Source organism: Hydra vulgaris, chromosome 05 (assembly GCF_038396675.1).
Source record: "Hydra vulgaris chromosome 05, alternate assembly HydraT2T_AEP".
NCBI lineage: Eukaryota > Metazoa > Cnidaria > Hydrozoa > Anthoathecata > Hydridae > Hydra > Hydra vulgaris.
Window position 1 is genome coordinate 17,802,266 of NC_088924.1, and position 144,179 is coordinate 17,946,444.

General features: G+C 28.1%; 3 protein-coding genes and 3 long non-coding RNA genes across 19 annotated transcripts in view; 1 reads left to right on the forward strand and 5 right to left on the reverse strand.

Moving 5' to 3' along the window:
• LOC136080643 (SCO-spondin-like) overlaps positions 1 to 15,635 on the reverse strand; it is a 180,233-nt gene extending 164,598 nt beyond the window's left edge. For all 14 annotated transcript variants that reach the window (XR_010638573.1, XM_065797570.1, XM_065797568.1 and 11 more), the window contains exon 1: positions 15,396 to 15,635. Coding sequence is in view for 13 of the 14 variants with exons in the window: in XM_065797570.1 (XP_065653642.1) it covers positions 15,396 to 15,416 (21 nt within the window). In the remaining variant the exon portion in view is untranslated. The remainder of the gene's footprint in view (positions 1 to 15,395) is intronic.
• On the forward strand, positions 1,289 to 3,688 carry LOC136079987 (uncharacterized). The gene is made up of 2 exons (XR_010638359.1): positions 1,289 to 1,610; positions 1,723 to 3,688. It is a non-coding gene; the product is annotated as an uncharacterized LOC136079987 (long non-coding RNA).
• Positions 15,636 to 24,096: 8,461 nt separating the features above from the next.
• Positions 24,097 to 26,461, reverse strand: LOC136080644 (uncharacterized). The gene is made up of 3 exons (XR_010638574.1): positions 26,037 to 26,461; positions 25,509 to 25,816; positions 24,097 to 25,159 (listed from the first exon to the last, which is right to left on the reverse strand). It is a non-coding gene; the product is annotated as an uncharacterized LOC136080644 (long non-coding RNA).
• Positions 26,462 to 35,049: 8,588 nt separating this feature from the next.
• On the reverse strand, positions 35,050 to 81,726 carry LOC136080645 (PIN2/TERF1-interacting telomerase inhibitor 1-like). The gene is made up of 7 exons (XM_065797571.1): positions 81,569 to 81,726; positions 81,210 to 81,332; positions 65,323 to 65,406; positions 48,406 to 48,478; positions 39,453 to 39,564; positions 35,925 to 36,101; positions 35,050 to 35,771 (listed from the first exon to the last, which is right to left on the reverse strand). The coding sequence occupies exons 1-7, from the start codon at positions 81,639 to 81,641 to the stop codon at positions 35,118 to 35,120; spliced, it is 1,296 nt and encodes a 431-aa protein (XP_065653643.1). The 5' UTR covers positions 81,642 to 81,726; the 3' UTR covers positions 35,050 to 35,117.
• A 24,848-nt stretch (positions 81,727 to 106,574) lies between these two features.
• On the reverse strand, positions 106,575 to 111,796 carry LOC136080646 (uncharacterized). Its single transcript, XR_010638575.1, has 2 exons — positions 107,088 to 111,796; positions 106,575 to 106,756 (listed from the first exon to the last, which is right to left on the reverse strand). It is a non-coding gene; the product is annotated as an uncharacterized LOC136080646 (long non-coding RNA).
• A 15,465-nt stretch (positions 111,797 to 127,261) lies between these two features.
• Positions 127,262 to 129,659, reverse strand: LOC136071895 (retinaldehyde-binding protein 1-like). The gene is made up of 3 exons (XM_065797572.1): positions 129,524 to 129,659; positions 128,736 to 129,374; positions 127,262 to 127,706 (listed from the first exon to the last, which is right to left on the reverse strand). The coding sequence occupies exons 2-3, from the start codon at positions 129,342 to 129,344 to the stop codon at positions 127,335 to 127,337; spliced, it is 981 nt and encodes a 326-aa protein (XP_065653644.1). The 5' UTR covers positions 129,345 to 129,374; positions 129,524 to 129,659; the 3' UTR covers positions 127,262 to 127,334.
• Between the last annotated feature and the right edge of the window lie 14,520 nt (positions 129,660 to 144,179).

Here is a 144,179-nt window from a genome sequence, read left to right on the forward strand (position 1 = left end):
GCAATTTCCTACAGTTCAAATCATGTCTCAAAAACAGACTGCACCCCAGCTAGCACACATACATTGATAAAACGTTAGAACAATGTTGTGCGTTGCGTTGGCCCAACATCGACCGCCAACGTTGTTTTTATATCATATTGGTTACAAATGCGACGTCGCCAACAACCAAAAAACAACGTTGGTTCAATGTTGTATTTTAAGTCGGCATTACGTAATGCTTTACTTTGATTCAACGTTGTACTTTACGTTGGCACAACGTTGTATTTTACGTTGGCAAAGCGTTGTATTTTACGTTGGTAAAACGTTGTATTTTACGTTGGTAACAAAGTGTGCTAAGATAATTCATCTTTTCAAGCTTGTATACAGATAACACAAGCTTTCTACAAAATAAAAGAAAAATTGACAAGTCTAAAATAGAATATAATAGTGATAGATTAAACTTTTTACTAAACGTCTTTGAAAACGTAAATGTACCTTTTATGGTTTAAAAAAGCAAGAAAAATGTGTAAATATTGGTGTAAATAATGTTAAAAACAATGATGTAAATATTGTAGACTCTTTAAATATTGAAAGTGAAAGTATATAATAATATATATTATAAGTGCATCAAAAAAAAAAAAAGTGAAGCAAGTTATGGTACCAAATGGAAACTCAAAATGTGTTAGTGGCTACAGGGTTATTGATATAGAAATTCTTGCTTCCATTTTTGATAAACTTGAGTGTCCAGAATGTTTAGGTACGTGCGTATCTGGGTTTTTTACGGCACCGATTTTAAAGACAAGGACTATGACCTTTTTTCACAGCGTGCTCGAAGTCGGTGTGGCAAGGATGTATTTATTTGTCTTTTTTTTTTTAGAATTTTATTTCAGGTTAGACTTTATTAAAAAAGTAGAATGTTTTATCTTGAATAAATTATGTTTTTTTTTTACGTGTAATAAATTTTTCAGTTTTTTTATTGCTATTTAAAATTTCGTTCCTGTTCTGGAACTGCATTGATATTGAAGGCATGTTGGCACATATGTGAAATTTTCCAGTCAACTGTATAAATCAATTTTCTATGTGGGGATCATCCATAAAGGACGTCACGCTAAGTTTAACTAATGGCAAAAAGTAGGAGAATGTTGGCTCTCGTGCGCAGAGATTTTAGAGTATTATAGCCCTTGTGTTCAATGAAAATCTCCGCGGAAGGGAGTTAATAAACTTATCGATTGTTCCGGATTACATCATAACTTTGATAATTATGCGAAACGAACTACGGCTGTCCTGTTGGTTCACAAACAAATTAGTAAAACAAAGTCATGTCTTTAAGCAAAAGCAAATATTTTACTTGTCTTTCAGTTGAAAGCAAACAAAGATATCTTGATAAAATTTCTAAAATAGATAATTTAGATCCATATAATCTATTGAAATCTGACTTGATTTTTTCAGTAGATTTTTATCCAAAAATTAGTTATCCTGATATTGTAAACTATTTAATGTTCGCATCTCCTATATCCGCTGATGAACTTAATTGTTATAAAAGTTTAGAATCTTATAATTTTTTTCTATCTGGTTGGGTCAAAGAAATTGGTTTAAAGTTATTCGATGAAAAATGTTTGGTTATTGGAAGGGTAACAAATTTAAATATCTTATTATATATATTCAGTACAACCTTTAAACCTTTAATTAATAAAATTTATAATTTTATTATATAATATATAATTCTATTTTTTTGTATGAAAGGTTTATCATTCTTAAAAGCATAATGAAACAGCAACTTTTACATGGATCATTTCTGAAAAGAATGGTAAAATATTGAGTGCTCATTGTAACTGCATGGCTGGTCTTGGAGAGGCATGTTCTCACATTGGAGCAATTTTATTTTATATTGATGCTGCTGTCAAAATTCGCGACTCTAAGACAGTCACAGAAGAAAAAGCATATTGGATGCTTCCATCGTCATCTAAAGCTATTACGTATTCAGAATGTGTCAATATAAATTTTACCTCTCCAAGAACTTTCAAAAGAAAATATGATGATATGATACTAAAAGGATCTACTTGTAGTCTTCTAAAGAACAATAGTGATGCATTTACAAATAATAAATTAAATAATAATAATCAAACACCTCCAACTCAAAAAGAACTTGATACATTTTTCAATGAGTTGAGCCTTTGCAAGTTGAAGCCAGCCATTTTATCTGTTATATCTCCCTACAGTGCAGAATATTAACCCTCATTATTAAAATTGCATTTTCCAAAAATGTTACGGGACCTATATGATTCCTCAACTTTACCTCTTAGTTACATGGATTTATGTAAACAATGTGAGCGTTTAAACTTGTCTGTATCCAAAGTTGAGCAGTGTAATGTCGAGAAAGCTACAAGAGAGCAAGTGGTTTTATTTTCGAGCAGGGAGAATCACAGCATCAAACATGTATAGTGTATTTCACTCAGTTGATGACATGACTGCCCTATCATTAATTAAAAAAATTTGTTATCCTGAAAGTTACCAAATTAATGCATGGCAAACTAAATGGGGACTAGAAAATGAGAAGGTTGCTTTAGCAAAATATTTTAATATTATAAAACAGCATCATGTTAATTTCAAAGTGATAAAATTTGGGTTTTTTATATCTATAGAGTTTTCTTTCATTGGCGCTTCTCCAGATGCTTTAACATCTTGTGAATGTTGTGGAGAAGGATGTGTTGAAATTAAAAATCCTGCTAACCATAAAGATGAATTCATATTTGAAGCTACCAGTAACGATAAAACATTTTGCATCCAAATTATGAACACCGAAAAAAAGCTCAAACAAACACATCCATTTTACTTTCAAATTCAAACTCAATTACATGTATGTAAAAAAAACTTTTGTGATTTATTTGTAAATACTTCTAAAGATTATCACTTAGAACGAATTTATCCAGAAAGTGCCACGTGGACAGCTTGTGTTGCAAAATGTCAAAAAGTATTCATTAGCTCTATCTTACCAGAATTAGTTGGTAAATATTTTACAAGAGATACCAAAAAAAAAGATTCGGTTTCCATTGCTGATCATGATTTGTATTGTTATTGTAAAGGTAATGGAAATGGTGAGTTGTTTCCTTGTGCTGGAAAGAGTTGCAAAATTAAACTTTTCCACTTGGTATGTTTAAAATTGAATAGTAAACCAAAAAAGAATTGGTTGTGTCCAGATTGTCGTAAAAATTGTTAAACACTTTATAAACTGTAATTTTATTTAGGGGTGGGATAATTTTTTTTTATGTTTTAGGTAAGCACATTTAGGCATTTATAAAATCAATATTATCCAAATAAAAATTTGGAGTTTTGAAAATGATAAGTTTGAAGATACAGTGAAATCCTGATATCTCTAACCCCAGATAACTCTTACTTCCAGTAACTCGAAGTACTTTAAGTTCCCCTTGAAACGTCACTAATACTTTCTCATAAAAATCACTAGATAATTTGATCCCCTGATTACTTTGTCCCTGTGGCTGATATTTTGCTGATAACTCGAACTTTAGAAGAAAAATAATAACAAAATCTTATTAACAGTTATTAATTTTCATTCATTAAAATAATTTTTTTCGATTTTCGAAATATCAATCAAGTAAAATATTACTTTAAAACTAAGAAGAGTGACATTAGTATATTTTATATTTTATGATGTTTTTTATTTATCATTTCATGTTGAATAAAAGAAAAATAATGAGATTTTTTCCTTTATCACTTTCTTCACCCCTCGGCACTTAATAGAGACTTAAGAGCAACTATTTTATATTTTAAAAAATGTGTTTCAATTTGCTTCTGTTTTTAAAACATTGTTTATTGATGTTGAATTACATGGCTTAATTATTAAAATTACATTAATATGTTAATTACAAAAAACCATGACTTGGATGATAATACAATTAAGCCAACAGTTATTAGTACAAAATCAGAATACAAAATCATAATAAACACTAGTTCCGTATTTGTTTGTGAACCATCATGACGGCTAATTACTTATTAAAAGATAGTGAGACAAGGCCGGAACACTGGATACTTCTGGTTACTAATTAAGCTCTGAATGACGTCCTTTATGGACGACCCCTGCCAAATTTCATTAAAAAAAACTCATGACCACTTACCGTATTTTTCGGCCCAGTGGAGGGTTGAAAAATACGGTAATTCATTTCCATCTCTTTTAGTGTTACTATTACACTTTTTTAAACTGTTTCTGCTATTGTTACTGTTACTTTTTGTTATAAATTCCGTTTTTTTTTCGGAGGTGCATTAATATTGAAGGCATATTGATACATATTTGAAATTTTTCAGTCAACTGTATAGATCTATTTTCTATGTGCCTGCCAAATTTTATTAAAAAATATTACTGACCACATACCCTATTAATCCGCGCAGTGGAGGTATGTATTTCCACTTCTGTTACATGGTTTAGAGGGAGGGGCGATATTTGACGGTGAGCATTAAATATATTTGATTTTTTATTCATAATAATGATATATTTTATTAGAACTGTTATACAAACTTTTTTTTTTTAATAGCCTTTTACTATTAAGAATATATGGGTTTTCTTTTTTTTATAATTGTAAAATCATTTACACAAAAACTAACATCTATTTTATGGTAAAGCTAAAACTTATTTAGCTTGTAATTTTCCAATACCAGCTCATTTAAATATTGGTTGTAGAAATGGACATGTACTGCATATATTTGCAACCAACAACGATTCATATAAAGTAACTGTAGAACTAATCGGTAAGTATTTTAACATCAAAATTTGTATAAGTCAGATTCTGCAACTAGTTAGAGCATCAAAAGTCTTTGTAAACCATTTTTCACGAAATTCAAAACCATTTGTTGACATCTGCAACATGCTCTTTGCATACCAAATAACAACATCTGCTGTGGCACAAACATCACAATCAATTGCAACCTCAATTGACATTGCAATGTGTTCTTCATTTTCTTCTCAACAAATCAGTGTTTTATCTGTATCAAATAGTGATCACTTATCTCATTTTTCTTGTCCTACTCCAAAAACCTCTTCTCATGAACCACTATCCAGTTTGAGAGCTGACCAGTTGAGTCCCAGAAAAAAGGTTATAAGAAAGAGAACCATTTTGGCAAACGAAATGGCAGTTAAGAAGAGAAAGCATAGAGATGATATTAAAGGTTAAAGAGATAAGGCAAAGGCTAGACCATACAGATTTAAATATCTAAATCAAGTTATTACTTGTAAGGAAAAGATAATTTCTCAACTTAGAAAAAAATTAAAAGAAAAGTTTTTAAATTTACAGTTGAAAAAACTTCAAAATCAAATTTTTTGTTTGAAACAACAGTTAACATTCACGCAAAGCAAGTTTTCTTACCAAAAGGCAATGTTAAGCCAACAACTTGCTGAAAAAAATTCTGCAATTCTTGTACTGCAAAATGACATACTGATTTTACAGAAAGAGTTAGAGGAAATTTAGCAAGTAACACAAAACACCAAAATGAAAAATGCTACTCAGCAGATATTGGGACACTTATATATGACATTCTTGTGTCCCAAGTTCCTACACATAGTGTGCAATCTCTGCTCCGTAAAATTGGGGAACATACTGGCTATTGATTTAGTCAAATTCTACATCGTACAACTGTAGAACAAATGATACGTGAGCTTGGTGTGCTTTCAGACTTACAGGCTGCTGAGATTTGCATTTACAACAAAAAATCTTTTGTTGCATTTACAACAAAAAATCTGACACTTGGTTTTGATGCAACAACCCAGGAGGGTGTTCATGTAAATGCTGTGCACTTGACAACCCAATCAGTATGTATGGTTGTAACTATTGATCAACTTCCTGGAGGAAGTTGATCAATAGCATATCTGGCATTCAGGTAGTAAAAGATGTTCGTAACACTTTTATTGAGAGCAGCAAGAATCCCTTATCTCTACCTAAACAAAAAACTGATTTCTTTGGTAATGATATTGAAGATGTAGCTTTTGATTCAATAATCAGCTTTTGCCCAGTAACTGATGAAATGAGTAAAGCATTAGCTGACTGCCTTAATGCAGTTATTAGTGTCATTGACAGGCATTACAAGCAGCAATTTAAAATGAGTTCTAATGATCACCTCAAAGACCAGACTAAGTCAGCTAGGCTTCACAACATTGATTCAGAAGAACTTATCGGTATGTTTAGCGCTGCAAAGCACAAAGCTCCAAATGCCACTCTTTGTTTTCTTTCTTCAAAGCTTCGTGCTTGCAAAAATAAAACAACTGCTCTGCTATGCAAAAAGCCAACTGATATTCAAAACAAGTTGATACTATGAGCATTATCTCTAATGCCAGAAAAAAGGGGTTTACAAATATGCAATGTCATAATGACTTGAAGTTAGAATTGATAAAACGAATGGCAGATAAAATTCAGAAAAAAGAAGACAAAGAACGCAGGAAGGTAGAAAAAATATTAAAAATTGCATGCCTGATCAGGTAAAAGAAATGTTTCCTGACCTAGAAAATATCGAGGCCTCAGATATTGAAGAAATTCTTGTTGGAGCTGCTATTGGAAGAAGTATTTGCCGCATGTGGTTCGATAATTCCACTTACACCCAGAATGTATATTATGGCAGTATTGTTAGCATTAAAAAGAAGAAAAGTGATGTATATATAGTTTCTTATTGGAAACCAAAAGAGAATGAAGATGATGATGGTTTTGAGTATGAAGTGAGCAAATATCAACTTTCTGCTGACATAATAAGTGGTGATATGGTGATAACATAATAGAAATATGTAATAATAAGGTATATGTTATTTTAAATAAAAATATGTCTTATAAACTTGTATTAACAGATATTATTTACAGATAGTAGGGTAATCTTTTTTTTTTTATAATAAATTTTACACTGCCTAATGTATATCATATTCTCTACTCTCCCCTTTTTTTAAGATTATGAAAAGATTTATAATTATTTAATTTGTTTTTATGTATACATATATGTATATAGAAATGTAATATTAGGTAGTCGGTTAAATACCAATATCCAACAACCAGGGTTGACCTGGTTGCAACGTGCTATGGGAAACCAAAGCTCATTTACTATTTGACATAAGCAAATTGCCTGGCTCATGACAATTAATGTTAATTATAATGATGGCTATGATGTTAGTGTTTAATTACAATAAATCAGTACACTCTAGACAAATGGCATTTGCCATTACCAGATAGTTACGCTAACACAATATAACTTTCTTTTTATTTTAATTTATAATCAAATCTATTATATTTCAGGTTAAAAAGTATTGAAGGGTCGACTTCTATCGATTTTTCTGTTTGGTAATGGGAAATGTGTTGTGTATCAGGAGTTAAGTGATTTTGAATTTTTTTTTAAGTTAGTAAATCATTCTCATCTTCTCAAATTTGTAATGGGTTTCTCAGTTATTGTGCTAAATATCTAATATATTTTCATTCAGCGCCGTGCTGTAACTTTTGGGGGCCCTGTGCAGAAACTAAAAAAAAAAAACTTTTCTTTTAATTCGTAGTAATTTATGGTATTGGAGAAGTTTTTCTAATTTATTTAATAGGAGGCCCAGTGCGATTGCACTTGTTGCACTTGCAATAGTACGGCGCTGTTTTCATTTATCTTTTATTGCAAGGTTTTAACTATGATGGCAGTTTGCCACTGTAGATGTTTATCTTAGAGACCTCAAGATTATCATTCAGTAATAACAGTTAGATGTTAATTTATTATACATTAGTTGATTGTTAGCCTTAATTTTATATATCTGATATATTTTATCTTATCATTTTAAGGTTACACGACATGATGAAAACCACACGATTGCTTCGATGGATGTTAATCTTTTTCATATCAAGATTAAACCGGTTAGATCATATTTTTTTAGAGATTGATCATGTTTATTAATGCAATAATAATAGTTATATATTTATTTATTATCCAGGACATAAGGCATCCTTATTAAATAGGTATGGCGATATTAATTTAGGGGTTTACTTTATTTTAGATATCATTGGATGTGGTTTCCTTTGCGTTCTAAAGAATCGACTTTCTAGCTATGGATGTCACAGTTTTGTTTGCTTCAAAAACTAGGCTTACTTCAAAGCCACAATTCATAAAAACATTTCTAAGCAAAAAGAAAATAATTATTATAGTCTAAACTTTTTGTTAAGGAAGTATGTTTTTAAAAAAATTATTTTTATTTTTTGCGGTTTGTCGGAAGGGAAAATGAAGGAGGGGGGGGGGGGTATGTCCGTGGTGGACATACCCCACCCCCTCTCTCCATTTTTAGATGGATATTTTTTTAGTAGGTTTTTAGTTGAACTATATGGTGTTTTATGATTATTTTTTTGTACTTCGGCTCCCACTAAAATCTCATGTCTTTTCCGATGTTATTTATGTATATATATCTTTTTTGTATATATATCTTTCATTGAAATTTATTAGTAACGATAAAAATGAGGCGAAAACGCTGAGGCTTTTAATTATTTAAATTTCACCTATACGCTATAGAAAATCTAGCCTTGGTGCATATTTAATAAAATAAATATATATATACCCTTAACCATATATATATATATATATATATATATATATATATATATATATATATATATATATATATATATATATATATATATATATATATATATATATATATATATATATATATATATATATATATATATATATATATATATATAATTATTGTAAGTATCGCAAAATACGCGATATTTTTTTTATGCATGTTTTATAAAATTTTGTTATAAATTTTACTATTACGTTTTAATCATTAAAAGTATTTTGTTATTTGAATTTGAAACTTTTTTAATAACGTTTTTAAATCGTTTTGCACACTTCACTCTGCAAAATCATGCGCAATTTAACAGATTCTATTACAAAGCTGCCGTTAGCCGAACGCGAGTTTTATACTTAAGTTCCATTTTTCTTAAGCAATGCTTCATAAAAAATACTGTTACTTAAATGAGCATAACTTTTTTTGTAATTATTATTTTTTCATAAAGTTTTCACCATTTTATTACAAATTCAAAGCTCTTTCGAACCATATACAAAACTTGAATAAATAAATGACTTGAAATTTTTACACACGTACCTGTCGTTAAACGAGAATAAAAAGTCTTAAAAAGGATATGTATCAAATTTATTATTAATTTGTGTTTGTGATTCTAAATTAGACTTTGACACATCAAAAAATGTAGCATGGCACAGTATTAATAAAAGATTGGTGTATGCCATGAGAACACTTGGTCAAGGCCAAGCTGGTCCTTATCGGTTTATCACTCTTAGGAATATTTTTTAAGGTTTATGCAATAAAAGCTACAATGTTATTGTTCAGAGATTGATAATCACAGCACAAACTCTTGCTAATAAAACTATGAATGAAGTTGTACAAAGACTCAAGAAAGGCAAATCTATTGTAAATACTGGAGTTTCTAGATACTTTCCAGATACTGGAAATCTATAGTAGATACTGGAGATAGTAGATACTAGAATTTCTGTTGATGGAACCTGGCAAAAAAGGGGATATAGTTTGCAAAATGAGGTGACTCCAACATTTATTGATTGATCAATTGCAAAATTATTTTGCTATTTGAATTAAATAAAATTGTGGCAACTATGAAGGTATGAAATCTTCAGCCTCAGCAAGTTTATTTCATGTAGCATTTTTAAACAAAAATAATTAGCATTACCCACATTGTCCCAGGTAAAGACAGTTGGTGTAAATACAATCGGGATAAAGCTAATGGAACCAATGAGTATAAACCAGGACCAGGTTTTCCTATTGATATTGTACATAAGTAAATTCCCATTTCTGTAGAATTAGCATCAGATGCTTACTTAAGTTGTTTACTTCATGGAAAAACTACAGCACCAAAATTAAAGCTTTAATGCTATGATATGTGGCAGAATACCAATGTTAAAGTATGTTTCGCTTACGCAACTGAAATTTGGACTCTTCGATGCTTTTGTAGCCTTTAATATTGGATTAAAGTCTAGTATCCTTATATTTGAACAACTTAATATTATACCAGGACAGCATACGATTTCTGAATGCAATTACTTGAACCAGAAAAGAATTAGCATGTCAGAGTATAAAAATCAAGACACCATCAAGAAACAAAGGAAGATTTTACTAAGCCGCAAATATAAAAAATCTGACAAATTTAAACAGAAAGAAGGAAATATGTATGGGACTGGTGTTCATGATTAAAAACAACTATTAACATGATCTTTTTATACAATTTTTTTTGCGTTTTTATTATTTTTAAAATTTTTTATCACAATTTTAACTAATTTTTTATATGTTTCAGAACGCGTGTTTTTAATCTCTCGGCAGAAGTATCTTGAGAACCGCTTGAACGATTTAAATGAAATTTTCATGAAGTATTCCTCTCATAAAGATGTATACAATGAACAGATAACTTTTTAAAAACGTTTTTTAAACTAAAGACATTAAAGAAAACGTTTATCATTTTTGTGCTTAAAATGTTTGCCAAAATTAAACAGGCCTACCACCTGACAGAAAAGTTGTTTGCAAAAAATATCTACTTATTGCATAGACCTATCTTTCTGCTATAAGTTGGAAAAAAATCAGGTAAAAGTATCATTCTTATTAACTGCAATCATTGTCAGGGAGAGGAGACTAATTTGATATTTTTCCTTAGTTTAAATGTTGCTATGGCTATGGAATGCCATTTTCTATGATAAATCTCCTTAACATTCTGTGTACTTTTATTTGGAACATGTAATAACTTCGTTATTGCTTTACTTTAGAAAATATTTTTTTGAAGGGTTTTCCCCCATAAATTCATTTTAGCCGTACAAGTATTAACATGTTTCGTGTTTTATAATATACATAAAGATAGCAAGGACGAGAAGAAGATAAGCTTGTCTTACCACTAAGTCCCTTGTTTTTTCTAGACATAAATATAAATACGTTGAAACTAAAATTAAAAATGAGAGAAAAAGTAAAACGTTTCAAAAAAGTTTGTATAAAATGCAAAACAGTTCAATAGAGTCTTTCGAAGTTATTTTTGATAAAAGTTAAGTAAGTAATTTAACCACAACAACATGAAGGTTAACTTACGGTCATGCAATTCTATACTTTTATATATATACATATATATATATATATATATATATATATATATATATATATATATATATAAGTTCATAACCAAAAATATTTATTCAACAAAAAGAAATTAAAATTAATATCACAAATAATAAAAATTCAAAGAAGATTACTTTTTTTTTTGCCCTCTCTCATTCAAGAAAAAGATTAAATTTAAATTATCGTTATAAAATCTTTAAATGCTGTAAATCTTTATAATTACTCTTTTAAAATATAATTGACTATAATATATATAATTAAAGAATTTAGACCTTTCCAGACAAATAAAGTATACATTAGTAGATGATTTTTAAATATATTATTATGGATAGTTTTATAAATAATTCTCTGTTTGTTCATTATTTAAAAGTAATAGTTTTAGGTTTTGTTTAAACTGTTCAAGATTTGTAAGTGTTTTATTATCATTACTAATTATCTTATTTCATATATTAGGTCCTCTAATAGTTATTGAGAACTTGATGGACTCATTTATAGTTTTAGGTTGAATAAAGTTGTTACTTAAGTATTTAGTCACGTATTTTGTGATGAATTTTATTAAATAATGGTTTAAAGATATTTTGTATTGTATTACTATTAGTTTTATACAATAAAACTAGAAGATGGTATATATTTATTTGGTACAAATTTAATATTTCAAGATTGATAAACAATGGTCTTGAATGTGAGAGGGGGTGTGCATTTGATAATGGTCTAATTGCATGTTTTTGTTTGCTAAATAGCTTTTTTACCTTGTTTTATAGGTGCTGCACCAAGCAATGTTTGCATAATTAAGACAGGAATGAATAAATGAGTAATATATGTATTTCAAACATGATTGATCTAAGTATGGTTTTGCTTTATAGAGTAGTCCAATATTTTCAGAAATTTTATTTTCAATCACGTTATGTGGTCTTTCCAATTTATGTTTTTATCTAGAATTACACCTAAAAATTAAAGGATGGAGAGCAAATTAAGAACAAGTTTAGAAATAGTCGGGAGTGGAACAGACTTACAACGACCCGAATCGCACGGGTCATGACAGCAAGTTTTATTTGAATAGTATAACTTCTTTGAAAGTTTTATAATTGATTCAAAGTTTATTTATATTGATTAATTTGTAAATTTAAAGCAATTTAAGAGTCATTGTCTGTAAGAATCAGACAGTTGCGAATACTGAATGTCACTGATTTAGTTCTTATTCACGTATTTGTTTTGTATAATAGATGCAACGACAAATCCAAAATATTTTGGTCTATATATTTGTCGTTGGCCATGGCGGTACTTTCAAAATCGGACGATTTTTAGTCAAATTGCTTATTTTGCATCGTGTCATACTTTAAGAAGTTATAACTGGAATATTGTTTATTTTAAAATGTTTTGTCAACTTAATTAGCCAAATACAAGTTTTACTACAAAAATAGATAATAAAAAATATAAAGTTATTCGCTGTCTTGAAATCATAGTCTTAAAGTACAATAATTGTGATAAAGTACGAACTTTAAGAAGCGATGGCCGAACAACAAATCTTCAGACCAAAATATTTTTTATTTATCATAGAATCTTTTATACAAAGCAAATATGTAAAAAAAAAGCGGAATTGGTGACATTTAGTATTTTTTTTCTTCAAAATTGTCTAATTCTTAAAGACAATGTCTCTTAAGAATTGAATACATTAATTAAACTACATTAAAAATTATTTTCAAAAATTAATAGTACTCTGTCAAAAACTGATGACCGTTTAGTGCAATCAATCGGAACAAACTTTGTGCTATTTTGAGTAAAAGCATGAAACTTAGTGAACATGTTGATGAGGTTGAAACATCCATTTTAAGATTTAAACCCATTTTCATAATGACCACACAGATGATAATCTCTATGGAGGCATCTTTCCATAGTAACAACATTTTATTTTTTGAAAAGGTAATAATTTATACACCAACTAAAAAGCTCAATAAAAAATGAAGCAAAAAATAAAGAAGCACTATATGAAAAAAATTAAGTGATATCAAAAAGGCTTTAAAACTTTATAAATCCAGGGGGTAAAATGGTTTTACGTGTAGAAATAAATTACAATTATTTTTTAAAGTAAAATGAAAATGTAAAAAATTTTACAAGAGTTTTATTTATTTAAAATATAAAAGTTATTATTGCCAACTAACTGGAATTTGTATTTTTATTGTCAGAGGGAAACCACCGAGTGTTTAGTTAAATAAAGTTTAAAACATCATAAGCAAAATAAAAGACATCGACAAAATTTATAACTTAAGACGCAAACCAAATTTGGTTTGCGTCTTAAGTTATAAATTTTGTTGATGTCATCTCAAACATAGGTAATCCATTTAAAAAAGAAAACTTTGATCTTTTGGTGCTTGATACCCATGTTATAAAAAACCAAGAAATACTTTTTAGTTACGTCAACACAAACAAGAAGTTAAAAGATCATTCTTTAACACATTTTTTGATCATGAAAACTATCTTTTCTTAAAAAAGACGGACTGTTACGCAGTAGATGTAAATCAGAGATTATTTTTTTTAAGAATGTGCTCAATCCACTTAAAAATAAACCCTGAGATGAATGTTTAATCAATGATGGAATTGTTTTTGTAAACATTATATCACCCAAGAATTGTGAAACTTTCGAAGATTATTCAACCAAAGTTTTCCAGCAATTCGTTTGGGAACAGTTACAGCTGTATACAAGAGTTAATTGGCAAAGTCAAAAGTGGACAAGGTATTCATTGTCGTGTGTTACCCGACTCAAATATTCCAAGCAATTAGTAATTATTTTTTCGGGTCGATCAGACCAAAAACGAATTGTTTAAGTACCTTGCAGTTTAAGTTTCTTGTTTCAAAACGATAGATTGACTGTTGTGACCCACAAGGATTTGGTAATATTGAACCAAAATATCAACAAACCCAATTTTGAGCCTTGTAAACATAAAGAAAGGGACACTAGTATATTTCTTCACACGTATGATGCTGCTATAAATATTGGACTCAAAAAAGCTATGATAAGAACTGCAGATATTGTTGTCACTGATAAAACTAATTACTTCGCCGGAAAATATTTTAGGTCATGAAAATAGATATAATTTCTATTGAAAATCTTTTGAATTTACAATTACATAATGCGAGAGTGACAACAGACGATGTTTTGTCAGAATACAATAAGAATGGTAAGAAAAAGTAAGAATACAGTAAAAAATACAGAGTACAGTAATAAAAAGAAAAAATATAAAGAACTGATAAATCTATGTAATGCTATCACTGATGCTGTTTTAAAGTCTAATAAAAACGTGACTAAAGCAGAACCAATGCGTATAATTAAGGGAGTATATATAAGAATTCTTCCGAACAATAAAAGAAAGTATCATCATCTACAATCTGATTCTATTATCGCATCTCAGTGATACTATCTTGTGATACTAACTAGTGTTACTCTGTACTTATCACATCTTATCACAGTGTGTGTATGTATGATATATATATATATATATATATATATATATATATATATATATATATATATATATATATATATATATATATATATATATATATATATATTATAAAACACGGAACTTGTAAATATTTGTACGGCTAAATAAATGAAAAAAAAAAAAAAAATCTCCCAAGTCATAACTGGATAGCTCTGTTGGTCACTTTATGCGATTATTGTGTCGCATAAACAATTAGAAATAAATAAAATTTCTATTGAAAATCTTTTAAATATGTTTTTCTAATTTTAGGTTTTGGACTTTTTCATTAGCTGCAGAAGATTTATGGAAATGGTTTGATACTGTCGAAAACCAACGCTTCATTTTATTTCAGGATCTTGTAAAATATCTCAGTCCAAAAAAACAATGTTTTGTAATTTTTTCAGTCGATTTTCTTAAAATTATTTATTTCAAAAATTATTGGGGGGCATATGCTCCTGTTGCCCCCCCCCCCCCCGGTAGGTACCGGCCTGTAGACACTATAAAAAACGTCTATAAGACATCTTTGTGCTCGCTGGGTAATATGTCTTAAAAGCAGAAAATTGACTGCGTTGGACAATAATACTTAGAAAGTTAAATTAGCTTGGTTCCACAAAATGAAGAAGCAATGTACGAATATCATTATAATTATATAAACATAAATAAATACACACAGGAGCGCGCGCACACACACACATGTACAGCTAATCAATTTCTAATAAAAATTAAAGATAAAGAAAACGTAGTAAGATATCATAATATAAGTAATATTAAAAAAAGAATTTATAAAAACTTACCAAAACTATACTAAAACTCATTTTCTATTCGTAATTTTAAATCTCAACATCACATTTTTTAAAATGGTAAATAATAATCTTAAATCGTTATCTCAGCATCAAATTCTTTAAAATTATTTAAAAAATTAGTTAAAGGTATAAAGTAATTTACTTCTTTGGTTTCAAAAATCCTTTCTCACTTTAATAAGTTTATTCGTAAGAAAAATTAAATTTATTTACTTGTTTATTTGTAAATACCAATAATTGATAAAGATATTAAATCATGCAATATATTGTCATAGCAACGAATATGCCACAAATTCTAGTCAATAGCAAACGGATTTATACTTTAAATCAAACTTTAAAATGAATAGAAGAACATGAATTATTATATAGTTACGTATGCATCACATTAGCGGTAATGAAAAGTAAATGCATAAATAATGTGGCGCATAAATAAAGTAGTACAATAAGAATTTATTTTTGCAGAGAAATAACAAAGCTACACTTAATCAATGTTAAAAAACTCGTGTTTTTAATAAATACGATTGAAAACACCATTTTTTAACAATGTTTCAAATTATTCCAATATTATGCCACACTTTGCATTTAGACAAAAAACATAAAATCAAAAAACGAATCGAACCAATAAATTCATTTACAATTTACAACTTTTTATTTTTGTAATCAAAAAATGTACATTTTTAACTTAAATAAATGAAATCCCACCAATTAAATTAAGAATAAAAATAAATTTAAATTAGTTGAAATTAATAAGATTTGATCAACCAATTTTTATTAGGTATTAAATAATTATATAATGCCTAATATAGGTGGATCATGTTTTTTTTAAAAATTCCGAAATTTCGAAATCTCAAAAATCGAAAGTCTCTATTTTTCATAGGCCTATCACCTTAATTTTTAAAATTTGAAATATACAAAAAAGAAACCAAAAAGCTATATATAACTAAACACAGGAGTATTAAAAAAAAGTTAGCAAGCAAAAAATCTTCTAATGCTTAATACCAACAATATAAAAAATAAAAATAGATTAAACCAAATAGTTTGTCAAAATTTATCTTAAAATGAAGAACTTTTCTGTTGTTAATTATAAATGGTAGCAATACAAATTTTTTTGCTTTCAAAATCTATTGATAAATATAAACTCTTTATATAAGACCATGGGGCGCCTAAATAAAATTTAAAAAAATATTTCCTTCGTTAAGTAATTTGATTTATTTAAGAAAGTAACTTTGTTTGCGTCAAGTTTTCTTAACCTCCTTTTCTAGGGGCTTCGAGAGTGCTAATAGCGCCCCGGTCAAAAAATGGAGAACGGCGCCCTTATTACAAAGTTTTGTAAACGCTGCATTTCTTTATTTCTGGTACAGCACATTGTATTCCTGCGTTACTATTATTTCTCCGAATTGAGAAACGGTTCATTAATCAAAACTGACGTATGAACCAAACAATCATTTTAAAACTAATAAATAAAAAATCAATTAACAAAACCTTCAAGAAAGGTTAAAAAGACGCTTAAAAATAAATTTTATGAGATTTTCTGATCGCCCAAGTATTGATGAAATCGTCGTAACTAACTTTTTTAGCAAAACCTTCTTCAATTGAAATAATCAAATATCAGAAATGCGATCCTAGCCCATGGTCAAACGGAGAGAGTTCTTAACAATTTTTAGTTAATTAAATTATCGTTCACCCTCAGTAACTGACTCACGAATAGTGCTGAAAATCCGGAGCATGATGCAAATGTATGAATAAAGATGTTCAAGCTTCTTCTTAAAGATTTGATTGAGTAGCTGTATTGGATTTCCTTGCTTGAAAGTTGTTTTGCGGGCATTTTTAAAACGGCAAACTTCTTCAATAAGATTCTCTTTGCTCACATCTCTAGAATAAAACCGTGCAAGTTCTCAAGCTTCATTTTATACGGAAAGATCATCATTATTTAACCATACGAATGAAAACTTATTGCCAACCATTATGCAGGCCTCAAATCTTGAATCAATCTGCTGGATCAGATTATCTAAACCAACATTAAAAACGTTCACTTTGAATTCTTTTGTTTGGCTGTCGTGGAAATGGGCTGTGTTTAATGCCTCATCGTGAAAGCGCTAGTTTACGCTTTCTTTTAGTAGCAAGATCAGTTTCTCTTACTTGACTCTGCTGCTCACTGGTCAGATCCAGGTTTTCCATGGCATGTTTAAGAGCTGCCAACATTTCTGGTCACTGGTCAGATCACGGTGGTACACCAGGAAAAAAAAAACTGTAAAATATTGTATAAAATGTTTCCCATTAATGAAAATTTGTTTCAATACAATTTTATAATTAGTTTCATTTAAAAAGATATATTTAGTAACTCATTAAATATCCATAATGGGGAAAAAAAGTACAAAAAGGGCTGTATTTCAAAACATGATATCTTGATCTAGGGAAAGATTTATGGATTGAAAATTTACACAGTGATAAAACACCATATTATATATTACAATTGAAGCATGCATTTATAAAATTTTTAAAAATTACTCTTTTTATCGCAAATTTACTAAAAAATTGAAAATTTTGCTTCTTTTGTAGGTTTATTCTTTCTTCTTTAGTAGGTTTATGAAAATAACTTTTTATCTAGTCAAATTAAAAAAAAAAACCAAGGGTCAAACAGAGCATCAGTAATAAATAAAAATCTCCTGAAAATTTCAGGTCATAAACTTGAATTTTACTCAAGTTATTGTGTTTTAAATTTAAAAAAAATGCTAAAAAACTTATTATGCAAAAAAAGCAAGAAATAAAAAAAATTAAATTTTTATTTAAAAAAAATTTTAAATAAAAAACTGTTAAAAAACAATTATTTTTATGCAATAAAATTGTTAAAAAACAATCATTTTTATGCAATAAAATCTAAAATATTTATAAAAAATAACAACTATTTTTGAAAGTTATAAAACTTCGCTTTTTTTGAGTACCAGGTTGACTTTTGGAATAATTTTTGTAAGATAATATTAGGGGCCCATTAAATATTCAAGTCAGTAGGGACCAATAAAAATATTTCTTATTCAAAATTTCTATTCTATCTTATTCAGGAAATGGAGGAGCACCTTTTTTAGTATGTTTGATTTGTGCAACTAAAACGTTATACTTTTTGACCCACCCTTTCATATATATATATATATATATATATATATATATATATATATATATATATATATATATATATATATATATACATATATATATATATATATATATATATATATATATATATATATATATATATATATATATATATATATACATACATATACATACATATACAAACGTATATATATATATATATATATATATATATATATATATATACACATATATACAAAAAAATAAACCTTTTTAATTTTTTTTAGTCAATATATATATATATATATATATACATACAAATATATATATATATATATATATATATATATATATATATATATATATATATATATATATATATACATATATATATATATATATATATATACATACATATACAAACGTATATATATATATATATATATATATATATATATATATATATATATATATATATATATATATACACATATATACAAAAAAATAAACCTTTTTAATTTTTTTTAGTCAATATATATATATATATATATATATATATATATATATACATACAAATATATATATATATATATATATATATATATATATATATATATATATATATATATATATATATATATATATATATATATATATTCAATTCATAAGACAGCATGGTTTATGGCTTATAAAAAAGACAAACACATTTTTATTTGTGAATATTTTTCTCAATTTAATGCTCAATTTGTAACTTTTTTGTCAAAGTATGATAAATGTTGGTCTTTCAGTTAAAGAGTTTATGAAAACTTCATGTAACCTAATTCCTAACTCCAACCTAAGAAAAAAACTATTAAATAATCAAAAAATTAGGATAATAAAACAAAAATCTATAGTTACTGGTAGGCCTGTGAAATCATTTGGGAATTCATCAAATAAGATGAAGAGTTGTAAAGTAGCAGCTATTGGCTTTTTTAACTAGTTTTTGAAATGAACAGTTATATACTAGTTGTATTATTTTTAAAGATGGCAGAAGAAAGAATGTGAAAGTAGTTCGAAGTTTATCTGTAAATCAACCTTTTGATTCAGATCATGCTCAAAATATTCTTAAAAAAGCTCTAGCACTCTATTATATTGGATAGTAATATTAGATAGTAATATGAGCAAATCTGATTACTAACACTAGACAAATAATGCTGTGAGTAAAGGTTGTAATCTCTATCCTGCACACAACAATGTTTGTGCTGGTAAAGAACAATGTCTTTCTGAACAAGCATTATAGACTGTTAATAGTTTTTCTGGAAAAACAAAACTTTTAAGCATTAGTCGATCATACAGCAATACCCCTAATACAGTTGCAGAAACAAGTTATCGATTCCATGAATAATCTTGAAGACTAACATTACATTTTAAAGTTTGGTTTGATGGATCAACTAGCCAAAGGATTTATACTCAGGTGAGAATTTAGAAAGAAAACCAAAATCTTTTAGAAGAAGCTAAAAATATTTCATTGACAGAGATAGGTCTCTGCTTTGGCCTTTAAACTTTCCATGCTTGGATTAAAAGCATGGAATGTCTTCCTAAAATTAATTATAAATTAACAGTGAAAATGTGAATTACAAGGACACCATTTGAAAAAAAAATTATTCAAGGACGAAAACAGAAAATTCAAATAAGGTTTCGTGATGAAGTTGGACTGAAAATTGATATGCCAATGTCTGGTGGCTCCGGATCATCAAATAATGGAAATACATAATGAAATAATGTCAGTATAATAAAGATGTTACATGTTATTTTGTGTACCTTGTCATCTAGCTTTCTAATTGACTCTTCACTAGAGAATACTGCTACAAAACAGTTGAAAAGTATGTAAGTCTATATCTGTGGTATCATATGTGTCATTGTTTGCATCGCATTCTTATTCATGGTTGGCAAGTTATAAAGAGAATGCCTTATGGCATGCTCAGTGAAGAGACACAAGAAGCTCAAAATAAAAGCTCAGAAAAGTTTTGTGAATCATTTTCCAGAAAGTGTTCGCGGTCAAAACAAATGAAAAATTGTCAAGGCGACTAATGTGTTCTTTTGACCCTTTGATATGTAGTTTGAGAAAATTATATTATCCTAAGAGAAATGCTCTTCTAATTGGCATTCTTGATGTACTCAAAGAGGTTCCAACTTTTGACTAACTATAAATTGCAATTACATAGTTTTGATTTTAGTTGGTATTCAAGATGTTTACTTTATTAGTATTTATTATTTATATAATAAAATAATGCATGTTATGCAAATAAATTTTTTTTTAAATGTACAAATTTGCTTGTATTTTTGGAAATACTTTATAAAGTATTCTATAGCTTTAATTGTATGAACGCTTGTTGGTTTTTTTTATTTGGTTGCTAAGGGCAACTGAATTACGTACATTTAATTAGTTCAAATTTTATTAACTATGCCTATAAACCTTCTTGAAGATTATATTTAATGCCCAAAAACTAAATAAATCTCTTAAAGATTATATTTAGTTTTGTGGGCTTTAAATATAATCTTCGAGAGCGTTAAACATTTCAACTTGTGCATCTGAAGCTGTGCAGTCGACAGTTATGTCAAACGGCGTAAACTCGTATGCTCTCCGACAGGACTCTGAACTCTGTTCTCCAACAGGGCACTAAACCAGGTCGCTGTGTTAGCTTTTTTCTTACTTTGTAATTCAACTATTCTTTTATTTGTTGGATATAGATTCTCGTTAGCCGGCAAAACATTTCTCTTTTTCTGCTTAAGAGGATCGAGTTTAGCCTCAAGATCTTCCTCAGTAGCATTTGCTTGATCCCTTTTAAATTATTTAATAGATTTTTCAAAACTTTTAATCTTATTTTAAATCTTTTTATACCATCTTTGTATGTGGTTTTTTAATCATCTCTCGATCAGCAGCCTTGCAAATAGTTATAATAGCTTTATTTGCTTTCGTCAGCTGCTGCCTTGGAATTACTCTGAAAAAAGATAATATAAGGTTTTTTAAACCATTTGATAAAGATGTATCAAAACGTTTAAAAAACTATAAACTTTTATTAAATAGTTTAATGAGTTATTAACTTATTTTAAGATATATCAAATAGTTTAAAAAACTATAATTTTTTTAACCACCCTTGATGGTGTTTCCCCAAAGAAAATAAAACCACCAAGGTTCCTCAAGAAAAAAAACAGGTTTTCATAAGGAGAAAAAAACAATATTGTGTATTTTTGATTTTAAATATCGTTCTATAGTATAGATGACGGCACTGAGTCCCGACTTAACGCATAGACAAGGTAGGCTGCAGCCTAGGGCCCCCAATTTTTAGGGGACCCAAAATGTTTTTTTATTGGTCTTTTTGTATAACTTGAACAATTTTTATTTTTTATATTTAAGTCCCCAATAATGAAGTTCTTTTTGTTTTTATTAATACTTTTTTTAAAAATACTTTGTTAAAAAAAATGCTTATGTTCTCGCTCGCGCTGTCAGATTGTCGATAACAACAGCTTAATAAAATATTTTTTGATTGATATTTATTATTTGTTTTATTATTATTTTGATTGATGTTTATTATTTTATTAGTCAAAATTTCATTATTGCCATCAGAAGCACTCAAATCATTCATAACGTAATAAACAAAATTTTCATTCACATATGTAAGGACTCCTCCGCATTTATTTACTAGTCTTTAAACATCAAAGTTTGAAGCAAAATTAAATTAAAACGAGGAATAAAAAAGGTCGAAGTTTATTTGAATTGCTTGAAATCCACGTTCCAGTTAAAAAAGCAATATTAAAACGGTTTTTTTGTTTCGTCTAACAAGTTAAGAAGTTTATCATAATTGTTATTAAGACTTCGAATGTTCACGTGCAGAATTCTAATTTTACTTAATTTTTGTCATAAACATTTAAAAAAAGAAACCCTTCTAATTCGCTAGGTAGTAATTTAAGCAATCCCTAAGCGCATCGAAAATACAAACGCTAAATAATAATAATCATATTGAATATTTTTTATTAATTAGTAGAAAGCATTTTAATGACTGACAATTTGAAATCTGCTTAGTTTTTGTATTTGAGGTTGAAACTTTGGTATTCGGTATAAAAATACACATTTCAAATTCTATTATTATCATTATTTATAAACTATTTTTACGAAAAAATAGGATTTAGTTGTAGTTGAATTAGACTAGGTACGTGAGTAAAAAATTTCAAATTGTTTGAATACTATAATGTTATATATCATTAGAAAGAGGATTATTACAGTATTTTAAAGGTGAAAAAATTATCAAAATCGAACAATTGGTTCAAAAGTTATGACGGTTTAAGTAGCGATTTTTTCTATATATGGATTTGTTGAAGAAACTGTGGTCAAAATAATGCTTTTCTTCACTTAAATTGTCATAACTTTGCCAATTCTTATCGAAATACAAATATCTTGGTGTCAAAAGATAGGTGTAAGAGTGGGTTACAACTTTATGTTAAACTCAAACCACCGGGTGTATCGGATGGACAGAGGGGGCACCAAACCACCACCTCGCCCGTATAAAACTGGACACTTTTTTCAGAAATTTTTTTTTTTTTAAATTACATAAGCAATATAAATACACAAAAAAGTTATTTTAAATTTATAGTAAACCACCAAAATAAACGAGAGGTGAATGTTAGCAATAGAGGTGGGTGTGGTGGCGATTGGTGTATCACACCCTAGGATCAAAAACGACTTGATTTTATAAATATTTATATCTTTACTATAATGAGTAAAATTAGTACACAATATAAAATTATGTTATACAATCTTACGTATAAAAATGGTGTTTCTATTACAAAGGGGCGTATGCCCACCACCGTCCACCCCCCCCCCCCCCCCCACCTCTCCACCCAACCTAAAAAAAAAAATTTTTTTTTCAAAATTTGAACAATAAATTTAAAAAACAAATTAAAAAATTGGAAATAAATTAAAAAATAAATTCATACCAGACAACCACCAAATATGGGAGGTTAATGTAAAACTCACAGTAGATATGTTGATGATGTTTTAGTACTATAATATCAAAAAATGTTTCAATTCTTGAAATATCTGATTGAATATTTAAAGTACAACAACAAAGAAGTAAAAAACATATTCCACTAGATTAAAAGATACATTAGTGGTGCATCCATGGTCATAAGAGAGTGGAGTTTAAAAGAGGGCGTATCCAAATATGTCATAAGAAAGAGGCATTCTAATGCCCTTTCCACTTCTTACCAAAAATTATTATTTAATTGGATATATATTACAAAAAAAATTATACAACTACTAATGTGGGGCTATAAGTCAATTGGCTGTAAAAAACATGTCATCTTTCTAACCAAGTATAGCAAAAACCTATAATAAAGTCTTTCATGTGATTATTACATTAACAGAAGTAAGGACCATACAGTATAGTTAACGAGCTAGCCATTTTGTTTGGTTAACAAACAAATTTTCTGTTTCAAAATAAAAAATAAATAAAATATTAAAAAATAATAATAATAATATAAAACTGTTTTAAAGAAAATACAATATATTTTTGTCTTGGCTTTTAGTATGAAACTGTTTTAACCATTTTTAACGATAGAAACCACGTGAAGGTAAGCCAGAGCCGTCTATCAAAAAATTTAACAAGTCACAACACTTGCTGTATTATTTAGGCAAGTCACAACACTTGCTGTATTATTTAGGCAAGTCACAACACTTGCTATATAATTTATGCAAGTACAACACTTGCTGTATTATTTAGGCAAGTCACAACACTTGCTATATAACTTAGGCAAGTCACAACACTTGCTATATTATTTAGGCAAGTCACAACACTTGCTATATAATTTATGCAAGTCACAACACTTGCTGTATTATTTAGGCAAGTCACAACACTTGCTGTATTATTTAGGCAAGTCACAACACTTGCTATATAATTTATACAAGTCACAACACTTGCTGTATTATTTATGCAAGTCACAACATTTGCAATACATTTTTGGCAAGTCACAACACTTGCAGTGTTATTAAATTAATTAAATTGTAACTCACCGGAAACAACATCAGCAGCAAGCTGGATCTTTTTCATGCAATAGTCAACAGCTTCATTATCAGTTTCATCATCTTTCCAGTAAGAAATGGTGTAAATGAAGTCATTTTTTCTTTTATTAACTTTTTTTACTCTGCCGCGATATAAAACACTTTTGCATGTCTTTGGATCGTACCATTCATGTTCTAGTTTCTTCCCAACAATTCTATCTGACATGACATCTTCTAAATCAAATAGTTGGTCATTGGATAAGTGCTTATATGAATTAATAATCTCTTCAAAATTTAATTTAGATAGGTCACGCTCTGACTTTCTTTTTTCTTTTTCATCCATTTTTTGGCGCTTGATTTTTTGTCTTTTGCAAATCTCATCTCCTACTTTGCATCGATAGAGTCGATTTGTAAATCTGTTTTTACGTGCAACATTAATTGACCATTTAACAATCTTTTCTCTTAAACTTAAATCTAGAGTGTCTAGATAGTCGACAGTCCTATTCTTTTTTGATCTAAGAACTGTATTTGATAAAGAACTGTATTTGATAACTAATAGTAAATGACTAAATACTAAATTAATTCATGTAATAGGGATATAACTGACTGATCCTCTGTAAAGCAAGTTCATCTAAACAAATTAAATTAACTTTATTTTGAAAAATTAAGATATAAATTTGCATATAGTAAGTCATTTGTATATATATATATATATATATATATATATATATATATATATATATATATATATATATATATATATATATATATATATATATATATATATATGTAAATGTACTCTTCCTGATGATCCAGCAATGGTGAAACTTCAAGTCGAAGATAAAAGTTAGATAAGTGTTTTTTACTAATATATATATATATATATATATATATATATATATATATATATATATATATATATATATATATATATATAATAAAAATACCTACCGAGCTATTGAAAAAAGAAAGTAACTAACTGATGTTGTTGGCTGACGCCATTTCACAACTTAGAGCATCTAAAACAGCGAAAGAAATATTTAAGTTATACATAAAGGTTTAGATAGTGGCCAAATAATAATTTAAAATTAATTTAATAAATTTATGTAAAAATAACTTATTTATTAGTTATAAATTATAATCTAAAGGCTTTCCTTGTTAAATAAAGACAACGTTCAAACTTCAAATTAGATATGATTCATAACTAATTTGATTCATATATAAACTATATTATGAATATGATACAAAATACTATGTGAAACCTTTATTTTCTTTCTCCATTTTGTTTCTAAATAAAACATAAAATTTAAGTCTTATTTTATTATTTACTAAAAATCCTTTTAATAAAACAATTTTGTTTAAATTTACATATTTTTAAATCATATTTTCACTATAAAGTATCTAGGTTTATAATATCAATTTATGAAATAAGTTAAATATTGCTAATAATATTATTAATATGAATGTTATATATAAAAAATATATATATATACAAATAATCAACGGACCCCTCTGTCTCCCGCGCTAACAACAGGGAAAATGTAAATTAGGTAACAAAAGTGCAGCAAGAAATAGGGTGACTGCTACATAATATTTTTCAACGAAATTTGGCAGGTGCATAGATAATTGAATAACTTAAAAATAAAAATTGAATAGATAAAATATAGACTATATCCTGGACATTAATTTCACCACAGAAGTACAACTAAAACTTTGACATCAATAAACTCGCTAATATATCAATTGAGTATAATTAAAACCAAATTAATAATAAGCTTCAACTATTCTTCTTTCTAAAAATACTCTATGTTGATAACGAATACTAAAAAGTTATTTCAGAAAGCCTTCCTCAAGCACGCTAACTTTGAAGAGACTGCGAAAATCGTGGCACAAAATTTTAGCACAAAATTCGGTTCCGTAAAACGCAATTGTCACGTACCTAATTAGACGGAACCAGCCGTATTCCGAAAGCCCATGAAGATTTAGCCATGCTAGCTCGTGCTTGATGGCTCGGAAGATGATGAGGTAATTATTATGGTAGCTCATCATTCCACACTCAATCATAGAAGCTGTCAACACTATTATCTTTGACAATTTCGTTAGGTAGTGCGTTGAACGCATTACCAAGTTTCTCACCTGTGAATCACATTGACTTTATCAAATGTGATGTTCACATTCGATAAAGTCAAAGGGGCTAGGAATCAATTAAGAAAACGGAGAAATTGTGTGAAATAGGATCAATCCAGCCCATTGCACCAAAAGTTCTACATGGATTGGAAAGAGGCATACATTCGTCTTACTAGTTCCACTGGTATATATTCAGAGCTCCAGAAGTGAATAAATTCTGAGACAACTAAATGGAGGACATTTCTTCGTTTATATAATAACTTGGCTTCTAGGAGTTTAACTTATTTATTTAACTCATTATAAATTTCTTTCAATATCAATTTTAATTATTTATATAAATATTGTAATAGTTTAATTAAAAATACTATATACAACTATGTTTTCAGGTGAAACAACACGTGAGTCAGAAAGAAAATAGAAGCTTTCTTGCTGGTATGGAGCTTATTTATTGCCACAATGTTGTTATTGCAGCCCTCTTGGAAAATGTTAAACGTCATCAACAAGAAGGCTCCAGAATGAGTGTTCTTTCTTATCTCCGTCGTCTCAAAATGAGTTCATCAGAGAATATGGTGGTGTCATTCGAAGTGTAGTTGTCGAAGAAATTGTGGATGGTATCTACTTCACAATTATAGTCGATGGTACCCCCAATATCTCACACTGAGCAGAAAACCTTTGTGATTCGTTTTCTTTTCTATGAAAGAGAAACTAATTGCTGGCAAATTAAATAGCGATTCTTGTGTTTTGAATTTTTTGAGATGAAGAAAGGAGTCGGTATAGCTAAGCTTACCACAGCACAGTGGGCCAAAATCGTTATTAGCTGAGCAAAATAACCTTTAAAATATTAATCAAATTTTCCCCATAATTTCCAGGTTGAGTATATTTTATACGACGAATTTAATGGTACCAATAGATTGTTTATTTAGTTGCTATGAATACCTAATTCCATTGCAACAGTGCATTAGTTACCTTTTGCATAGTTGCCTAAATTGAGACTTTCTTAAAATGTCAAGTTTATAAACTAAACTGATATTATTGCTACAATGCTATTTTATGAATTTGAATGATAACACAAACAAAAAATTACTAAATTTTGGTGTTGCTATACAGTTTTGGGCTCTTAGAAACCAGTTATTTAATTTTTTTTATGAAGCTTATGCTTAATTCAAAATTTCTTTAAAAAATGACATAAAAACTTTGAAAACAATCATAACTTTAAGGGTTTATAGACATAGTTAATAAAATTCGAACTAATTGTATTTACGTAGTTCAGCTGCCCTTAGCAACCAAATAAAAAAACCAAGCGTTCATACATTTAAAGCTATAGAATACTTTATAAAGTATATACATGAATACAAGCAAATTTGTACATTTAAAAAAAAATTTATTTGCATAACATGCATTATTTTATTATATAAATAATAAATACTAATAAAGTAAACATCTTGAATACCAACTAAAATCAAAACTATGTAATTGCAATTTATAGTTAGTCAAAAGTTGGAACCTCTTTGAGTACATCAAGAATGCCAATTAGAAGAGCATTTCTCTTAGGATAATATAATTTTCTCAAACTACATATCAAAGGGTCAAAAGAACACATTAGTCGCCTTGACAATTTTTCATTTGTTTTGACCGCGAACACTTTCTGGAAAATGATTCACAAAACTTTTCTGAGCTTTTATTTTGAGCTTCTTGTGTCTCTTCACTGAGCATGCCATAAGGCATTCTCTTTATAACTTGCCAACCATGAATAAGAATGCGATGCAAACAATGACACATATGATACCACAGATATAGACTTACATACTTTTCAACTGTTTTGTAGCAGTATTCTCTAGTGAAGAGTCAATTAGAAAGCTAGATGACAAGGTACACAAAATAACATGTAACATCTTTATTATACTGACATTATTTCATTATGTATTTCCATTATTTGATGATCCGGAGCCACCAGACATTGGCATATCAATTTTCAGTCCAACTTCATCACGAAACCTTATTTGAATTTTCTGTTTTCGTCCTTGAATAATTTTTTTTTCAAATGGTGTCCTTGTAATTCACATTTTCACTGTTAATTTATAATTAATTTTAGGAAGACATTCCATGCTTTTAATCCAAGCATGGAAAGTTTAAAGGCCAAAGCAGAGACCTATCTCTGTCAATGAAATATTTTTAGCTTCTTCTAAAAGATTTTGGTTTTCTTTCTAAATTCTCACCTGAGTATAAATCCTTTGGCTAGTTGATCCATCAAACCAAACTTTAAAATGTAATGTTAGTCTTCAAGATTATTCATGGAATCGATAACTTGTTTCTGCAACTGTATTAGGGGTATTGCTGTATGATCGACTAATGCTTAAAAGTTTTGTTTTTCCAGAAAAACTATTAACAGTCTATAATGCTTGTTCAGAAAGACATTGTTCTTTACCAGCACAAACATTGTTGTGTGCAGGATAGAGATTACAACCTTTACTCACAGCATTATTTGTCTAGTGTTAGTAATCAGATTTGCTCATATTACTATCTAATATTACTATCCAATATAATAGAGTGCTAGAGCTTTTTTAAGAATATTTTGAGCATGATCTGAATCAAAAGGTTGATTTACAGATAAACTTCGAACTACTTTCACATTCTTTCTTCTGCCATCTTTAAAAATAATACAACTAGTATATAACTGTTTATTTCAAAAACTAGTTAAAAAAGCCAATAGCTGCTACTTTACAACTCTTCATCTTATTTGATGAATTCCCAAATGATTTCACAGGCCTACGCAGGTCCTTGAATAATTTCTATTCAAATAGTGTCCTTGTAGATCATCTGGAAGAATATCCTCCACATGTAATTGCATCTGAAAAAAATCTTATATGTAACTACATTTGGTTGAAATAATGCATTATAATTTAATAGCTTCATAAAATCATGTAGTAATATTTAATAAAACTGAAAAAATGTAACTACATCTGTAGAATTCACAGATGTAGTTATTTTTTGCATAATTGAAAAGATGTAACTACATCTGTAAAATTTCCAGATATGGTTATACAGATGTTGTTATACTTGGATAATTGAAAAGATGTAACTACTAATCATATACTTTTGACACAGATGTTATTAGACAATAATGAAAATTCTGATATTGTTGGACAGATGTTTTTAGACTTAGCAAAAACAGATGTTGTTACCCTGACCCCTATTAAAGATGCATTAAATTTAGAACATGTTTTATTTAAATAACATTTTTTCCGTAATAATACATTTATGAAGTTATGAACGAAAGTCTAAACTTTTTGTAGCTTTTTAGTTGAAGTAATATTGGCATATATATTGCAAAAACATTTCAACAACTACTTTTATGATACTACCCCAATGTTTAATTATTAACTATCAAAAATTAACTATCAAGATATAAAAACTTCAAGTTTTTGTGAGTGGTTATATAAAAATCAGAGTAATTTATATAAAACATTTAAATTTAAAATAACTTATTGAAAATTTTAATTAATTTCATAAACCTAATTTTATTTCAAACATCTTAATCTCTGCAATCGCGTCCACAGATGCTGAAGCTTCAAGAACAAGTTTTTGATATCTTGAAACAATTTGACTCAGACACTTATGTCTTAACTTAAGTGGTTTTTCAATAAACTCAAACATTTTATCTTCTTCAATCATTCTCAAAATCTGTGAATTTGTGCGCTATTGGGAAATTGGGGTAATTTTTTAAATAATAAAAAACAGTTTTGAAATTAATTTTGGGCTATAGAAACATCTTTATTCATTGAGGGATAACCATTTTTACTAAAATTGACTTCATAGTCTGGTGACCATAGCAGCTTACTTTCATTTCAAAAGAATTTAGTTTCCTAGCTTTCTTTGATTAAAGGCTTTCTTGAATAACTCTTTTTTTTGAATTTGGCTCCAGAAGTTCAAGCAAGTTTATAATGTTTAGAGTATCTCTCATAGAAGCTCGACTCTATCCTCGCATGATTAATCACGTGTATTAATGCAGCGGCAAATGTTTTAGATTTTAAATGCTTTCTGATTTACGGTACCTTTTCTTCTGAAATGAGATACCCGTTTTACTGTACAATTAGCCTAAATAATAATTTATCTTTGAGTAAAAGGATAACAATACAACCATATTGATCACAAACGACTCTCGGAACGTCGGTATATCTATGCGTGAGTAAAGAATTTTGTATATGGCGTTCCGATATTACCTTAGCTATTTATGACCTCTACTAATCCTATTGCTCTTGCAAATGCAATCATCAACAATGGAAATGCACTCATCGCCATGGTTATTAAAAAAAGCTCTATAAAATACTGCATTCCAGAATGAGTTCTTAATGCATTCATAATGAGTTCTTGGCATATTATTTATTCAAACTTCTAAATTAAAACTAAGTTATTAATTACAAAAAGTGTTTTGTTTACATATAGAATCACAAATTTTGTTTACACAAAAAACTTTTTGCAAGACTTATACTGAACTAAATTTCAATTTGAAAGTGTGACTAATAAATTCCGCCTAACACGCAGCTGAAAGGTTTATCATTGTCAAAAACTGGCAATATATTTTACCATAATACCGATCAAGGTCATTCCATATAGTCGTGGTCGTGACATTTCTACTGCAAAAGGTAAAAATATAAGCAAGGAACTTAATAAATCTTTTTTTTGTTGTTGATAATGTGTACATTTGATTACCGGTTTTATTTTGACATAGCATCGCTATGTCAAAATAAAACCGGTCGTGACAGCTACAAAAACAGAAACAGAACTTATTTAAGTAATTTTGTTTTTTTATAGAAAACTTTCTACAAATTAAAAATTTAATCTATTTAATTATTTTACATAGGATGTTATATTAACTATATTACAATTTTTTAATTTTTTTAAATTTATGTTTTACATAAAATTTTAGCTAGATAAAAAGTCGCGCTTGCGACATCGCGGTCGTGACAAAACATTGTACTATCTGATAACATTACATTTTAGGTATTTTTATTTTAGCATTGCCAAAGTTTTTAAAAATATATAAATAATTTAAACAATGTTTATTGTTATCCTTAGAAAAATAAAAGAGACATCAACAAGTTTTTAATAAAAAAAACGTAACAAATATATATATATATATTTTTTCTCTTTAAAATAATAATTATTTACAATTTTATGGTAATACATTAACTCAAGTTATAATGATTACAAGGTTTTACAGCTGTTAAAAAAAAAATATATATATATATATATATGCATATTTTACTTTTTATTTATTTTATATTTTTTTGTGTTTTTTGATTTTATAATTTGTTGTGTTTCATATTAGTTTAGCTATTGTGCGGAAAAATGTCGAGAATCAGGTAAAGTTTTTAAATTTTTTTTTATATATTTAGAGATAGTGTTCAATATTAGTTTAGAATGTTTTGTAAGAAAGGATTTTTATTAATTAGGAAATTACCTTTACACAAACATCACTATACAATCGCTACATGTAACACTTATATATATCTTAAAACATGTCTACATGTAACACTTATATATATCTTAAAACATGTCTACATGAAACACTTATATATCTTAAAACATGTCTACATGTAGCACTTATATATCATAAAATAATGGCTGGCAGTGTTTTTCTAATCATAAATAACAATAATTTTGTTGTAAAAAAAGCTTTGCAGAGAAAAAAAGGTCTTTACTAAACATTCATTTTTGAATTTTGAGCTAGTGTATCAATTTAGCTCATATGTTTAGTTTTAACTTCCGGTTCTCTAGTTGGCAAAATACGTTATTGATACAAAAAAGTTGACAGAAAATGTTTTCGCGGTCATGATAATTATATTTTAAAGTAATAATATTTCTGATATTCTTGATTATTACCCTGATCACTGCCATTGGGTCAATTTTTATGTTACTAAACATTTGGTGGCATCTACTGTTCCATATTGCACTCATGATGGTTTAAGTGAGTGTCAACAGTAGCTGCGAAGTAGGGTTTGGAGGATAAAATGTCAAATTAAGGTGTAAATAACCGCATAAAATAACGCTTAAATTAATATTTAATATTTTTTTAACTTGATTTTCATAATGAACATATCTTTACCATTATGACCAAATTTTTACTGTGCAATGCTGACATTGATTTTTTGGTATTTTGGCACACTCTGTTCCACTGTGCGACGCATTTAAATATCTAAACATCCGTTACGTCGCGGTCGTGACAAAAAAGAAATTGCATTTTACTTTTTTTAAGATAAGGATATTATAACTTTTTTTTACATATATATTCATTTAACTAAAATGCTTTTGCTAAATATTTTCTAACTAAAAAAAATTAAATTTAGGTTGTATAAAAAAACTAAATTTGTTATAATATCGCGGTCGTGACGGTGAAAAATGCCTTTTTTTTAGTATCATACCAACTAATAATTGAAATATTAATAATATCACTTATTAACAAACTTATTTAATCACTAATGTTTATTCTGAGAATTAAAAATTAAAAAAAAAACGTTTAACACATCTCCAATTTAAGAAGCCCATGTTTTTTATATCCAGAGGCGATTTTACGGGTGGGGTGGGGTGGGGGGTGATTTTCAAGTTATAGTCGGTTTTTCAACAATTTTAGTCGGCTAGTCGAGTTTAACACAATTCAGTCGGGTAAATTTTCGTTTTAAAGACCTTTTTTTTTTAAAAAGAAGCCAGTCGATACTTTTTAAGGATTTACCCCCCCCCCCCTCATTTTATTCGTAGAATTGCCTCTGTTTATATCATAAAATATTAAAAATGGCTACCAAATTTTAAACACCTACACTTGCATAAAAATAAATGACGAAGTGAATATTTCTAATATTCAGTTTAAAAATTTTTGAAATATGACAATCTTATAGGGAATGACCCATCAGTCAAAGTTACGTTACAAAGCGTAAAAATTATTTTTAAGAAAATGTGCCAAAATCTATTTTTCTGTTAAGAATACTCAAAAAATAACTCTAAAAGCATATTCCCCATAAAATTTTTTGTCAATTATGGTAACAATTTTTTTAAATGTCTGCAAAATAAATGTACCACCCTAAAATTAGAAACTTTCTTGTACGAGCCAACTTGGTTTCTTATATCACGACGTTAGAATTATCTTATCTTCGCCTTTTCGAGATGAAACGATTTAAAAAATAAAAGCTTTGGGAGGCGGCATATAAAAACAACTTTTTAACTTACGCTTTCTCCGCAACTTTTTACTTATAAAAATTATTCTGAGGTACATAATACTATCAATAACTCAATTTTTTTTAAAAGTGGAGATAAAGCAAGTAATAATTCTAACGTCGCGATATGTATATTAAAAAACGTATAAAGTTAAATTAAAAAAAAAAAACTTTCTAAAGGAACTTTCATGTTATTCAACTATTATTCTGCTGTTATTTAAAAAAAGTAAAAACCGTTATAAAAATACTAATTAAAGCTCCGAAATCTGACGTTAAATTTTAACGTAAAACAAAATCTAAATTTGGCATAAGCCAAATTAGATTTTGTTTCATGTTTCGAGTTTAAAGCGTGAAAATAGAAACTTTCTTCACGTCTATATAAGAAAACCAATTCGCATTTATGATTACGTAAGAATCCATAAAGTCTTTATTAAATATTTTTCATTACACTCTTTTGTAAATGATTACAAAATTTTCATTACACTTTCATAACAGATTTCATTACACTCGTTTTGTAAATTAATTTATGGTTGACATCTAATCAGATTGATCATACGTCAATCATAAAAGTTTTAATGGAATATAAAGTTGGTTGTCTCGATTATCATTTAGGAAGCTTAATTATATTTTGAGAATAAAATAAATTCTCAGAGATTTATTAGCTCACTATCATTTTATGACTCCTTTAAAGCAGAATGAAATTCAAACACATTCTTGAACAATATCATTTTCAGTAAAAATACCAAAAAATTTATACCATCAACGCTGTTTTCTTTAAACTCATGGTGCATTTTTTTTATATATAAAAGCTGCAATTATTAAATTTAAATAACCAACATCAAAGATTTTTCCCCCTGGTAAGTATGTTTTGCCTCTGCTTAACATTAGGTCTATACGCCTCTGCTTTCAGGTGACAATACAAGCTAAAAACAATTTTTAAAAATTGAACACTTTAGAAAATATTTAAAGATTCAATACACTAGGTATATAATTTAAACTTGATACATAATTCCTCTTTATAATATATATATATATATGTATATATATATATATATATATATATATATGTATATATATATATATATATATATATATATATATATATATATATATATATATATATATATATATATATATATATAAAAGTTCTCTTGATTTTATTAATGAATAAAAACTCTGTGAGAGATTATGAGAGGCTTAATTAATTTGTTTAAATCAAATTTTGACATTTTGAAGAAAATAAAAATACATTTTTCATTCTTTCATTTCTACCTTTTTGCTTTTTTTCTTTTTTTTTTTAGAATTTTTCTTATCAGTGTCCGTAAACTCAATATCAGTAGGTTCGATGTCCGAAGACTCGATAATAATTGGTTCTTCGTAATGTCGTTTTCTTTTTTTATCTTTAGAAAGCTTTGCATCACATTCTATTATTTTTGGAGAATTACCTTTACCGTCGTAAAACTCGATATCAGTAGGTTCGATGTCCGAAGACTCGATAACAATTGGTTCTTCGTAATGTCGTTTTCTTTTTTTATCTTTAGAAAGTTTTGCATCGCATTCTATTATTTTTGGATCATTACCTTTACCGTCGTTATGAGCCTTTTTCTTCGATGTTTTCTTTACATCACATTTTATTTCAGATACATCGGATCTGTTTAGGTCAAACTTCATAAAAACTGAGTCGTTTTCTTTTTCGAGAAGTTTGCGCTTGTTTTTTATCATTTCAGTAACGATATTTGTATTTAATATAACGTTCGAATCTTTTGATTCAACTGATAATTTCTCGTCATCTGACTTATCACGACACTTTTTCTTCTTTTTAGTTTTTTTCTTTTTCTCATCTTGTTCATCTTCGTCGCGGTTTTTTTGTTTTTTGTTTTTTTTGTGGTTTTCATTGACAGGAACGTTCTTTAAAAACATATAAACTTAAAATAGGTATTGAAGAAATTTTACAAAAAAAGTGAAAATACTAAATGTTTAAATGTTTAAAAAAAGTTGACTAAATACAATTCAAAAGCTATACTAAATAAAGTTAACTATTTCAACATAAAATAAACTAACCTTTGCAGGTGACATCGCTGGCTCTTTAACATTTGATATATTTTTTTGCTTTATAGATGCCATTTTCATTGCAAAATAATCATGAATACTGATTCCTGTATGTAGAGTGGTAATACCATGCTCATTATTACTGTCAGCTACAGGACAGGAAACCACACTGGCAGCATCTGAATCATCCTTGTAAACGAGAATAAACATATACTTATTAAAAAGTTGCGGTCATACTTTTAATTAGTGCCTAAAAAAATTTTTTTCACGCAATCAAATGCGTAATATTTTATGAAATTTTTGAAAATGTACTTTTTTTTATCTCTTGAACGGTTTTTACTTTGCATATTTTTAATTGCACTTTTGTTTTTTAGTGTTAGCTTTTTGGTGTTTTTTTGTATTTTCGATCCGAATTTGCCTACTTATTCACCTGTCTTGCTTTTGCTTTTTTTAACATATGTTGATATAAACTGCACCATGTTCAAACCCACCAACCTCATTATAACAATATAATTTTAATAATATCACATTACATTAACTTCCCAGTTGTTCCTATCAAACTCCCAGTAATATGTATAATTTTTATGTTATTTTTTTTTTACAATTAAAAATTGATATAATTCAAACTAAACTGCATGATTAAATTTGCTTTGGATTTGCTAAATGTGATTAGTACTTTGTCTGTCGTAGATTAAAAATGTGATCTTAGTGATTAAAAAGGTAACTTCCTCTCATTGCAACTGTAAAACTGAGAAAAACATTTTTTGTTATATATGAGGCGACACTGTTGCAAAAAAGAGCAACATACATTTAATTAACATATTTTAAAGCTGTATGCTGCTTATTTTGATAAAAAAAGTAAATGTGCTACTTCGGCACTACATTACTGTTGCACTAGCTGTTCTTCACAACTGGTTAAATAGTTACCCCATCAGGTATTCCTATGATCTGACTTGAGCCAAAAAATCAAATCAATGATTTTGTTGCTCAAGTGGCATTTTTGCTACGTTAACCTTTTTCTTACTGTCATTAGAACTAGAAATATATCAGACCTAAATGTTTAATCTGCTTCTTGCCTCAACCACACTCAGATTCAGTTCCAGTACCCACGAAATTTGATTACTTGCTTAAGGAAATACACACAGACGCTAAAGACAAAAATGATAGCCTAAGCTTTCTACATAAAAATAAATTTTTTTCCGCCAGCATAAAATTTATATTTACTATTTGAATTAAGTGATCTGAGAGTTAAGTGTAATTCTAATTACACTAAGTGTAATTAGAATTACACTTAGAGTGGCGGAAAAAATCATGTGTTCGACCACAAATTTAGTTCATTTTACAAAACTTGTTATTTTTATGTACTTAACTTGTTTTTTTAATTAAATATTTCTATAAATGATGCATAGTGAAGACCATGTGTAGTTATTTTGATCAACTATCCCAAACAATTATGAATAATAAATCAATAACCATATTTTGAATCACAAATACCACATTGTTCAATACTTGCATGACAGACTAGAATAACATACATATTAGTTATAGAGTTCATTCGGTAAAATGTAGTGAATCTTTTAAATTTTATTAATTTAAATTATTAGACAGTGCACACATTAGTCATTTTTGTACAGTTTGGCATTCTTAGTCTTGAGACACATTGGTTGATGTTGTGTAGTGTTTGTACTAACCATAATGTTGTTTTCCATATGTTGCACAATAATTATTATTTGATATTTATGTGTGTTATGATTAATAATTAATGATTTTACTTTACAATTTATATTTATGTTCTGTTTTAATACTTTCTTAAACTATTCTTGTGATTTCTTATAGATCTACTTACTAAAAATTAATAAATTTATTAGCTAATTATACAAGTATGCCTGGAAATAAGAAACTGTCTTGTCAGGAGCAAATGATTATAGATAATGTTACTTGGAGTCACTAAAGTTATAGCAAAGTTGCGTCAGAGATGAAGATTTTGAAGAACACAGTGACAAGAATAATAATGAAGTACAGGAAAACAGGGGAAGTAAAAGATAAGTCTAGAAGTGGACAGCCAAAGAAGACAACACCTTGAGAAGATCATACAATATTGCACCTCAGTCTAGAGAACTGCAGCTGTTCTGCTGTGGAAATACAGGCTTTGATGTCTGATCATTATGGTGTCAATATTACAGATAGAAATGTCTGCAATAGGCTACAAAAAGTGGGGCTTCGAGCTCGTGTAGCTGTAAAGAAGCCACTTCTTACAGCCTTACATTGTCAATGAAGGGTTGATTTTGAAACTGCTCATCAAAGTTGGATTTAAAAAGATTGGAAAAAATTGCTTTGGAGTGATGAAAGTTCATTCCAGGTGTTTTGTGGAGCAAAGAGGGAAATTGTGAGAAGAAAGGGTGAGAGGTTTCATCCTGATTGCATAGTTTCCACTGTAAAACATGGTAGTGGATCTTTAATGGTTTGGGGATGCATATCCTGGCATGGGGTTGGTCATTTGTACCATTACAGAGGCAACATGAATCAAGACCAACACCTTCAAGTGTTAAGAAATCACATGCTATCTACAGTCAGAGAGCTTTGTCAAAAGAGGTTCTTTTATCTTCCAAAAAGATAATGCACCTTACTATAAAGCTAAGCGAGTGTGCGATCTCTTACACAATAAGGGTGTTGAGAAAATGGAATGGCCACCCCAGATATGAATCCCATTGAACATATATGGGAAATCCTGATCAGGACAATCAGGGGTAAAAAGCCACCTAATCAGGATGAACTTTGGAGCTTGCTGCAAAATGCTTGGAATAACATCACTTCACAGCACCTCAAGATTTTATTGAGACTATGCCTTGACGAATTGAACAACTGTGTTTAGCTAAGGGTGGTTATATTAAGTATTAGTAATTCTTCCACTTCTCGACAAATGTAGAGTGATTGTTTGATTTTTTTGTTTTATCTAGTAAGAAATTCTATTAAAAATTTACTGGACACATGACTTTTTCCCGCCACTGTGCACACACTTTTAAAAAAAAATTAAAAAAAGATTGCTATGGTAACAAGTACAAATGAAATTGCTATGGTAACAAGTACAAATGAAATTGCTATGGTAACAAGTACAAATGAAATTGCTATGGTAACAAGTACAAATGAAATTGCTATGGTAACAAGTACAAATGAAATTGCTATGGTAACAACTAAAAATAAAATTGTTATGGTAAAAAAGGAGCAGATCAATTTTTTACTTTTATTTAGAAGTAAATCTGTGAATATCATTATACATTATAAATTTAGAAAATAGAATTAATCCTAAATATGTTAAATACTACTGACACAAACCTTATTACATTTTTAAAAAAATAATTACTATTAGTTATTTTTTATTAATATAACACTTGACATCCAAATACAATATTTTAGAACCAAACACCACGTGTTATTGATTTTTAATAAGTTTAATTTAGTTTAAATTTAGGCTGAATAAAATAATGAGTTTTACATGAATTTACGCTTTTTTGAAAAAAATTAAAAAAAAAAAAAAATTACTTCACTTATTTGTGGGGTCACAGGAGCAGACTTGCTTCTTGTTCCAAATATTGCAGCAAGATCTTGGCTAGATGCATTTGATAAATCTTTACTTTTCACAAACTTTGTATATCTATTATAACAATAGTTTATAAAATTCTATTAACAGATTTGAAAAACAAGTCTCTGCAGAATTAACAGATTTTCTTTTTTTCAAAGAAGTTGTTTTGAACAACAAGGACTTTTCCTCCCCATTCGATGCAGAAATGAGTAACCATAAAACTCAATAGGTTTGTATACTAAAGTGCAGTAGCATACACTTGTATAAATGTATACACAAGTATGCTAGTAAATACAAGCTTATACAAACTGCAATTTCAAAGTTCAAATTAACACTTAACACAAAGATTCAAAAGCTATAGAGATAAAATATTTTCAATTATTCATTTCATTTTCATATTTATGCATTACATTCCTTTATTATTACATACAAAACTTTCACTTTTTTTAATCATTGTTTTAAAACACAGAAACAGCATGTGAAAAACTGAAACGGTAAAATTGGGTATTATGAACATGGCATGGAATAATATAACTGTGTGCTTTGATTTAAAATATATTAGTTGATAACATTTTAAAATGTAAAATGTTATATGGACATGGCACATAGCTTTAAACACTTGTGTTACAGACATGGCAAAAAACTTTAAACACTTGTGTTTAAAGTTATGTACCATAAATTTTAACATTTTTTTTTGTTTACTTGTTGTGTAAAAAAGTTCAATTGTAATATGAACAGTATAAAATGTTGGCAATAGTGAACACTGACCATATTGTAACCAACTTAAATTATATTAGCTGTTTTCATTATTATTTAAACATTGTTTAAATATTAATGAAATCTCAAAACATACGGTTGCATTTAAAAATTCAAAAATTAAAATTGATAATTGTACCAAACTTTTTATCATATCAAATACATTTATAGGATATTACTGTTTTTGCTTCAGTTTTTTTTTGCTGGCTATAATAGATACTATTTCAACCATAGTAATTAAATATAATAGATACTATTTCAACCATAGTAATTAAATATAATAGATACTATTTCAACCATAGTAATTAAATAAATTGTTTCCATGTTTGCTTTTTGCTTTGGCACCATGAATATGATGAGGTAGATCTCAAACCTCTCACCACTGGAAGTCATCTGTCTCTACCACTGCACCATTAATTTATATGTATGCTCAGAAGTCAACTATTATTATAAATGTATGAAGTGAGTCATCTTTCAGCCAAATTGCATTCTTTTACTGTATCTGTTCCTTTATGGTCTAAAGATTTTTATTCATCACACCTTAATGCTTTGGAACTCTTACTTTTCTTTATATTTTCTTGAACCATACAAGTTACAGTTCTTAATTCTTCTGTCGATTTCTTGGTGTTCAAGTTTATTCTTTTTAACTTCCAACTTTGTCAACTCCCAACTTAAATAGTGGTTGCTTGAAGTCGTGTAGGGAGAGAATTAGTTAGGAAAAAAACAACATGTGACTGAATAATAATTTTTATACTGACAAAGTTGTCTGAACTTTATCTTTAAAAATAAAATTAAAAAAAAAAAAAAATTCAATGATACTAATTACAACATAATATCAAAAAATATAATATAAAAAGGGGTCCTTTAAAGTAATAAAAAAAGAGATCCTTCACTATATACACAATGGTACAACGAACCTTCACTCAGAAACTGAAATATCATCTGTAAAAGTTCTAGCAAGTCAATAGTCGCGGTAGTGGTGTAGTGGTAGAGCGCTCGCTTCATAAGCGAGAAGTTCCGAGTTCAATTCCCACCACGCCCCTGGTAGTACCTCGCTCAACTTGTTTCCCCGCACAGCGGACTTGTTCGTCAAGGTTCGTGTTTCGGAGTCATAGGGTTGAGAGAGGGTTATAACCACAAGTAGCCTCCTCATCTGTAGTGGCTTTCTCGGCCTTGAGGAGGTGAATAACAACAACAAAAAAAAATTGAATTACTTAAAAGATTTTGTTTCTAATCCAGCTGCATCACTAATAGCTTTAAAGTTCAAAATTTAAATTTCTGATTTCCCTGACTCTGATTATTATGAATCTGAATTTCTTTGTCTTTTCAAGAATTTTTACGCATTTCTGATGAGCTCAATAAAGCTTAAAATATAGCACAAAGGATGTCTATTCATTGTGAAAGTCTAGGTAAAAAGGGAAATACTGCTTTAAAAAAATGGAGGAATTCAAAAAGCCATTCTTTTAAAAGAATGGCTTTTTGAAAAAAGCAAATGTTTCTCAAATGACTATTAAACCTACTAATATATTCACCAAAACTAGACTTTTTGTAACTAAAATTGGTTTATAAACTTGAATGTCCTCTTCCTCCTTAAAACTTATCAAAATACTAACAAATAACTGCATATGTATATTATAATTACAAAAACAAAAAGAACTTTTTTTAATTTCATAATATATCTACAAAAAAAAGTTTTTAATAAATCTGTAATGAATGCGTTGAACCATAACATAACATTGAACCATTTTGTTTTAGATAATTTTAATGGAGCAGCAATATTTTTTCAACTTTGTTTTTTTTTTAAGAAACAGGTATTTGAAAATCTAAGAACCAATTCCAGTATTTTTTTGATTTAATATCAAAACCAATCCCAGTATCAAAAATACACTACCGTTCAAAAATTTGCAGACAGGTACAAAATAAAGTTGAACTTTACAAACATTTTAGTGCATACAAAAAGGTAAAATACTAAACATATACTAATAAAAAGGTTTTCATATTTAATATAATGTTTTGTTCTAAGAATGCCATGACATCTATGAGGCATAGAGTAAACTAAATTAATTTAAACATCAATGGGAATCACGTTGAACATTTCGTATTGAAGTAATAAGACATGTTTTTGATTATCAGTACCTAGTGAGTTTTAAATCAATTAAGTTGAATTTTACCATAGTTAGCCAGAATTCAATTTTGCTCTTGTTTATATTGATATCAATTTTTGAACAAAAGTACTTTGTTTTTTATTTATTTTGTTATATTTGCTTCAAAGAAATCACTATTTTTAAAAAATTTAAAATTTTTGGTTTTGTAAAAATCCGCATTACATCATACAATCATTGAAACTTATTTCCTGAGCGACAAATTACAAGCTGCTTTTTAACAACAATTAATACACACCTAAAAATGGACTAAATAAAATAAACTTTTATTCAAATTCAACCCAAGAAAAACACCACCACAACAAAAGACAACAAAACTTTCTAACCAGAGAACAAAACAAGTCTAAAGTCTGGTACAACTTCTTTTCAAACAGGATAGTTTATAAACAATGGAATAAATTGCCAGTAAACTGTCAAAATTCAAAAACAACTAACAATTAAAAAATTTTTTCACGACTTGTTGTTTTTATTTTTTATACTGGAGCTTGATATTAATAATAATAATCTTCTAGACCTTGTGTTTCAGACAAAATAACTGTTATAGTCTTGCAGAAGTGTTCTCCTGAGTTGTCGTCTGTACTTTCAAAACTATTTAACAAGTGCTTATCTGAGTCTTGTTTTCCATCCTGCTGGAAAGCAGCATCTGTTACCGCTATTCACAAAAATTCTTGAGAGTAATCTGACTTGTCTAACTACCATCCCATTAGTCTTCTTACTATCATAAGCAAGGGTTTTAAGTCTTTAATCAACAAACTCTTAATCTCTAATCTTGAATCTAAAAAGTTATTTTTTGATCATCAATATGGATTTCAATCTTCTCATTCTACTGCTGATTTGTAAACAGTAATAATCAATAGGTTTTATCATGCATTAAATAGATGTAGGGTGGTTAGGGCTAAAGCTCTCAACATTTCTAAAGCCTTTGATAAAGTTTGGTATGCTGGTCTTCATCATAAGCCCTTTTTTACTATGTATCAGGTCACATCTTTAAGATAAGACGCTCTTACCAATGGTAGAATACAAGTTGTCCTCAACAGGCTTGGCCAGGAAAGCGAGCAAAAACAAGCCTTTTAATGATCATGATAATAATAATATTTTGTTTTCACAATTTGACCACAGTTTTTAACATTTTAAAAAATATGCTTAAAAAAAAAGTTTTTAACTACATTAAAAATAACTTTGACACTTTAGCTCACATTTTTATATTAGCAAACGCTTTTTTTTTTTTTAATTTGACATCTTCACTTCCAACAAGGCTGCAAGTTATATGAATCTGGAAAACAAGATGAAGTTCCTAATTCCAAGGAACTGATATTTAAGGAAAAAATTAGAAAAATAAAAATTTTTGGAGCACTTATGAACAGTCTCAGTGAAAGGATGGGACTTGAATGACAAGTAACAAAAGAATGAATTTTAGTAGGTGACACATGAGACGCTAGTGTCTTTAGAGCAGTGAAGATAAAGGGTAGATGACTCATCGGGTGTGTTACCATTCATAAATATAGGAAGATCTAGATTATTGCAATAACAATTAGCTAAAAAATTTTTTTTGAGTTAAAGTTCATCAGCCACCGAGAGCCCATGCTGCAGCAGAAGTGATACCCTTTTCAAGCTCAAATGCCCCCTCCAAGCAATCAGAGATTTTTGACTTCTTATGAAGACAAGAAAAAATGGTAGTATCATCACTGAACAATGCCACCATAGATGTGAGAATTTCTGGAAGATCGTTAATGTAAATTAAAAAGAGTATAGGGCCAAGGATTGTACCTTGAGAAATACCTGAAGTGACAGGATATGAAGAAGAGTGCTGTCCATCGAGGACAACTTTTACACTACAATTGGAAGGATTCAATAATCTTAAAGATGTTACCTGATAGACCATATGAAAAGAGCTTTATGGTAGTTGTAAGAGGTACAATAATATGATTCTGATGATGAAAAAGAATGAGATAACAGTTTTAGAGAGATCAAACCATGATCAAAAGCACTTAAGAGGTGAATTTAGAGAAACTGAGCACTATGATCAGAAACAAGACATAAGTCGAGTAGAAAAGATAAATGATTATTAGAGTTTGATGACTATAGATAATCTATTTGAGTTTGAGATTGAGAAAGGCAAAATCACTGACACTAGAGCCTAGCCATTCAGTGCGACAAGCATTTTAGTCACCAACAACAATATTGGCTGAAGGATAAAGAGAAAGGGCTTGATCAATTTGATTAGAAATAACATCAAAAAAAAGGTGGAGTCTTGAGATAAAGGAGAGCAATATAGAACAATGAGAAAGGTGATAGAGTGTTAGAGGTGATAGAGGTGGTGTTAAATGAAAGCACATAAAAGAATAGTCTGTGGATTCAAACCTAGTTTACCGAAAAAATGGGTAAATTTATACTAATGTAAATGGCCAGGCCAAGCATGTGACTATTGGAGTCTCTATGAATTAAAGGAAGATAACCATCAACACTAAGATCACAAGATAAGAAAGCCAAACTCAAGTTAGTCTCACAAAGAGCAAGCAGGTCTGATGAATTTTGCAAGAGATAAGACTCAACAGAAGAAAAGCTACTTCGAAGACCACGAATATTAATGAATGATAGATTTAGAGAACTTGGTGATAGTGATGGTTTTTTGTATTTTATAGTTTTTGATACTTACGTCATTTTTTAAATTGGTTAAGAAACTTGACTTAGAGCACAGATAGTACTCAGTACACTATTTAATAGTCCAAGCAATTGTCTTGTAACTATTAACAAAACCCTAAGCCATAGCTCCAAATGGGCTCCAAATGTGGCCTCGATAATGCACACCAAAAGTATGAACAGGGATACCATCCATGCGCAACATGGCACTGTTAGTGTTATGATATTTTACAGCTGTTGATGGTTTCAGCTTCTGTGAGAGCTACCACAGAGTTCAAAAAACCTGACTACTAGTCCACCTTAGAACCATCTAACTGAGCTTTAGAGCTGTACCCTCATTAGTAGATAAGAAAATGAGTTGCCTATCCATATAAACAGAGACACAAGCAAAATCCATGCATTGAGTCAAGAAGATCCAGCATTCAACATCCTAAACTAGAAACAATGTATTATAAATACATCTACGCCAACCTATAAGATAAAAAAGGGGTGTGAGGCTGGTCAACAGATAGAATCTGTTTACCCTTTAAGTCTATGCCTAGGAGGCCTTCTACAAGACAGTAGCCAGATGAATTGATGATTTTAATTAAAGTATCAATGAAAGTTGTATAAATTCTTATTTATATTATTTAATTATATAAAATTTTTTTAAAACAAAAACAAAAAAAATTTTATAACCATGATTGTCTTTTTAATAAACTTTATATAAGAATCATTAAAGTTAATACACTCAAAAAGAAGAAAGATTATGTTGCAAAGAAAAAAAAGATAAAGCTTTTTGAAAGTTGTTTGAATTTAATAACTTTGATCGTTACTTATGCTTTATATAATTGAAACGCATTTAAATAAAGTAACAAATCACTGCTAATGACTTTTTATATAAAGTATTAATGAAATCATATATATTTTTTTATATTTATTTAAGTATGTTTTTGTTATAAATTTTTTTAAATAAAAAAATTATACCAACTTTTAAAAAAATGATTTAATTTTTTGTTTTTTTTTGTTTATGTAACTGCGAGGAATTGTTAAGGACCTTTTTACTAATGATTTTTCCTTTTTTCTAATCATTAGATGTAAGTTGTTACTTGATTTAAAAAGGGTTTCACATAATATTATATTATAAAAACAATAGTAAAGATAAACAATTCAAAGTTATTTATTATAAATGTAATTTAAATAATCTTATTGTTATAGTTTATCATTTATTTAGTTAAATTAAAATTTATTTTTTTGATTTTAGTTTTAGCTAAGTTATTTCTTATTATTTGTTTTTGTTTTTTTTACGAAAATTTATTTACTTTTTAAAGAATAAGTTTTTTTTATAGTTAAGTTCAGATAATTTTTTCAGCGCATTTTTAAAATATATGCAAATTTTTAAAAAATCTTAACAACCATGATCAAGTTTTCAAAATAAAATAATACTTGCGTGGTCTTTCAGGAATTCTCACATATAATGTGGCAATGTTTGCAATGATACTACTATTTATTCTTGTCTTGATAAGAAGCCAATACACTCTAATTGTTTAGAAGGGGCATTTAAGCTCAATCTCTGATTGACCATAAGATAATCTCTGATTGATCATAACAACTAGAGATTATTCCCTTCTGCTACAGCATGGGGCTCTCAGTGGCTGTTGAACTTTAAACTCAAATTTTTTCAAGAGATTGTTATCACAATAATCTAGATCTTCCTATATTTATGAAAGTTAATGTACTTGATGAGTCATCTACCCTTCGTCTTCTAGGATTAAATCATACTTCCAATCTTTCTAGGAAGCTATACATCAAATCCATTGCAAAGTTAGTATCTACTAAGGTTGCATCTCTTGATCGTGCTCACTACTCTCTCATTCCACATTCTATTCTTTATCTCTATAAATCTCTAATCCTTACATGTTTGGAATACTGTTGCCACATCTAAAACAGATCTTCCAATGATGCCTTTTTTTATTTAGAAAAAGTGCAAAAATGCATTGTGAACATAATTGGACCTGTTCTTGCAGCCAACCTTTGACCATTGTCACATCGTCATAATGTTGCTTCTCTTTCTCTTTTCTATAAATACTATAATAAGCACTGCTCTTATGAGCTAGCAACTCTTGTACCATCTACTAAAATTCATTTTTGTGTTATTCATCATTCAATTAAGTCTAATACATTTACTGTGACTGTTCCTAAGCACTCTAAATATACTAATTGGTCTAGTTTTTTTCATCAAACATCATTCATTTGGAATTCTGATCCATATAACTTGCAATCTTTTAAGTCGCCTGTTAATAGTTATCTTGCATTATAAACTTCATCTTTTCTCTTCCAGTAACTTTTAACTCTAATAGTGTTTGCTTGCTGCCTTGTTAAAAGTGTACATGTTTAAAATAATAACAATAATATTAATAATAATAACACTAATCAAGTCACGCATTTTAAATGTTTATCTAAAAAAAATCTTTGACTGTTGTTGACTACTCTAGTTTTAATGCTCTGATTCTTTTCAGGTGTTTTGGTTTTTCAAGGAAATTAATGGTTATTTAGTTGGTGTCTTTCTAATAAACAAAAACAACATAAGCAATTTTTTGTAGTAGAAATACAACTCATTCCATAGAAACATTTTATTTGTTAACTTAAATCAACAGCTATCAAACAGTAATTTTGTTTGCATAATATCACAAGCTTTTTATTCTAACAATGTGCTGTTTTGCATGGTCTGCCTGAATGCTTTTGATTCTTTGTAGATCCATAAGTTCATATCTTTTCATAATTTGTCCAACAGCAGACTTAACTTTATAACTGTACTGTTTTACAAAATGAATATTTATTTTGTTCAAACCAGTTCAAAACTTTTTCACTAGAAATGACATACATTTCTTAGATATAATGATCTCAATCATTTATAAATAAAGTTTCCATAACAAATGCATAAAATAATAATTTCATAAACTTCCATAATAAAACTTCCAGAACAAAGCATTCCATAAAGTATTTTTTTACAATAGCATCAAGCGATATCAACTTAGTGGAAAAAGCTTATTAGTTTGTCTGCAAATTTTTAAACTCATCAAAAATCATTATTTTATTTAATACTAAAACATTATTAACTTTAAAACTGTTTTAACTTATCACAATTTGTTGTATGCAGATTTCAAATTCAAGTTGCAATATTTGAAACTTACATTAGAAACAGTTTTACCAAAACATTTAAATATACATTTAAGTGACAAGGCCCAAAAAACTTAAATCTAATAAACAATAAATTGGTCCAAATAAAATGTAGCAATAATGTAGCAATGAACTTTATCAAAAATTAACTTTTTTTTTTAATTTTTCAGCTATAAAAAAAATTGTGGAAACTTACAAAATTTTTTTCTTTGATGCTCTTACACGATCTTCTAAACTTTTAATATTAGCAACACCATTGCAATTAACTCCTAAATTTTAAAAAAATGCAATAAAAACTAGGAAAAAGAATAAATAAGAAATAATTAAATCCAAATTCTACTATTGTTTTTAACAAATTATTTAAATGTTACAGTTTCTAACTGGTCCAATATTTGGTCAACAATAAAACACATTTATATACATATATATAATGTATATATGTATATAAGTGTATAAATATATACACTGCATTTTAAGGCAAAGGAGAATTTAACTCAACTTAAAATGCTCTCCTGTCTAACAGCTTTTGGTTGAGTAAAAAAGCTTTCCATACAAAAACTTTTGAATAAGCAGAAAACTTTTTGAGCAGAAAATTTTTGCATGACCAGCTTCACACCCCTTCTACATCTAATAGAATTAAACATAAACCTGTAACCTGTAAACCTGTGTTTAATTGTTTTACTTTATCTAGAACGGTGACTGATAGACCTTCTTGACTTAATTTTTTTTTCATTTGCCTTCTTGGTAGTCGCTGTGCAAACCATTTTATTACCCCTTTATGAGGCTACAGCCCTAAAACTCAATTTAATGATAGTTTCCCAAACTCTGTGGTAGATCTCAGAGAGATGTTAATTCCATTAATAGCTGTTAAACAGTATTACCAGTTCCATAATGCACATGAATGGTTAGTAATTTTGGAATGGATCCATTCCAAATTAGAATCATTTGTTATTGAGATTGATTAGCGAGAATAAACAACTGAATAGCTTAATGCTTATAGTGCCAAGTTTTATACAGTTGCAATCAAAAGTTTGGGACATGATTTTCATTAAATATTTCATTAAAATGTGTTAGTAATCATGACAATTGATAAAAGGAATAATTTTGCAGAGTGTTTTTACAATGAATCCAAAATTTTTAAATTGGATCGAGGTTAGGTGAATTACCTGGCCAGGGATCTATGACTTGAATCCCATTCTCATGTAACAAATTGCTTACAACTTGAACCTGTGGCAAGGTACTCCATTTTGTTAAAATTTGTGGGTATTTGTGATATTCATGAATATTTTAAGTTTTTCTTGAAGTATTCTAAAATAAACGTAGGTTTACCTTTGGTCTTTTTGTTTTGGTGTAGGTTTTGGTTTTAGAGGCATAAACTATAAACCACCATTGTGATTGGCTGTAATGGCACCTCAAATCTTGATTTTGGGACAATATTTTACCATCAAAAAGCAGTTATTGGTATTGTATTTAGTGTTTCTTACTCAGGTATTACCTTACTTGTTACCCTGGTAACTTGCAAGTTTTTTCTTACCCATTACCTGGGTAATTTTTTTTTTTTAACTAACTTTTGTATATGAAATTTTTTGCTGTAATCAACTTGAATTAGTGGACTACCCTTAACGGTGAGAAAGACTTCTATAGTATAAATCCACCTTGATGACAATGATCTATAATACAGGCCTTGTTATAAGATTTTGTTGTGTAATGGAAAAATTTAATGCAAGTAAATGTAACTTTACTCAATAAACATAATTATATCATTAAAAGTTTAATAACATTAATTGTGTATTTTAAAGTATCTCATTGTAATTAAATTTAATTTGAAACCTCATTAAAAACCATTGAAAGTCTTTATTTTTAAAAAATAACTTTAAATTTAACAGTATGGTTATAAAAAAAATTATAAATAAAGTTTAAATATGCTGTTAAAAAAAAAAAAAAAAATTTGTTATTTAAAAAACATTTATTTATTTAAACTTGAAGATTTTTTCTCTTTGAAACATTCATCTTATGTTTATTTTTTTTGAGGGGAATGAGGGGGGAACTGTTTATGGTTGAATTTCTTAACAGTCAAAAAATATACCAACATTTTTTTTTAACATTTTGGCTTTAACAAAATCTTCCCATACTACTCATAAACTAGTTAATCATTTCTAATCGACGTTCATTCTATGATCAATTTAAAAAATTGATGATAAAGAAAAAACTTTTGTTAAAAAGCAACTTCAAAACTGAAAAAATTATCTTTTCATAAATTTGTTACCTATTTTTGCATTTAATCTGGTGGTTTTTTGTATTTAATCAAAACATGAGGTTTTTCTTGATCATGACAAATAGTTTTGCTTTTATTACTTCACTTATTTTAACTTCCTTATATAGAATTTAGTCCCGTTTTCTCTTTAATTTTTTAAAACTCTAAAATGAATAATGCACAAAGACAATGCACAGAAATTAATGTTGAAATAAGAAACTTGATCATTAATCTTGTAATTAACAAAGGGAAAAGTGTAAAAGAGTTTCAGAACTTGTGCATAGAAGTGAGACTTCAATACGATGCATGGTCCATCGATATATATCAACAGGTAATATCAATCCTGGTATTAAAGGTGGTTTTCAACAGTCAGGTTGTGCTGAGGAAATAAGAATAAAGCTACATAAGTTACTTGGAGATAATAGAAACTATAATCTACAAGAGATAAAAGTAGAATTGAGAATTGATGTAAATGTCTCTTTATTATGGCAATGGTTAAAAAAATTGAATTGTACATATAAAATTTTAAGAAGCAATACTGCAGAGGTAAAAGAAGAAAGAAAAACATATGTTTCATGGTATTTAATCTTGACATTGCAAGAAGGTTACAGAAAAAAAGTTCATTCAATCTTCATACGATAAGAAACCACGGATACAGTCTCCAAAGAACAACCACAAATCAGCGCGTATTGTCATCAAGAGGCCATAACATAACTATGATATTAGTTTTAAATTGTTTAAACATAACCCACAGTTAAGCAATAATTGGCATAGGGGTGATAGCAGATATCTTCTTAAATACACTTAAAAGTATTTTGGGGGATGAAGAAGGTGATGGACAACGTCAACTTTAATCATTAATTAATAGATTTTTATGACAGTTATCTATATGGTATTTATTTTTTACCTCAACACTCACCTTTTCTAAACCCTTGGGAGAAGACCTTCTCGAAAGTTAAAAACACTACAAATGAACAAATAGCTCCCACCAGAAATAATGATTTATTGTAATAAATGAGCATACTAACGATCTTTCAAACTTTGTGAGACTCTTTTCTTATGCAATGTATTAATGGAGACGACATAATTGGAGAATAAAAGTTGTAATTTTTAAAAATTTGTTTTTTTTGATATATATATACAGGGGCTATTCTAGACTGTTTTTGATAGCATCAACTCTATTTGGGCTCCGCACAAATTAAAATTTGATGACCTTTTATTTTTATGTTTTTACAGCAAATATAATTTTTTTCGAAAAAACAAACAGACTATCTGCTAAAGTTTGCCAGAATGAGGGGATACCGCTGCCCAAATTTTTTTGCTTGAATAGGCTCTGATATATATATATATATATATATATATATATATATATATATATATATATATATATATATATATACACACATATATATAGTATACTTTAAGAGAAAATTCAAACTTAATAGAGAAATTTAAAAATAAAAGTAATGATTATTAACATATTTATTTTATTCTGTTAAAAACTTGTTTTTTTTCATCTCATCTTTGTTGCTAATACTGAGAAAAAGTAATTGATAAAATAATCCAGGTAATACCTGGGCAATACCCAGTGGTCCATTACCAGGTAAATTTAAAATTACCCATTATCCTGGTAACTTTTTTCTGCTGGGTAATGGAAACACTAGTTGTATCATAGACATGTTTTGTTTGTGATACAACTAGTGTTTTGATTTCTTAATCGGGGAATTATTGAGGCAATTACAAACTATTAATGTTCCATTAATGATTTGTATTAAATTGCCTCAATAATTCCCTGACTAGTCCTTGTATTTCCCACAGAAAGAAATACAGTGTTGTATATATTTTTTGAGAAAAGCAAGGATTTTTTGCTGGAACATTAAAAGCTTTTAACTAACACAAAAATATATATAGAATAAAAAAATCTTTAAGCAACTCAAGAAAAACAAAAATTGATCTTAACTGTTTATCTTGACTATTTTATAACTGATAAAATAGAATACGCAAGCAAAAATACTTTCAAATTTTCTGCTATTCAAAATTATAAATTTTTTATTTAAATCTTCACAAAGTACAAATAAGAAGACAATTATTATAAACAACTGGGATAAATTATTTGACTTATTGCCCAAAAAAGCTAAATTTAAAAATCTGGAAGCCAAATTGTTTGATGATACAGAGAATTCTAGTAGTAAAAGTTCAGAAGATAATAGTACAAGTGATGATCACACAATCCCATTAAAATGTGCAAAGATCACCGGTAAAATGGTAGCTAAAATATCTGAAAATGAAGGGTATTCAGTAAGTTGTACGGCAAAGATTGCAGAAGCTGTACTCAATACAGTTGGTGAGACATTGATTTGCAAATCGGCAGTTTAAAAAGCATCTACAACATTCATGCATGAATTAATTTCTTTTAAGAGACAATTTAATCAATAAATACTTTTTTTATTTCATAAAAGTTATCGTAAGTCAAAGATATGTTGTAATTATCATTTAATTGCAACACCCCAAAATATTTACATTGAATTGGTTTTAAAAGAAAGAGCTCAATTTATAAATTTTGATTGCGCGTAAAGTTTCAAAACATGAAGTAATTTAAAATATGAATTACAACACGATGTTAACAGCTTAGGTTTTTTTTTTTAATTTGATTTTTTTTTTTATCATTCTTTTCAGAATGTAAAATTTAATAGAAATTTTAAATCATTGTTCCTGTATTTAAATTCATGTTATAATGTTATATTTTAAGTTATAATACTTGGAAAAAACAAGAAAACTAAGGATATTTTATTTTCTGTTTTAAAGACACTTATAGGATTTTATAAATTTTTTTCTTTAAAATAGTTTGAAATTAGCAAAAAGGAAAAAATAATGGTAATAAATATGGGAAACTTGTTAAATAATGCATAAATTTTAAAAGGCATACATTAAATTAAAAATCTTAATAAAATAAGTTTCTTATAAAAAACAAAACAATGTGTGTATATATTTTAGCAAAATCAAGTGAAAAAAAAAAAGAATTATAAGCGTTTCAATTTTTTTTTTTACCTAGGAATATAGACCCATTATAGACTCCTTATAGACCTCCTTTAAGTCAGCACTGCTAGAGGCCAATTTATTAAAAATCCTGAGGGGATATCTAATAAATTGATTTTTTTATTGATTGATTTATAGAAACTTTATAGAAAACCTTTCGATTAAAACTTTATTAGTTTGTTCAAATAACAATCAAATAAAACTAGAAACTAGAAAAAAATTACAACATTAAAAAAAGTAAACACATATATAAAAAATATCCATTTTTATATTAATTGTGAATTTTAATAGTCTGTATAATAACAGTCAATAGTTAACAGTGGTAAGAATTTAGCATGAAATATTTAAAATAGTTACAATTGCTAGTTTTTATATTTTGTTCGTATCTTATAACTATATCTTACAAAAGTATAACTATATCTTACAAAAAAACAAAAAGCTATCAAAAAAACATAAACACTTTCTAGCGCTGTCATTTACGAACATTTCCTTTGAAAAACTAAAAATTTTATAGCACAAAGCAAAAACAAAAAAATTAATATAAAATATTTTTAATCTTTTTATATTAATTAAATAAACAACAACATATAAAGTTTAGGCTTTCTCAGGAGACGCATGCGATTGCATGTCTTATATGAACAAGTATATAGTTTTTTTGTTTTGTTCAGAAACTTGGTAGTTCAAATGGATGTAATGGGATTTAATATAAAGTGAATTATAGATGAAATTAAATTTTTTTATCATCTTCTCTCAGAAATTAATAGGCTGATGTAGCGAATATAGGATGTCATTTTATTAAAAATTAAATAACAGGTGTTACAAACCACAGGCAGTAATTTAAAAATGCGCACATGATTCTTTCAAGATTATTAGCCCGACTCTATTTTATTTTTTGTTTTCTTATTTTTAGGGTGATATTTGATCCAAGTCAAGGAATGAAACAGATGTGCTCGAAAACTTTTTAAATCTATTGGTAAAAAATATTCATATATTTGAAATAATGTAAATATATACTATATATATATATATATATATATATATATATATATATATATATATATATATATATATATATATATATATTATATATATATCTATATATACACACAAATATATAAATACATATATATATATATATATATATATATATATATATATATATATATATATATATATAATATATATATATATATATATGGGTAATTCCATGTCAAATCATCCAGGTCATGTCACCCCATGTTTGGGATTTTGCTAATTTTTTTATATGTTATAGGGTTTATAAAAATTAAGAAAATTTAAAATTTGGAACCTCCAACCCCTTACGGTTCTTGAGATATTTAGGTTTCAATTTTCTTATTTATGCTGACTCAGCATTTTTTGCAAAATGTATTTTTGTCATTAAATAGCAATAATTAATGGACGAAATAAGGTATCATTCTGAAATTTGGTACATAGACAATCTTCCATATGGCGGATACAAATATTAGATTAAAAAAATTTTTAGACCACGTTAAGTACATGTAAATTGAATAATAATGGCATTTATTTTGGGGTATTTTGACGGTCAAATTTGTGATGTCACCTTGATAATTTTTTTTTAGGCATTACTATAACTTACAATATAGGTATCAAACTTCACTATTAATTAAAAATATATTATTGCATTTTTTGACTTTTCTAAATTCAGCCTTTTAAGTAAAGCTTATATAAATGCTGAGTCAGCATAAAATTTATTGCTAACTTAATTATAAAAAAATTAGCTATATCTTAATTTCTGGTTGTAAAAAGTTCATTTTCAAAGTCATTTTGAAGGCAATAACAGATGTATATAAATATAAATTCTAAATTTTTTTGTACCTGGGGTAGGCCCCCCCGCCCTCCCAAAAAAAAATTTTCCTAATTTTGTAAAAAGTTTTTTTTAAGTCATTTTGAGGGCAATGATAAATGTATACGTATTTATAAATATTTGGTACCTGAGGGAGGCTTCCCTTCCCCCTCCCCCATTTTTATTTTATTGCTTCTGTTTAGACTTCATTCTGTAAATATTAGTTTACTGTTACTTTGCAGGAATTTTATATTTGCTTAAGTAATTAAAGAATGTTATGAATGATACTATATGATTGGTAAATAAAATAAAATTTAATTACCTTTTAATCATATATATAAGGAAGTCATATAATATGACACATCCTAACAAATAATTTGTAATAAGAGTTTTCTATAAACCAAATAATGTTCATGGTATTTCTAAATAAATTTATTTAGTAAAATATATAAAAATCAGATTTTTCAAATAGATTAAAAACTTTAAATGATGGAAAAGTGTTCTATTGGATTAGAATGTAATGTTGACTGCCACAAGCAAGGTTAAACAAAAATTTCGTGTTGTAAATATTAGTTTCCTATTACTTTGCAGCAATTTTATATTTACTTAACTAATTAATGAATGTTATAAATTATACTAAATGATTGGTAAATAAAATAAAATTTAATTACCTTTTAATCATATATATATAAGGAAGTCATATAACTTAGACACATCCTAACAAATAATTTGTATAAATAAGTCATAGGAATAAGGAATATTTGTATAAATAATTTGTATAAATAAGTCATAGTATAAGGAAGTCATAGACACATCCTAACAAATAATTTGTTTTCCATAAACTAAATAATGTGAATGGTATTTCTAAAAAAATTTATTTAGTAAAATTTTTCAAAATCAGATTTTTATAGATGAATAGATTAAAAAGTTTAAATTATGGAAAAGTGTTCTATAGGATTAGAATGTAATGTTGATTGCCACAAGCAAGGTTTAACAAGAAGACAAGGTCTTTTAGATCTATCAGCGTTTTCAAGTGTTGAAAAACAAGAGTTATTATGGAGAGCTGGTTTATTTGATTGTGAAAAATTGTTTACAACAGTTTGCTATTATCATAGAGAATACTTTGGAGCTGCATTTGAAAGAAAATTTCAGAAATGCTGTAATCTATATAAAAAACATGGAAATCGAAAGAAAAATGTGAAAGGTAATTTTTATACTATTTTGATGAAACAGTTTATTATTTTGATTAAAATAGTAATTAAATAAATTTAAAAAATATTAGGTACATTTATAAAGTAACAATTACACTCATTTGTTCTTTACAATGATGGTGAGTTGATATTAGTTTTTAGAAATGATTGTTTCCATTTTTCATAGGAAATGTGAAGATATCGCTATCAATGGCAATAATTCTAAAAACACAAGACATTGCTGCTGTACCTGGATGGAAATTATGCAGTAGTTGTTACAAAAGGGTACATAGTATAAATAAAGAATTAAAATCAATTGATCAATGCTATAGTAGGATTGAGCCTGAACAAGAACAACGTTCATCTCTCAATGAAAGTCTTGGATCTATAGGTGTGTCACCTATTAAGCTTAAATCAATTCCAAAACACCAACGATTACCAGCTGCCAAAAGAAAATTTGATCAAATAACTGGAGCAACAGCAAACAAAATAAAAAAAGTTTATGATATTGATCCTATGATTACATTGACACCATCTTGTACACCATTAAGTTCTTCAATTGATAACCAAATTGACGATCTATACTCACTTTTAAATGAATTGAAAGATAAGATAAAAAATGTGACATCATACGCCGCAAAAATTCAGATATTAACACTAACTCCAGAATCATGGTCACTCGCAAAGTCTGCAGAATTTTTTAATGTATCTAATTACCTAGTACGAGAAGCTAGAAAAGCTAAAAAAAAACATGGAATTTTGCATAAACCATCATCAAAAAAAGGAAAGTCGCTTTCCCACGCAACCATTGATCTTGTTCATAGCTTTTATCAAAGTGACGAGTACACACGAATGCTGCCTGGAAAAAAAGATTTTGTGAGTATAGGGTACAGGCAACACATGCAAAAAAGACTAATATTGATTAATTTAAAGGAACTATATGTAGCATTTAAATTCCAACATTCTAACTTAAACGTCGGATTTTCTAAGTTTTGCAGCCTTCGCCCTAGATGGTGTATAACCACAAACTCGTCTGGCACCCACTGTGTTTGTGTCTGTACCTATCATCAGAATGTTAAGTTGTTAACTGATGCTCTTAAAATTGACAAAGACTATAGAGATTTGATGGAAATGATTGTTTGCAATAGGGATAATGTAGAGTGCATGTTACATCGATGCTGCTTATTGGTATTGGTATTGCTGCTTTAAAAGAATCCTTAACAGCAAAGTTTGACAACAGCGATAAAGAAATAACAATTAACCAATGGCAGCATACAGATAGAACTACGCTGATCAATCAAAAAATTAATATTGAAGATGTTATCGACCTTATATGCAATAAAATAGATAAATTAACATCTCATTCACTTATAGCTAAAAGTCAAGCCAAGTACCTCAAAGACTGTAAAGAGTTATTAAATCAAAATGAGTGTATAGTATTGGGTGACTTTGCAGAGAACTTCCAATTTATTGTTCAGGATGAGGTGCAAAGTTACCATTGGAATAAACCAAAATGTACACTTCACCCTATTATTATTTACTATAAATCAAATGATAAACTACTATTAAAGTCATTTTGCATCCTTTCTGATGACGCTGAGCATGATGTATACTTTGTATATAAAATACAACAGCTCATTACCAATTACATTAAGGCAAACATTCTACAGATTAGTAATATTAAATACTTCACTGATGGATGTGCAGCACAATATAAAAACTTTAAAAACTTTATTAATCTTTGTCATCACAAAGAAGACTTTGATATTGATGCTGGGTTTTTGGGTTTTTTTTGCTACTAGCCATGGTAAATCTGCTTGTGATGGCATTGGCGGCACAGTAAAACGATTAACTGCACAAGCTAGTTTAAAAAGAACAGTGACTGGACAGATTTTGGAGGTAGATAAGATGTTTGAATTTTGTGTAACCAATATAAAAAACATTCAATTTATTTTAGTTTATAAAATAGAAATAAATGAAGTACGATCATCATTGCAACCAAGGTTTACTATGGGAAGAACCTTGCCAGGAACAAGATCCTTTCACCATTTTATACCAATTGATAAATATACAATTTCTTTTAAAAGGATGAGTCAACAAACTGATGTTCAGACATTTAAGCTTGTGCAGATACCAAATGAGCTGGTTGTGCAGCAAGTTATTTATAATCATATGGACTATGTAGCTTGCATGTATGACAGCTTTTGGTGGATTGGAATTATAAACAAAAAAGATGAAGGAGAAGGAGATTATAAAATTCAATTTATGCACCCACATGGTCCCAGTCCAAGTTTTTCTTGGCCTGCACGATAAGATATGTGTTGGGTCCCATCAAATCATATTTTATGTACCATTGATCCGCCATCTACAACAAATGGTCGTGTATACAAAATTTCAGAAATTGAGTTGGCAAAAATTATTGAACAAAAAAATCAAGATTTTTAGAAAAAGTTTCTATTGCGTCATTATTTTTATACTTGCATATAATTTTTTTAAATATAGTTACAATATAATTGTATGTGTAATTAGCACAATTTGGCCACACAAATAAAAATCTCTTGGTAACTTGTCTTTATATATTTTCATTAAAACATTTTTGGAAAGATTTGGTAATATGCCTAATTGCGACCCCCAACCTAGCTGGCATCCAAAAGCTTGATGGAAAAATTTTAAGAAAGCAATCCTTATTTTATTGGTATAACAAAATTAGCAAAATATATATATATTTTTCGTGGTAGGGCGGGTGAGGGGGAAGCCTACCCCATTAAATATTTATAAATACCTAAAAATTTATCATTGCTCTCAAAATGACTTTAAAAATAACTTTTTACAAAATTAGGAAAATTTTCGTTTTTTTTGGGAGGGCGGGGGGGGGGGCCTACCCCAGGTACAAAAAATTTAGAATATATATTTATATACATCTATTATTGCCTTCAAAATGACTTTGAAAATGAACTTTTTACAACCAGAAATTAAGATATAGCTAATTTTTTCATTAATAAGTTAGCAATAAATTTTATGCTGACTCAGCATTTATATAAGCTTTACTTGAAAGGCTGAATTTAGAAAAGTCAAAAAATGCAATAATATATTTTTAATTAATAGTGAAGTTTGATACCTATATTGTAAGTTATAGTAATGCCTAAAAAAAAATTATCAAGGTGACATCACAAATTTGACCGTCAAAATACCCCAAAATAAATGCCATTATTATTCAATTTACATGTACTTAACGTGGTCTAAAATTTTTTTTAATTTAATATTTGTATCCGCCATATGGAAGATTGTCTATGTACCAAATTTCAGAATGATACCTTATTTCGTCCATTAATTATTGCTATTTAATGACAAAAATACATTTTGCAAAAAATGCTGAGTCAGCATAAATAAGAAAATTGAAACCTAAATATCTCAAGAACCGTAAGGGGTTGGAGGTTCCAAATTTCAAATTTTCTTAATTTTCATAAACCATATAACATATAAAAAAATTAGCAAAATCCCAAACATAGGGTGACATTTTTTGATTTTTTTGGATGATTTGACATGGAATTACCCATATATATATATATATATATATGGGTATGTTTGCAAGAAAAATTTGAAATAATTACTCATTTGAATCAAGAAAATTTATTAAATAAAAAATCTGAATTAATTTCTAAATGTAGGCACGAAAATAAATACCTCTTAAAAAATTATAAAAACAAATGACCAAATTAAACTATCCCCATTCCAAAGAAAATTATTTCATAATTACTTTCTGTAACTTCCCGTTAACAAAAAAATATAGTAATTAAAAATTTTTTATAATAATTTATAACTTCCTGTAAAATATTTTTTTCTATAAATTGAATTTTTTTTGAGATTTAGTAACTCTTCCTGATGATCCAGCAATGGTGAAACTCCGAGTAGAAGATAAAAGTTAGATAAGTGTTTTTTACTAATTAATTAATTATATATATATATATATATATATATATATATATATATATATATATATATATATATATATATATATATATATATATATATGTATGTATGTATATATATAAATATATACACATATATATGTATATATGTATATACACATATATATGTATATATGTATGTGTCTATATACACGTGCTAAAATAGTTCATTATAATTAATTAGGGTTGTATCACGATGATGGTTTAATAATAATGCAAAAAAAATTAGGGCCTCAACTTGACAAAATCAGAAAAAATATAAAAATTTTCAAAAACATTGACTTCTAAATTGAAATAAACATTAACTTAAAAATTGTGATGTCACATTTTACCTCTTGGAAAATTCTTAAAGGCTTTATAAAAAACCTAATGATGAATTATTGTATATTAATATAAATTCAAACTACCCCCTTCAAATCAGAAAACAAATTCCTATTTCAATTAACAATAGACTAAACCAAAACTCTTCTAATGAATGCTTTTAAAAAAAGTGGATTTAAAAATTTTGAGCAAAAATTTGAAACAATAATTGCAAAAAAGCAAAATAAAAATATAATTTAGTTCAACCCTCTCTACAGCAAAAATGTTTCAATAAATATTGGAAAAGCATTTTTAAAATTAGTAGACAAACATTTCCCTCCCTCTAAGAAATTGCACAAAATTTTTAACAGAAACACTATTAAAGTAAGCTATAGCTGTACAAAAAATATTGAAGGAATTATAAAAGGCCATAATTTTGCATTGGTTAATAAAAAATTTTTAAAGAAAAAAAATTGAATATTGTAATTGCAAGCAAAAAATTGACTGCCTTATGAATGCAAATGCTTATCAAAAAACATTATTTAGAAATGCATTGTTTCCTCACAAAACATCCCTGATAAACAATATATTGGCTTAACTGAGGGTGAATGGAAAAAACGTTATGCCAACCACAAACAACCTTTCAAACATAAAAAATACTCAAAATATATTAGTTGCCAAATTTAAATTTAATATTTTTTTCTTTTAGTTGCCAAATATATTTTGACTATGCTGTCAAAATATATTTGGCAACTAAAAGAAAAAAATATTAAATTTAAATTAAACTGGTCTATTCTAAAAACTGCGCCTGCCAATAATAACATTTCCAAAAAATGTATACTATATTTACAAGAAAAATTTAAAATTATTACTCATTTTAATCAAGAAAATTTACTAAACAAAAAAATTCTGAATTAATTTCAAAATGCAGACATAAAAAATAAGTACCTTTTAAAAAATTATAAGAACAAATGACCAGACTAAAATTATCTTATTTCTAAAGAATTCTTTTCATGATTAACTTTTTATTTTTTAATGTAGTAAATGCAACTTCCTGGTTGCAAAATATATTAGTTATTACTTAATTCTCAACTTCCTGTAAATTTTTTTTTCTATAATTTGAATTTTTTGATGTTTAGACATTCTTCCTGATGAACCTACTGATGGAGAAACAATTTGTTAAAGAAAAAAACTAGAAAAGTGCTTTTACTAATTTATATATATATATATATATATATATATATATATATATATATATATATATATATATATATATATATATATATATATATATATATATATATATATATATATATATATATATATATATATATATATTAGGGATATGACTTTTTAATTTTTTTTCAAATAAAATGTTTCCTGTATCATAAATCGATGAACTTTTACCTAAAATCATGAAAAAAGGCCCAAATAGCTTTCTGCAACAAAAAAAGGTCACCCCCAAAATAAAAATTTGATTTACCATTTTTATACATTCATTTTTGACCGATGTTTTAATCTTAAGCTTAATTCTCAGCTTAATTCTATTTATTTCATTATTTTGTTATGAATTTATAAATATAACGCCACACGTTACCATGGCAACGAAACGGCCGTGTGCCGGCAAATACTTGGAATTGTTATGTGATGACGTCATTGTGTTACCACGGTGATATAGACAACTGTAACAGACTGTAGAAGATTATAGAACTTAGTAGAACATTCCGGAAGCTCTAAATAATTATATAAGCGAGCTGCTGTCAGAGCTCAGTGTTGATAATGTGAATAGTTCTATGAAGTACTCTGCGTGTAACTGAGCTAATAAGGAACTACTGTAGCGAACTAAAGACGCTGTAAGTGTACGAAGTATAAGTAGTTGTAGCATTATCGTTAGGATACAGACTGGATTATCGAACTGTTATCAACATTGACTGGATTATCGAACTATAATTGGATTACTATACAGTTAAAGTATTTTATTAATTAAACGACTTTATTAAACGGATATTTACGCTCAGCTATCCGTCAAGTCGTAACAATATTATATGATGTCTCACAAGAAAAGTCATACCACAGTAACAAAGAACAAGAAGACTTGGACTAAAAATTTGGTGAGATTTCAAGAGTCACACAGAAGAAGAGGAAGCGTGGCTGTAGAAGAACATTCACTCGATGAAAAATCCAGAATACCACTTCAATTGCAGATCGTAGGAAGATACCAGTTTCTCGGAGCATATGTTAAAGGAAGAAAAGAACGAATAGACCAAATTTCTAAGGAAATTACAAAATTGTGGGACAATAAACTGAATTTTCCACGTGTGTCTGATCAAGTGATAAGAGCAAAGCTTATGAAGGTGCTGAAGGTCTATGATGAATGTGTCAAGCGTGGAAAATATGATGTTCTCAATGCATTATTTGACATCACGAAAGTGAATGGCCAGTGGTTATCCTCGGAAGATAAACGTCTATACCACCTACAAAAAGAAAGTAAAGGACAGGTGGGGTACTCAACAGGACAAGTGGCAAGTAAAGAAACCATTCACCCTTCCAAGAGAAGGAAAGTCCAATCTGGAACAGCAATACCTTCCACATCACAAGTCCTGTCTACCACAGACAGTGGTACTGAATCTGAAAACTGCAAAAGTAAGAGTGAAGATGATGAAGACGACGACGGTGATAAAGACGATGATGAGGACACTCAGAAAAAAACTAGAAAGCACTACAAAAGTAAATTTGCTGTAAGTATGGTTACATCAAGTGGAGTTTCCACAAAGAAAGCTGCTAAAATATGCAATGTATTATCACAACAAGGTATTGATATTCCAACTCCAAGTCAATCAGCAATTTACAAGTCCATATTCAAAGAGGCAGGTAAATTAAAAAAAGAAATGATACAACAACTTAAAATGGAATAGTGGTCCTTACACTTTGACGGCAAACGAATAGATGATAAGGAATATCAGGTAGTTGTACTTCAGAATGAAAGAACTGACGTGAAACTTGATGCACTGCGTTTAAAAGATGGCAAAGCTGAAACTGTTGCTGAAAAAATTGCCAAACTTATTGATGAATACAATTTGTGGAATTCAATTAAGATGATCATTACTGATACAACAAACGTCAATACTGGGAAGAGAAATGGAGTTGTTGTGAAGTTGCAACGTATGTTTAAATTAAAGGGTGTCACAATACCACAATTTATCGGTTGTCAGCATCACGTACTAGACAGGATTCTCCGTCTGGTGATGGACGAAGAACTTGGGGGTGATACCAAATCTCCAAACATTGAATACCCATTTGTGTCTGAACTGTTGAATAAGTATGATGAACTGAAGGATAAGTTTGTGAATGGAACTGTAGAAATTCTTGATAAATCAGGGTGGAGAGACGATATGAAGTTTTTGTACCATTTAACAAGAGTGTTTAGGTTCTATGAAGAACAAAGAAACTTCCCTCTGATTCACTTTCAGAACATTCCTAATATGAGCAATGCCAGATGGAACTCAAGAGCCATTCTCGCCATTCTGGCGTTCATTCTTATGCCTGAAGCGAGAAAGAATTTGGAGAAGGTTTGCAGGTTCATTTCATATGAGTGGGCAGAACATTGGTTTAGTAGTCAAAAGTACTATGACAATGACTTCAAGAATTTATCTGATGTATTGAAGCCTTACAAAAAGGCATTGCAGTCATTCAAAAATCACTGGAAGAAAGAGCCATCCGTCATCGACATACCACGAAGTAATCAGATAGCTGAACGTGCAATCAAGGTGATGCAAGACCTGTATGCTTCCTGCAGAAAGAAAGACAAACTGCAACTTCGATTCATTCTAAGTAATAAGCGCTAGACTCTTTATGAGACGTGAGCATCATGTGACCCATGTACTAAACACAGTAGGCCTATAGACACAGACAGTTATGTATATTGTTGTACTAGACGCTTTGATACTGTTAATTTTGTAATACTTGTATAATTATATATCACATAATGTTTTTTGTTATATCACAGTACATGTTGCATAAATAAATAAAATAACAACAAGAGTATGACTCTTACAACATCTTCAGCCTTTAATATTCATTTACTGTACAAAAGTGTACCTATTGAAAATTCGATTTTTTGGTTTTGGGGTGATCTTTTTTCAAAATATGTCAAAATGAAACATCTATTCGTTCTTTTTACATAAAAGTTCATTGAATTACGATACAGGCCTAGTAGGTTGCAAAAAAGTCATATCCCTAATATATATATATATATATATAAATATATATACGTATATATATATACGTATATATATATACGTATATATATATACATATATATATACATATATATATATATATATATATATATATATATAAATATATATACATATATATATACATATATATATACATATATATATACATATATATATACATATATATATATATATATATATATATATATATATATATATATATATATATATATATATATATATATATATATATATATATATATATTAACATGCACACACACTCATGCAGTATAAAGTCATACCTTGATTCAGCTGAATTAGCAGAGCGTTAAAATCATCTTGTTGAGAAATCCATTCATCGTCTGATGGCTTTTTTAAACCAATTCCTAACACATAACTTTTTTATTTTATTAAGGCATAAAATTTAAAAAAAAATTAAAATGTAGAAGAAAATTTTAAGTTTTTCACTAACTCTTAATGATTTGAATAAAAACAGAGCAAAATAAATTTTATAAAAAATGAGTATAATCATATTTATCTATAATTACAAATGTGAAAGTAGAATAGTAGTAGAACACTCAGTTCACAAACAAGAGATTTGAGGTTCAAATCCAACTTACACTTCTAGAAGTATCACACTTAACTTGTTTCTCTGCATAGCGGCCTTGTTCTCTCTCCCCCCCTCTCCCGCAGCTGTTTTACAAGGTTTGTGTTTTGGAGTTTAGGGTTAATATAATATCTCGAGTCTGTTAGGAAGTCTACATTATAACAGAAGGTGTTCAAATAATTTTGTAAAGCTGGTCAATTAGAGTTGAGGGCATGTCAAGACATAAGTCTAGTATGTAATACATCTATTCTAGATGAACCTATTTATTTGATTATCGAAACTCCTAATTTGTTTACCAAAATTGTTAAATACTGAAAATGTTTCCAATATGCAACTTATAATAAAGTCAACTAATACACAAAAAATTTTTTAATTTAATAATAAAAAATATTTTAAAAGGATTCCCAACTGCTGAGACAAATTGTGTTCATATTAAAGAAAACGTTTAAAAAAAAACCTTTAGGCTTAATTTTTTTGACTGTAACTCAATATAAATGTATGTCAATAAAACTAAAACTGCTGTTTTATTCTAAGCTAACTGCAATCTACAGACTTGATAATGTAATAATAATGCTTAACTTATATACTGAAACCACGGTTTCAGTTTATGACTTCATAGTGTAATTACTTTTTTTTTAAATATCGAAGTATTTTTTATTCGACAATTAGAAAATCTTATTGATGTGTATAATTTTTTACTAAATTCCGAAAATTATTTGTAATACTATTAAAAATAAAAGAATATATTTGGTTTCTAGATTTTTTAGATAAACTTGTTTTTAACAATTGTTAGAAAAAAAATTTTTTAATATTTAAAAAAGTTATTGAAATTCCAATTTTATAATTTATAAATTATATTATTTTTTTAGTCAAACTTCTTTTAAGTTCAAAAAAAAAAAAAATTGTTTTATAAAAAGTGTAATGATCAACACTTTTTTTAAATCTGAGAATATCATTTTTAGTAAAAAGTGTTTAACAGTAAAATGTTTACATAAATTTTATAATATAATGGGTTTCCTTGAATGATTCTTAAACAAAAGAATGTAATTTGCAGACAGATTTGTTTTGGCTTGAGTAAATAATCCATTTAAATTTTATGGAGAAAAAGTAAAAGTTGAAACATGTGATATTAATAGTTTTAATTGCATCAGTTTTTAAATATTTAAAAAATATTTCAAACCACATTAGTATATATACATAATATAAGACAAACAAAAAAGTATTTAATTTGAATCCAGACTGTCATGATTTATGTATGTAAAACATGGATAAAAGAGACTAGAAGGGAACAGGAGCCTAAGAAGTTGTTAGAAAAAAACCCCTTAAAAACAAAATTACAGAAAGTTAAAACAATGTGCAACTAACAGCCTAATAAGCTAACCAGCAGCATTAGCATCAAGCTTTAAAAACTACATTTCATGCTGATACTTTTAAAAATGATAAAAACAATTAAGTTGAAAAAAATAAAGCATTTCGATAGAATAGGAATATGTCTAAACATTAAAATGCAAACAGTTTTACTTTTAAAATTTTATGTGTTTACTGTAAATGTGTTTAACGTGATAAAATGACGTTCAATATTTTAAACATCAATATAAAATTTATATTTAGGAATAGTTAAAGTTCTTAATGACATCAAAAAGTTGTAATAATAAGTGAGCAAAGCCAAAAAGCCTATAAATGTAATTCAATTAGCAAAAGAGTATGCCAAGCATGCAGTAAAAATACTTGTTGAGAATGTTTAGTATGTTTTAACTGTTACAACAAACAGATGACTATATTGCAGATTTTTGACCGTTGCCTTGCATATGTTCTTATTATTTCTTTATTCTAGATGGAAAAGTGAAAAAATCTGACTTTTAAATGATCTGTAATAATAATGTTTAACTTAATATCACTCACTTGTGGATTTTGACATGGTGTTAACAACACCAATTTAAAAATGTTTAAATTATATTTTCTCATCAGCAGGGCTTGAAATATTGCAAAAAAATCTAATTGCATTAACTTTTTTGTTTGAAATCCCCATCCTCCCTGCCGCCACTTTGCGGTACAAAATTGCATCTTTTGTACATTAGTTTGTAATTGCTATTTTTTAAACATAATTGTTGTGATTTTAATGTGCGTCAATAATTAGCTTTGCTAATTATTGACAAACAAAAGTCACACGTATATTTTTATTATTATAACCTTTTGTATAACAATCATTAATTGTTGACAAGAATCACAAGTTGTATTTTTAAATGCTACATATATAGCGAACAATTTTTTTTGTAAAGAGGTCGAGGTTGTTGATAAGTAATAAAAACATTAAAAACAAAACGGCTTTTAAATGCGTTGAACAATAATATCTCTCATATTTAAATAATATTTCATAATGATCTCATTTGGTGGGGTTTAAAATAGTTTCTATTTGTGTTTTAATTTACAGCTAAAGTTATAATTGCTGCTGTTTTAATGTAATGCTAAATAGTTAATAACTATTAGAATATTACTTCTTGTAATTATTTTTACTTAACATGATACTTAAAAAGTAAAAGAAAAAACACAAATATTTATAAAATACAAAATTCAAACTACTTTAAACAGTTATAAAAAACTATTTAAAACCCCGTTCATACTGATAATAAAATACATATTATTTTTAAAGGGTTTTAAACTGTTATTGTAAAAAGTTATACAAAACAACAATGAAACAATACTTGTTTTGTCAATTTAAAAAGCTTGGGTTAATATAAAATTTATAACATTAAAAACATAAAACACGTTTAAAATAAAACGAAGTTAATAAAACTATTCTAATTAATAAAATTTCTAAACTTTGTTGGAGTTAAAATTCTAAGCAAGTCCCAGGCTGGTTACAGAAGTGAGATCAGATTCAAGATCAGCTGCATATTCTTAGTGATCGAAAGACTTTTTTCAAGGCAGGAGTGTATAAAGTTGAGTTGTCAGTAAATGGAGCCACTTTAGAAGTAATATTGTCAGAAAGATCATTAATGTAGGTAAAAAACAATACAGGACCAAGGAGAGATCCATGAGATACCCCAGATGTTACTAGAAATAAAGGAGTGTTGGCCTACAAAGATAACTTTAATATTGTGGTTAAAAAGAAATTATTTGATTATCTCAAAATTTATCCCAGATACACTATATAAAGCAAGCTTATGGAGAAAACCAGAATACTAAACTTTATCGAAAGTTTTTGATATATCAAGATCAAATAAGGTTTCCAATCGGTTTTAACCAATAACAGAAAACCGCAGTTTTTGGTAAAAACCAATATAAATGAAAACCGTCGGTTTTCAAAAACAGTTTTGGCTGTTTTTTTGTATAATATCTTTTAAATGTTTATTTATTATAGAAAGGTATAAAAAAATCAAATTTGTAAGTAATTAAATTTTTATTTTATTATCTAGATTGTATTTTGCTGGAAAGCTTAACATGTCTTTTCATTTTCATAACTACTCAAGTATTCCAAAAAAAAAAGCCCAAATATTGTATAAAACACGCAAATATATTCAAATATAAAGTATTCGAATACTCAAATAGAATGACCTATTCTTTATATTGAAGATTTTTATTCTTTTAAAAAACATACAGATATTTTTAGTGTTTATTTTGGTTTAACAAAATATTAATGTATAGGTATGTACTAAAAATAATTTATGATAATGCTTCTATCAATTATTTAATTTTTTGAAAATATATTTGAGGAAAATACATTTTAAAAATACATCTTCCAGATAAATCATGACATCAGTTTGAAAAATTGCTGCCCGGCGTAAAATTCTAAATTCAGGAGATGTTGAAGGCATCTGTAATAAATCCGGTTCTGTTATTACATGCTCCGGTGGATCCACGACTACTTTGCAGAATCATATTTTGCGTCATGGAATTGCTATTAATAGCCCATCGACTAGAGAATCAAGCAGCAGCTCAAACTCACCACCAGAAAAAAAAAAAAAAATCATGATCTATTTACAAAAAACAAACTTTAAAGAAATAGTAGCTGATCTAGCCACAGACGGTGCTTTGATTAATATGCTAACTAACAACAAATTTATTTCCTCATTGATTCAACAAAGAGGAAATCATTCTCCTAAAAGTCCGAAAACTGTGATGAATTTAATCCATTATGATTTTTCTGATAAAAAGGTAGTGAAGCTCTTACAGTTAATGGACATCGTTGATAAGTTTTGCTCATCTTGGTGTATGGGACATGTTATACAAGAAAAAATAAGACACAAACATACCAGTTCCAAAGGAAACGGACAGTGATTCAGAAGAGGATGAACATGGAATTTACAATGATAATTTTAGTTTTGAATCTGTAAATAATAAGATTAATGTTGACTTCCCTTAAATTTTGATGAATGCACGAAAAGTAGTGAAATTCAAAAAAAATGTCATCAGTTTGTTATCAAATTTTTCAGAAGATAGTTACTGTAGAATTTGGTAAAGAAATCAAACTGCATCTTAATGTTTGTTAAAATTCACTTTTTTCAATGACTGCGCGTTTGTTAAAAACTAATAAATGTTTATTCCAGACATTTACTGAATTAAATAATGTAATCAGCAAGCTAGATTTTGAGTCATTAACTTCATTACATACCGTTTAACTTCATTACATACCATTAGAGCTAGCAAAACTAGCAGTGAATTCCTTAGCAGAGAAGATGCAACATTATCGACAGCAGATACTGTTCTTGAATTCACGCTTGCAAAACTATTTGCTATGAATACAGAAATCGCATCTTTATTGCATTTAAATTTAAAAAAGTGCGTCGATGAAAGAATTAACGGAAATGTTATGCAGTTGTTACGGTACCTAAAAGATCCTTCAGTTGTGGCATTAAAAAATACTTTAAATTTTGCTGGAAAATATGCGTTTAGGCTTTTTGGATTTACTTCTAATGATAAGGAACCACTACCAGCCAGGGCTGTCCCAAGGGGGGTGTCTAGCCCCCCCTACAAATTTTATTAGTCGGCAAATTGGACACTGGAGTCAGCAAAATGGATCTATAATTGGCAGACGAGGACTTTTTTTTTACGTAAGTTATTTGGCAAAAAAATTTTTTTTGGCTTTAATCGGCAAAAAAAAGATACCTAACCTCCCCCCCCCCATTAAAATCTATTTGGGACGGCCCTGCTTCTAGCTGAAGCATTAAGTACAACGTACAACATAGGAAAGTTCACCTGATTCTCTTAAGGATGAATTAAACGCACTTCTCAATAAAGATAGCATCACACTAAATCTACTGATCAATTCAAATGGCTTAGGCAAGAGTTTTTGTTGTACCGAAGTACGGGCAAAAGAACAGAAAATCTTGAAAAAATGCGATATTTTCTATAACGCCCATCTCAATAGATGTCGAACACGTTTTTTCAAGCTGCACTTGTTTCTGCACAAAAATCAGATCACGATTATCTGATGATTCATTGAAATCTTTAGTCTTCTTAAAATTTTTTTAACAATAAAAATAAGTTATTGAAAGTTTTATTTCGAAATATAAACATAATGTTAATACACTTTGTTTAAATAGCTTTTTTAATAAATAATGCAAGATAAACTTACATAAGTTTTTGTATTTAACAAGAAAAACCAAAAACCACGGTTAACCACAGTTTTTTTTAAAATTAAAACCGAAACCGTGTTTTTTTATAAATGCGGCGTTTTGGAAACCCTAAGATCAAAAACCCTTGGATTGCATTGCCCCCATCTAATGCATGATAGAATCTTCCAGTTACAGTAGTTAGCAAGCCAGCAATATAAACAGAACATCAAAATCTGTATTGATTGTTAGAGAGTAAATTATTAGACTCAAGATGTGATGTTAAATATTTGTTGATTAAAGACTCAAATACCTTGCTAATAGTAAAGAAAAGACTGATTGTCTTTTCTTTATTATTAGCAAGATATTTGGTACTTTTCTTCATCTTGTGGAAAAAAAGACAATTTTAATAATGCATCCACATGAGGAATTTTTTCTCTTTTTTTATAGCTGATATCGTAGTCAAATGCCATTATTTGTAAGACTTATCTTAAAATTCTAACAGATGTCAGTTTAGGAAGTTCTTTATTACCATCAAATATAAACTCTAATGTTCTGTGATCTGGTATCAACTTAAACTTCCTACCCAACAAAAAATGCCTAGCTCTGTGAGTAGACAATACAACAGTCAAGGGTTCTCTCTTTATATTAGAATATCTAGACTCAGCATCTGATAAAGATCGCAGTATGAAGTAGGATATGAATCTGAGCATACCTTTTGGCTAACACCTATTTTGTAATCCACACATATGCATAAACCTCCATCTGTTTTTCTAACAACCACAAGTGGTAAAGCTCATTTGCTTCCACCAGGAGGAACCTTTGCTGTATCATTTCATTAAGTTGGTTTTATGTTAATAGGAAGAGCCAGAGATTCAAAAAAAGCTGGTTGCATGCCATTTTTAACAGTATATTTGCTTTGCAACTAATTAAACATTGATGAACAATAGGTTCTATACTATTAACTTAGTTTGTTGCAATAATATTTAATACATTCATGTCAATTAAATTGTTGCAGACTGTGCTATGATTCTTTGCACTGTCTGCAACAATAATTTGTATAATATTCATTTTAGATTCATTTTTCAAAGTTGCCTCAAATTCACCAAAATTAAAGACTTAAACAATTGTTTCAGTCAGAGATAACATTTTTGTAATTTAGGTTTTAGTTATAACATTAGTTCCAAAAATTTTAGTTAAAAAATGATTGTGACCTGATTTCCGGTTAAAACTTGCATTTTTAAATTCTAATCATTTATTTTTACAGGGTTATTCATTTTCATATGCGTGTTTATTCATTCTTATATGCGCATTTATTCATTCTTATATGCGCATTTATTCATTCTTATATGTGCGTTTATAGGTGAATCAACCACCCATAAAATCTCTAATATAATTTTATATAAACTTTTATATAAGCTTTTATGTTTTTATATAGATTTATTTAAAATATAAACTAGGTTGTTGCCACTGCTATTTATTTAAAAATAAATAGCACTGGATTTATGATTTATGTAACTGCGCATATGGTTGTAAAATAGAATTAAGTTAAACTCTGTAGTACCCATATTATTTTTAAGTTTCCTAATTACCCCATCCGCATTTTGAAGCCTTTCTCCCAGTTTGTAAGTATGCTTTAAAGAAGAAGAAAAAATTTGTTTATTGGATTAAGCTGTGGCGTGTATGCTGGCAGATACTTAATAGCTATGCCATGAGAGGCTAGTGTTTGTCTAACAGAAAGACTCCAGTGGAATTTACAGTTGTCCATAACAAACACCAACGCTTCCACATCTGCATTCCTAATCGTTGATGCCAACAGTGTAGTAATTAAAGTACAAAATGAATCTGCATTCCAGTTTTTACTTCATAAGGCAGGACTCTCATTGTTGAAACAGCACAAATCAAGCTAACATTCTTGCCACAATTACATTTTTTTCAAAACAAATTTGGTCTTAAGTATTTTTAACCTGGTAAATGAGGTTAAAAATGCTTAAGACGACAACTTTTTACATTTAAAGATGGTTAATTCAATTTAGTATTAGATCTTTGTTTAATTTTATTATTATATTTATTGATTGATTAAATTATTATTTATCTAAATATTCATTTATCTAGATTTAAATTTAATTATTTAAATTATCATTAATACTCAAATATTTACCCTATGGATGGAAGAGAAAATAGCTGTGCAAATCATAAAACAAGGAAAAATGTTAGAAAATAGCACATTAAAATGCTTAAGCATTTAGTTAAAAGAAATGAATCTACAACAAGCATTTCCACTTCTCTTAATTTATCTATGCACATTTTAAAATCTTATTGTTAAGTTTAACCGAGGGGAATTCAACGACATGACTGCATTCAAGTCATTTTCTGATAAAAAATGAGGTAAAAGACCTAAAAACGCTCAAATAAAAAATATTATTGAACTATGCATACAAGAAAACGATCTTTGTACGCAAGAAGCAATAAAAGGAAATCTTTTTGCAGCAAGCTTCAGTATGTCTCAGGTTACTATTTCAAGAAAACTCAAACGCTTAGATTTATCAAGAAAGTGTGTTGTGCATGTGCCAGTAGAACAAAACACAACACCAGTTATTGATACACACTACGCATTTCAAGCAAAGTTAAAGGAATTTCAAATGAAAAACATTTATTTGGATGAAACTGGATTTAATTTGCACACTAACAGCACATATGGTTATTTGCTAAGAGGTGCGCTAGCAATTTTACAGTTGTCTGCAAATTGTGACAAGAGTGTTAGTTTGATTTGTGCTGTTTCAACAATGGGAGTGCTGCCTTATGAAATAAAAACTGGAGGCTGGAATGCAGATTCATTTTGTACTTTCATTACTACAATGAAAGTACAAAATGAATGCTTAAGCAAACAATAGCCTCTCATAGCATAGCTATTAAGTATATGCCAGCATACACGCCACAGCTTAATCCAATAGAAGAATTTTTCTTCTTCTTTAAAGCATACTTACAAACAGGGAGAAAGGGCTTGAAATACGGTTGGGGTAATCAGGAAACCTAAAGATTATGGATACTACAGAGCTTAATTTAATTCCATTTTACAATCATATGCATAAATAGCTAGCTGGCCAGCGCTGGCTCGGCAACCATTTTTAAATAAATAGCAGTGGCAACAACCTAATTTATATTTTGAATAAATCTATATAAACACATAAAAGCCTATTTATTGTCTATGTAAATTATATTAGAGATTTTATGGGTGGTTGACTCGCCTATAAACGCGCATATAATAATGAATAAACACGCATATAAGAATGAATAAACACGCATATAAGAATGAATAAATGCACATATAAGAATGAATAAATGCGCATATAAGATTGAATAAATGGGCATATAAGATTGAATAAATGCGCATACAAGAATGAATAAACACACATATAAAAATGAATAGACGCGCATATAAAAATGAATAACCCTGTAAATAGATCTCTGAGTTTGTATCATACATGTAATTCAAATATACACTAGCATTGTCTTTCTCTATTTCCTCTACTTTTCTTTCATACATTTTGCTTTGCATACATTTTTAAAGTGGTTTAACTTTCCAAATTTTTTTCAACTTTTTCCAAATACTGGGCATTTAGTTTCATTTTATTTATTTTCATTGATACAACTAACTGAAAGGAGGTCTACATTTTTTTCAATGTTGCTTTGTATACTAAAAGAAGATATTTGTTCAGGTTGCCTGACAAAATCAACACATGCTGCTAATTTAGGCGACTCTCCACTCTGTAGCATTTCTAGAGCTTTAATTCTATAATCAGAATATTGGAGCCCATTAATCAATATCATAAGAATTAAATCATCTTCCACACTTTGGCTATCTTTTCCTAATTTTTCGAAATTGCAAATCGTTAAGCTTCAAGTAATCTTTGTGCCCATTCATTCCTTTGATATTATAATACTAAAAATCAAACTCTTTTAGTAGTGATTAGTCATTTTTGAGATCTCAAATGGGACATAACAACAGTTTTAATACCATTGAACATCATATTTTCTAATTCTTCTACATACATCATAAATTAAATCCTTTTTAGTGCCTCTCTCTCTCTCTCTCTCTCTCTCTCTCTCTCTCTCTCTCTATATATATATATATATATATATATATATATATTTTCAATGCCTGCTTTTGCCAGAAATAAATCTGCTGTCTCATAGCTACTTTTTATCTCATCTTTTAATTTCTTTAATCGTGTGGAAGCTGAAAAGCATCTAATTCATGCTTCTGCATTGTCTGGATCATCTTAAGTCAAACTGGATCCTACTTGTAGCGCCATTAGTATATCCTTAATGAAACACTACTAATAGAAAAATAACAACATATACCATCTTTTATATGAAAGCCATCTTTTATGTGGATTATATACAATTGCCACACACACACACACACACACACACACACACACACACACATATATATATATATATATATATATATATATATATATATATATATATATATATATATATACATATATATACACAAAACACTGTTACTGTTTGTCTGCAAATAACAAAGTCTTACGGCTTCACAGTATTGTTAATAGTTCAGCTCTATTTATTTTTGTCTACTTTTTGAAATGCACTGACTGCTTATTTTTATCACTATATTAATGATTAGTTTCAAGAAATAACAATATCATTTACAAATTATGTTATTTCAATTATTATTGTGTTAATTCAATCTATTGTTTTAACTTTATATATATATATATATATATATATATATATATATATATATATATATATATATATATATATATATATATATATATATATATATATATATATATATGTATATATATATATATATATATATATATATATATATATATATATATATGTATATATATATATATATATATATATATATATATATGTATATATATATATATATATATATATATATATATATATATATATAGACACACACACACACACACACACACACACACACACACACACACACACACACACACACACAACACACACACACACACACACACACACACACACACACACACACACACACACACACATATATATATATATATATATATATAATCCCTAACTTATTGTCAGAAAGTTTTTCCATATTTTGTTGACAAAAAGTAAAAATTAAATTGCAAGATCGGAATTTTTTTATTACTTGATTGACTGCCTGCCCCTTTAGCCGATGTAGCAGCACTCCCTTGCGAGTCAGGCTATAAGATAGTCGATGTAGCAACACTCCGTTGCAAGTCAGACTATTTGTCAGTTGATGTAGCAGCACTCTGTTGCGTGTCAGGCTATAAGATACAGTGGTGTACACTGGATTTTGAAATGTTTGAGCTTTGACACTTACAGGCATTGTGCAAACTCCAAACTTTTGTATGTTTATTCTTATATCAAAAAAGAATGTTTTGCAAAGAATTAGGGTGATTGGAGCTTGGGAACAAAAAAACCCTAATTTTTGGGCTTACCCAGCCCTTAACGTGGGAGCAACGAGTTTATAAAATAATTTCTTTACTTTTTTCATCTAAATTCATATTCATCAACAGATTTCAAATTTCATGTAATAATTTCTTTTTTTTCAAAAACTATGACCATAAAAAGTTTTAACCCCCTCAACTTGAGGGGGCTGTAAACATTTTTTTTTTTTAACATCTTTGCTTCCAACAAGGCTGCAAGCAGCCACTAATTAAAGTTGGAAGTTACTGAAAGAGAAAACATGAAGATTGTAGAGCAAGATAACGATTGATGGGCGACTTAAAAGATTGCAAATTATATGAATCAGGAAAGCAAGATGAAGGAAGCGAATTCCAAAGAGCTGATGTTCGAGGAAAAAAACTAGACGAATAAGCATTTTTGGAGCACTTAGGAACAGTCACAGAAAAAGGATGACACTTGATTGAATGACGAGTAACACGAGAATGAATTATAGTAGAAGGCACAAGAGACACTAGCTCTTTAGAGCAGTGCCCATTATAGTATTTGTAGAAAAGAGAAAGAGAAACAACATTACGACAATGTGATAATGGTTGGAGGTCGACTGCAAGAGCAGGTCCAACAATGTTTACAATGCATTTTTGTACCTTGTCTAAAAGAGAAAGGGCATCATTAGAAGATCTGCCCCAGATATGGCAACAGTATTCCATACAAGGCCAGATTTGAGATTTATAGAGATAGAGAATAGAATCCAAGGTAAGAAAGTGACGAACTCGATAAAGCGATGCAACCTTAGCAGATGCTAATTTTGCAACTGATTTGATATATGGTTTCCATATATTTCTTATCACGACAAGAATAAATGGTAGTATCATCAGCAAACAATGCCACCTTAGATGTGAGAATAACTGGAAGATCATTAATGTAAATTAAAAAGTGTATAGGACCAAGGATAGAACCTTGAGGAAACTCAGAAGTTACAGAATAAGAAGAAGAGTGTTGTCCATCGAGGACAACTTTTATGCTACAATTGGAAAGGAAGGATTCAATGATCTTAAAGATGTTGTCGGATACACCATAAGAAGAAAGCTTATGGAGAAGACCAGCATGCCAACTTTATCAAAAGCTTTTGAAATATCAAGAATGATGGCCTTAACTTCTCCACCTTTATCTAATGCATGATAAAACCTGTCAGTTATTACTGTTATCAAATCAGCTGTAGAACGAGAAGATCGAAATCCATATTGATGGTCAGAAAGTAAGTTATTAGATTCAAGATAAGAAATTAAGTGTTTGTTAATTAAATATTCAAAAACCTTGCTTATGATAGGAAGAAGACTTATGGGACGGTAGTTAGACGAATCTGATCGCTCTCCAGAATTTTTGGAGATAGGGATAACAGATGCCGCTTTCCAGCAGGCTGGAAAGCAAGACTCTGATAAGCTCTTGTTGAATAGTTTTGAGAGTATAGATGACAGCTCCGGAGAATACTTCTGCAAGACAATAACAGGTATGTTGTCTGGGCCACAAGCTGTAGAAAAGTCTAGGCAGGTAATCACTTTAGATACAGATGCTGGAGTGATATGAATGTCAAGCAATGGATCAACCTGTTTGTTGGCAATATCAGGTAGAACGCAACTAGTGGAATCAAGAGATAATATTGATGAAAAGTTTTTAGCAAACAATTCGGCTTTGTCTTTAGGTGAGGTGACAAAGTCTGAACCATACAAGAGAAGTGGAATTATAGATGTGCCCTTATTATTGATATTATTAAAGATTCTCCAGAAGTCACGAGAGCCTAATTTTTGAGATGAGATACGAGATTTCATGAACTGAGAATAGCGGGTTTTGGCGTTAGACAAAACCTTTTTACAATTGTTTCTAGCAGTAATAAACAGACGTCTTTTTTCTGGAGAATTGTTTTGCTGATAAATATGGAAGTAACGGTTTCGATTGGCAATCGCAGCAGCACAGTGTGAAGAAAATCATGGAGGAGAGTGAGGCTTGACCTGGAATCGTCGAGAGGGAATAAAAGATTCCATGCCAGCCTGAATCCACGAAGTTATGTAAGAAGCACATTTGTCGACAGGAAGACAAAAGATTTCTACCCAAGGGCCATCACGAAGAAAATCACGGAAAGAATCCCAGTCAGCTTTACTGTAGTTGTAAGAGGTTCGATAATAGGGGGATTCAGGTGATGAAGAAGAATGAGATATTAGTTTTAGAGAGATCAAACTGTGATCAGAAGCACCTAAGGGTGAATGTGGAGAAACTGAGCACTGACTAGGATCAGTTGTCAAAAAAAGTGCAGTTGTCTGGAAAGCGAGTTGGAAAGTTGACTATTTGAGTTAGGGATTGAGAAAGGCAAAAGTCGTGGGCTTTAATGCCTGCTGAATCACTGACACTAGAGCCAAGCCATTCAGAGTGGTGAGCATTAAAGTCACCGACAACAACTATATTAGCTGATGGATAAAGAGAGAGGGCTTGGTCAATATGATCAGAAATAATGTCAAAAAGAGTGCAGTCTTGAGATGAAGGAGAGCGATATAGAACAAAGAGAAAGGCAATAGAGTGAAGTGGTACTAAACGAAAGCACATGAAAGAATAGTCTGTGGATTCAAACCTAGTTTCACGACAAATGGGTGATTTCTTACGAATGTAAATGCCGAGGCCAAGCATGTGACTATTGGAGTCTTTACGAGTTAGAGGAAGATAACCATCAACACTAAGATCACAAGATGAGATATTGCAGGGCCATAAAAACTGATCACAAGATGAAACATTGCAGGGCCATAAAAACTGAACACAAAGAGATTATTGCATGAAACCTGAAATTTGTTGATGAATATGAACTTAGATAAAAATACTAAAGAAATCATTTTATAAACTTGTTGCTCCCACGTTAAGGGCTGGGTGGGCCCAAAAATTAGGGTTTTTTTGTTCCCAAGCTCCAATCACCCCAATTCTGTGCAAAACATTCTTTTTTGATATAAGCATAAACATACAAAATTTTGGAGTTTGCACAATGCCTGTAAGTGTCAAAACTCAAACATCTAAAAATCCAGTGTACACCACTGAGATTTGTCCATGAGTCCATGAAGCAACACACCGTGCATGATTTACAGTAAAAATAAAAAAAAATAGAAAGATTTTATTAAAAAAAATAAATAAAAACATTTTATTCAAAAAATAAAAACATTGTTTATATTATTAAAAACATTCAGAATGTTTTAAAAACATTCTGGTCAATTAAATTTGTGCTTTTGCGGTTTTTTTAAAAAACAAATAATTTGTAATTAAATTAATGGTTTAAACTTTCTGACAACACGCAAATGTTGGACGAAAGTCAAAAGTAATTAAAAGTGACATATTTGTTGGCATAAGAATCATTTTTTTCCTTCCATACTCCCAAATGCAACAATCTCTCTCTCTCTCTCTCTCTCTCTCTCTCTCTCTCTCTCTCTCTCTCTCTCTCTCTCTCTCTCTCTCTCTCTCTCTCTCTCTCTCTCTCTCTCTCTCTCTCTCTCTCTCTCTCTCTCTATATATATATATATATATATATATATATATATATATATATATATATATATATATATATATATATACATAACGGATAATGTGGAAGTTATCGGACAAATCTGAATTTAATTATTTAAAAAAAATATTTTAATTTTAAAAACAACATTGCAAGTTTTAAAGGTTATTTTCCAGAACGGAATGACATTTCTGGTTTTTTAAGCATTTTTCAAAAATGGTGGTTTCAAATTTACAACAACAATATAGTCCAAATAAACTAGGTATTGCAACTATTTTTGATGATGATAAATCAAATTTTTTTAAGCAACTAACTGATTGGACTGAAATCTCAATTTCTTACTTTATCAAAACAAATATCATCTCCTCTTATTACTCTAAAAAGTGATCCTATAGAGTGTCTTTGTATTAACTGAAGCTATATAGTATATATGTTACTGTCACCTGCAGTACCAGGAATTAACTAAATGCTAATGTTTATAATATAGTTTAATATTGCAACTCAAAGTTTCATGTTACCACAATATTCAGATAGTAAAAATTTAGGTAGCAAAATGAGATTTTTTTTAGCAAAATAAGACTGTTTTTATATTAGAGATGATTCATTTAGAATTTAATATGTTTTTACATGCACCTGGTTTTTATTTTTGTAAAATAAGTAAAATTTATTTAAATTTAATTCAGATGTACATACATGGACTGACAAATAGATATTGGTACAATTAAATGCACATATATCAACTGACAAATATGGATTGGCTTAAATAAAAGTACATAATTTGGTACAGGATTATGGTTAGGGTCAGAGATCAATCAAAGACTGATGCGTTTTCTTAAAACAGTTTTGCTTTTTAGTGTCAATAGCCCAGGCTTTTTAAAGTTAACTCGAAAAATAATTTAATCATAAACGAGCATATCATTTAAATAATTTCGCTAATATTGTTTCTATAAAAATCACAACACATTCGAAAACCTGTAAAACTTTAATTTAAAAATAATTTAGAATAAATAATTATAAAGAATAGAACACCTGAGTTATTAATTCTTTTTTTGACTTTAATATGCGTTGCTTCTCCAGAAAGATTTTGGCCCAAACCTTTTCCTTCACTCCATCCCATTTTAGTAAGCATTGTATAACCAAATTTTGTTTTGTCTAAAAAAGTTAAACTAGTTTGAAGTAACTAAATTAATATAAATATGAAAAAACACAATATTATAGTTTATTAAAGTTAGATATTAAATAAGAAATATGAAGAAAAATAAAGTGTAGTAGTAAAAGTCTTTAACTTAAAATTTACAGTATAAACTTATAATACCTTATTTTCTATATTAAAATTTTATACCGACAAATAACGGTACTAATAGGCAATAAACCAATATTGTACATACCGTTTGCCCATCTTGTATTTCTAGGATCATCGCTCCATTTTTGTTTTGATTTCACTTCAGCCAACATGCTCATTTTGAAATGAAGAAACAAAAATTCAGACAAATAAAAATACGCCGTGAATCAGTGTATACCAGATCACACCGGACCACAGTGTACCATAATAGACCCATCAAAGTCTGAAAAATCATTTTAGTATATTTTGCGGATCACAACTATTGACCTCTATAATAACTTATTAATATGTTATTTTATATTAATAATTATTAATAATATATTATTAAAAATAGTTATTATAGAGATCAGTGGTCATAACGTAAAATCGCCAAAATTCGGTCACTTCAGCTTTAAACAATCATATTTTGCTACAAATAAACTTTTTTTATTTTTTTATTCTGTAAAAAAAATTTAATATTAAAGATAAAAACTAACATTCAATATTTTGTTTCAACTGAGAACAGCAGGTTTGACCAAGTTTTCCATAAATTCAGTCACTATATGAAACATTTTTTCCGTTCCATAAATTCAGTCACTATATGAAACATTTTTTCCATAAATTCAGTCACTATATGAAACGCAATACTACAAACTTAACTTTCCAGTAACACATCGCATTATTACAAATTTAACACCCAAATAACACATTTCAATAACATAACGCCATATCACGAATTTAACATCAAAAATTATGAAAACTAGTTATTTCTAATGTTTTTTTGCTGTTATTACTTTTGTTTAAGGTGCACCACAGAGCACCGCAGAAGAGCATTTAAATAGGAAGTTTATGTCTCCTTCCTTACTGATTGCAGAAACTTGCTCAAAGCTCTTTTCGAAACCTGGTTCTCTTGCTTCTTAAGGAAGCGCTCAAACCACAGCTATAAATTGTTATTTTATAATGAAATTATAAAACAAAGTTGTTTAATTCAATTTTCAAAAAGAGTTTTTTAAACTGACTTCGAAATTTTTATAAAAAAAAGTTTATTAAAAAGCGAAAATTGTTTTTAGCAAAGAAATTTATTTAGAATGCTCTTAAATATACTAACGCTAAATTTTATTATTACTTGCAGATTTCTCTTTTTTAAAGTTTTAATAATATGAATGATTTTGAGTTTTTTATATGCAGACGAATTGTTTTAGTGGGGTGCAATTAAAGGGCCAGGGTAACAATATCAGTTTTTGCCTGGTCTTATAACATCTATAAATATATGAGGTATAACAACATCTGTCCAACAACATCTATAAATATATGAGGTATAACAACATCTGTCCAACAAAAGTAAATACAATGAAGTATAGCAATATCCAAACACATCTGAAACTTCATTAGTGTCTAATAACACCTGTGCAAAAATTAAATGAATATTACAGATTTAGTTCCATCTTTTTAATTATCTAAGTATAACAACATATGCGCAACTACATCTGGAGATTTTACAGACGTAGTTACATCTTTTTAACTATACTATGAATAACTACAAGTGTAATAACATCTGTGCAACTACATATGGATTCTACAGATGTAGTTATATCTTTTTAATTATCAAAGTGTAATAACATCTGTGCAACTACATATGGATTCTACAGATGTAGTTATATCTTTTCAATTATCAAAGTGTAATAACATCTGTGCAACTAGATCTGTAGATTATTAAGATGAATTTACATCTTTTCAATTATCAAACAAAACAGTATCCGTAAACAGTTAATTGATAGATTATAACTATATCAAATGGATAGATCATAACTTGAATTTAAATTAAAATTTAATTTGAGTTTTGATTGAAAATTTAATTTAAATTTAAATTGAATTTAAATTGAAATTTAATTTTTTTTTTTTGTTTTTTTTTTGTAATTGGTTCTCATGCCTTTTTTACAATCAACGTTTCACGACATTGCTGCTAATTAATTTTTTTTTATTGTTTTGTGACGCGATGTTGCATAATCCCTTAGAAATATTGTCTGTAAGAATCAGACAGTTGCAAGCATATTACCGAGATAACTCGAAATTGCGGCTTGATGAACTTCCATCTGTTTTATAATTCCATTTTGGAACATTTGATTAAAAAGAAAACTACAACAAGTTTTAAAAAAAATCAAAAAAAAATGTTTTCTAAATTACTCAAGCTTAAAGTTTTATTAGCTGTATATCATAACTTCATTCATTTTTGTAATACTCTATACATTTAATGTGAAGTTGATGAAAAAATTTGTATTTGACGTTTCGTTGTTGCCATTTTTAATGTTTATATTTGAATATTACTGGCGTAACGTTAAAATGCTACATTTTTGAATTATTAGGAACTTGCGTCAACGTATAAATATTAAATATTAGGCGTTTAGCTACAGTCTTGATGTCGTTTTCTTTTTGTTTAAAAAACAAAATGTTACAAGCATAGTCCATAAAGCATTTCAATGGGGTTGAACTTCCATCTGCTTTATACTTCCATGGTATTATAGTCGCAATAACAAAGACAAAAGATTTTGATCTAAATATTTATCATTCAACAGTGGTGGTACTTCAAAAATTGGACGATGTTTGTCAACTTGCTAAGTTGACAAACATCGTCCATATTGCATAACTGGAATATTATTTATCTTAATAAGTTTTGTCAACTTATTTGTAACAGTAAGCCACAAGTTTTACTAAAAAAAATGTTTTTTAAAAAGTAAAAACTTTAAGAAGCCGTAACTATTAAAGCCAACATAGCAACATGGCTTTTTTTTTACACCGGATGATAGCTGTGATTTTAATCTTCAATTAAAAAAATAAAATTGCGCGTGGTTGCATTGGCATCTCAAAAAATCAGCCCTAAAAAAACGTTTTTGAAAAAACTATTCCAACTTTAGATCGCTATAAAAGCAAAAGCAAAAAGATTTGAAAAAAATATGTGGGCAATCTTAACTCTCTAAAAAAAAGTCAACTTAAAAGTTCAAAAAAGTATTTTAAAAATCAAAAAATTTCGTAGGATACATATAAAGACACCATATTTAACTGTTTTTGATTGCTTTTCGCTATAAGTATATTTCCTATGTATTTTTATACTATATGCTATTTAGGATTATTAATATTGATATTATTTTATAAATGAATTACCCTTAATTCAACATCCTTGGCATTATTGTATAGTTTGAACCCCAAATTTTTCTGATAACTTCATTGACAAAAATTGATGATATCCACTTTAGTTTATTTTTGTTTGCCTTCAAAACAATTACCTTCCTTGGTGTATTGTTATTGAGGGTAGGGTATACTGGGGTAAAGTGAACTAGGGGTAAAAAGGACTATTTTTTTATCTTGAAAAATTATCCAGCTTAAAAAACCTTTTTTTTAGTAATTTAGCATTATTTTTGCTTAATACAAAATTTAAAATAAAAAAAAATTAAATTTAAAATATAGCTTTTGTTTTGTTGTAAAAGCCATTTTAAAAAACGAGTTTTGCGGAAGTTTTAAAATTACATTATCAAACTTTGTGATAGGTTTTACTAAATTTAAAATTTGTTGTTGTTAATGTGAACATCAGTTATATTATTTATATACATTTTGAAGATAATATAATGCTGTTTTACAAAAATTGCAGTTTTTATCATGATATAAAACAGCTAAGTTTTTAGTTTGTAAATTGAACTAAAGTGAACTAGTCTTTTTGTTATGTTTTTTCATTAAATACTATTAGTAGAACTGTATACATACATCGTAATTACTTAACTAAATTGTTTACTGTTAAAATAAATGTTTGCTGTAGAAATTTTCTTGAAATTTATTTCAGAAATGTAATATATTGAAGTAATGCCAAGAAACTGCATTAAGAAAAAGGAATCTTGAATGAAAACATAAGTACAAGTAATTTGATATCACATATCTAATTCTTAGTTGGTAAACTTTCTTTACTGGTCTTATCTTTGATGGTCATATGAGTCATATTTCTTTAGAAACTATTAAAAAAGCAACTGAAAATTGTATAACTATTTTGTGTCTGCCAGCACGCTGTAAGCATCTGTTACGGCCACTTGATATGGGAGTCTTTCGCCAAGCTAAATAAGTATAGCGTGAAATTCTGGCTAGTTGATATACCGAGTCGAGGCTGAAGGTGGTTGGGAAATCTGTTTTTCCATCTTTACTAAAAAAACTTTGTGATACCTCTTTTAAGCCAGATCATTTAGTAAAATCAAAACCGGAATTTTTTCCCTTGATCCATCTACTATATCATTTGACAAGTTAACTCATTCCGAAATCTATAAAAATCCTTTTTCTCAGAAAACAAATAGTTTTAACAACAACATCCCTAAAAACATCACTTTGAACACCGATGGCAATGATCAAAACAATAGTTGCAAAATTTTTTTTATTGCGAAATCAAAAAATAAATACAGTTTTCACAAAACTATGATACCAGTAGACAAAGACTTGAGCAATGAAAAAATAAATCAACTATTATTATCAGATGTAGCTTATTTTAAAGGAAATAAAACCATAAAAGAAATAGTGAAAGAACAGTTAATGGCCACATAGGGTTATGTTCATACAACAAGCGACCTACGAAAAAATAAAAAGACGCTATGGAGGTGAGTGTCTTACATTAGAAGATGCGTTTAAAAGATTAAACGATAAAGAAAATGGAGGCTATAAAAGAAAGATCAAGCAGCAAGACAAAATACAAGATAAAATAAAAATTTATCAAAAATAACAAACGCAGAAGAGTTAAAGATGAAGTAGTTCACTTTAGCCTAATGTGGGGGTAAAGTGAACTAGTGAACATGTTTTTTTTTTTAATATATACTTATTATTGTAATAATAATTAATAATCTTAGTATTTTAATTCATGTTGTACCTAATCCCTTTAAATGGTATAAATTTTGAAAACTGCAAGATGTTAGGCTTTTTTTCTGAATAATTTTCCTTTAAATTTCGAAAACAATTCACTTTACCCCAGTTTATCTTATTAAATAAAAAATGAATTGCTAATTACAGTAATATGGCTATGTGTCGAGTAGTGAAAACTGTATAAAAAGTCCACGTTCATCAAAACATAATGAATTAGCAAGAAGAACAACAAAGGAAATAAACACATCGCAAATTAGTAAACTTTGTAGGAAAGATTTTAAAATTGATTTTATATTTTTACATATATATTTTTTAATTTTTTTTATTCTATTTTTTATAATAGCTTCTAGAAATAATGGATATATCATTTATGATTGTTTAATTAATTTTCAATTTTAGAACTTATAAATTAAATTATGAAGAATGCAATTTTAATCAACAATGTGGTAGCAACCCATATAGGCGGTATATAGTTAAATGATTATTCATCGTTGAGTAATTGGACAGAGATGTGTCAACGCAATTATAAAATCGCATGTGAAAAATCATAAATGGAATGTTCTAAAACTAATTGAAAAAAAGCTTATGAGAAGTTTAAGGGGAACAACCCCGTTAAAAAGTGTAAATTAATATTATTGTTTTTAAATAATTTATTTAGGTGCCCCGAGAAGTCTTTTCACAGAGCATTGCGGATTAATTGGAAAGGCACACCTCCTTTCTAACTGATGTCGCAAAGCTTGCCCAGAGGTGGGGGTTTGAACCACGGATCCCTTGTTTCTGAGGCAAACGCGCTACCGTTGCGCCACGGCTGCTGCCTATTTATAAAAACTATTTTATTTTTTTAAATATACCAAACTTATCGTAGAAACTGTTGTTCTAAATAGATACTGAAATTGATCAAAATTTAATTTATTAAAATGATTGTTATTTTAGGTTCACTAGCAACGCACTTAGCAACTGTTTTTAAGTACTTTAATTCACCTTTTTTAGCAATATTTTAAAGTTGATTTTAGATTTTTTTTTTTTTTGTAAAATGACTTTTTGTTTGTACAACCGACATAATAATAATAATAATAAACATAATCCTGAAAAATCAGGACGTTCTTCTAGTTGACTTACTAATTTTGACATTCTTGCCAAAAATTAGTTTAAATATATGTTTAATTTTCAGTTTTATAACAATATGTTAATTTTTATGAGATAATCTTGCTGCTGTTTAGTTATATATATTTATTTATAAATACGAATAATATAAATGAACCTAACAAGTTTAAATATATATATACAAATTGAAGTGGAAAATTATCTCGTAAACTTTTATCTACACAACGATAAAATCTTATTCGACTTGAAAGTTATACTGAAAGCTTTGGAGCTACAACTAAATATAACAATACAAAACAATTTCTGATAAGAAGTTAAATGGTTTGAAGGTTGAGTAATTGATGGCTGTTGTAGACAAAAACATTACAGAGAACCGAATAGTTAAGATGACATTGTTAGCTGAGATTTTTAACTTTTGTGTTCAGAATGTGCAAGTAGTTCAATAAAACTAAATCTAAATCAGAAGAAGAAAAAAAGAAGAAGTTAGGAATTGCTCTTGAACTTAAATTGTAATTAGAATTTGCAGTTGATTTAAATGGTTCTTAACTTTAAAGAAAGATAAGAAACAAAAAGTTTTATCATTAGTAAATGAATGTTTTACAGTATGCATACAATAGAGATGAATTATCAATTTATGAAACTGTTTTTTTATGAATAAAGTTACATTTAATGTTTGATCATATTCTATATGCAATATTTAAAAATAGATAAAAAAGTTCAAGATGAATATAATTATTGTTATAAATAGAATTTCCATAAATTTTTTTTACAAAGTTTTTTTATGAGATATCAATATTTTATTAACTTTGCTTGACTTTGACAAGGATATTTGAGAAACGGTTTGACCAAAACATATCATATTACGGCAGTGTGTTTACTATGTATCAAGTTTTTCACCAAACCTCAAATTTATATGTATATATATGTTAAAAACAAAATTAGGCTCTTATTTAGTCACCATTGGGGGTAAAAATAGCATCGTTTTTAAATCATATAAAGAAATAAAGCACGTTATAAGTTTAGGAATAAGTTAGTTGTGAGGTTTTTTGAAGTTCATTGCATACCTCTAAGAACAAGCTAGTCATATTCAAAATTTTGCTCTATGTGATCTCTTACATTTTGAAATATTTTTGCCACAAAATTGGCAATTTTTAAGTTTCCGCCTCTAAAAAATTGGCCCCCATGGCATCCCTAATTTTTTTTCTTCATTTAACTATCAATATTGAAGATTTTTTTGTCAATGGGGTTGTGTCCTCCTATATTAAGGTGAAAAATGGTTTTCATCTTAATTTAAACTAAGTTAAAACTATTAAGCTTTCAATTCGATATTAATGGTATCGGATGGAAAGCATCTAAAATGAGTTTTATCTTAACCATAATTAATTAAAACAAGCAAAAGCATCAACTGCACGATCAGTTTCCTTAACAATGTTAACATCAATATTTAACATGAACAACTTAAACCTTCCCAATAACACTGTTATGTGTCAAACTAATGGTGATAAAACATTGTTATCAGGTAAATTATAGTATTTTGCAGAACATATGAAGTTGTGGAAATACTTTGATGTTTGGAAAGGTGTCGATCAACTATATAGTGGCATTACATTTGTATCTGGCTATCAAATCATTTATCCATATAGTTTAATAAATAAACTTGTAATAAACGAGAAAATTTTTAAAAAGCCGAAAGCAAGAGAAGATATAAAACTATGCAATCTAATTTTCTGAGTGTGGTTGTGGTGCATAATTTATTGACAGTATTGAGTTTGATATGCACATGCTAGCTGGTATTCAACACTCCTAGCAGATAACATCGGCATTGGATAAAAAATAATTTGGATCAAAAATGAAATCATCATCACAAATACATTTTCCGATATCAAAAGGCATTTTTATTGTATATGATGTAACTGTCAAAACTACATGTTAACAATTTCCTGTAGATAACGTGCATAGACGTATTAAAAAAAACGCGCGTTCAGTTTGTCATAACCGTTAAGTATTCTGTTTATCATATTGTTTAATAATTTAAAACTGCCTGATACTTGGAAAGCTGCAAATATAACTCCGTTATTGAGAAGGGTAAAAGATTGATTCCACAAAATTATAGACTCATATCTTTAACCTCGATTGTATGTAAGGTCATAGAATCTATTATAAAAGGCTGTGTACTTAATTTTTTAGATGGTGTAAAGTTATTGAATCAGAATCAACATGGATGTTTGAAACATAAATCATGTTTGAAAAATAAATCATATTTGAAACATAAATCATTAAATATCTAAATCTAACCAGTTTGGATTTAAGACGAAAGCATGGCGACTTAATATAAATGTATAAAGTTGTTCATGGGTATGAGAAAATTCAATCGTCAAATTAAACGCTTCAAGTAGTTGATAAACCTGGGATTCATACACGTAGGCAAAAGCATAAATGAAATATTGAACTGGTAACAATTTATACAGCAAGGTTCAATTTCTTTACAAACAAAAATTGTGGAATAATTTAAATACTGGAGCTACCAATGCAGTATTATTAAATTCATTTAAGACTATTTTATCATCCAGATACGATTACTGACAGCACAGTGGTGTTGTTGGCAGCGGCGTTCACAATTAATAGCTTGTTGGTGTTTTGTGGTTGTTTTTCTCAAGCAGAGGCTTTGGTTGTATGGTTATATTTATAGCAACGGCAGCAATAACATAGTGATATGTTCTGGAGGGATGCGTTATCTCTGTTTCAGCATTGATATGTTTTATTTTATTGTTATTATTATTGTTACTATTATTATTGTTATTATTATTATTATTATTGTTTTTATTATTATTCTTCTTTATATTTATGCTTATTTTGTCTATAATTTTATTTATGCTCGGAACTTTTGTTTAAAGAAGCTTTTTGTTATGAGGTTTCAAAGACTTATTAGTTTTTACTTTGTTTTTATTAAATTATCATAACAAAAATAATTCTTTTTTATTTCTTTATTATATTGTTTTTACATTTGCCATTATTTTATTTTAGTTTGCCTACTGTTAAAATATGGTTTCAATTGTATTAACTTTTAAGAAGCTAAAAAAACTTCACCTTAAAAAAAGCAATTTTACTTTTAATATTGAGTTTAAATGTATACATTTTCTGAACCTAGAATAAATTTCAAACAATATAACATAAAAATATAATTTGGATTTTTTAGTGTTTTTGACCTAAAAGCATTTTAAAAAAATTCTAAATATGTCGATGCTAAATTATTTTTTGATTTTTTAAACTTTCACACCGGTAAAAGTTGACCTTGTGAACTAAAAAAATGTTTCAGATTTATTTTTATGAGTTCCATGATGCATAATATTACTATTTTAATAATAATGTTTAGTATAAAAAGTGTTAAAATTTTCTTTTTTCCCGTAGAATAATGCGCGAGTTCTTAAACCATCTTTTAAATCAGGGGTGGCCACAATAAGGCCCGCGGGCCAACTCCGACCCTCAGCAACCTTTTATCCGGCCCGTCAGTTAATTGTAAAGATAATTAAAAAAACTATAAACGTATATAATATTAATAAATTATATAATATTTAAATTTATAAATTAATAAATTTTAAAATATTTTTTGTAAAAAAACAATCGCTTTAAATAATTAAAAATATATTTAAAAAATCCTGCCGGCAATTAATCGCAGGATTAATTTGCGGCACTGCCGGCAATTACCATTTGCGTTTTTTAATTGTAAATGGCATCTTCAAAATCAAAACAACGAAAAATCGACAAGGAATGTCGTTTATTTAATGATGAATGGCAAACTAAATACTTTTTTGTTGAATGTAATTCAGTGCTAGTATGTTTAATATGTAATGAATCGAATTCAGTGTGCAAAGAATATAATTAAGGAGGCACTATGATACAAAACATTCAAAAACTTATAATCAGTTTGTCAACGAGGTGCGGAAAGAAAAATATATTAAATTGAAAAATAAGTCATTTGAACAACAAGATTTGTTAAAAAGGGGCAACACTGAAACAGAAAGTGCTGCTATTGCAAGTTATGAAGTGAGTCTTCTTTCAGCTAAAAATTGTAAACCATTCAGTGATGGGGAAATTATTAAGAAATCTCTTGAAATTGTGTTCAAAAACATTTGTCCTGAAAAATTGAAAATTTTAAATAATATCTTCCTCTCAAGACAAACAATTACACGAAGAACATGTGATATTGCTGATGATTTGAGTTTGTCATTGACTGAAAAAATAAAAGCATTTCAGTATTATTCAATAGCTATTGATGAATCAACTGGTATATCACAAACTGCTCAATTAGCTATTTTTGTTCGTGGTATTGATTATAATTTTCTTGTTTCTGAAGAGCTATTTGACATCTATCCTATGAAGGCAGAACAACAGGAAAACAGATTTTTCTTGCCATGAAGAAAGTTTTAAAAAAGTTCAACTTGACTTACAACAGATTAATTTCAATTACATCAGATGGTGGCAGCTCAATGATTGGAAAAAATTGGGTGTTCTTTCCAGACTGGAAAATGAAATGGCAGAAAACAACTTGTCATTAATTAAGCTGCATTGTATTATTCATCAGCAAAATTTAACAGCAAAGACTATGGATGTGGAAAATGTAATGTCTGTAGTAGTTAAAGCAATAAACAGCATTAAGTTCAGAGCATTACGAAGAAGGCAATTTGAGGCTTTTCTTGCTGAAAATGACTCTGAATATGGTGGTCTGCTTTATTATACTGAGGTGAGATGGCTTTCTAGAGGTAATATGCTGAAAAGAACTTATGATTTGAGAAAAAATATGTTGGATTTTTTCAAAATTATCAACAAAGATTATCCACCAGAGCTAGAAGAAAAAGAGTTTATTGAAAAATTTGCATTTCTAGTAGACTTGACCCAACATTACAATATACTTAACAATGAAACTCCAAGGAAAAAATCAATTAATTAGAAAAATGTTGAAAACCTTTTCAGTTGAAATTAACTTTGTGGGAGCAGCAGTTAAGAACTGGAAATTTCAGTCATTTTCCAACTTTGGGTGAGCTGAATCCTGAAAACACAGCAAAATTTGTTACCTGTATTGCTGAATTGAAAACAAGGTTTTCAAAAAGGTTTGCAGATGTTAAGAATTATGCAGACAAAATCTAATTGTTCACAGTGCAATTCTCTGCTGATATTGAAACTGTACCAGATAAATTCCAAATGGAGTTAATTGATCTTCAATGCAGCGATGCTTTGAGAGAAGCATATAATAAACAAAATTTATTGTTATTTTACAAAAATCTTGACCAAAATAACTACACCAACTTAGTCAGCAATGCAAAAATGATGGGTGTCTTGTTTGGTAGCACATATTTGTGTGAAAGTGTTTTTTCTCGTATGAAATTTGCAAAATCCAAAACAAGATCTGTACTGACAGATACTAACTTGCAGAATACATTAAGAATCGCAACCAGTCAGTTGCCTATTGACATTAAAAATATTGTGAAAAAAAGGCAGGTTCGTGATTACCAACAAACTAGAATTTGTATTATACCTAATAGCCTTGTGACCAGCATATGTTGTTAGCTAGTAAATACGTGTGTTTGAGTGTTATTCCTTTGCAAATCAATATTTTTAAAAAACTATATAATTAAAAATCTCCGGCCCCATTTAACAGTTGAAAAGCTAACTTTGGCCTTTATCAAAAAAGTTGTGGCCACCCCTGGTTTAAATAAAAGCTTTAACACATTGCTTGAGTAGTCCAAAGTAAATAATCCGCAAAATAGTAGGGCAGTTTACTCCAAAGTAAGACAGTTTGTTACGGAGTATATAGTCCTTAATGTACGGATAGGACAAACTAGGAATTTTCATTCCGGAATAAAATTTCTGAACGAACAACTAACTCCGCGGACAGTTTTTTCTGTGACAGGACGGATATTGAAATATTAGTACATTTGCACCGGCAAACTTTATTTCATTTTCGAAGAAATTTTTAAAACAAAATATCGAAGAATTTTTAAAAGAAAATATCAAATGTTAGAATAACGTTGAAATTTTAAACGTTTATTTTTAACGTTAAACTTACGTTGAAATAACGTTGATTTCTTAGATTGATAGCGTTAAACCAAAGATCTCAAGCTTCGGCAAGCGCGCTTACCATTGCGCTACGGCTGCTCAAACTGTAGACTCCAATGCCTGTGTATATGTCAATGTTCAAAATTTATCCAATTCATTAGCAATTCAATCCATTCGCAATCCATTCGCAATTATAAATTTATAAAAGTCGTTAGTTTTATTAACTGATTTATACTGCGTAATTAAATTATAAATGTTTTTGACACATTTTGCTTTTTGTGTGTGTTATATTTCTTTATTTTATACCTCATGTAAAAAGTATTTTTTTTTCTCTGTTATCTATCTGTAATCTTTTGCTGTAAAGTAAACCTTTTTTATATAAGTTTTCTGTTAGCTGATCACATAGGTGTTCTTTTAGCTAATTTTATTTACTAAATGCTAAAAAGTTCCTAGATAATAAAATAACTCAGCCAATTACATATAACAGTTTGTGCTGTACAATGATCAACCAGCTATAAAAGTGAAAATAACAGTAATTATGGTATTGTTCTTGATTCAATCATATGTATAAACTGTACCTTATAGTTTGCTGATGAGTTGTTTGAATTTTAAATCATTTACTTTATTATAAATAATATTTCACAATTACATAATTATTTTTGATGGCTTAAATTTTTTTTGTGTGCAATATATGCAGTTGGAAACAACTATCTAAAATATTCGAGCAAGTTTTTATTCCCCAATGAAAATGACAGGGTGTAATAATTTTGATGCGCTCAGCAAATAAATTTGCCAAAATGCCGTGTTTAACTATTTTAAGATTTTAGTTTCAAGGAAATATTTTCATATTGACATTATTTGTTTTTATTTGTTTTTAATTTGTTTTGATTTTATGTTTGTTATTCTACTTCATCAGAGTAAAACATATATGAGTAATGAAAACATATATGAGTGATGAAAACATATATGAGTGATGAAAACATATATGAGTGATGAAAACATATATGAGTGATGAAAACATATATGAGTGATGAAAACATATATGAGTGATGAAAACATATATGAGTGATGAAAACAAAAGATTCACAAAGAAATAAAAATATGAAGTTCCTGACGTAGTTCAGCTGGAACTTATGCAACAGGTTTTTAATATGTTCATGTTTTTAGGTTGCATTATATTTTCTCAGAATTCTATTAAATAATAAAAACTAATGCAAGAAGTCAAATGACCTGGTTAACTAAAAATAAAATTACCCCTTGATTATAAAAGTTGACTTAAAAGACGTCATATTTGAAAAATTTAAAGGAAAAGTAATAATATCTATGAAAAATTTTTTTTTCAAATATTAACGGAAAATTAAAAAAAAAAACATTTCAGATACATGTTTAACAGAACAAGTTTAGACATTTTTAAAAGCAATCCAGAAACATTTTTTTAAGTAAAAATCAAACATGTTTTTTTAAAAGAAAATTTTTTCTGAAAAATAACTCAGGCCCATTTTTAACTTGATTAAGTTTATATAAAAATACTTGTTAATAATAAATTTTGTAAACGTTGAAAAGTAAAACGCCATATTAATAAATAAAAAAACGTACTATTAAACTTTCATAAAAAACACGCCAAAAAACATTTATTTTAAACGAATACGCAGACACATTTATTTTCCATTTAATTTTTTATTCAGACAAACTTTTTTTTCATAACTTTTCCCTTAAAAAAACAGAAAAGAAAAAAAAGATAACATGACAGCAGTTTTTTTATATGCAATCATTTTGGTAAAAGAATTGTTTAATATATTTATATTTGACATACTATAGTTTACTACACATTTTTTACAAATAAAATATTACTTAACAGAGGCGTAGAAAGAATTTTTTGGTGTTCGAAATAACTTCCAGACATGGAGCAAACTCCAAACATTTATATGTTTATATTTATGTCAAATAATGAGGGTTTGCAAAAAATTGCGATGATTGGAGGCTAGGAACAAAAAAGCCCAAAAATTTTCGCCCCCTTGCCCCAAACGTGAGAGCAACAAGTTGATGAAGTATTTTTTGTACTATTCTTAACTAGACTTATATTCATCGATAAGTTTTAGATTTTATTTTAAAATATTTTAGCGTTCAAAAATTATGACCAAATAAAGTTTAAAATTTTATATGGTAATAATTTTTAAACGATAATAGATAATACTATGAAACTTTTATTCTTTAGTACCCATATATATTTTGACAGTATGGTGTCTTTTGAATACTTTTTATTTTTAAAAGATTGCTTATGATTGGCAAAAAGTTTTTTCCATTCACCCTCTGTTATGCCAATATATTGTTTATCAGTACATTCTTAGAGGAAACGACACATTTTTATACCATATTTTTTGAAAAACAACTTTCACTCATTGAACAATTGTTTTTTTGTTTACAATTACAATTTTCTATAGTTTTTTCTTTTAGGGTTTCTTTTTTGTTTAACAAAGCATTATTGTGACCTTTTATAATTCTTTCCATATTTTTTGTGCAACTGTAGATAACTTTAATTGTATTTCGATTAAAAATTTTATGTAATTTGTTAGAGGGCGGGAAATGCTTATCGACCAATTTTATATATATGTATGTATATATATATATATATATATATATATATATATATATATATATATATATATATATATATATATATATATATATATATATATATATATATATATATATATATATATATATAAATATATATATATATATATATCGTACACCCAGATCAAGGGTGCCACTAGTCAAAAATTATAGATATTGAGTTATGAATGTCATTTGATAGTATGTTATGTGTTGTACACGGTGACAAAATACTACAAGCCTAAAACTAATATTTACAAAATGACAGATACAAATAGCACCCTTAGTTGGAAAAAATATTAAAAACTTAAAACTTCTACCCTGATTTTCTCAGTTTGACACTTTTTGACTTGTGGCATATATATATATATATATATATATATATATATATATATATATATATATATATATATATATATATATATATATATATATATATACATATATATATATATATATATATATATATATATATATATATATATATATATATATATATATATATATATATATATATATATATATATATATATATATATATATATATATATATATATATATATATATATATATATATATATATATATATATATATAGATAGATAGATAGATATATTTACAAATGGTTGTTGTAATTAAACAAACTATCGTTATGTAGTGATAAAATTTAATGAATTGTTTTCTATCTTTATTGTTAAAAAAAACCTGTTGCCTGGTAACTAATTATTTCTTTTTATTGATAAATATGCTATTATAAGAGTTGAAGTGACAAGATTTTACGTGTTTAAATCTTCAAAAGTCTTACGTGGATGAACCACAGTGCTAACATGTACATTTTTAAAGAGTATAGGTGTTTTATAACAAACAAGAAGCGTTCTTAACAAGCGTAGCTTAATATAACTTTTTTATTTTATTGCAGTATTAACTGTTAAACCATTGCTTGGGGTAGCACAAACAAAACAAAACTTAAACATCTTTATCGGCAACAGAAGGATGTATCTATTGAAATTGTTATAAATATTAAAGACTGTTTGCCAAAACTTTAGCCCTCCCTAAGGAGGGGCAACACAGCAAGCTGCACCGGGCGCCGCATTATAAGGCCAACTGGTGTTTTCCATCTCAAAAATTGATTACTCTATTGCTATGTGATTTATCTCCTAGAATTTTTTTTTACGTTTCAGTGAATACCTTGGCAATTAAAAAAAATCAAACGCCAACAATTTAAAATTTTTATATTTTTCGCAAAAAAACTACAAATATAAAGTTATACAAATTTTCATACGAAAAATTATACAGTTATGTTAAAATAACAATAAAAGACTTTAGCTTAAAAATAAGCTTAAAGCTATATTATCAAGTAATTATTTACATGATAAAAAATTGAGTTATTTTAGCGCTTATCCTATTCATCACTTTCTATTTCCAACAATTCTTTAGCTTCGTCAAACAATTTTTTGGATATTAGGAAACTTGGTTTATTTATTTTTTAATCCATTTATTTAACAACTAAATATGAAAACTTACATTTATATATAAACTCACACAAACAAGGTTATGTATCACTCATATAGTTAAAAACTAGTCAAAGGAGTGACACCTTAAAAAAAAAAAAATACAAAAAAAAAAAGTAATAACTATAACTAAAACATAGAAAGAATTTAAAATAAATTAAAGAAGAAAAAAAATTAAAAAAGTAAAAAATAAAAAAAAAATAAAAAAAAAGAAATAAAATAAAATAAAGCACTCATAAATAAAGACAATATTAATAATTGCAATAATAATATAATTAAAATAATAATATTAACAATAATCTGAATAAAAAAGCACTATAAATAGTAACTACAATATGATAACTTAATTAAAAAATTATAACTAATGATAAAAACTATGGTAAAAATAATTATAGTAAAGTTTATAACTATGACAAAAATTATTAAAATAAGCATAAGACTAGCAAATATTAGGACAACAGAAAAAAAATAACCATAAAACTTTTTAATTGAATCACTATCACTATCATTGTAAATTAGGGCAATAACCATAAAACTTTTTAATTAAATCACTATCACTATCATTGTAAATTAGGGCAATAACCATAAAACTTTTTAATTGAATCACTATCACTATCATTGTAAATTAGGGCAATAACCATAAAACTTTTTAATTGAATCACTATCACTATCATTGTAAATTAGGGCAATAACCATAAAACTTTTACTACAATTGAATCACTATCACTATCATTGTAAATTAGGGCAATAACCATAAAACTTTTTAATTGAATCACTATCACTATCATTGTAAATTAGGGCAATAACCATAAAACTTTTTAATTGAATCACTATCACTATCATTGTAAATTAGGGCAATAACCATAAAACTTTTTAATTGAATCACTATCACTATCATTGTAAATTAGGGCAATAACCATAAAACTTTTTAATTGAATCACTATCACTATCATTGTAAATTAGGGCAATAACCATAAAACTTTTTAATTGAATCACTATCACTATCATTGTAAATTAGGGCAATAACCATAAAACTTTTTAATTGAATCACTATCACTATCATTGTAAATTAGGGCAATAACCATAAAACTTTTTAATTGAATCACTATCACTATCATTGTAAATTAGGGCAATAACCATAAAACTTTTTAATTGAATCACTATCACTATCATTGTAAATTAGGGCAATAACCATAAAACTTTTACTACAATTGAATCACTATCACTATCATTGTAAATTAGGGCAATAACCATAAAACTTTTTAATTGAATCACTATCACTATCATTGTAAATTAGGGCAATAACCATAAAACTTTTTAATTGAATCACTATCACTATCATTGTAAATTAGGGCAATAACCATAAAACTTTTTAATTGAATCACTATCACTATCATTGTAAATTAGGGCAATAACCATAAAACTTTTACTACAATTGAATCACTATCACTATCATTGTAAATTAGGGCAATAACCATAAAACTTTTTAATTGAATCACTATCACTATCATTGTAAATTAGGGCAATAACCATAAAACTTTTTAATTGAATCACTATCACTATCATTGTAAATTAGGGCAATAACCATAAAACTTTTTAATTGAATCACTATCACTATCATTGTAAATTAGGGCAATAACCATAAAACTTTTTAATTGAATCACTATCACTATCATTGTAAATTAGGGCAATAACCATAAAACTTTTTAATTGAATCACTATCACTATCATTGTAAATTAGGGCAATAACCATAAAACTTTTTAATTGAATCACTATCACTATCATTGTAAATTAGGGCAATAACCATAAAACTTTTTAATTGAATCACTATCACTATCATTGTAAATTAGGGCAATAACCATAAAACTTTTACTACAATTGAATCACTATCACTATCATTGTAAATTAGGGCAATAACCATAAAACTTTTTAATTGAATCACTATCACTATCATTGTAAATTAGGGCAATAACCATAAAACTTTTTAATTGAATCACTATCACTATCATTGTAAATTAGGGCAATAACCATAAAACTTTTTAATTGAATCACTATCACTATCATTGTAAATTAGGGCAATAACCATAAAACTTTTTAATTGAATCACTATCACTATCATTGTAAATTAGGGCAATAACCATAAAACTTTTACTACAATTGAATCACTATCACTATCATTGTAAATTAGGGCGATAACCATAAAACTTTTTAATTGAATCACTATCACTATCATTGTAAATTAGGGCAATAACCATAAAACTTTTTAATTGAATCACTATCACTATCATTGTAAATTAGGGCAATAACCATAAAACTTTTTAATTGAATCACTATCACTATCATTGTAAATTAGGGCAATAACCATAAAACTTTTTAATTGAATCACTATCACTATCATTGTAAATTAGGGCAATAACCATAAAACTTTTACTACAATTGAATCACTATCACTATCATTGTAAATTAGGGCAATAACCATAAAACTTTTTAATTGAATCACTATCACTATCATTGTAAATTAGGGCAATAACCATAAAACTTTTTAATTGAATCACTATCACTATCATTGTAAATTAGGGCAATAACCATAAAACTTTTTAATTGAATCACTATCACTATCATTGTAAATTAGGGCAATAACCATAAAACTTTTTAATTGAATCACTATCACTATCATTGTAAATTAGGGCAATAACCATAAAACTTTTTAATTGAATCACTATCACTATCATTGTAAATTAGGGCAATAACCATAAAACTTTTTAATTGAATCACTATCACTATCATTGTAAATTAGGGCAATAACCATAAAACTTTTTAATTGAATCACTATCACTATCATTGTAAATTAGGGCAATAACCATAAAACTTTTACTACAATTGAATCACTATCACTATCATTGTAAATTAGGGCAATAACCATAAAACTTTTTAATTGAATCACTATCACTATCATTGTAAATTAGGGCAATAACCATAAAACTTTTTAATTGAATCACTATCACTATCATTGTAAATTAGGGCAATAACCATAAAACTTTTACTACAATTGAATCACTATCACTATCATTGTAAATTAGGGCAATAACCATAAAACTTTTTAATTGAATCACTATCACTATCATTGTAAATTAGGGCAATAACCATAAAACTTTTTAATTGAATCACTATCACTATCATTGTAAATTAGGGCAATAACCATAAAACTTTTACTACAATTGAATCACTATCACTATCATTGTAAATTAGGGCAATAACCATAAAACTTTTTAATTGAATCACTATCATTATCATTGTAAATTAGGACAATAACCATAAAACTTTTTAATTGAATCACTATCACTATCATTGTAAATTAGGGCAATAACCATAAAACTTTTTAATTGAATCACTATCACTATCATTGTAAATAATATTAATAAGATTTATAAAACTAAGGTAAATTAATGATAGTAGTAATATTAGTAGTAGAGTTAAAAGCGATAAAAGTATTAATAATTTTATAAATACAGTAATATAAAAAAGCAATAATAACAAAAGATAAAATTAATATTCATTAAATATATACTCAAATAAAAATTTCTTAATTTCGATTGAGAAAAAGAATATTGGTAATAATTAAGCTAGATATATAATGATCAGTTTTATATAACAAAATAATTAAGCTAGATATATAATGATCAGTTTTATATAACAAAATAATTAAGCTAGATATATAATGATCAGTTTTATATAACAAAATAATTAAGCTAGATATATAATGATCAGTTTTATATAACAAAATAATTAAGCTAGATATATAATGATCAGTTTTATATAACAAAATATGCAAAATATGATCAGTTTTATATAACAAAGTATGCAACTATATTTTTATTTACTTCGTATATTTTGAACTTTATATTTATGATATTTATGTTTGTATATCTTTACCGCCGATCTGTGATTGGTTACTTGTAAATACTTTGTAGTTGTAAAATAAATATGTAAATAAAAACAAAAAAAAAATAAGAACGTCTTTGTTTGTTGCTGATCTGTAACATTTCCTAGCGTGATAAAACCTATATTTCTTGTAATCTTTATTTCGGATTTTCTGTGCATCTTCGGATAATTTTTCTATTGGAAAAATTCCAAAATGCTCCATTATTTTAGCATTATGAATAAGTACTTTATAGACCGAAGGTGGTATATACTACCAGTTGTATTTGCTCTATATATTATTGCGTAATTATTAATGTCTATTGGCCGAATTTTTCTGGAAAATCCCAATGACATAGTTTGAAGAATTACATATCAATTTTGGTTATCTCTGCAGAACATCGGTAATTTTGGAGAAGTCTTCTTGCCATATTTTTGTTATTGCTATTACCGAAACCTTGACGTGGTTTATCAATATGCAAACGAAGCACTTCCTGGAAACACTGTTGCGCATATTATTTCCTGTATTTTTTTAAGTTGCTTATTTTCTGGAGTTATTACAGATTACTTCTCAAAACCTAAATTGTAAGAAAAATAGAGGGTCATTTTAATGAGTCTTATCCATGCGTGTAGTGTCGACAATCCGTATTTAAAAGCGTTTTCATTATCAACTCTCGTTGTAACTTTTAGAAAATCATTTATTTGTCTGGGAGTTGCTCCAAAAACAGTGCAGGTAGCACTGGATGCACAGTGTGCTAAATTGACCGCCAGGTTTTATGTCCGCCCACTCTGAATTTTTTTTATCCCTATGAAGATACCAAATATTTGTATAAAAAATAATTTTAAATTCATCTATCAAGGGGTGTATAAAAAATTTCTTTTTATGTGCACCCAGACTTCAAAAGGGTGGAGTGGGTGTGTACTGGAAAAAAAAAGTTGTAAGTTTTTTTTTGTAATCTGATTGAATATATTAGTGAGAGTCAATTATAGAACATTTATAGGCACTCACAAATTTTCTGGTACAAATATATAAACCTAATTTTTTTTTTTTTTGGTTTTGGTTTAAAATTTTAGACTTTTTAAAATTTTTATTGGTCAAAATATTTTAAGAATCAAGATGTCTATGTTTCCTAACAAAATCTATCAAAATGTTTACAAAATGTTTACAAAGCTAAGTTTACGTATACGTGACATTAAATAAAAAAATTGTTATAATATGGACAATGCTCACAAAAATTTATGTGCTGTATGCTAATAAAAGCAAATGCAAGTTATTTCCAATAACAAGCAGTATTGAATCAATAATTGTTAAATATGTATATATTGGGTTTGATTCTAAATTAAATGATGCATTGAATCATGTTTGTGCCAATTGTAAAAGAAATTTATACCTACGAGCACAAGGAAAAGAAACTCCAGAAATATAGTTACTTCAAGTTAAACAGGTAAAAAAATACTTCATTGCTCAAAATATATAAATTAACTTATAAGATTTATGTTTATAAAGGTTTTGTAAATTATACAATTTAGAACGATTGATCAAAATTCAAAACAAAAACAAGTTCAACTCCAGAACCAATCAAAATTATTCCTAATTTAGAAGAAACTTTTCCAATATGTTTTGCTTTTGGTGGGATATTTAAATTTGAGTTGATTAAAAAATGTTTAAATGAGGAATAAATTTTTTGATGAAAAAGTAATAAAATTATGAAACTTAATTTAATTTAAAGAAAAGGAATTTTTTCATCCTTGTGGAAAAAAGGAAAAAGTTAAAAACCTAGTTGATCATGCATTGGGAGGTAATGGGGACTTAATGTGTGCAGAAAAAATTGTTGTTCATATTCTTAAACATAAAATGGAAATAGAACATATTCTTAGTGGACAGAAAATGATGCTTTCAACTGGTGGGTGGAAACAAACTTACGTTCAAGTTGGTGTATCAGATAATAAAACTCATTGCAAAATCATAGCATCTGTATCTCTTGAAGCTATTATGGAGTTACAAGTTGCAATTGATCTGAGCGATAATGGAACCAAACTATTTTGTTCCAAGCTGAGAGACATGGGAAGCAGTTTTGAAAACAATATATTTGGGAGACTGAAAGAACTGCAAAAAAATCTGGAGACCAGTTATGTTCTACAAATTTTGTTTGAGGAACCAAGTGGTTGTTTGGTTGAGAGAGATGTTGTTATAGTGAAAGACTCATCTGATTTTGTTAAGTTGATAACTAGTAACAGAGGACTTGATCTTTATAAAACTTTAGTGCGATTGTCAATTTGGAGGTGGGTTTATAAAGACATGTGTTAATGTCTTTCATATTAATAAAAAAGAGACAGCCGCTTTCAAAAATCAAAATCTGGATTCCGGTGTTCAAAAAGTTCAACTTTCGGCAATTGTAACCGATATACCAGAAAATTACAACAATGTCAGAAAGATTATTGAACTACTAAATCTTGACAGACTTTCTTTGCAGGTTATTTAAATAAAACATGATACTTTTGTTGTATATATTAGATTTTTTTTTTTTAATAAATTCTTAATTAACTTTTTCAGTTATTTGGTTAGTTGGTCTAAAAAATTAAGCTAGCTAACATTGTTTTAGGAGTTAGCTCTCATTGTGGAAAATATGCGTGCATGTATTTTGATGGTGAAATGGAAGTAAATGCTGGAAAGCTAAGAACATTTAGAAACCTAGGTAATAATGTATATATTTAATTTATTTAAAATAAGAAAGGGATTTATTTAGATATTACCATCTTTAATAATTACAGATCAACAGTACTTTGGTTTTGAGAAAAATTAGCATGAAAGAAATGAAATACCATAATAATGTTATTCACAAAAGGTTTACGTTAAATATTAACAATCAACATTATTTTATCAGCCAATTAACATTATTTTATCAAGCAGTCAACATTATTTAATGCTTTAATATTTTTAGGCTAATTTATTTTGATGTTAATCCAGATGTTGAAATTCAACATCAAATCCCTCCACCAGAATTTCATCTTTTAATGGGTGGTGTAAATGTATTAGGAGATTTGCTTTTAGAGGTTTGGCAAAACTTTAGGCCTTGGTGTTCCAGAAATTCCATTTTAAGACATGAATATCAAGGTAGGATATTCTCATTTGAAGTTAGATGCATTTTTCTGATTATTTAAAGAGAATAATATCTGTGTTTAGGGGATAGAGCTAACTTCAAGCGTATATTGGAAAAACTAGACTTGTTGGAGCAGGATGTCCCATGTTATTGAGGTTTTTAAAACGTTCAAAAGTTCTTTTTGTCACATACAAGGTCTTGCTGAAACCTTTGACACAAAGTTGCCTTTAACTTGGAAAATCCACATTATAATGAATCATGTAATTCCATTTTGTATCCACCAATCTCGTGGTCTGGGTAAATTCGCTGAGCAAAAAGGCGAGGCAATTCATGCAAAATATAAATAGACACATATTTGTTATAAAAGAGACATTTCTTATCCTGATCATGGTAAAAAATTAAAAAAAGCTGTGTGCAGCTTTGGATCAAAAAGATTTTATCATTATGTTATAATATATTATAAGTTTTTGAAACATTCTGTGTATTATGCATAAATAAAATAATTTTTATTATAATATAGTAATACAGGCTTTGTTGATTAACCTTCTATTTAAAAGGTTTAATTGTTTAAAAATTTATGTTAGTTTACTGAAAGATAAAAGCCTTATTTAATTATTTATCTTTTACTATTAAAAACATGCACAACTGATTCATTTTTTAGTAATTTATACTGATGTTGTTATACACATAGACCTGATTAGTGCCAATTCAAGATTATGAGAATCGTGGTCTAAAAATTATTTTAAGCATGAAAAGTTACAAATATTAATAAAAAGTTTAGATTTATGTTTGTGTGACGGTTGTACCAGAAAATCTTTTATAATAGACTCTCATCAATATTTAAAGAACTTAATTAAGGTTATGTTATTTACTTATGTAATCAAATTACAAAAAAAAAATTCAAAAAAGTTATTTTCTAGCACACATCCACCCCACCCTTTTAGGGGTCTGGGTGCATATAAAAAGTAATTTTTCAAACACCCCTTGATAGATGTGAATTTAAAATTATTTTTTTTACAAATATCAATAAGTATCTTCATAAGGAACAAAAAAAGTTCAGAGTGGGCGGAAATAAAACCATCATGACAGTTCATGTTTAACTTCGATGACATTGTCGTTGAGGACATTGACACAAGAGTTAAAATCAATTAATTAATTTTGGCTTCAGTATCACTGACAACCGCTGTAGTTTTTCTGATTGTTTCTTTTGCAAATTCAAATAAAAGTGTTCTGCAAAATCTAACAGATGAACAAGTAGGGTTCTGCCATATAACTGCAGAAGTTTCTTTGTCGCAGTGGTACAACCCAGTGAAAAAGCGCACATGGGATACGCGTGGATTTTTTCCATATGTAACCCATGTGGGGATTATTATTTTGTCCCATGTGGGTTTCATATGGTAAATCCCACATGGATTCCATATGGTAAATCCCATATGGGATATGCGTGGGTTTTTACCATATGTAACCCATATGGGGATTATTATTTTGTCCCATGTGGGTTTCATATGGTAAATCCCACATGGGTTTTATGTGGTAAATCCTACATGGGATATAGGTGGAAAATACTACATGTTATAGATCTTAAATGCCACATATTTTAATCCAAATGGTATAAAAGTAGTCAATACTAGACAAATGAAAGTCCGAATGCTTCTATGATAATTTTTAAAATTCTTTTAATTTAAAAATTACTTAAATAGTAATTTAAAATTAATCATCGAAGCTTTCAGAGAGGCTTAACTTAATCTGGTAATTGCTACTTTATCCCATTTGGTATTCAAAATGTGTAGCATTTTTGATCTTTTACATGAGATGTTTTTCACCTATAACCTATGTGGGATTTACCATAAACTATTATGACGAAATTTTATAAAATTAAAAAACGTGTTGCAAAATGAATTTATTTTAAAATAAATGCCAATAATCAATACATCCAAGATGAATATTAAAAAAATTATTTTTTCTTTTGCGATTTACACGCCGTTTTTTGTGATTGAATTAATTAAATCGCTTCGGCTTGCATAATACCAAGGTTTTTAGTATCTTCTAACTTTCTTCAAACATTTTCTAAAAAAAAAATATAAATACAAATATATATAAATATATATATATATATATATATATATATATATATATATATATATATATATATATATATATATATATATATATATATATATATATATATATAGAGACAGAGAGAGAGAGAGAGAGAGAGAGAGAGAGAGAGAAAGAGAGAGACAGAGAGAGACAGAGAGAGAGAGAGAGAGAGAGAGAGAAAAAGAGAGCAATTTTAATAAGGAACCTTATTAGTCGAGCAATTTTAATTATTAGCCAGGTTGAAGTCATTAATGACTACAATATTTCACAAATAATTATTTCCTAATTTATTACTTACAATGACTAACGTATTATGGGTAATTGAACACATATTATGCGTAATGAGCTTGAACCCATGAGGAGAATCCTGAAAAAAAAGTGATCAATTAGGATAAGTAGTTAAACAAAAAAACAAAAACAAAAATGTAAAAACCTACTTTTTCAATGATGTAGACGTTGGGTGCAATAGCCACTGGATGCAAAAGTATCTTTACTTTTTCGTCACACACACGGCCTTCTATAATAACAGGCCTTGACATCGCGAAATGCCGTAAAAACTGAAGGCCGATTAAACTTTCACTTTTACTTATATTGATATATTTTTATATTAGATAGGGTGTAATGGCAGTCTATGTTTTCTAATAATAATCTCAAGTAAAGACGGAAATATAAAAAGAAAACCAAAAAGTTGTTAAAAGATAATCATATTTTTCGTATTTCAAATTTCATTAAGAATATTTATGTAATATTAAATAGTATCAATAACAAGCAGAACCATAACAAAGTATATATCTATATATTAAAAAGATAACTGTATTTTTAATTTTTTTTTTGCTAAAAATGGTAACAATAAAAATCACCAACAATAAAAAACATAAACAAAAGTTGATTCAAGCAAAAAAAAAGTTTTATCAATATATCTCAACAGGGTAAATATTTACAAATCCAAACATATTGAAAGACATATAGGCTAATGAGAAAATAAAAAACATAACAAGTAAATAGCATAATTAATTACAAAACTAATTTTCACATAAATTATGATAGCTTTAGTATTTTGGGAGTGGTAATTAGTGAGTAATTCTTTAGCAGAATATTAGAATATACTCTGCATTGTTTTTTTGTGATTTTAAATTAATATTTAGCAGCAATGAACTAAAACTGAGTAACACAAAATGTTCTGTATAAAGGGTCAGTAGCACCTTGAAAAAAAAAAGCAAAATATTGACCATTAGAAAAGAGCATCAGAAGGAATTTCAAGCCCGCCTCTGTTTAGGCTATACAGATAACTTCCATATTTATAATAATAATTGGTAGAATCATCATAAATTTTTATTTCGCTTTTTTGCACATAGCCAGCTATGTAAACTATAGCCACTAATGTAGATTTATTAACTGAGCTTTCAAGATCATGTATATTATCCAGAAGTTCTTTTTCATCAGTAGAAATATCTCTAAAACATATGTCACAAGTATGACCATCGATACCATCAACAGGAATGTCAAGTTGTAATATCAACTTAGTAAGTTGAATATTAATTTTTTCAATTACAGATTTAGCGTTTATAAAGTAAGTACCTCCAGATCCCTGTCAAAGCTTAGAAAAAGCTTTTTCAAGTGGATCTGTTGAAAACCAACCTAATAAGACATACTTTGCTCCATTACTCAACAAAGTTTCTACAAGATCAATAAAGCCATAACATAAATGCGCTATTGCATTGCTAGTATCTAGCGTAAGCTGTTTTACACGCTTACCTGTAGGTTTCATAAAATTTGACAGTTCAGCAATATCTCGTAGCAGTTGTAACTGTTGATCACCAACTGAGTGGATTTCTTCGCATAATTCATTTCTAAACCGAATGCCAGCACCAGGTGCTTTGACATTAACAACATTCGAAAAAAAATTATTTTTCAATAAATACAGCAGTACCTTCAAATGCTTTATTTTCGATCTCTTGATGCGTTCTTAATGCAGCTACTGTTTCTTTGCAAAAAACAGACAAACAAAACTTTACAGATTGTCTCTCTATTGGTTTTGGATAAACTGATTTAGCTGTAAGTTAAGAGAGTTTAAAAAGACTATTGCACTCGGTTTTATATATAGTTTCTAAATCACTCCACTTAGCCAAAGCCAGTTCTTTATTGTTCAAAAGTTGAAGTTCCCCAGTCTTTTTTGTCAACCAATTGTTTCATATAGATTTTAGTAGATGCACATAATCATACAATAAATATATACCTGATGTTGTTAACCATGGTTTACTATCAACTGTTTTAAACATTCCAAAAAATCTTTGATTTACACGGTTACCATCAGTAATTATTACCAGTGTCTTACTATTTTCAATATTATTTATTGTATAGACAATTTGTTGACATTGAGCAAACTGAAATTCAGAGGAAAGATTTGCAACAGGTTGAGCTCTACATATAAATTCTGGACCTCCAAAAAGACATTTAATCATAAATGATAAAATTGTTTTAGCTAACTTTTCAGGGTAGTTTACTGCTTGACCAAACAAAGCACCTCTTGGGTAAAGTAATAAAGCTTTGACATAGACCTCATCAATTAGTAGTATGGAAATTCTTTTTAATGGATTTAAATTCATAAAAATACTATTTATGAAACTTAGGTCCTCCATTGAGCTTATTTTTGAAGTCAATCGTGTTAAAGTCCTTATACTTGGCAACTTGTAGTCAATACACAAACAATCATATAAACTTCATTGTAGTTGTAATTGATATTGTAGTTGTAGTTGTATAAATTGATATTTTTGTTGTAGTTGAGATAGTTCGACTTGCAAAGAGATACACAGCATTTCAAAGGCATTTTTAAGGCATTTAAAAAAACTAATAGTTAGTTTGACAATATTATTACCTTACAATGTTAACGCCTTGAAACTTACAACGCTATCGTCTTGAAGTTGCGCTATCTAATTTATAAACCAATCAAATTTTAAAGATTTATTAAAAAAGCGCGAACACAAACTTTTGTCTAATGTTAAAAGATGAAAATGTAAACACAGTATTAGGAATTGGCCTTCAGATTAACAAATTTGTTGCGCGATGTCAAGGCCTGTTATTATAGAATAATAACAGGCCTTGACATCCGCGGTCACACATAATATAATATTCTGAAACTAATAAACAAAAATCTAAATTTCTATAAGTAAATTTATTCTTTGATCATTGCCTTTATATCCTATCTTATTTTCATATCATAATTTATTATGGTATTATTTATATAACATATCACAACAATATTATTAAATTTGTGATGTTCAAATATCATATGAACATTCTCTAACATGTTCATATGATATTTGAATATAGTTCTTGAGTATATTATCTGCAAACAATTGACTGATGCAAGTTCAAATGTTGTCAAAAACCAAGCATGCATGCATGGGACACTGCAGTGTCCCACAAAGAAATGCTGGTTTGAAAGTCAAATTTTCTTTAATAAAAAAAAAATATTAAAATAGGGGGGAGATAAGTTTCTGTAACTTTTTTTATGCTCCAAAACTTTTAACTTTAGATATAATAAGGTCCTTATGACTTAAGGGACTTACAAACTACATCAAGGAACAAAAACAGGATATTAACAGAAACTTTTCAATTTTTAATCTGGAGTACCACAGTGTAATTGGGAATAAAGTCGCTGGGTCCAGTATTCAAAGTAATATGATCTAAAGTAATATATAAATTAAATAAAATGCTTTAAAATGCATGCAGTTATACATATAACTCCTGATAGTTAACTATATGTATAACTAGTTATACATAAAATTTATTATATAAACTTATTTTTTAAGGTTATGCTTGAACAAATTAGTACCAATTAATTCAAATTCAAGATTTAGTTCAAGTTCAAGTTCTTATTTGTTCATTGCTTTTTCACTATTTTATATTTATTTGTTCAAATTTGTTAACTAGTACTAATTCTTACTACAGTAAGAATATTTATCATTGTTGAACGTGATTTTATTAGTAACTTAATTTTACTTTCAACATATTTTGACAACACCCTTTACATTTTAAATGATGACAGTTTTACTTTTCTATTGATGTTAAATTTATTACGTTTCAATAACTCAGATTGAATTTTACTGAATTATTGTAAGCTTTGTAAGAATTTGTTGTATATCAAATGGTGTTGTAAATAAAGTAAAAATTATATATATATATATATATATATATATATATATATATATATATATATATATATATATATATATATATATATGTATAGTATTTAGGCTATGGGATAATGATGCCAGTAGACAGAGGGGCAGTGTGAGTTTAACAATAATTAACAATGGGAGGGAATGTTGAGACCAAAATAATGTCAATTAAAAAATTGAATTAAAAAAAAAAGTAAAACAATTTATGCTAGCTATGAGCAGGTTTTAGAGGTATTTACACCAACAATATGGTCTAAAAACTTCTTGCTTTTGTTGCTTTAAACTGTAGAGGATCATAGGAAAAACAATTTAAATTCAGAAATTAGCTTGCTTATCTGTCATCATCTGACATCATTATGCATAGATGATCCTAAGATTTAGGTAAAATAAGTAATCAATTTGCCATATTTCTCTTTAGAAAGTGTAAGAAAAAAGCATTGTTATGCTGAGAACCTACCTATTGAGCAAGCTTTGACCACCTATTTTATAAATTTGAGAGACAGAAGTGGAAGTGCGAATCGCAAAAGAACTAATAACAATGCTCTTAATTGATTTTAACTTTGTAGATTAATATTAATATAGTATTTAGAAATAATAAATGAAGTTTACATGATTTTTATAATTTGTATTTATTTCTTGTATTTTATTTGTATATTTGTATTTAATTATCAGTTGTCAGTCTCTATTTTATAAAATGAATTAAAAAACTATTCATTTATAGTATAATATTAATACATAAATACTAGTTTCCTAATGCTATTATCATCACAATGTTAATGGTATTCGTTTTAAAGTGAAATTTTGTATCAATTTTATTGTTTTATATATATATATATATATATATATATATATATATATATATATATATATATATATATATATATATATATATATATATATATTATTTTTACTTTATTTAAAACACCATTTGATATACAACAAACCCCTACAAAGCTTACAATAATTCAGTTATGATACAATCTGAGTTATTGAAACGTAATAAATTTAACATCAATAGAAAAGTAAAGCTGTCATCATTTAAAATGTAAAGGGTGTTGTCAAAATATGTTGAAAATAAAATTAACAAATAAAATCACATTCAACAATGATAAACATTCTTACTGTAGTAAGAAATAGTACTAATTAACAAATTTGAACAAATAAATATAAAATTAACAAAAACAATGAATAAATAAGAACTTTAACTTGAACTTTAACTAAATCTTAAATTTGAATTAATTGGTATTAATTTGTTTAAGCATAACCTTAAAAAATAAGTTTCTATAACAAATTATATGTATAACTAGTTATACATATAGTTAACTATCAGGAGTTATATGTATAACTATATCAGGAGTTATATGTATAACTATATCAGGAGTTATATGTATAACTATATGCATTTTAAAGTATACTATTTTATTTAAACATTACTTTAGATTATATTACTTTGAAAACTGGACCCAGAGGCTTTATTCCCAATAACACTGTGGTACTCCAGATTAAAGATTAAAAAGTTTCTGTTAATATCCTGTTTTTGTTTCTCAATGTAGTTTGTAAGTTCCTTAAGTCATAAGGACCTTATTATATTTAAAGTTAAAAGTTTTGGAGCATAAAAAAAGTTACAGAAACTTATCTCCCCCACCACCACCACCCTATTTTTTTCTTTTTTAACAAAGAAAATTGGGAATTCTTTGACTTTCAAACCTGCATTTCTTTGTGGGACACTGTAGTGTCCCATGCATGCATGCTTGGTTTTTGACAACATTTGAACATTCATCAGTTAATTGTTTGCAGATAATATACTCAAGATCTATATTCAAATAACTATTATATTATCCTAATAATACGTCTATTTGCACAAATCTTAATCTTATTTCTTTAATGAAAGATAAACATTATTCGTGGTTTTTACATACTTGCTTGCCATTCTCTATATTAATATAAAATATTTTTACACAGTATAAACGTAACGCAAAGCAATGTCGATTTAAAAATTTTATTTAGTTTTTGAAAAAGTTTTTTTTTTAGTTTCCAGCTTTCAAATTAATTCCCATGCAAATCCCACATGAAACCCACGTGGGATTTCCCATGTGTGTAAATACCATATGGTTCCCACATGTAACCCATGTGGGATTACCCACATGGGTTTAAGGTGACAAATTTCCATACGGATACCACATGGGAAAATCCGTCCCACGTAAATCCCATCAATCCCACACGGAACCCACGCGGAACCCATGTGGGACGCGGTTTTATTTTTCACTGGGAAGGGTATTTGTTTGTTTTCTTCCGGTAGAGCTTGTTTATACTCACTTTGCTCGAAAGGTCCATCACATCCCCATTTAGTGAACAACTTGAAACGCTTGTTATTTGTTGATGATGACTTTATCTTTATAATACGGTAGACTGTATGGTTTAAAAGATCTTGCAGACTAATTTTTGCGCTTATATTTGTCACCGTTATGCTGGATGGAGGCGGCTAGCAAACCTTTTTCACTTCTCTTAGCATTTGATACACAATAAAAAATGAGCTTTTTTCCTAGGTACGCATATTGAGATTTGGTTAGATCTGTTTCAATACACATACTCAACGCCTCTTTTTTTGTAAAGGAAAGTGCATTATCTGAATTGAGTATGTTTTGCAAAATTACTTTTTTTCCCTTCTTTTTCCTTATTTCTGATAATAGTAACAATCGACACTTTGTCCGAACACTTGTCATATGGTTTTGTTGGTCTACCACAATCATCAGAAGTATTCAAGCCAAAAATTTCAGATGTTTAGGTAATGCAAGAATTTAATGGTACTTTAAACTCACTATTTAACCTACTTGAGTTTAGACTCTCGAACCTGTCTGGTTTTGTTTGAGCTTTTGTTTCAGGTTGAAACAAAACTTCAAAGAAAAAAAATCCATTTCTGGTTGTAACTTGATGTTAGATTTTTTTGATGACTCTTTATTACAGTAATAACGTCAGTTTCCGATAATTGGAAGTTGTCCAACAAATATTTTTTGAGGTCTGAAGTATTTTTTTCTTATTATTTGATCACAAAGATCGCGTCAAACACAAACGAATTTACTCATTGTTTTATAATTTTTCCCTCCGATTGAAAATTATTGCTTCAAAATCACCACTGGCGCAAAAAACATGCAAGTTATTTTTAAATCCTCATATTACTGAATAGGTAAGGTTTCTAATAAAGTAATTAACTAGACATCGGCAGCTTTCGGAAATGAAGAAAACTCCAATTGAAGTAAACAAAAACAATATTTTCTTTACTTCACTAAAAAAATATTAAAAAATAAAACAATTATTTTTTTACAAAATCCAAACGTAGTTTTAAAGTGTATATTCTAAGCTATATAATGATATACAACACTAACATGCTTCCTTGGAAAACTTCCGAATAATTTTGTGTTGAACTTCCTTAACGTTTATTTAATTGGCATAAAGTTATTTATGCCCAATTACTGAGGTTCATTTTGTAAACGTAAAACTAAGTTATGAAAGATTTTTTGTAATTTATTCGTAAGATCCATCCTTTGAGAGTATAAAACCATAAAGAAATCTATGTATTTACGACTATCATCATAATCATTTTCAAGATGGAAAATATCGTTGGTCACATAGTAACCAACGGTATTTTCCATCTCAAAAATGGTTATGACGATAACCATTTTCTGAAAAATAAAAGTTTTTTCTTTGCTTAAAAAATGGTTGAGACAAAAAAACTTTTTTTGATTTGTTTTTGAAAATAATCTAAAGTTTATTTGGCTGCTCAACCTACCCCAGCGGGGTAAGTTGAGCAATTGTGTGGGGAAAGTTGAGCAATAAAAAAATTGATGCATTTCTGTGACAACTATTAACTCTGTTATAAAACCAAAACATAGCTTCCTTAAAATTAAATATATACTTTCAATTTTAACAAATTATGTAAAATATGAATGTAAAAACTAATAATTTTGAGATTAAAATAGAAACAAAACAAAACTTTTCAATCTTAAAACTAAGCACAACTTTTTTAACACATTTTTAAACAAAACTTGTTAATATTATGATAAAATAATAACTAAACATTTAATGTTAGTCTTCAATTTCCATTTTGCAGTTAATACAAAAATAAATATGACCAGAATGTGAATCACATTTTGAATGAGACCGTTGATTGCAGCCTTGACACTGGTTCCAATTTTCTTCTGGTAGACTTTCAGAATAAGTTTCCCAACATACAAGACAAGCATAACCGTGTCCTGCACTTGTCTTTAATTTTTTTGTCATCTTAATTTTTTTGTTTGATTGTTTTTTAACTTTTTTTAATATACTAAGCAGCAGAGTCTCCTTATTACCATGATCTGCAAAGGATTGACTGGCAGAACTTTTTTTGGTTTGTTTTAAATTTCTTTCTTCTCAGATTTTTTTGTTTGTTAGTTTCTTAACTTTATTAATATGTTATGTAACTGAGTCTCTTTATTACCACGCTCTTTATTATTATTTGAAAGAGATTGGCACGTAGACTTTTCTAAGTTTCTTAGTTTGCTGCTGTTACAATATAATTTATTAAATGTATGTTAGAATAGCAGCTTTCCTTTTTCTTCGTCTTGTCAAATGTATCTTTCTTGGTGCTGTTTTTGGGTAAGGTCGCACAGTTTCTAGAGAAAATGCTTTAGGAGTTTGAGGAATAAGTAACGTTGTCTCTTTATTAATACTATTTTAGACAGATTGACCTGAAGATGATGTTAAACGTACTTCAAATTGAGCTCCGTATGATAGCTCCGATATAAGATTTGCTGGTTCTATACAGTCTGTGACAAATGATGGTAAAAAATCATCATCAGCAAAAATGCTTGCATTGTACGGGTATACAGCAGTTTTTTGAAAACCCTTTGTAATTTTAGTACACGTTATAGATAATGGCAATGAATCAGATAAAATTTTTGGTATATCATAAATTGTTATGGCTTTTCCAGGATTATTTCTCAGCCATGCATCTTGTGCTACTGATAGGTACTTTCTAAAAGGTCCAAACACTGATACATCTAGTGGCTGAAGCTTCAGGCTGCAATGTCGTAGGAAAGATAACATGACTATTCAATTCTCCTTTGCTAAGTTTAGTGTTTCAAAATGTAAGTGAGAAGAGTGATTGTCCAAAATCAACAGAATTTTATATTCATTTGAAGACTTTTTGAATTCAATATCTGTAACCCAGCCACTTCCATTACCTACCCCAATACAGTCCGGTGGACCATTATTAAAAAAATAATCTTTGTAATTTTTGTGAGGGAACACAAACATTGGAGGCTCTGTATTTCCTGAGGCAGATACAGCGGTTACCATTGTTTCCTCAGATGTCGTAGCACCAACATTTCTCTTGCTCTCTGCTGCCACAATCTTACTAGTCAACGTTCCACATTTGTAAAGCACAGAGTTTGTATATATCCATAACTTCACCTAGCTTATCAAAAAACACTTTTACATTTGCAGCGTTAAATGATGTTGCCCTACCAAGGTAGTTGCTTCAGGTTTCTTTATAGATAATTGAGGATTTCTTTTTAAAAAACTAGTCATCCACTCTTTACCAGCCATCTTATTTATTGTCCAACAATCTGGTACTTTGATTTTGTATTGAAGAGCACACTCATAAGCAAGAGAACGAACATCTTTGGGGTCATCCATAAATGATGTCAGTATTTTTTCTCAATTTTTCGACTCCCCCTCCCCTCTTTGTCAAACTATGTCAATTTTTGGCCAACCCCCCTGTTATATATGATGTCAGTTTTTGTGTACTCCCCCTAAAAAATAATAAAAATGCTTAAAAATCATTGATTTTTTGTCTGAATAAATTATACATTTATATAATAACAGATCTCATCAAATTATATTATATAATAGTCGATATCTCATTAAATAATCAACTAAGCAAATAATATTTTATATTTTTAATATAATCTTCCCATGGGTTGTTGAAGTAATCATCGATTGAAACAATAGGTAGTGAATGCTCTCCGCGCTCTAAAAGGATATCGTATTCTTGAGGTACAATCAAATTCGTTGCATCAACTTCATTTTCATCTAACCATTCAGCAGTTTCCGAACTCTTCTGCAAGGCGATGACTGCCAAAAATTCTGTCTGACGCTTGGCAGCGATACGAACAGGTTGGACCCTTTTGATTTGAGGGAGCGTTATAGCAGAAGAATGGATAGAAGCGTGCTTTTTCAACATAGCTTGAGAGGCAAAGTAGATATTGCACTTTTTACAGATTCTATCAGCTAGGCTAGACTAAATTGATGGACAAAACGCATCATACGGCAAAATTAGAAATCCTTAGGCAGTACGAGGAAGAATACTTTCAATATTTGATGCGATAAGCATAAAGACGGATGATGGAAACAATTCTTTTGTTCCTTCTGAGACATCTACTGCTTTGAGCCCGTCTCTCATTTGGTTGACAGGGACAGGTGGCGGAAGAAATCTTGCTCTAATTAGAGTAAAGTAAGAGCTTCTAATAGTCCGACAACAAGAACGATTTTCACATTTCACAATTTTAGTAAAATATTGACTTGTACGAAGATGATCGGCAATCTAACGTTGATCTTGTTATAAAAGGCTCTTTGACTCTAGCTCTGATTTGTCTGGATCAATATACTCTGCAATGGTTGAATAACCGTCAATTTTTAGATCAGACCAAATATCAGCCAAAGCCTGTCCAACAAAACCAAAGTTCTGTTTTTCTAAATTTTTATCTATTGTCCTGCCTGATTTAAAAAGATATGTTGGTTATTACAGGTTAAAAATTATATTATTATTTTTACAAATTAACTTTTGTCAATGTAATTACCTTGAGAATCAAGATGAGTTCCGTAATGTTCGTGCGGAATAATCACCCCAGATAATTATTTACTTATAGGTGCCATTCGTCGCTCAGCTCTGTTGATTGCACTGCGGCCTGGAGCGTTCCTCATAATAAAAAGAGCGTCAAGGTTATTCTTTAAAAAATGGTGAACCCCGATTTCAATTACTTTCTAGTATCTGGGATTTTTTTCGGGTCCTCCATTAATGCTTAACACAACGATAGGCTTAACCATATTAGTTTGAGGATCTCTGGTAATAGAGCCGTATTGATATCCAAGAGCCGCTGAAAGTCTCATCCATGAGCAAAGGCGGTTGAGGTTGCGTGTTTTCCTGATCGAACAGCAATGTAGGTAGGTCCAGAATAAGTAACAGCATCTTTTTTTTAGAGACCATCTTTTTTGATCGTAATTCCAGCGTATACAGATGGTATAAACTTGTGTTTAGCAGCTACAACCCAGTCATGGTCCGGGAGAGTTACCCAGTACTCCAAATGCATCAACAACGGCGCCTGTTTTTTGGCTGCTGTGATTCCAATTGGCACTCTAGCCTTGTTGTCTTGGCTAATGAAATACACTTCATCTGGCCCTAAAATAGAACAAACTTCTTCCACATATTTTATAGTTGAACTGCAAAAGAGTCCGTCAACATGTTTTAATTGAGATTCATTCTGAGGACTGATCAATCTAACAGGGACTGTTTTGACGTGCCTTTTGCCTTCTAATGTTCCGTAACTTCTTGGAAGTAGACGAGTATAGAGGGCGCTCTTGCTGATTGGAAATCCAATTTTGTTCATCTCGGATGTCAATTCGTCGAGAGTTTTAATGCTCTAAATAATAAAGAAATATATAGGATATAATTAACTTTTTTATAGAAAACGGGATTTATTTTGTAAATTAAATTCAAATCAAATCTTGAAATTAGTTGTTAACATTTCAAGGATATTTACAATAGTGAAAATACTAACTAAGATTAAAATTCTAACAAATACAATATTAACAAACATAGCTAAGCTATCATTACCCGAAGAACCTCTGACCGACGTCTTTCATCAGCGGACGAACCATGGAGAGCAACATCCATATTCGTCTTCAAAAGAAGAGGTTGATCTACTTCTAATGACGGTCGATAAGGTTTCTTTCTAATTTTTAGTTTTTCTTTGACTTCTGGATGCTCCAAGCAGATTTCCTCCATTCTAGCTTTTTTCAGTTCTCTAGTTTTCTTCTGTATAGCTTGATCATACTTTTTTTTGGCCAGTTCTTTACATAAATGATCAAGTTTCTTCTTTTTCTTTTTCAAATTATCCACTTCAGCTTCAGCATTGAATCCACTTCTCTTTCTAGTCTTCAGTCCAGCAACTTTACAATTTAAAGCTGCAATCTCAGAATTGAGTCGATGTTGAGCCACTGCTCTTGCATTTTTTTGATTTTTCGTGGTCAACAAACTCAAAGTTAAAGCACTTTGTTGATCATCAATAACAGATCGCTCATTGGTGGGCTCAACAAACTAAGAGGAATTCTTGTCAAATTCAAGTGGAGTATACGTTGGGGCAGACTGTTTTGGAGTATTGGCCCAAAATGATAATTGCTTGTTCTTGAACTTCATTGCCTTTTCATTAAATAAATTGATTAAATACATTACTCTTGATTCAAGATCCTTATGCACCAGTTTTTCTTCTTTTAATGAATTCCATATACTACGGACTTCTTTCTGAATATTAGCCTTTTTTTTTATCGGGATGAGCACTTCCATACGAGACCATCAATAAGTTAAGTAATGCGGTTTTATCCATATTTTAATATTGATTCATTAGTATTGTTTACATCACAATCAGAATAATGATTTTGCTCATCGTAAGCGCAAGCTTTATAAAAGAGTTTTTTCAACCCGCTGGGGAGAAACTAGCGTTTTCAATTTTCGATAGACTTTATGTGATTGCATTGCATCACGTTTTACAATCAACTAGAGAGCAATTAAAGTTTCGTATTTGAAATAACGAAAATTTAATTTCAAAAAATTACAAATTTATGAGTTTACTTTTATGAGTTTACTTTGAACCACATTTTATAATCCGTTAGGGAGCGAATAACGATTGTGAATTTTATATACAAAGAGTTAATATTTCTAACATAATTTGATTCGCAATCAAATGGTAATATATTAATAAAACGATAGTAATTTTTATTTTACGTTAGTAGTTGTTATTTATTTAATGTCTCTGGGAAACTTATTATAATAATTTGTAATATTATATTATAAATAATTTAATAAAATATAATATCAAATTTCCCGCATTTAATATTAATTTCCCCATAAACAAAACATCATTTCTATACCATTTAGTAGATGCAAATACCGTTAAAATCTGCTCATTAAAACTAAAAAAATAATTTAAATTGGCATCATTTTGGCTTCAACACCCACCTCCCCATTGTCAATTAGTGTCAAACTTTCCAGCACTCCCCCCCCCTCTATATTTACTGACACCATTTATGGATGACCCTTTTAGTAGTATAGCCGTAAAATATAGATGCGATTTGCAATAAATAATTTTTTAAGACGCTTTCTTGCTCTTGGGAAAAAACTAATCTAGGTTTTGAATAACTCATGGATGGGTAACTACCAGAGTTTAGTTTTAAAATCTTGTTAATGTCATTTCCTTGATGTCGAATTCTTTAGCAGCTGCACTAACACTTGTTTTTCCCTTCAAAACAGAACTTGCTGCATCACTAAGCTGCTGGCTTGTGAAAGAACCATTTGAGGTTTTTCTTTTATAATTACGCATCCTATAATATATATATATATATATATATATATATATATATATATATATATATATATATATATATATATATATATATATATATATATATATATATATATATATATATATATATAATATATATGTGTGTGTGTGTGTGTGTGTGTGTGTGTGTGTGTGTGTGTGTGTGTGTGTGTGTGTGTGTGTGTGTGTGTGTGTGTGTGTTAGTATGTATACACACACACAGACTCTAACTGTTATATACCAGTATTTAAAGTTTTCCATTTAAATATAGTAATATTAAATAATATATAAATTGTTTATATATAGTATAAATAATCAAAATATAAATGAAATATCATATTTTATATATGTTTTGATTATATATACTTTAAATTGGTTATACATTTTTTTTAAATGTACACACTTATAATATTATTGTTATAATAAACATAGTTAACAAGATTAATTTAAAAAATTTATTCAAGAACTTTTCAACTTAAAGATTTTGTTGACCAAGTAATGTTGAAGTAAAAATATTTTTAAAATATTAAAAAATCAAATAATTTTAAACCATAATAACATATTTTAAAAAGAAAAGTTTAAGAAATTACATTATAATTGTTATGAGTATTTTATAATGATTAATTTAAAAGTGTGAATGGACCTTAAAATGTTTACCAAACGAAATTTCATCTTCTCGTCTGATAGAGCCGTTTTATTAATCATTAATAAATCTGCTCAACTTAGCCCAACTAGACAACTAGACAACATATTTTAGACAACACATCAGTTAAACAACAAGACAAGGCAACACATCAGTTAGACAACAAGACAAGGCGATACATCAGTTAGACAACTAGACAAGGCAACATCAGTTAGACAACAAGACAAGGCGACACATCAGTTAGACAACTAGACAAGGCAACACATCAGTTAGACAACTAGACAAGGCGACACATCAGTTAGACAACAAGACAAGGCTACACATCAGTTAGATAACAAGACAAGGCGACACATCAGTTAGACAACTAGACAAGGCAACACATCAGTTAGACAACAAAACAAGGCAACACATCAGTTAGGTTATAAAAAGAGCTATAAGACTTGGGGAAGAAAAGATAATTATAATCAATAGTCAAATAAATGGGTAAAATATAAACACCTAAGTGATTCCAGATAAATGTTTTTTTAAGCATCTAAAAGAAAAATAGCAAAAATATTTTTTTTTACTTTTTTGATCCAACATCGAAAAAGTGTCTGTGCATGTTACTGAATCGTGGTCTAACCACGATTCAGTAACATAAAGAAAACTTTGTGGACTTATTACTAAATATTGTTTAGGTTAGGTTCCCGTTAATTAGGAAATGATTTTAACTTGAAAACGCCTACAACCCATTCGCTACCAAAGTGACTAATAAAATTATAAAGTAATAAATAAGAATTTGAGAGATTAAAACATATACAACTTATTAAAAAAAAGAACGATTCGCTTAAGACGGAAATCCCCTCAGATATATGACAATATATGGAAAATTTAAAGAGAGTTTTTTTTTTAAGCAAAGTTTATCATTGATTCACAATTTTAAAACTAAATTTAGAAATGTACTTTATTGAAACATTAACACTTTAAATTTTATAGAGTTATTCTTATAATAAAGTTAACAAAAACCTTTAAAGGTTTATTTTTGGAAAACAATAGAACTATTAGGTAAAACAGCTAAGGTCAGCTCAAACAATTACCAAGAAGACTCTCAAAACTATAAACACATTATATTAAAGTATATTTTATTTGATTATATAACTTTTATATTGAGATTCTCTTTTTTTCTTTGCAACAACAGGCTACATAAAACAATTTACCTTTATACAGATTTCAGTATAAAAAAAACAACTGGGAAAGTTAAGACAATGTTAAAAAAAAAACAAATAAGTAATTGATAGTGTAATTTTTTTATTTATTCAATTATTTAATGATTAGGTTTAATATACCTTTTGCAATATTAGTGTTTTTAAATCAAGTAAAAGGTTGTTAATTTATTACAAATTTAGCACATCTTTTTATTCTTGCGGCGAAAAAACCACGTGATATTGCGTAATTAAAAAATAAAAATATCTACCATTATGATATGGAGGCAAACAAACGCGTCGATTTCAGTACAACACTACTCAAACGCTCCGAAAATGTCTAATGATCATTCAATCAATCAATCATTTATTTCACTTTATAAAATAAAATTAATACAAAGCTAGGCTCAGTCACAAACAGTTATGTAACTGACAAAAACGTGACGACCTACAAATATTAACCGTAAATTTGAAAAAGTATATAAACTAAATTGTAAATTAATAATAATAAACTAATAATAATACAGTAATAATCATTGTAATAATAATAATAGCAAAAAACAATAATAATTATAATATTAACAGTAGTAATTTACAAAGATAACAATAATAAAAATAATAATGTCAATTATAGAGATAATAATAATACTTAAATAATAACAATAAGAGCATAGAAGTGTTCATTTAGGGAAGTGCTATAAATAATATATATATATACATACATACATACATACATACATACATACATACATACATACATACATACATACATACATACATACATACATACATACATACATACATACATACATACATACATACATACATACATACATACAAACATACATACATACATACATACATACATACATACATACATACATACATACATACATACATACATACATACATACATACATACATACATACATACATACATACATACATACATACATACATACATACATACATACATATATACATACATACATATACATACAAATATACATATACAAACATATACACATACACACAATACATACATATAAACAATCTCACATTTATGTTAATAAACACATATAAATAAGTAAACACATTATACGTACACACATCCATACACACAATGCACACTCAGGTTCATACAAATATGTACATATATGGAACAGAAGGGTAAGGAGTAGAAGAAGAGATAACTGAAAAGGTTTAAAATAAGAAAAAACTAAAAGCTGTTATATTTTAGAAAAATAGACAGAATTAATTGAAGATATCAGATAGTGATAATGCTGTGTTAGAATTTTATTGCGTGTTGAGTTTTTATGAAGGATAAATAGTTTGATATAGCATTAAGCCACAATCTTCTTCTGTTTGGATCACCAGGCAAAATATAAAAACTCAAGTTCGGATGACTTTTAACATTGGTTAAACAATCAAAAACACAGCATCCTTTCGCCATTTTTAAGCGCAATGTTTGCCCCCATATCATAATGGTAGCCGTTTAGTTAGTTAAAGTGACGTCACGTTTGCCGCAAGGATGTAGAATAAAAAATTGAATCTACGTAGCTAAACCAACTAAAAAAAATATTAAAATCTTAAGTAATTGAAACAGAAAAAAAATTTAATTTCAACGCTCAAATAATGAGCAAAAGTAGTTTAAAAATTGTAAACAAGTCACAAAAAAAGTAATTTTTTTGTGTTTATATTTTTTTCATAATGAAACATTTCTTATAATCTTTGAAATAACAATTTATGTATATAATCTATGTATAAACTTACTTGACTCAATAAATTATTAGAAATGTATATTATGACCTAGAATGTACAATTAGTTTTTTAATTACATTTTTACTGTTGCTGAGGGTCTGTAGCCATTTTTTATTTTCTCAAGTTTATAAAATCCTATTGCGCTTGCGTATAATAACTTTCCGCTTTTTTCTAATATTTAAACGTCCGCGTTTAAATATTAGAAAAAAGCGGAAAGTTATTATACGCAAAAAAACTAAACTAAGATTTTTTCTAACTTGAATTGTTTAAAAATATACAAATTAGAGTTAAAAAAAATTTTTTGAAAATTTCCGAAACCTTCGAGCAAATTTTCCGGGAAAATTTCCAAAAATTTTTATCTCTACTAGCTACAAAGCTTTAAAATGTAGCCATTGACTAGTTACAGATTTATCGTTATGCTGTTGCTTGCTACAATGCTTCGATATGTAGCTAACGATATATCAAGGTAATATCGATAGCTAGTCGCTGGCTCATTTGTCACAGGAAAAAGATATTTGTTTACTGCAATATATTCATGCAAATAATAATAAAAATGTATAAAATAGACTAGAAACTAAATTAGAACTAGATTAACAAATTAATATAGGAGAAGTGGGGCCCTAACCGCATATGGAGGCACAACCGTTTTTTAACATTTCTCTTTGAAAAATGCTATCTCATATGGCAAAAAACATACCACACGTTGGTAAAACAGTTTCCTACATTTCGCTTATGTCAAAAAGAGTGCCTGTTGCGTTTATAAGAAGTTGCACATAGTAATGTTTATTTTGATAAAAATATTATATTTACCATCATGTTTTTCCAGACCTTTCTTTTGATAATTTAGCAATATTTCTTTTGATAATTTAGCAATATTTGATTGTTAAAGATATGTGTTATCAGCGTTATTTCATCAAGTGAAACTATTTTTGATATCAACATAGCCTAATAAGCAAGCTATGAAACTGTATTCTTTCTAAAAACTATCCTCTGGGGCAGAACCGCATAGACGCACAGGAGGCACAACCGCATTTTTTTGATATTTATCAAAGTTAGGTAATTACGAATGACAATAATTAAAATCGTCACACTTGAATGCGTTCATCTAAAAACTTGAATCGAAATAGTTTTGTTTTAAGTTGTTGGAAATTAGATTTCATATTTTTTTATTTAATTTTTATAAATGAGTTTTTGATTAAAGTTAAGAGTATAAATCGATATCTTGTTATATTTATCTAAATAAATAATAGATAATGATTATAATAGATAAAATATATTAAATAGTAAATTTAATAGTAATAAAATAATAGATAAAATTATATTTATCTAAATAAATAATAGATAATAGAAAAAATAAATAAAGCTAAGAGTATAAATCGATATTTTGTTATATTTATCTGGTGATTATTATATTCTTATATATTGTAGGTATATAATTGTGTATTTATTAATTTTAATAAACATATATATATATATATATATATATATATATATATATATATATATATATATATATATATATATATATAAGTATATATATATGTATATATATATATATATATATACATCGAATGAGATATATATATATACATCGAATGATATATATATATATATATATATATATATATATATATATATATATATATATATATATATATATATATATATACATCGAATGAGAAAACTCAGACTGTAAATACAAAGAATGCTACACAGTATGCAAACGTGCAACAAAATCAGCAAATAATCTGAGCTGTGACAATTGTAAAGAAAATGTACCACGAAAAGTGTACCCAATATAATTTTTGTGAGGGTGCGAGTGTGCCTCACAATGGGGGCAAAAAACCGTTTTTTTCACTAAGTGTAATTTTTGTGTAATAACATATTCAAAAGCCGTTTTATTATTTTTCGGCCACTACTAACCCTACATAGTAAATGCTCTTTGAGTCAAGCAACAAAAGACTTAGCAATTTTATTATGACATGCAATAAAATACTTTTTTACTATTTCTACATTTTTTTATTTCTTTTTTTTTAAATCTCAATATCTATGTATGTATGTGTATATTCATCCATCCATCTATCCATACATACATACACACATACATACATACATACATACATACATACATACATACATACATACATACATACATACATACATACATACATACATACATACATACATACAAATACATACAAATACATACAAATACATACATACATGCATACATACATACATACATACATACATACATACATACATACATACATACATACATACATACATACATACATACATACATACATACATACATACATAACACACACAATATACACACAATATACACATACGCACATATATTCATACATAACACACGCAATGGCTCAGGATGGGAGAGAAAGTTTAAGAGGGGGGGGGGGATGAAATTGAAATTAAGGATGAATAAGGAAGCCAAAATCAGAATTTGAATGAGAAATAGAAAATTTCTAAACGTTTAGAGAAAGGAAGGGGGCTTTTAAAACCCCGCACCCCTTCCTCCCCCACCTCCTGTTCCTACGCCAGTGTACATACATACATACATACATACATACATACATACATACATACATACATACATACATACATACATACATACATACATACATACATACATACATACATATTTTACTTGTAAATAATATTAAAATGAATTAACTGATTTTTTAGATAAGTAAGTAATACTACTTCTAACTAGTTTTGATTAATTGGTTTATTAGTATTTTATTTAGTAATTTCAATTTAAAAAATTATTTTACAAAACTAAACTAAAAGCTATATGCAAAACTAAAAAATTACATAAATAAATTTTAACTATAAATAGATTATTATTTACTTGTGTGAACTTTAATTAAATTATGTGAATTTTTTTTACATGAACATAAGTTAAGTTATTTGATAAATTATTAAATTTAACTTAAGTTATCTTATAAATAATTTAAGTTATTTTATTATTTTTTACTGTTTATAATGATCGATATTTGTATAGATTGTTGTAATGGTCAATAAAAGAATTATTATATTGGCAACATTGGTTATATAAGTAAAAACATTTTTATAATCGTTGAAAACAAAATTTTATTATTACAAGCATAAAACCATTATGAATTAAATTTTTTTTGCTGTATTATACGATGCTGTACTTCTTTTAGTACCGCTAAAAGAAAACTTTTTTTTCTTGTTTAGCGCTTGAATGTGAGCTGATGTCTGCAACTGAGTAACCTGTTCAGATTTTTCAGGTTCTAATAGTTCTTTTACCCAAATGTTGTTATCATACACAACCTCTCCTCCTAGTTCTTTTGGTAAGTATTTTACTGGAAATTCGTTATTAAAAATTGATAAATCGCCATCGTGAACAAACAGACGTTCGGCTAATTTGGGTTTAATGAACGCAGATACATTTATCATTTTCCAAAGGAGTTTGAAGTGCCAACTTGGATTTAATAAATGAACTGCATTAAGGCGAAACGGAAAGTTGTCCTAAAAAAGTGAGTTTAACAAGAACATGCAAGTCCCAGAGCCGTAACCACAAATTTGATATTAGGGGGGCCTATGGTTCTTTTAAGGAGGGAGGGGATAAAATATTTGTTAAAAATATTTAACATATATTTTTTCCCCTAATAATTATAGTTTTCAAAAATTTTGGGGTGCCAAAGCCCATCTGGCCCCCTCGGTGGTTACGGCTCTGAGTCCATATGATAAAATGACGTCAATAGGAAACGTCATAAAAAAAACTCTACTTTTGATATAAAGGTACATAGAGAAAAAAAGGTTATATATAAAACAACAACAAAAATTCTATTGTTTTGAAACACTCCTTTTTTTGTTATACCAAGTTTCCATTACAAAAAATCAAAGTTGTGCAAATATGCACTGTAAGAAACTACTTTTATTTAACATAAAGCACCTAAACATTTTTATTTTTTTTATAATTATTTTTTAAAAAATAGATAAAAAAAAACAATCTTTTTTTATTAAATTAGATTTTAAATGATATTTTAAAGTTATGAAGTCATTCAAAAAAAAAAAAATTGTGGTATGAGCGACAATAGTGGTGCGAGCGATAATAGTAGTGTGAGCAACAATAGTGGCTCGAATGTCAGTAGTAGCGTAAATGTCACTGTAATAATTAAGCATAGCCAACCGTCAAAAACGTTTGTATATTTAAATATAACCAATGTTTAAAACGTTCTTTTACATACATTTGTAAATTTTTTACATACATTTGTAAAAACGTTTTTTCTTACATTTTAGTAAGTTATCGTTTTTTATTTTTAAAGTAAATTTAAAAACCAACTTTGTGTTTTTGTTTTTGTCTTTTCTCTTCCAGTAAAGTAATTGTAACTGTCCATTGAGTTTCTAGTACCTGTTTTACTTAATTTCATTTTTAGTATAGACCTGGTCTTGTCTTTGTCATTGAAGGTAAAGTTTTTTTCCTCTGATATCCAGTACTTACAACATCAAAGATTACAATACAAACATAAGAGAGTCTACTAATATTATGCTTACTTGAAACAGGTCAATGACTTTTTTAAGCATACTTGATCTTAAACTTTTGGTTTGTAGTACACTAAGTTGTCTCAAATCGCAAATAATTACTATTCCATTGATTTGCGTTTCGTCAACTTCAAACAACTTTGTTAATGTATAAACCCAGACTCTCAAAAGTTTGTCGAAATGCCATGGAACGCTAAAATCCCATTTTCTGAGATCAAAGTTAATAAGTACTCTTCCGTGCTGATCACGTTGAGGTAAAACACAAACTATGCCTTGCTCTAAAGTTTTTCGAATATTTTTTCTTGTTAAATTTCGAAATATTTCTGGTTTTGCTTCGCGGTTAGTATAATAACGTTCAAGCAGATGGTATGCATCATTGACATCAAACTTACGGTGTCTTAAAAATTTTAACAAAAAAGCGTCTGAGTGCTCGTCAAAGTTATTTTCCTCCTGCTTTTCTTCGATTAGATTTCGAAGCGAACGAATGCAAGCAATTTTTGTTTGCGGAGTTTCGTATAAATCTTGGTATGCTTTGCGTTGGGTTTGAGCTGGAATGTAACCATTTCCACCCAGAATAGGACCATTAGGTTCAAAAATATCAAGTTCAGAAATGGTTTCCATAGTAAATAGTTTCTACCAACGTAAAAGTTACTAAAACATGAAAGAAACAAATACAAAATTTTGTACAATAAATTTAAATATTTCAAAACAAAAGAACAACAACAACAAAAAAAGGACAAACAGAAATAAACAAAAACCAACAACACAAAAAAAAAAAAAATTTTTTTTAAAGATCTAACCTAATCTAAAACATAACCAGTTATGCAAACTTACACTCAAACTAATTTTAAGTTTGACGTCAAAAAAAGATTTTAACGTTGCGTAATTTTATTTTAAAACTATAATTTTAAAACAACATTTTTTTTTAATGTTTGGATTTTATATATTTTTTATTATTTTGTGCGTGTTCATGAGTCACAAAACAAAACGCAGGTGTAAATATCTGAGTTGATGAATTATTCAAAATATTTGAGTATTCTTTAAAAGTCTCAGTATCAATAAAACTGCAGACGAATTTTAAATAAAAAAAGGAAAAGGTGAAAAATAAATGCCGACAATTTTTATAATTAATATGTTGAGACTTACTGTCGTACGTCACTGTCCGTACTACGAATAATAAGTAAAATAAAAGAAACACATCAGAAATATAAAATGTTATATAATAAAGTGTTATAATAATAACTAACTTAATAAAATCAATTACAAATCATTTTTATAACTATAAATAAAATAAATGTAATAAATTAATCTAAACTTATCATAAAAGATAATTTAGATTGATACACACACACACACACACACACACACACACACACACACACACACACACACACACACACACACACACACACACACACACACACACACACACACACACACACACACACATATATATACAGAGGCGATTTTATGGGTGTGTGTGAGGGGAGGAGTATTCCAGCCCCCTCCCTCGAAGAAAATGATTTTTAAGTTATAGTCGGGTTTTTTTTACTAATTTAGTCGGCTAGTCGGGTAACTTTTAGTTTTGAGGACTTTATTTTATTTTTTTAGAAGCCGGTCGGATACATTTTAAGGTTTCACCACCCCTTGTTTTTATTCGTAGAATTGCCTCTGTATATTTATATATAAATATATATATATAAATACATATATATAAGTAGAAATAAATAAACAGGTGAAGAATTTCAAAAAGAAATTTTCCCCCGTGTTTGTATTGAAATCTAGTTTTAATAGTAGACCAAATAAAGAATTCAAAGATGACAAATAAAAGATTGCTGCCTCACATAACTTATCTTTTTTACATAGTTTATGATTTTATGATTTGAAATTGTGTAAAAATTACTATTTAAAAATATATATTCAAAAATTAAAAATAAATTGTGTAAAAATATATATTTAAAAAAGTTACTTATATTTTATATAAAAATTTGAATTGATTTTATTGCCTAGTACATTTTTCTTATTATAATAGTGTCTATATTTTAACAATTAAAAAAATACAACAAAATTGGTGAACGTAGAAGGTGTGACTTTACAACTTTTAGAAAGTTTTTCACAAAAATCTTATTGGTTGCTGCATACTTTTGGTTTACTCTTTTTTTGTTTGTTTAATGATTGATTAGTATTTTATATGTATGATATATAAGTACAAATAGATTGCTTAGATAATTTAGACACCAATTGTCTTAAAAATGTCTATTTGCTTTTGAACATCTCAATGAAAGCACATTTTTAAACTAAGCAACCCAGCTGGCACAAAACGTTTGTTGGACGTCTAAAGGACGTCATACAGACTTGTGTTATCTATAAGGCGTTTTATAAACGTCTTACGGACTTCTGTACCCGCCTGGAATAGTCTATATACTTTTACTCTTGGTTTTTAAACTAATTTTTTCAGGAAGATTTAATTCTTTTGTTTGTTTAAAAAAAAAAAACACTTTTTAAATAAACTAATGTGTGAGAAAGCTTTACAAAGAAAGTTAACTTGAACCAATTCGTAATCAACCTGCAGTTAATTGGCATCAAATCTACATTCAATCTGCAATCAATGCATGATTCAAATCTACATTCAATCTGCAATCAATGCATGATTCAAGTCTACATTCAATCTGCAATCAATGCATGATTCAAATCTACATTCAATCTGCAATCAATGCATGATTCAAGTCTACATTCAATCTGCAATCAATGCATGATTCAAGTCTACATTCAATCTGCAATCAATGCATGATTCAAATCTACATTTAATCTGCAATCAATGCATGATTCAAGTCTACTTTCAATCTGCAATCAATGCATGATTCAAGTCCACATTCAATCTGCAATCAATGCATGATTCAAGTCTACATTCAATCTGCAATCAATGCATGATTCAAGTCTACTTTCAATCTGCAATCAATGCATGATTCAAGTCCACATTCAATCTGCAATCAATGCATGATTCAAGTCTACATTCAATCTGCAATCAATGCATGATTCAAACTAATTTCTATTGTAATAGTTTTTTAATATACAGCTCAAAGTTAACACGCGACTTGATTATAAAAAGAATATAGAACAAATAAAGCTTGAGTATAAAACTATAAAAAATGTTCAGCATTTTTTTTTTCCATTATATATAACGCATTTTTTCAAAGGTCATCCTCTATCATTTTTAATTATCCTTTGTACAAGGCGTTCGCCTTTAGTTTTTTGATTGTTAGTTAATATAAACAGATGAAGAATTAATGAAAATTAGTTGTCGAAAATTAACATTTGTTAAAAAAACTTTTGTAACTAAAAATAGCTTTTGATGTAGACTGTGAAAACTTTAATAAAAAGAATAAAAATAGAAAAAAGTTTCAATAAAAATATTTTTGCCATTAACGTAAAAAAATTAATTTTATATTTGTACTGTGTCTTATCATAGTCAATGCTCAAAATAAAGATCGCATATAAAAAAATGCTAAAAGAGAAGCTTAAATATAAAAAAATTTTCAAAAAAGATGACCGAAATAAAAGAGCCTCATAAAGTTTTCTTAAATTAGAACTATTAATTAAAGTTTAACAAACTCAAGTAAATATTTTTATTTATCGGTTGTTTTTTAAAACCACTAAGTCTCATAAACTAACAACTTTAAGAAATTCAATTTATAAAAAAAAAAAGTAATAAAAATTACCAGTTGAAGGGTCTACCTTCCACTAAACCATCCTCCACTAAAGAGCCTACCCACTTGATGGAAACAAGTTTGTAATTTTTTTATCAAACTTAATTGTTTAGATAACATTTTATCCTAACTTAAGGTAATGTGGCTTAATGAAAGTTCAAGTTTTAGTAATTGCCGTAATTAAATCTAATTAGTAGAGTAAAGGTGCCAACTGTGGAGTAGTAACGTAATATGAAATACTGATATTTTTTAGAAATTATTAGAGGTATCTACTTTCTATTTGCAGAATATTAAGCGAGATGGCGTTCTAAGTTATTCGATCATGTAGCATTAATCTCAAAAATAACTCTAAAATATCGTATAATGTATTAGTTGGTGTTAACAGTTTGTTTTTTTTACATCTATGCAAACAAACTTTGTTGTGATTTTTCTTAGTGCATTTGTGACGTTTATTATTTGAGGTAGGTAAGCAGAAACATTAACTTAATTATAATTACAGTAATAATTAGGACACTGCCTACATGCATTGTCTTAATGTGGAATACCTGAAATGTTACTAATGAGATGTATTCCACATTGACAAACTATAGTCAATATTCAACTTTCTGATTGAAATAAGTTTATATATTCCGTTTCAATATTTCTTCTGTGGAACTAAATATTATATGTTAATGTGATAGCGAAAACTGTCTATTCCATGCTAAGTAATTCAAGTATTCCACATTAAAAGACCAAAAATACAGAAATGAACTTGGTAATTTTTTTATAAAGATAATCACAGCAACGCTTCAAATTGCCTTAAACAAGAAACTTTCTTATAAAGGGTACTATATAAGAAATAAATTTTGCACCAAAACACGAATAAGCAACAAAACCAACAAAAAAAGTTTTTATAAAAAACATACTAAAAATTTCATGCTGAGAAAAAAAAACTAAAAAAAAACTTTGCGTCATATAACGAATCAGATGATAAAATGAAACAACTTTAAGACTGCAATTTTGTGATGTTTATGATTATAAAAAAAATGACTTTTACTTGTGAAGTCTTATACACTTTATTATAATTTAAATAAAATCTTATATAGACTTTTCTTAAGCAAAATACTAAAGCTGTATTGTCTTTATAAACTTTAGCTTCTTGTAAACCTTTGCGTAGGCATATATAAAGTTCTAGTAAACAGCTGCAATATATTTAGAAGAATTTTATCTTTAACATATTTTCTTTCTCTTTTTTTTCTTTCTAATTTGCAATTAATTTGCACTTATTTATAAATAGGTTTATTGTGATCTAACTAGAAGAATTTTTAAAACCTACGCCTACAAACCTTAGGAGTTTTTTTTAACATATATAATTTTGAATTCTTATCTTTGAAAAAATAAATAGCAAAAAATTATATTTTCCTATTGCATTTAAAGGGCAACATGCAGTTATTAATGTTTTTTATTTTCCAATTGTTACTTTGACTAAAATAAAAAAGATCAAAAAACCGTTGAAGTAATCTAAGCAGCTGTAATGATGTTTTGAAAGAGTGCATTCTTTCAAAAATCTTTGCATTTATGCATACATTAGTCATGAAGAATAAATGCAGTATCAGCATAGCATAAATGCAGTATTAGCGTGGCATGAGTTGAATCTCTTTCAAAAGATATTTAAAAAAAATAGTTTTTAACTTAGTAAAACATGACTTTTTAACATAAGTAAAACATATGTGCGGCCGTGGCGCAGTGGTTAAAACACTCGCTTTATAAGCAGCAGATCCAGGTTCGAAACGAGCTCTGGACATATTTTCGCGTCACGGTAAGGAAGGAGTACGACAAAGTTGTGTTGGCTAGTATTAATTACACTAAGTTAAAAAAAACTTTATTGCTATAATAACATGCAGTTAAAATTGTATTTGGAGCTAGTAAAGCTGTTCTATGTGAACTTCTTTGTCATATAATTGGTGCTTTAAATATTTTCAAACTTAACACCTATCTTGCTTTACGGTACATGTATAAATAAAATTTAGCCTCTCAAAATGTTTGATACTTTTTACAAGAAATAAATCATAATTGTGCTACAAGATTTTCATTATACCAATTTTTGGTTTACTGAAACCAAAATCTCATTCAAAACTGACGCACTAACGAAATGCATAAATAAAAACTCTTAATCATAGATGGATTCATACATCAATGTCAGCGTCAACTATTATACCACTTGTTAAATTGCATAAAAAAATTACTTCTTCATCCAAGCAGCTACGCTGTATTAACATTAATTCAATATTACTAAATCTTCAGAATACTTTATATTGCTCATTTGTCCGGAGATGATCATCCGCTTCAAGTTGGTTTTAATCATAAGAGTTCAACTCTGCATGCTGAACCTGTTAAAAGTAAAACAATTAAACATTACAACAACAGCAACAGCAACAACAACAACAACAACAACAACAACAACAACAAGCATATTTTTTTAGTTTGCTTGATTCCTTGGATTATAATTCACTACTGACCTCTCATGGAAACTATATATAATCCGTTGCAAAGTTAGCATCGGCTATGGTTGCTTTTCTTTATTGTACTCGCCATTTTCTCACTCATGAATCCATTCACTACCTTAAAGAATCTTTTAATCTCTTTGTTTGGAATACTTTTGTCATAAGTTTTTTTGTCATAAGTCAAAAGTATTCCAAACAAAAGTTTTTTAAAAACATATTGTATTTTATTCTCTTTTTTTAAAATAAATAAAAAAATTTTAAATGGCAATTTTTTGGTCTTCGACCCAGCTCATTTCCCTGGGTCGAAGATCAAAAAGTACCATTAATATTGCGTTTAATTTAGAGAAATATTAAAAAAAAGGTTCTTTTTATGATTCTCTTTTTCTTCTAACAAGATTAACACATGCATTGTAAACGAGTTAAATCTGCTCTATCTGCCAAACTTAAGCCATTGTCCTATCGTCATAATGTTGCATCTTTTTCTCTTTTCTACAAACACATAGGTAATTTTAAGTAAATCATAAAATTTAGCAACTCAAATTTAGAATTATTAAAAATACTTTGGTGGAAAAATTGTTCCTTGTATAAAGTATTTTTATCATACAGTAGAGGAAAATGGGGAAAGATGGCTTTCATAAAACAACTCAAAAAAAAAAAAAAAACTTAAAGATAAGTGAAAACGAAACTACATTTACATCTTGCATTTTAAAACGCCAATTGGTTTTTTTTAAATATTATTAACGTGATTTTATACGCATCAATAATCCCATTATAAATAACGCATCGTTATTCATAATGGGTTATGTGTTACTTTAGCTAGAAAAGTTGGTAAACAGCATACAAAGTCATCTTGTCCCAGTCACGTGACCAGATAACAAGTTTATGAACTTTTTAATTTTAATTTCAAATTTTTTTACTTGTAAACTGAAAACTCATGCAAAAGTATATATAAACTATATATGCTTATGACAGCAGATTTATTCTGCAGCTATTGCTGCTGATTTTACAATAATGTGATCATTTCTTATATATAAAAGAATAAATCACCTGACTTTGATGACGTTTCTAATAATATATTTTATCTCAAACAAAAATTACATTTTCAGACCTTTCGAAAAAACTTTTCGAAAGCATCAAAAGGTTTTAATGTAAATTTTAAGTATGCGAAGGGTGTTCAAAGAGTTGTCCAAAACTAATATAGTTTTACAGAATTGTTAATATGAGCGTTTAGCGCAACTTAAATATACTTGGTTTTAAAGATTTCAGAGCGCCTTTTTATTGCATCTTACTTTGATAAAGAAGTTAGAGAAACACTTGAAAGAAGTTAGAAACAACATATTTCAAATGAAATGGCTATCAGCAGCGGCTATTAAACAAAAGGAGAAGAAAATAATCGCAGTGGTAAAATGCAAGCAACGTGAGCAAGATCCAGACATACACAAAAAATAAGATGTTAAAAACAATGATCCACTTCCGATATCTAAATTGTTTATTTTGACGATAAACGTAGATACAATCATATAAAACCAAATGATAAAAGACATTAAATGATAAAAGACCATAAATGATAAAAGACAATAAATGATAAAAGACAATAAATGATAAAAGACAATAAATGATAAAAGACAATAAATGATAAAAGACAATAAATGATAAAGGACAATAAATGGTAAAAGACATTAAATGATAAAAGACAATAAATGATAAAAGACAATAAATGATAAAAGACAATAAATGATAAAAGACAATAAATGATAAAGGACAATAAATGGTAAAAGACATTAAATGATAAAAGACAATAAATGATAAAAGACAATAAATGATAAAAGACAATAAATGATAAGAGACAATAAATGATAAGAGACAATAAATGATAAAAGACATTAAATGATAAAAGACAATAAATGATAAGAGACAATAAATGATAAAAGACAATAAATGATAAAGGACAATAAATGATAAAAGACAATAAATGATAAAAGACAATAAATGATAAAGGACAATAAATGGTAAAAGACATTAAATGATAAAAGACAATAAATGATAAAAGACAATAAATGATAAAAGACAATAAATGATAAGAGACAATAAATGATAAGAGACAATAAATGATAAAAGACATTAAATGATAAAAGACAATAAATGATAAAAGACAATAAATGATAAAAGACAATAAATGATAAAGGACAATAAATGGTAAAAGACATTAAATGATAAAAGACAATAAATGATAAAAGACAATAAATGATAAGAGACAATAAATGATAAGAGACAATAAATGATAAAAGACATTAAATGATAAAATACAATAAATGATAAAAGACAAGAAATGATAAAAGACAATAAATGATAAAAGACAATAAATGATAAAAAAAAAAAATGATGAAGGAAAACTAGATATCTTTTTCTTTAATTTTGAGTTACGTAATTGTGGGCTATGCAAGTTGTTTGCTGATTGTTGTGATTTAAATCTTTATTGGGTCATCAACTGACGTTTAATTAGATCACCTTAATGAAACTAAAATTATCTTAATGAAACTGGATCATCTTAACGTCATCTCAACAAAAAATGTAAAAAGTATGAAAACATCCATATATGTGCTTTGTTTGATGGCCAAATTCTTTATATATTATTTTTATTTATTATATTTATTATTTATCCTTTAACTCTCCTTTTGTTTTTAATTACTTAATCAGAATTTTAAATAACATTTAAACAAACATACACAATTACACTTATAGTAAGTTTCCTTCTTCAAATAAAATATTCACAAACTGATCTTGAGGATGAACTTTTTATTAATTTAATTACTCGGTGTAGTTAAAGCGATTTAAAAATTATTTGAAATTAATATGATTTTATAAGCGTATTATGTCCAAACAAAAGCTTTAGATATTATAATTTTTTTTTGCTTCAGGTTTTTTAAATATTTGAAGAAACTTTACTTATTTATATATAATTTTCAAAACCTTTTTACTATCCCTAATCTCTATTTTAGAGTCTTTAGATCACTTTCGCTCATTAGCGTAAAAACTTTTTCAAAAGATTTTAACTAAATTTAAGTCGAATTTAGTTTAAATCTTCCAAAAGATTTTAACTTAATTCAACTTGAGTTTAGTTAAAATCTTTGGGAAAAGTGCCTTAATTTACTATAGATCCTAGTTCTAATCGGTTCTGATCAATATTAACAATATATAGTTGTCAAAATACAATATTTCAATTAATTTTCAAAAAAAATACTAGACCAAGAAAGAGCTTATAATTAAGAAAAACTGCCAATAGACGATAAGAACAGATCATTAAACTATGATTGTTATTTAATTTTATTTAACACCCAATGTAATTTACAAGGTAAAAAGAAAAGTAAGAAAGTTATTTACGGTGATTTTTACTTCAGAATTTTTTCTTCAAGAATATCTTTGAAAATTCCTCTTTGCTCTTTTGTATTTCAGCACTCAATCGCATATTTCAATGTTATTTCAACATCGGAGGGAATTTCACTTTTGGAAGGTGCAATTTTTACCTTCTTTTTATTTTGAATCAAATTCTTAAAATCTAACAACTGAAAACGGCATAGCTCCTGGACATCATTAACAAACGAATGTTGAAACAAAGGACGCTCCAGCTGTGAACAGATAATGTCTTCAGTTGATTTATTAATCAGAAGACGAAGGAACAAGTTTAATTTATTTTATCTAATACTTTCTAAAATTTCCTGGATGCCAAATAGAGAACCTGCATAGTTCCTACTGTGTTTTGAAACATTCAAAAACGACTTTAGCGCACTCCTTCCAATTATATCTAGTTTTTTCATCAAGGCAGAATTATTTCTACATAGCCCCATACCATAAGTTAAAATAGGGACTGCCAATGATTTATATATATAGGAAATAGAATTTGGTTAGGCAAACCGGATTCTAGATTGAATAAAAGTTTGAACAACAGCTCTAAAGTTTGAAATTTTTTCATCAACATTTGTATGACTGAGTGAAGCAAAAATTGAATGTTCAGTATCCCATGTGAATCCCAAATGTTTATTCTGAAGATTTATGTTATTACCAGAAATCGTTATCGTATTAGTTTTTATTTGTGCTTTACTTGAAATCAAGAACTCAGTTTTTTCGGCATTTAGTTTAATACAACTAATATTACAGTAAATAATGCATATTTTTATAAGAGGGTAGAGCTTAAAAGTATGATATCATCCGCATATGCTACCACATCAGTAAAGTTACTGTATATAGATGTGCCAACAATGCCTTGATTTTTAATATTTTTGAGAAGACTTTCAGTGTAAAGGTTATAGAGGTGAGGCAAAAGAATTGATCCTTGTCTTACTCCTTGTCTTAGAAGAAAAGAGTTTGATTAACAACCTTCATATAAGACTGTTGCGCTACTGTTGTTATTTAACGAAGAGATAGGGTTAACTATACAGAGTGGTAATTTTTTATCAAAATTAATTTATCAAATAGGATATCCTAGTTACAGCTATCAAAAGCTTTTTCTGCATCTAAAGAGCATAAGTACACAGGGGAATTGTTGCTGTTGTATGTTTAATTGTTTCGCTTATAAGAAATTCTGCATGTAACGTTGAACAGTTAGTATTGAATCCAAATTGTAGAGGGTGAGTATCTCCAATATCCGGACAAATAATTAAAATTAGGTATTCTAGAACTCTTGCAAAGATTGGTATAATGCTAATACCGCGATAGTTGCTTGGGCTAGAGTCGATTTTAGATTTTAGAGATACCGAGATTTTTTTAATTTTAGTTTCGAAATAGCCCTATTTATATTTTCTTCCGTTATTGTTACATCGTCATGTTTTGTACACGGGGGAATTTTTCGATTTTTATTACGATGTGCTATTTTTGGAGTACAGTCGTCCCCCGGTTAACGAACCCCCCTGTTAGCGAACTTTCGGTTAACGAACCGAAAGTTTGCCCTAAATCCTCCCCCGGTTAACGAACCGGAACTCGGTTAACGAACCGGGACCGCCAAATGGCGTGCACACGCGCGTGAAGGTCGGGCGCGCCGTCCAGCATTTTCCCCTCAGTTTTGTGAGTGTCATGGAAGCCTGGGAGGTGAATGGTTGTGCTGGGTGTGCTTTTGTTGTTTCATTTTTTTCTTTTCTTGTTTCACTAATATTTTTCATGCATTTTTGTGCTTTTTTCTAGGTTTTTTTCCCACTTGCGATTTTTTCGATTTTGCGATTTTTCAAAATGTCGAACCCTGCGAAAAAAAGCAGAAAAGTTTTCACTCTTGAAGAGAAAAAGACAATCATTCAAAGAGTGCAAAAAGGTGAAAAGCAAAGTGACCTGGCTAAAGAGTTTGGTGTGAATAAATCAACCATTTTTTGATAAGCAATGTTCATGTTCAATTTTTAGTTTTTTCTAAAACTTTGACAAGCAATTTTCATGCACAATTTCAATTTGTTTCAATTTTTAAAAGTGCATAAATCTCAGGTTTCAATCATTTCACCTTTGCCTATTTTATTTATCAAGTTGGACAATTTTTTGAATTTTTTCCCCCATTATTTCGGCAAAATCCACCAATTAAAAATTTTTTAATGGCGGCCTATGGGAAAACGCGTTTCGGTTAACGAACTTTTCGGATAACGAACTAGTTCGTACTCCGAATTAAGTTCGTTAACCGGGGGACGACTGTATTCGGTACTTTTTCAAAGTGGTTTGCGAATTCTGAAGTAATGAATTCTTTTTCTTTTTTATTATTTATGGTAAATAGCCTAGAATTTATGTCTTTGTTTAAGGATCTGAATGCATTCCAAAAGTTTTTTGGCTTAGTATTTTTTAACTTTTCAATTTTAATATACTGTGCGCAAATTTTATTCTTTTGAGCCAACTCGATGGCTTTGCGAAAGTTTTTACGAGCCATTAGGTAACGATTGAAAGTTACAGAGTGTAAATCTTTTAACTGATGTTTATTTTACCTATAAAACGTATATTTATATTTAATTTCTTTTACCTAAAAAACGTATTTATTTAAAATCTTATTCAAATTTGGACAAACGATTGGGATTTTAAAAAGATTTTCTTTTTAAAAAAAGAATCTTTGGTCTGGGTTTTTTCTCTATAAACGTTTACATTTTATAATACCGCAAAATTTATAATTTTAATTTTTTTCGTCTTTTCATAATTTACAGACCTGATCATTTAACGGAAATATGTCGTAGTCAACAAAAAATCATACAGACGCTATAATATTTTAAAATTGCCTTGACCACACCGAATACTTTCCAAAGAAGTTCATTGATATCTGTTATTTGATAAGTAGGATCAGCTGAAACAACTTTTTTTTCCTCTAGTCATTTAATATCAAAGGTTCAAAATCATCAATAAAGAAACCATTAAGTTGCTGGTCGATATTTTTGAGCTTTACTTTTATTTCTGATTTTGAAAATTTTCCATTTTATGTTTCAAACTAAAACTGTTTCACTAGCTTTTTTGTTAACTTAATTTTAAATTTGATTGTTATATAATATTATTTATAGACAGCTGTTTCTAAATTGGCATTGTCAACAATGTTTCTCTTAAGTGTAACACAAACTTTTTTATCATCGTTAGCTGGTAACTTCTTTATCAGCCTTGTCTTTTATAAAAGGTTTAACTATTTGTTCTATAAACTTTTTTTTTAACTTTCCGTTATCGAGTTTTAAATTGTGTTTTTATCGTGTTTTTAATCGGAGCTAAGGAATATTTGTGGATAATTTCTTTGGGAATAATGGAAAGACAAGTTTTACAAATTAAAATATTAACTGATGAAAGTCAATTACTTTTTAATCTCTGTTTCAAATTTTAGGTATACCTAGATCCAATGCTACAAAATTTCCCTTTACACACAAAAACACTCCTAATAAAACTGGTGTTTTCATTCCGAGCCACTGTAAAGAACGCATAAGCAACGCTCTTTTCCTAATTTTACGCTGTTTTTACAAGAATCATATTAAACGTTAAGGTTTTTGTGATAAATTTGAATTTTGATGTTTTAATCATAGATCTCAATCTTTATACTTAAAGTTTATGAAAATCTTAGCTTTAAAACATTTCATTATGGGTTTATGTGCAGTCAATTAGCAACAGGGGGGGGGGGGGGGGGGGGGAGGGAGGCAAGGGCATTTGCCCCCTCAATAAATTTTTCAAATAAAAAATTTTGAATTTGGTTTTTAAAAAAGCAAAAGATTACAAACTAAGATAGAAAAGAAAAATAAGGATAGAATAGACCTAATTTATTATCCGTATTTCGGCGAAAGTTTCTTTGACAAAAGTGTTTGACCTACTTTTATTTGACCTACCCAGAAGTATTGCCCCCCCCCCCCTAATTCCTACGGGCCAGATGTGTACATTTTTCAGCTTATCAATGAATTGAGTGGTATACATCTTACATAGTTATGCGCTCTTTTGTATATTTTTCAACATTAAGGACGATTTGTTTGAGAAGTGATTTACCAACTTCCATTTGGTTAAAAAATCAATCGCATTATTATAAAAACTTAATCATTAATGAAAATAATTTTATTTATTCAATTGTTAATTCTCTTCAAAAAATTAGGTATCATACTGCCTAATGAGATATGTATTCAAAAAAGTTTACTTTACCATTGTAAAACTAATTTCGGTAAATTACAAGATTATCCAGTGGAATCATTGAAAACATGTTAGGAGTCTTTGCTATAATTTTTATATGGGGGTAAAAAAGTATTATTTAAAAGGATACTTCTTTATTTTCAAGCCATTGGTGCAGAAAAAATGAATAGCTTTCCTACCGAGCAAGAGTATATATATATATATATATATGTATATATATATATATATATATATATATATATATATATATATATATATATATATATATATATATATATATATATATATATATATATGTATATATACATATATATATATATATATATATATATATATATATGTATATATATATATATATATATATATATATATATATATATGTATATATATATATATATATATATATATTATTTTTATTTTTTTTTGAATGTAGACACCATGTATGAGAGTATGTAAATTAATATTGTATCAACATCAATATTTACGAATTTCTCTCGATAGTAAATTTATTTTTTAAAAGAAATTTTAGCTGGATTGTTGTGACCAGCATTTTCAGCTTAAAACTTTTAAGCTGAAAACAACAACCTTAGCGAAAATTTCTTTTAAAAAATAAATTTACTATCGAGAGAAAATCGTATTTATTGATGTTTATAATATAAAAATAATAATAATAATAATAATAACAGTAATATATATATATATATATATATATATATATATATATATATATATATATATATATATATATATATATATATATATATATATATATATATATATATATATATATATATATATATATATATATATATTAACAAACCTCGTGTGGATTTGCCATTTTACGAATGCGTAAAATGGCAGATCCACAAGGTAAACATGTTAAACAGATTTTTAAAGATATTGCAACATGTATACATTGAACTTTTTATGGCTTGCAGATTAATGTACACAAAGTTACTACACACAAATACACTACACAAAGCCCTTTTTTAAAAAAATCCTTTTTGTTCAACTTACATCAGATCACCTGGAAAAATAATATATTACAACTAAGGTTGTGAAGGTACCTATCTTTTGAGTGTTAGTCAGGTCATTGAAAATTTACCTACCCAAGATCCCTCTTTATTTCTTGAAATGCCATAGGTTAAATAACTTTTGAAATAACATAGGTTAGATTGCTAATTTTAATGCAAATACAAATTGTCTAAAGATTGTTGTGAAATTTTTGATAAATTACAAGATCTGGATTCCAACCTTAAGAATGGAATTAGTATTAAAAAATCCAAGTTGCTATTAGAAAAATTAAAACATTTTAGAAGACGAGAAAAATTATTTGTAAAGAAATAAAAGCTAATACGTTAGGTGAACTCACAACAAAATAAAACTGTATAGAAAAAAAGGAAAAAGCTAGCATAGTGGAGATATACTTTTATTTCACTCTGCAGTTACGAAGTGGTACAAGCTATTGCATCTAAAATATTTATAAAAGCTCTAAGGAAGTCTGGGATCAGTCAATCTTTATTATATTAAAACTTATCATTATTATTATAAGTTTCATTATAATAAAGATTGATTGGAAACTTTCAAAATGATTTTAAACTAAACCAACCAAAGTAAAAATAAAAATCAAATATCTGATGTTATAGCAGCATGCTATAACTTGT

Bases quoted from the DNA above. Each gene is read 5' to 3' on its own strand.
- LOC136071895 (XM_065797572.1), bottom strand. From the start codon at position 129,344: ATGGAAACCATTTCTGAACTTGATATTTTTGAACCTAATGGTCCTATT. The intron at 127,707-128,735 runs GTAAGCATAATA...TCACTTTTTTAG, and splicing joins AAGTCATTGACCTGTTTCAA to GACAACTTTCCGTTTCGCCT.
- LOC136080645 (XM_065797571.1), bottom strand. From the start codon at position 81,641: ATGAGCATGTTGGCTGAAGTGAAATCAAAACAAAAATGGAGCGATGAT. The intron at 48,479-65,322 runs GTATGACTTTAT...TTTAAAATTTAG, and splicing joins GCTAATTCAGCTGAATCAAG to GAGTTAATTGCAATGGTGTT. The intron at 36,102-39,452 runs GTAATTTTTTTT...CTCGTTTACAAG, and splicing joins TGACCCCACAAATAAGTGAA to GATGATTCAGATGCTGCCAG.